At 37.2% G+C, this 144179-nt stretch overlaps 6 protein-coding genes, 1 non-coding gene and 1 pseudogene across 8 annotated transcripts in view; 6 read left to right on the top strand and 2 right to left on the bottom strand.

Annotated features, from left to right (window-relative positions):
- Positions 1 to 5460: 5460 nt before the first annotated feature.
- Positions 5461 to 5567, bottom strand: LOC131178202 (small nucleolar RNA R71). The gene has a single exon (XR_009147336.1). It is a non-coding gene; the product is annotated as a small nucleolar RNA R71 (small nucleolar RNA).
- A 22686-nt stretch (positions 5568 to 28253) lies between these two features.
- On the top strand, positions 28254 to 29355 carry LOC110632677 (uncharacterized). Its single transcript, XM_021780990.2, has one exon. The coding sequence runs from the start codon at positions 28472 to 28474 to the stop codon at positions 29285 to 29287; it is 816 nt and encodes a 271-aa protein (XP_021636682.2). The 5' UTR covers positions 28254 to 28471; the 3' UTR covers positions 29288 to 29355.
- Positions 29356 to 54530: 25175 nt separating this feature from the next.
- On the top strand, positions 54531 to 56499 carry LOC110632686 (uncharacterized). Of its 2 annotated transcripts, none has more exons than XM_058132311.1 (2): positions 54531 to 55778; positions 56323 to 56499. In XM_058132311.1, the coding sequence occupies exon 1, from the start codon at positions 54885 to 54887 to the stop codon at positions 55701 to 55703; it is 819 nt and encodes a 272-aa protein (XP_057988294.1). In that variant the 5' UTR covers positions 54531 to 54884; the 3' UTR covers positions 55704 to 55778; positions 56323 to 56499. The 2 variants fall into 2 exon arrangements, with proteins under 2 accessions (XP_057988294.1, XP_057988291.1); XM_058132308.1 differs by having other exon boundaries at positions 54532 to 55778; positions 56237 to 56499.
- A 6053-nt stretch (positions 56500 to 62552) lies between these two features.
- LOC110634046 (uncharacterized) lies at positions 62553 to 128084 on the top strand (annotated as a pseudogene).
- Positions 128085 to 128431: 347 nt separating this feature from the next.
- On the top strand, positions 128432 to 129402 carry LOC110634052 (dehydration-responsive element-binding protein 2D-like). The gene has a single exon (XM_021782941.2). The coding sequence runs from the start codon at positions 128559 to 128561 to the stop codon at positions 129276 to 129278; it is 720 nt and encodes a 239-aa protein (XP_021638633.2). The 5' UTR covers positions 128432 to 128558; the 3' UTR covers positions 129279 to 129402.
- A 720-nt stretch (positions 129403 to 130122) lies between these two features.
- LOC110632693 (purple acid phosphatase 2) lies at positions 130123 to 132448 on the bottom strand. Its single transcript, XM_058132276.1, has 7 exons — positions 131930 to 132448; positions 131738 to 131849; positions 131417 to 131646; positions 131207 to 131345; positions 130895 to 131115; positions 130666 to 130787; positions 130123 to 130547 (listed from the first exon to the last, which is right to left on the bottom strand). Exons 1-7 carry the CDS (start codon positions 132137 to 132139, stop codon positions 130349 to 130351), a joined length of 1233 nt encoding a protein of 410 aa, XP_057988259.1. The 5' UTR covers positions 132140 to 132448; the 3' UTR covers positions 130123 to 130348.
- A 1579-nt stretch (positions 132449 to 134027) lies between these two features.
- On the top strand, positions 134028 to 134825 carry LOC110634162 (uncharacterized). Its single transcript, XM_058130573.1, has one exon. The coding sequence runs from the start codon at positions 134028 to 134030 to the stop codon at positions 134823 to 134825; it is 798 nt and encodes a 265-aa protein (XP_057986556.1).
- An 8213-nt stretch (positions 134826 to 143038) lies between these two features.
- The window catches only part of LOC110634177 (protein NRT1/ PTR FAMILY 8.2-like), a 2361-nt gene continuing 1220 nt past the window's right edge, over positions 143039 to 144179 (top strand). The window contains exons 1-4 of the mRNA XM_021783116.2: positions 143039 to 143077; positions 143126 to 143264; positions 143383 to 143600; positions 143716 to 144179. The exon at positions 143716 to 144179 is cut by the window's right edge and continues 96 nt beyond it. Coding sequence (XP_021638808.2) covers positions 143039 to 143077; positions 143126 to 143264; positions 143383 to 143600; positions 143716 to 144179 — 860 coding nt within the window. The remainder of the gene's footprint in view (positions 143078 to 143125; positions 143265 to 143382; positions 143601 to 143715) is intronic.

The following is a 144179-nucleotide window of genomic DNA, read 5'->3' as shown; positions in this document are numbered from 1 at the left end:
AATTAATTAAACAGTAGCAAACAGACCCTCCCAAATCTCTCTCTTTTCTCTTGGATCTTTCCCTCTCCCTCTCCGTTCACTGCATTTCTGGCCAGACCAGCCGCGTGCGATTGCCGGCATAACTCCGACAAACCTCCAGGCAAGCTTCGGCGACTGCTAGAACCACCAGAAGCGGCGACAAACGAGAGAGGAGAGAGAAAAACACGCGTGCAGGGGCAGCAAATTCTAGGCACGATTCTAGCTTCATCCGACGTCTAATTGAGGCGTTCTTAGTGGCGTTGGAAAGCTTATTCCAAAAGTTTTCTTTTGATACCAATTTTGTAACAAAAGGTAGTCAAAGGAAAAAATTACAGAGGAGAGAAATTTTGAATTTTTCAAGCTTTTCGATCAGATTTAGGATGAGCCAACCGTTGGATCGACGATCCGAGACTATCAATGAACTTAGAGTGACAAACCTTCGAGATGAGACTAACTCTGCTCTGATCGGACATTGTTTAAGAAAGGCGATCATCGAACAGTCCAGATCGCTTGGTAAGATTTTGAAATTTTTAATAGCTGAAAATTATATATAATTTTATGATAATTATTAACAATTTTTGAGCTTCTTTTAGGTGTTATTGGATTGATGATAGCTCACCAGCACTCGGGACTGAGTTTTTAGCCTGATTCAGCTACCCGGTGGCCCGTCTTGGAACATAGTCAATATTATAGTCAATCACAGCATTTTCAGATGTCCCGAACGCATTTCAGGTATGTAAACTCGAACTCTAAATTGCCTTATTTGCCTAATGTCAAGTTTAAAATAAAATTCATAAAATATTCGTGGGTAGCCAGAAAATTTTGATTCCTTTTGCATTAGTTTAATAACATCATTAAGGATTGCGGGGTATGTTTATAGAATTTTTGAAGTTGGTTTGGATGATTTTTAAAAAATGTTAATTTTAACCCTTATAGCTGAATTGCCCAATTACTTGAGTTTAGTCTGGTTTGGCTGGCCCAGGAGGGGCTGTGCAATGTTGTTGAGATGTGAGCTTGAGGCCTTTGGTTATAAAAGTATTGTTTAAGCTACTTTGCAGGTTACATAGGTATTGGCTACAGAGAAAACTCTGTTAGATTTTCGACATAAATTAGGGTGTCTTTTAACTCTTTAAATCCTTATTTTGTATTAATGCAGAAAAATTCATAATATAATTTTTTAGGTGATCAGAGCCAGTGTTCTTCTTCTGCTCAGTCGCCATAGTAATCCCCGGTTGATCTGTGAGTAAATATTGATTTTGTTTATAATTTCAATATTATTATATATATTCAAGACATGTCTATGCATTCACTTATAAATATATGTATATAGTTAAATACCAGGTATACCTTGTATTGTATTTTTATTTATTGAAATTATTGTGAGTGTTGCCTTAGGATAATTTGGAGCTGTGCTCTTGTGTTAGCATACTTGTGGTGTGATTACGGATATAGATAGAACGGGTAGTTGCGACTGAAGCTTGACTCATTGGGACCTAATCCTTTTCGTGGATAAGTCGGGGTCAGTATAGCTTTGAGTTGATCTCACTGACCCCCGCATTTGAATTATTAAGAGAAAGTCTGGCTCGAGTTGATCTCACTGACAGAGATTGAAATTAAGAGAGTTGCATAGGGGATCAGCTCTCACATATATATAATATGATTGATGTGACACACTATGTATGAGTGCTCTAAATTGTTTTTTGTGCTAATATTGTTTGAATTGTTTGGAAATATGTGTGTATGCTATATTTTATACATATGAATGTATTAAGTTTAAATAGTTATAGAAATTATATTTAAAATTAATATCTTACTATATGAGTCGAACGTTAACTTCTGTTCAACTAATTTTCCCAGATGACAGGTTGATTCTTTTTGTGAATAACCTGCTTACTTTCTCGCAGGTTTACTAACAGTGCTTTATTTGTATGTCAATTTCTTGATTTAAAATATAGAACTCCACACGTGCTAGTAGTATTCTAAACTTGTTGTGACTGTATTGATTTGTTTCTTTGAGTTTGTAAACATGTTTATGGATATATTGGAATGTATGAGATGAGTAATCGCTATGGATGAGGAAGCTGATCTCCCATTTGATTATTTAATTGCTTGAGGATTGTGAGGGTAAACTGAGCTCCCCAAATTGAGATATTTTTGAGTTTATAAGTTAGGTGAGCTAAAACTTTTCTTTTGGATAGTCTAATTTATGGTCAGATTCTGTTCATTTGTTTTTCTTGAAATTGGACTATAGTCATAGGCCTCATGGTTGAGTTAGGAATAGTTATGCTTAATACGGACTTTGAGGGCCTTATACTGACCAATATCCTATTATTGGTATGGTCCAGAAATCGGGCCGTGACAACTATTAAAAAGAATAGTTTGAAAAAAATTATTTTATTATTTTAGTATTTTTATAACTAAAATTTATTAAATTTAATTTTAAATTATTTTTTAACACCCTCTAATTAATATATTTAAAAAGTAATTTTTTTAATAATAATTTTAACATTAATACCAAAAAGGCCATTGAGAAGACGTTCTATATACATTAATAATCAACGATAGAGTTACCACAAAACCATTATAATTTCTCTGTTTAAATCTTATTCTTTATTAGTTGAATTAATAAAAAATTTTATTAAAAATACTTAATTTTATAAAAAAAATTTATCAATAAAAAATATTTTCGAAAACAGGTTTTTTCAATAAAATATTTTAAAATATTATTTATTTCCATAAAAATATAAATAATAAAATTTTTTTAATCGTTTAAAATATTCATGTTCAATAATAAAACTTTTTCACTAAAAAAACTGTCCTTAGAATGAAAAAAAATTATATAATATTTTTCTTTTAAAGTTTCTAAAAAAATGTAAAAAATTTTAATAAGAATACTTCATTTTATTAAAAATGAAAATAAATTTTTGAAAATAGTTTTTTTTTCAATAAAAAATTAAAATATTGTTTATTTCCAAAAAAATTTCAAATAATAAAATTTTTAATCGTTTTAAAAATTTTCAATAATAAAACTTTTTATACTAAAAAACTTTGTCCTTAGAATGAAAAAAGATTTTCAAATATTTTTCTTTTAGAATTTCTTAAAAAATATATTTTTGAAAAATTTCCTTGGAAATTGCATTTTAAAAAAAGGAAATCCAAACTCATCACAAAAGTTAAATATTATTTTATATTATTTAATAAAAATATAATAATATTTGATGCATGTATTTTATATCATCATTTAGGTGTAATTTTTGCACACAATTTACCCTTGTTCATAGCTATTATTATAGATATTAGTATATATTTAGTCAATTTTACAATTTTCACATTTCTTAGTTTAATTTTTGAAATTTATTTGTTTTGTAGGGTAAATTTGGAGAAATTTAATGTATTTTGATCAGAGTAGCCATTTGGAGGAGATTAAAGTCGAATTGCAAAAATTTTGAAGTTGAGTAAAAAAATGGCCGAGAGCGACACAACCTGCAGCACAACCGAATTAGCTTATGTCACAGGTTGTGTCGATCGTCAGATATTCAGGCCGAGAGCTACACAACCCGCGACACAACCCACGACACAACCGACTCAGCTTATGTCGTTTTTACTGAAAATGGCTGACGTGGCATTCTTGTTACTCTGACTTTTTACCTCACTTTCTCTGGAACCTTCCCCCTTTTTACCCATTCTAGGGCAGACCCTTAGCCCATATAAAGCCTCCTTTATCATTTTCTTTGCATAGGGAGGAAGGGAGGCAATTTTTGGCAAGATTAGAAAGAGAGAAGGAGGGAGCACGGGATTCATTTTTCCAGCAGCAGCAGGAGCTCGTTCTGCACTTTTCTGCAGCAGATTCTTCTGCATTTTTCTAGGTTTTTCTATTCCTTAACTTAGATTTCCATTATTTATTCATTTATACATTTGGGTTTGTCTTGAAACTATGATTAGTGAGTAGTTATTTGAGATTCTAGAGATGGGTTTGTAAATATTGCTTTGTATTGTGGTTTTGAACTGATTTAGCCATTTAAATGAGGTTTGTTAGATTTTGATTTATTGCTTGTGAGCTTGTTGCCTTGCTTGATGAATGGGCCCTCATTAAGTTAAGCTTTAATCCTTAATAGATGGACTGAAAAGTGAATATTAGGGATAGATAATCTTGCAATAAACTTTATTTTCTTGGTGTTAGAGATAAGCTAAGAGGATTAAGGGGAACTTTCCAAAAATCAATTAGAGCTTTAATTGGGTTTTTGTTAGGTTTGAAATACCGTGAAAACAGGGTTTGATTTAATGAAAACCAACTTTGAAATGCTTGAAAAAGGTTTCAAAAATTTAAGAATTGATTTCCCTCAAAATTGTAATTCTCATGTGTTTGGCTAAATTAGGGATAAAACCACATGCAAACAATATTGAAAAACCCAATCTCTAGAATCACTTTAATTTTTATTGAATTTAGATTTAATTCCTCTTAATTTCATAAATAGCAATTTCAATTTAAATTTTGTTAATCTAGTTTAATTAATTTAGTTAATTGTTTGATTTAGTTTAAATTCCTCAAATACCAATTTTAATTTCAAATTTCATTTTACATCTTTAAATTTTGTCATTCTAATTAGCTTATACTTTTATTTCCAATTTAAGCACAATTTCCTGTGGGATCGATATTATTTTTTAAAAATATACTACTATGACCCGTGCACTTGCGGACTACACATCAAGTTTTTGGCGCCGTTGCCGGGGAATTGTCTGTTTTTAAGTTGGATTTTAATTGTTTTAAGCTAATTAGAATTTTTATTTTCTTTTATTTTCACTACTGTTCCTTGTGTTTTTCAGGTACTTTTCTTGTTTATGAGACGATCGAAAAGCACAAGTGATACTGAATTGTTGTTCAATCCTGAAATTGAAAAATTCTGCCGAGCCAACAAAAAGGATTACAAGAGAAGAAAGGAAGCGGAAAAAGAAGAACAACAAAGATTTGAGCAAGAGGAGATAATAGAAAATATGGAGAATCAAAATAGAGCTATTGGTGGAGACAATGGAGGAAATGAGCAAAATAGGCAAAATGAAGTTGTTAATCAAAATGATCCTCAAAGAAGATCCATGTTAGATTATGCTTTTCCTAGATGTGCTGATATGAGAGATAACAGACCTATCATTGGAGCTAATCAATTTGAGTTAAAGACTGGTCTCATTCAAATGGTTCAGAATTCACAATTTGGAGGGAGTCCACTTGAAAATCCTCATTCTCATTTGAAGAAATTTTTGATGATATGTGGTACACAAAGACAACCTGGAGTTTCAGATGAAGTAATTCGGCTCACCTTATTTCCATTCTCTCTTCGGGATTCAGCATTGGAGTGGTATGACTCACTTCCACAAGCTACTATAGTTACTTGGGAGCAGCTATCTCAAGCTTTTCTATCTCAATTTTTCCCACCTGGGAAGACCACTCATTTGAGGAATTCGATGGTAGCTTTTAAGCCAAGGGATGATGAAACTTTGTATGAATCTTGGATGAGATTTAAGGAGCTTGAAAGGCAATGTCCTCATCATGAAATACCGAAATGGATGATTGTTCAGAATTTCTACACCAGAGTTACTCCAGCCATAAGAAACACAATTGATTCACAAGCAGGAGGAGATTTCATGAAAATGACAAGTGAAGAATGCTATGATTTATTTGAGAAGATTGCTCATAATACCCATTTATGGGGAAATCCTAGAGCACTTGAGCCAAAGAAGGCTGGGATTTATGAACTTGACTCAGTTAGCTACATGAATGCAAGATTTGATCAGTTGACTCAGCTTCTTAGTGATTTTTGCACAAAGGCAACAACCTCAACTCCTACAACTATGCAACAAGTTGCCTACACAGATGGAACTCAAAGTTGTGGAGTTGATTATTCTTCTTATGGTGATGATTTTTTGCAAGAACAAGCTGCTTATGCAGGAGGTTATCAACAGAAACCTATGGGAAATGCTTACTCTAATGTGAACAACTCAACATGGAGACCACAAGCAACTTTTGCTCAACAAGGTCAAAGCTCAAATTATGCTCATAACCAGCAGTATATGCAGCAGAATAAGCCTCAATTTCAGCCTCAATTTCAGCCCACAAAGCAACCACAACCTGGATATCAAGCAAGAGCACAACAATCCCTTCCACCTCATGAACCGAAGCCAACCTTGGAAAGCATGATGGAGAAATTTTTTGCTGAACAAAGCAAGATGAATAGCAAATTGGAGGAAGAAATGCAACACATGAGACAAACCATGGATCAATTACAAGTCCACAACCACATGTTGGAAACTCAATTGGCTCAACAAGCAAGCTCATCGGCAAGCAAATCCTATGGGAAACTACCTAGCCAACCACAAAACCCTCATGAACAATGTAAGGTTGTGACCTTGAGGAGTGGTAAGAAAGTTGGTCAAGAGAGTGAAAACAAGAGAGAAGGAGGGAGCACGGGATTCATTTTTTCAGCAGCAGCAGGAGCACGTTTCTACAGCAGATTCTTCTGCATTTTTCTGGGTTTTTCTATTCCTTAACTTAGATTTTCATTATTTCTTCATTTATACATTTGGGTTTGTCTTGAAACTATGAATAGTGAGTAGTTGTTTGAGATTCTAGAGATGGGTTTGTAAATATTATTTTGTATTGTGGTTTTGAACTGATTTAGCCATTTAAATGAAGATTGTTACATTTTGATTTATTGCTTGTGTGCTTATTGCCTTGCTTGATGAATGGGCCCTCATTAAGTTAAGCTTTAATCCTTAATAGATGGACTGAAAAGTGAATATTAGGGATAGATAATCTTGCAATAAACTTTATTTTCTTGGTGTTAGAGATAAGCTAAGAGGATTAAGGGGAGCTTTCCAAAATCAATTAGAGCATTAATTGGGTTTTTGTTAGGTTTGAAATACCGTGAAAACAGGGTTTGATTTAATGAAAACCAACTTTGAGATGCTTGAAAAAGGTTTCAAAAATTTAAGAATTGATTTCCCTCAAAATTGCAATTCTCATGTGTTTGGCTAAATTAGGGATAAACCACATGCAAACAATGTTGAAAAATCCAATCTCTAGAATCACTTTAATTTTTATTGAATTTAGATTTAATTCCTCTTAATTTCATAAATAGCAATTTCAATTTAAATTTTGGTAATCTAGTTTAATTAATTTAGTTAATTGTTTGATTTAGTTTAAATTCCTCAAATACCAATTTTAATTTCAAATTTCATTTTACATCTTTAAATTTTGTCATTCTAATTAGCTTATACTTTTATTTCCAATTTAAGCACAATTCCCTGTGGGATCAATATCATTTTTTTTAAAACTATACTACTGTGACCCGTGCACTTGCGGACTACACAACATCAAGTTTTTTGGCGCCGTTGCCGGGGAAGAAAAATGAAAAAGAAGAAGAAAGCAAAAGTGAGCAAGATGAGGAAGAGAAACCATACATCCCACCTGAACCTTACAAGCCCACCCTTCCCTACCCTCAAAGATTCATCAAGCATAAGCTAGACAAACAATTTGGCAAATTCCTTGAAGTGCTAAAGAAGTTGTACATCAATGTGCCATTCACTGAGGCACTATCCCAAATGCCAAGTTATGCCAAATTTTTGAAGGAGATTCTTTCCAACAAGAGAAGGCTAGAAGATTATAACACCATCAACTTGGGAGAGCAATGCAGTGCTATAATTCAGAAGAAGTTACCTCCCAAACTCAAAGATCCGGGTGTGTTTTCTATTCCTTGTCATATTGGTGATAATTGTGTGGCAAATGCCTTATGTGACCTTGGAGCTAGTGTCAGCCTAATGCCTCTTTCAATATATGAGAAGTTGAATATGGGAGAGTTGAAGCCCACAAACATGTATCTTTCATTGGCTGACCGTTCAATTAAGTATCTGGAAGGCATTCTTGAAAATGTGCCTATCAAGATTGGGAAATTCTACATTCCGATGGACTTTGTCATTTTAGATATGGAAGAAGACACAAAAGTTCCTATCTTATTGGGAAGACCCTTTTTGGCAACAGCTGGTGCATTAATTGATGTAAAGGGTGAGAAATTGACACTTAGAGTGGGAGATGATCAAATGATATTCAACATCAATCCTGCCATGAAAAGGAAACATGAAGAAGTTGAGTCTTGTTTGCGGGTAGACATTATTGATGAGATTGTTCAAGAGCATTTCAAAAAAAGCTATCCACAAGACTCTCTTGAAAATTGCTTAGTCCATGGTGGGAGCATTGATGATGACAATCACAACATAGCTACTTTTGCACAACACTTGGAGAGCTTTCCATCACATCCTGAAGCCACAATTTTTCAGCTTGAAGAAGTGCAAAATTTGGAGATCAAACCACCATCATTAAAGGTAGAGGATGCCCCAAAGGTAGATCTTAAACCTCTTCCTTCCAACCTCAGGTATGCTTTTCTTGGACCCAATGAAACATATCCTGTTATAATTAATGCATCTTTGACTGATATTGAGAATGAAAAATTGTTGAGAGTTTTGAGAGAATATAGAAGAGTTTTGGGTTATGCAATTGATGATATAAAGGGAATTAGTCCAACAGTTTGTATGCATAGGATTTTCCTTGAGCCAAATAGTAAACCTTACATTGAACACCAAAGAAGATTAAATCCTACAATGAAAGATGTTGTGAAAAAGGAAATCCTAAAATTACTAGCTGCTGGAATTATTTACCCCATTTCTGACAGTGAGTGGGTTAGTTCTGTGCATGTTGTACCAAAACAAGGTGGGGTGACAGTTGTTAAAAATGAGAATAATGAATTGATACCCACTAGAACTGTTACAGGTTGGAGAATGTGCATAGACTATAGGAAGTTGAACAATGCCACAAGAAAAGACCATTTTCCCCTTCCTTTTATGGATCAAATGTTAGAGAGATTAGCCAAGCATTCTTTCTTTTGTTACTTAGATGGATATTCTGGTTTCTTTTAAATTCCAATACATCCTGATGACCAAGAAAAAACTACCTTTACATGTCCCTATGGCACCTTTGCCTATCGAAGGATGTCATTTGGATTGTGTAATGCGCCTGGTACATTTCAAAGGTGCATGATGGCCATTTTTTCTGATTTTATTGAAGAAATTATGGAGGTCTTCATGGATGACTTTTCAGTTTATGGTACTAATTTTGATTCATGCTTGACTAATTTGTCTAAAATCTTGCAGAGATGTGCTGATAATGATTTGGTGTTGAATTGGGAGAAATGCCACTTTATGGTCCAAGAGGGGATCGTTTTAGGCATTTGATCTCAAATAGGGGAATTGAAGTGGATAGAACTAAAATATAAAATATTGAAAAAATGCCCCCTCCAACCACTGTCAAAGGAGTGCGGAGTTTTCTTGGACATGCTGGGTTTTACCGGCGATTTATTCAAGATTTTTCTAAACTTGCTAAACCCTTAACAAATCTTTTGAATCATGATGTTAAATTTGATTTTAATCAAGATTGTATGGTTGCTTTTTGCAGGTTGAAGACGGCCTTAACAACAACTCCTATCATGCAACCCCCGGATTGGACCTTGTCATTCGAAATCATGTGTGATGCAAGCGAGTTTGCTGTTGGAGCTGTCCTTGGCCAGCGAAAAGATAGGAAACCTTATGCCATTTACTATGCAAGCTGAACCCTTGATGAAGCTCAAGTTAATTATGCCACAACTGAAAAGGAGTTCCTTGCGGTAGTATTTGCACTCAATAAATTTCGTTCTTATTTGGTTAACTCAAAGGTAATAGTTTTCACTGATCATGCAGCAATAAGGTATCTAATGAGCAAGAAAGAAGCTAAATCTAGGTTGATTAGATGGATTTTGTTACTTCAAGAATTTGATTTGGAAATAAGAGATAAAAAAGGTGTTGAGAATGTGGTGGCTGATCACCTTTCTAGGATAAAAACTGAAAATAAAGATGATGAAATTGTGCCAATTGATGAGTTTTTCATTAATGAGCAGTTGTATGTGTTGAATTCTGCACTTCCATGGTTTGTTGACATTGTGAATTTCTTGTCTTGTGGTGTTTTGCCACCTGATTTGTCTTGGCAGCAAAAGAAAAGATTCTTGCATGATATTAAATTTTATTCTTGGGAAGAACCTCTTTTGTTTAGGAGATGTAATGATGGAATAATTAGGAGATGTATACCAGAGAAAGAAATAAATGATGTTATTTACCATTGTCATTCCTCTGAATATGGTGGTCATTTTAGTGTCTCAAAAACTGTTGAAAAAGTCTTGACATCAGGTTTCTATTGGCCTAAAATGTTCAAACATGTGAGAGACTTTGTAAGCAAGTGTGATAGGTGCCAAAGAGTAGGCAACATTTCCAAGAGAGATGAGATGCCCCAACAATCCATATTAGAAGTTGAATTGTTTGATGTGTGGGGAATTGATTTCATGGGGCCATTTCCATCTTCTTATGGGAATAAATATATCTTAGTAGGGGTGGACTATGTATCTAAATGGGTAGAAGCTATTGCTACACCTACCAATGATGCAAAAGTTGAGGTGAAATTTCTGAAAAAATTTGTTTTGACCAGATTTGGTGCCCCACGTGCCATAATCAGTGATGGTGGTAGCCATTTTTGCAACCACCAATTTGAAAAATTGATGAGAAAATATGGGGTAAAGCATAGGATTGCCACACGGTATCAACCCCAAACAAATGGCCAAGTAGAAATCACAAATAGAGAAATTAAGCAAATCTTGGAGAAAACTGTCAACAAGTCCAGAAAAGATTGGTCCCTTAAATTAGATGACACTCTTTGGGCATATAGAACAGCATTTAAAACCCCCATAGGAACTACACCTTATAGGTTAGTTTTTGGGAAATCATGCCATTTGCCCGTAGAGTTAGAACATAAAGCTTATTGGGCCATTAGAGCAATCAATTTTGATTTACAAGCTGCTGGACATAAAGGACTTTTGCAACTTTATGAGTTAGAAGAATTGAGACTTGATGCTTATGAAAATGCTAGGATCTATAAAGAAATAACAAAAAAATGGCATGATAGGCATATCAAGAAAAAGGACTTTAAGGAAGGAGATTTAGTTCTCTTATTCAATTCAAGGTTGAAATTTTTTCCAGGAAAATTAAAATCAAGGTGGTCCGGTCCATTTAAAATTGTAAAAGTCTTTCCTCATGGTGTTGTGGAAATTTTTGGTGAAAAATAAATGGGCAAAGGTTGAGGCACTATTCAATTGGTGAGCCAATTGAGAAGATAGCAACTTGCTATCTCTCTCATTCTCCATGAAATTTTGAGTGAGTATGGTCAAGCTAAAAGCCTAAACTTAGCATTTTTGGTGCATAACTCCCAAATTTTTCATTGATTCTTTATTTCTTTCATATATATATTTGTTTTAAGTTTTTTCAATACTCCTTATTCAGAGTTTAATATTGTTCTACTTTCCTTGTGCAGATGGGATGCAATGCATTACAAGCAAATGAGCATATAAAAAATTTTTTGTTTTAGTCTAGCTTTAAATTTTTGGCTTTAAATTTTAGTTTCAAATTTTTTCACTTATAATTTTCATCTTTCTATTATTGAATATTTGCTGGTGATTCTTGCTGGATTCATTGCCCTTTTTGTTAATTTTAAGAGAAAATTTTTCCAAACCTTGACATCTTGGTTTAAAAGGAAAATTATTTGAATGTGAATGTGTAAATTGGTGCTTTGAAAAATTATTTTTTATGAGTATTTGATGAACATGACAAATTGAACAATTAGAATTCATGTTATGAAGGTTTAATCATTTGAAATCTAATTTGTTTCAATTTTTTAGGTGCTATGAAATTTGGTCAATTTTGGGCAGATTGTTGCACAACCTGCGACATAACCGAGTTTGCTTGTGTCACCGCTTATGTTCGCTGGGCACATTTTTGGGCAGATTGTTGCACAACCTGCGATATAACCGAGTTTGCTTGTGTCACCGCTTATGTTCGCTGGGCACATTTTTGGGCAGATTGTTACACAACCTGCGACATAACCCCCCTATCCTTATGTTCTAACTTGTGTTGCCTGTTTGTTTTGCAGGATAAGAACTCCCTTCACCAGAATGGGCCAGCAGTAAGCCCAAGCCCAAGCCCAAAAGCCCACTAACCCATCTTGATGAAAAAAAAAAAAACAAAAAAAAAAAACATTTCATGTCTTTATTTTTAGTTGCTTAATTAATTAGTATTTTGAACTTATTTAGTTAATATTTTTCTTATGTTGTTTTTCTTTTACTTGAACCATTTACTTATTCAGTTTTTTTTTTAGTTCCTCATAAAATACATTTTTCTTTTATATCTTTAGTACATTGCTCACTTGCTTTGATTTGCTACTTCGGATTTACACTTGATGGCTATATTTTTGAGCTTAACCTCTTTATTCCAACTTTTTGAGTTTAATTGATTTAATGGATTCCATTGCACTGTTTCTTTTGCAATGAGTGCAGCAACTGTCCAAATTTTATCTAATTAAATTGGCTGCACTTCAATGAGGTAACAATTCTCGTCTCCGCTTGTGTCACTTTCAACACAAGTTGTGCTATCGCTTATGCAACATGGTAATAATTCTTTATCCACATATGAGCTACCCATTTTCTGCACATATAACTCAATTATCCCATTCCTTGCACTCTTTTAACATTGAGGACAATGTTCATTCTGAGTATGGGGGAGAGGGTAAATTTTTTGCAAAAATTATTTTTCTTTTTCATTTGCATATAGCGATACATTCATTACCTCATACTTGTACATATTCACTCATATACACTGCATATAGCTTCATATATACTTAGTTATGCATACTTAGTTGCATATAGATTCATTATACATTTATACATTCATGCATTTCATTAGCTCATTAGCTCATTTAAAATTTTTGAATTTTTAAACCAGTCTTTGAACTCCATAAGCCACTTATTCAAGCAATCCAACTTACCTTTAGATGGTTAGTGGAATGAAAGTTCCAGCTGGGTACAAAGTCTTAAGCATTATTCTTTCTCTTACTTAATAGTTGAAAATTAATACATTCATCTAGGTATGCAGATTCTGATTAGTTATTTTGAGTTTTGAGTGTCTGGATAAGTCTTTAAGGAAGAAAATGGTCATTGTCGTCTCACCATTCCTAGAACAAGCATCTTAGATCTTTCAAAGCGAAATTTTTAACTTGCATTTGATAAGAATATGATTTAGGCATTCCTTCATATTTTAAACCTCACATTTAGCCTTAACCTACCTTAATTTCATTTCAACCCTTGCAAACCCCCTTAAACCTCAATTCCCTAATTTCTTTGGAACCCAAATCATTTACCTAGCCATTAAACCTAAACACTACCACCCATTTATGAGAATAATATTTTAGCAATTAGGTGCATAAAAAAAATAATAATAATGATATATATATATATATATAAAATGGAGGATTGAAACATCTTGAAAAGTGCTAGAGTAAGTGTGAAAAGTTGATAAAAAAAAAAGTAGAAAAAGTAGTCCCTTTATATAATCATTGTGATAGCACTTGAGATTCATTGTGAATTTCTTTCCTCTTGATAAAAAAAAAAAAGGAGATGCACTTTGAGTTTCATGATTAATATTATTCTCATATTTTGTTTACCTTATTCCCTTTCTTTGTTAACCATAATTTTACCCTATTGGACCCCATTACAACCCTTAAAAAGACCTAATGATTCTTTGAAAAATGCTTGTTACATTAGTAGAGTTAGATCTTTTATGCTTGATATGGGTTTGGCAATATAATCTTCCATACATTACTCACCATCTATTTGAGATACTGTAACACCCTCCCGGTAACCACTCCGTACATCCTACTGTTCCGGTGACCGGTGTCGGTCCGGACAGCTAGAACGTCCGAAAAAATATTTAAACTAAAGTCAGGAACCAAAATTAACTCAAATATTAATAAGAAAAATTTAGTAAAAATTTTAGAAATAAAATACAACCAAGTCAAACGAGCCGGTGCCCAAGCGAGGGGTAACCGGAGGGAAGTTGCGGTTCTCGCAACGAGGAGCCCTAGACCTGGGGGGAAAATTATAAAATAATTTTTGGGACTCCAGAGAAGGGTTATTAAGGTTTCCATGGCATTAGAATGCCAAGAAAATACCTAGAAAAATTTTTCAATCGGTACAGACAATTTTGACCCGTTAAGCCAAACGGAGGGCATTTTGGTCATTTCGCCTTGTCCAGTTAAGTAAATAATTATTATGACCCAAAATATGAATAAATATTACTAAAAATTAAATTGAAATGTGGTAGAAAAGAAAAGGAAAGAAAAATGAAATAAAAAGCCAATTTTGACATAATGTGATGTCATTAACATACCCCCAACCAATCAAAATTTGACAAGCCTTCTTAAACCACTTAAAAGAGTCAAAATGAAGACCAAAATCACTAAAATTTCCAGCAGCCCTCACCTTCACAAATGCTCACCCGTAGCTCTCAAATCCCATAGCCAAACTTCCATTGATTTTCAACCAAAGCTCACTTTCTCTCTTCTTTTCACCATAAACCCTAAACCCCTTTCATTAAAAGTTGTCCACTCATCTTAGGGAAGTGTTTGGCAGCCTAGAAAGTGAAGGAAAGTGAAGTTTTGAGTGGGGAAAAATCTGCCCTAATCAAGGTTAGTGCATATATGAAGTTTAAAACTCATTAGTTCCATGATCTATGCTTGTAATGAATGAAAAATTGTGAAATAATGAAACAAATCCATGTGTAGCTCTACCAAAGAATTTAGGCAGCCCTATGGGAGATTGAGGTTGATTGTTTGATAAGCTTAGAATGGTTGGAAATCATGGTTATGATATTAATATGCATGGAGACTTAAGTAAGTATGTTAATCAAAGTGTATGAGTAATGAGTTTGGACATTAGGGTTTGTGTAGGTGAAATTGTGACTTAGCTTAGGAAATGGTTAGGGAACTTTTAATGGTCAATTAATGACCATTTTAGGTAGGTTGACCCTAATTAGAACTGAAAAATTGGATGGCAAACTCAAGGTGAAAACTGCCCTATGGACAGCAGCATAGGGACTGAAATTTCAGTCCCTTTGCACTGCCATAACTTGGGCAGTGGTAGTCCAATTGGTGTTTGGCCATTTGGACATGAAACTAGGCTTATAATGGCACATTTTTGCTGAAGAAAGCATGCCCAAAAGACCAAAGCAAAAGGGTCAAAACCCAGCCACAATCCGGAACCCTGAAACTGAATTCTGCAGAATTTGCCAAATGAACAGTAACTGTTCATTTGGCCATAAGTCACTGTAGATTTGGTCAATTGGTCTGAAATTTTTACAGCAACAAGTTAAGACATAGACAAACAACTTTCATGAAGGAACCTACCCCAAATTATGGCCAGAACCCATTCAACCAAGTGACTCAAGTCACTGTTCATGCACTGTAGATATGGTAAAATTCTGTAGACTGCATATCCGGGCAGCTTGGGTTTTTGAGCCATATCTGGAGCTACAAAACTCCAAATGGAGTGATTCAAAAAAAGAAATTCAACTAGACAAAATAAGGAACAACTTTCATGTTTTACATTTCTTCAAATTTCAACAGTAACAGTGTCCAATGGAACAGTGAAGTTAGGGCACCAAAACTGAAATTTTCTGCTAGTGTGGGTTACACTTTGAAATTGCAAAAACACTTAATGCCAACAAGTTTTAAACACCAAATGTGGTATGTTGGGAGTGCCAAAGTTGATGTACACATTTTTATGCTAAAAGTCAACATTTTTGTTGACCAATGATGAATAGTAACACAAAAAAGTTGAAATTCACAAATTGACGAAGTTAAGAGTTTCAAATGCCCTAGTATACCTAACAAGATTGGTTTGGATAGTTTGGCTTGGCATTAGGGTTCAGTTAGCAGTACTGCACATGGCAAAAATGCCATTCTGTGATTTCATGGCTTTTAGCCATTCGACTTTGCATTGAGACTTGGCCTTGTGCACGATATCATTTACACTTGTTAGCCGCTCTGCACACCGGAGATGCATATGTGACCGATGGTGTGACGGCCCGAGGTACTAGGTACCCAGTGCGGTTACCGTTATCCATCCAGTCGTCTAGTGTAGGTTACTTGGGGCAACCAAATGAATAAAAGTGAACAAAGTTAATGAATTAATGAATATACCAAGATCAAATAAAGAAAGCATACACATTGTATACACATTTATTTTCTTTCTATTTTCTTCTATTATATTATTGCACCACTAAGCATTATTGCTTAGCGCGTTGTTTTGCCACGTAGGTACTGGAGACCCCGATCGTGAGCCCAGTGAGACCACAGATCGGGTGAGGCCATCCGACAGCTTCGCTCGGTGTCCGTGTCACCTCACTACTGCGATTGCATCGGTAGGGCACTAGATGCCATTTTGTCATCTTGTAATTAACTTTTATTTTCTCATATGTATTTAGGATTTATGTAATGTATTTTGAGGTTCATGTAAATAATAAAGATTTATGTTGATGTATGGTATTAATTTGAGTATTTAATGGTTGTTTATTTATGAGAACCACGAGAAAGGGATGTTTTGAAAATCAAAAGGTTGTTGAGACACAAATTGACAAATTACCGAGATATTGATATTGAGTTTTATTGATGATATTGGAGTTTGAGATGATGAAATAAAAATATTGGAAGTGTTTTTAACAGTTCAAGAACAGTTTTCTCCATTTTTAGCCAGATTCACTGGATTTTCTTAAAAATTTTCGAACCTCAAATCAAATAATACTTTTGATAAATGCTTAAAATAAATCATATTTCATAAATTAATTACAAAAGCATGACACAAATTAAGTAAGGTATATTAGAGTGTGCCAAGACAATCGTGTGGCATTACTTATTCGGTATACTGTACGCAGTAAGGGGTGTCACATTTAGTGGTATCGAGCACGGTTTAGGCGTTCGGGCCTAGATTGAGTCCATACCATGCATTGCATTTGTAAGAGTCGAGGTGACACTAACGCAGATCTGTTTATCTTTCTTATTTTGAATAGGATATGGATCCTTCCTCTCAGAGAGCCGTTGAGGAGGAAGTGGAGGGTCATGCTCCACCTGCAGCAGCTGAGACTGGGGGCATGAGAGAATCTGCTCCACCACCAGCAGAGCACGCTCGGCCTCCACAGCCATGTTCCAACAAATGGCCGACTTCTTAGGCAGATGGTCGGGGTAATGCCAAAGACCACCACCACCACCACCACCAGCTCCACAGCAGAAATCACACCTGGAAAGGTTAAGGAAGTTTGGAGCTGTGGACTTCTATGGCAAGAGAGAAGATGACTCTGTTGCAGCCGAGAATTGGTTGAACAGAACGAGCAGAGTACTAAAACAACTTCACTGCACTCCAGAGCAAAACCTAGAAGCTGCCATCTCTTTACTGCAAGACGATGCTTATGAGTGTAGCCAGAAGCTGTAACTTGGGATTTCTTTCTCTCGGAATTCAAGAAGAAGTATGTGGGTACTGTATACCTAGAAGAGAGAAGAAGGGAATTTATTAACCTGAGGCAGAGACAGTTGTCAGTGGCTGAATATGAGAAGGAATTCGTCCGATTAAGCCGCTACGGAAGGGAGATAGTCCCAAATGAAGCTGAAAGATGCAAGAGATTTGAAGAGGGACTAAATGACAATATTAAGATCCAGCTCACTGCCTTGGGAATCACAGAATTTACCAAGTTAGTGGAAGCTGCAATAAAGGTGGAAAAAGTAAGAATTAGTGAGTGGACTAGAAGGGAGAGACAGCAGAAGAGGGGACCGGGTCAGTCTAGTTCAGCTCCTGCATCAGGGAAGAAGTTCAAGGGTCCTCCTGCACAGAGTTCGAGTCACCCACAGGCCGTGGTCACCTCGGGCCTGAGCCACGCTCACCCCTAGGAGAGGTCACCCACACCATCAAGCGCTCTCCGAGGATGGGGTTCAGGGGACCCGGCCAGATCTTCTCGCATGTCCACACCGCCGAAATGGCATAAGGGGGAGTGTTGGAGAATGACCGGTGCTTGCTTGAGGTGTGGGTCAACAGAGCATCGGTTGAGAAACCGCCCACGCAGAACCATTACATTTGCTCCAACACAAGCGCATGCACTCGCTCCGCACCACCAAGGGGTAGAAGGTCCGTAAACTGAAGTTGTGGGACCATCTCGAGGCTCGCATCCGAGCCGCAGAGAGGCCAGCAATGGACCACCTGCCGTAAATTATGCCTTGAGAGCTCAGGAGGAGCAAGATGCCCCGGTCGTCATCAGGGGTACGTTCTTCCTCTACACTACACCTGTGCATGCATTGGTGGATCCAGGATCCACTCATTCTTACATCTGCATCAATCTACCCGTAGAAAGGGGGATACTAGTAGGGGAAGTGACCAAGACATTCGGTCACTAATCCAGTGGGTCACAGTGTGGTAGTGAACAAGGTATACAAGGGGTGCCCGTTAAGGATTCAGGGGTATGAATTCTTGGCAGACCTGATTGAGTTACCCTTCCATGAGTTTGACGTGATTTTGGGAATGGACTGGTTGTCACGTCATCAGCAATAGTTGATTGCAAATTGAAGAGGATTTCTAAAAACTTGAGAGGGTAATGAGATCACGGTTGTGGGGAAAGGATGATTTCTTGTCCAATGTCATCTCACCATTGCAAGAAGAATGATGAGAAAAGGTCGTGAAGCCTACCTAGCACATGTGGTGGATACTAGGCGAGCTAAGCCAAACCCGAGTGACATACCCACAGTGAGAGACTTCCTGCAGGTATTTCTGAAGAGTTACAGTTTGCCACCGTAAAGGGAAGTCGAATTTGCTATTGAGACAACTGCCACAAAGACCCATTTCCATTGCTCCTTATAGGATGGCACCCATCGAATTGAGGAGTTGAAAACTTCGGTTGCAAGAGTTGCTTGATAAGGGGTTCATACGCGATGTGTCACCATGGGGAGCTCGGTCTGTTTGTAAAGAAGAAGGATAGGACTTTGAGGCTATGTATTGATTAATGCGGTTGAATAAAGTGACTGTGAAGAACAAGTATCCGTTGCCTAGAATTGATGATCTGTTTGATCAGTTGAAGGGAGCAGGAGTATTTTCTAAGATTGATCTCAGATCAGGGTATCATCAGTTGAGGGTGAAGGATGTAGATGTGCCCAAGATCGCATTCAGACCCGACACGGGCATTATGAGTTTATAGTGATGCCCTTTGGCCTAACAAATGCACCAAAGACAGATTCATGGACCTTATGAACCGTATCTTTCATCCACACTTAGATCGGTTCGTAGTGGTCTTTATTGATGATATTTTGGTGTATTCCAAGACTAGGGAAGAACATGATGAGCATTTGAGGATTGTTCTGCAAACCCTGAAAGAAAAGGAGTCGTATGCTAAGTTGTCCAAGTGTGACTTTTGGCCGAGTGAAATTGCATTCCTTGGACACATAGTGTCACCGATGGGATTAGGTGGATCCCAAGAAAATAGAAGCGATGATGGAATGGAAGCCTCCTAAATACAACCGAGGTCGAAGCTTCTTGGGGCTAGCTGGTATTACGTAAGATTTGTGAAGGATTTTCCTAATAGCCGCTTCAATGACCAAGTTGTTACACAAGAATGTCGATTTGACTGGAATGACAAGTGTCAGACCAGTTTTGAGAAAGAGAAGGCTATGTTGACAGAGGCACCAGAGTAAACACAGACAGTGTCAGGGAAGCACTTTGTGTTCTAAAGAGATGCCTCACATAATGGGTTAGGGTGTGTATTAATGCAAGAGGGGAAGGTGGTCGCCTATGCCTCGAGCGATTGAGGCCACACGAATGTAACTACCCTACCCATGATCTAGAGCTTGCAGCAATTATCTTCGCACTGAAGATATGGAGGCATTACTTGTATGGTGAAAAGTGCTACATTTACACAGACCACAAGAGCCTGAAATATTTGCCAACCCAGAAGGAGCTCAACCTTAGACAGAGGCGATGGATTGAGTTCCTGAAGGACTATGACTGTGTAATTGATTACCATCCTGGGAAGGCAAATGTAGTTGCTGATGCTTTGAGCAGGAAATCCATGACAGCCTTGAGATCATTGAATGCCCGTCTATCTTTGGTTCGTGATGGAGCTATCTTGGTGAGTTGCAAGTGAGGCCAAACACTGCCAGATTTGAGATAGGCAAAAGGCAGATGAAAAATTAATGGCTATTATGAGCAAGATCCCAGGGGGAAAAGCAGTTGACTATGGGGTGAAAGCAGATGGGTGTCTGTATTACAAAGGAAGACTGTGTGTACCAGATGATGGGGAATTGAAGACCAGTATTCTAAAAGAGGCACACACCAGTGTATATGCTATGCACCCAGGAAGTACAAAGATGTATCATGATCTGAAACTCCAGTATTGGTGGCCTGGTATGAAGAGAGATATCGGTGACTATGTGACTAAATGCTTGACATGTCAGCAAGTCAAGGCAGAACATCAAGTTCCATTGGGTTTGCTACAGCCTATACGCATACCTGAATGGAAATGGGATCGGGTCACCATGGATTTTATAAGTGGTCTGCCTCTCACACAGAGGAAACATGATGCAGCATGGGTAATAGTGGATAGATTGACAAAGTCAGCACACTTTCTCGCGATTAGACCGACTACTCACTAGAGAGGTTAGCGGAATTGTATATCGGTGAGATAGTTAGATCGCATGGAATCCCACTTTCCATCATATTCGATCGAGACCAAGGTTTACATCGAGATTTTGGAAGAAATTGCATGAATCCTTGGGTACACAACTCCATTTCAAGCCTGACTTTCCATCCTCGACGGATGGGCAATCTGAAAAGAGTAATCCAGTAAACAATTGAAACCCATGAAATTGATACAAATATTGAACAAATGATAACAATAACGTGAAATACTTGTCGAGTCCTTGAGGATATCTTGAGGAGTTGTGTCATTGAGTTTGAGGAAGTTGGGATAGATACCTCCCATCGCGAGAATTTGCATACAACAATAGCTACCAAGCTAGTATTCAAATGGCCCCGTATGAAGCCTCGTATGGGAGAAAATGTAGAACTCAGGTGTCTTTGGACTGAATTGGGTGAAGACAAATGGTAGGGCTGGACACAGTGAAACAGTGAGGAGAAGGTGAAATCAATCAAAGCCAACTTAAAGATTGCCTCGCATGCATGAAATCTTATGCCGACCAAGAGAAAAGAAATAGAATATGTGGTTGGCGATAAAGTGTTCCTCAAGGTGTCACCGTGGAAAAAGGTATTGAGGTTTGGAAGAAAAGGTAAGTTGAGCCCTAGGTTCATTGGCCCATATGAAGTCATTGAGCGTGTGGGTCCAGTGGCCTATAGGCTAGCTTTACCACCGAGTGGACAAGATCCACAATGTGTTCCATGTATCCATGCTCGAAGATACCGCTCAGATCCTTCACATGTCATCTCCAGATAAGAAATTGAAATACAACCGGATTTAACATATGAAGAAGAACCCCTACGGATCTTAGCTCGGGAAGTGAAAGAGTTGAGGAACAAAAAGATTCCACTGGTGAAAGTGCTTTGGAGGCACCACAACACCGAGGAGGCAACTTGGGAAAGTGAAGAGACGATGAGGCAACAGTTCCCTCAACTGTTTGCATCAGGTAAATTTCGAGGACGAAATTTAAATTAGAGGGGAAGAGTTGTAACACCCTCCGGTAACCACTCAGTACATCCTCTTATTCGGTGGCCGGTGTCGGTCGGACGGCTAGAACGTCGAAAAAATATTTAAACTAAAGTCAGAACCAAAATTAACTCAAATATTAATAAGAAAAATTTAGTAAAAATTTTAGAAATAAAATACAACCAAGTCAAACGAGGTGCCCAAGCGAGGGTAGCAGGAGGAAGTTGCGGTTCGCAACGAGGAGCCCTAGACTGGGAAAATTATAAAATAATTTTTGGGACTCAGAGAAGGGTTATTAAGGTTTCCATGGCATTAGAATGCCAAGAAAATACCTAGAAAAATTTTTCAATCAGTGCAGACAATTTTGACCCGTTAAGCCAAGCGGAGGGCATTTTGGTCATTTCGCCTTGTCGATTAAGTAAATAATTATTATGACCCAAAATATGAATAAATATTACTAAAAATTAAATTGAAATGTGGTAGAAAAGAAAAGGAAAGAAAAATGAAATAAAAGCCAATTTTGACATAATGTGATGTCATTAACATACCCCAACCAATCAAAATTTGACAAGCCTTCTTAAACCACTTAAAAGAGTCAAAATGAAGACCAAAATCACTAAAATTTCCAGCAGCCCTCACCTTCACAAATGCTCACCCGTAGCTCTCAAATCCCATAGCCAAACTTCCATTGATTTTCAACCAAAGCTCACTTTCTCTCTTCTTTTCACCATAAACCCTAAACCCCTTTCATTAAAAGTTGTCCACTCATCTTAGGGAAGTGTTTGGTAGCCTAGAAAGTGAAGGAAAGTGAAGTTTTGAGTGGGGAAAAATCTGCCCTAATCAAGGTTAGTGCATATATGAAGTTTAAAACTCATTAGTTCCATGATCTATGCTTGTAATGAATGAAAAATTGTGAAATAATGAAACAAATCCATGTGTAGCTCTACCAAAGAATTTAGGCAGCCCTATGGGAGATTGAGGTTGATTGTTTGATAAGCTTAGAATGGTTGGAAATCATGGTTATGATATTAATATGCATGGAGACTTAAGTAAGTATGTTAATCAAAGTGTATGAGTAATGAGTTTGGACATTAGGGTTTGTGTAGGTGAAATTGTGACTTAGCTTAGGAAATGGTTAGGGAACTTTTTAATGGTCAATTAATGACCATTTTAGGTAGGTTGACCCTAATTAGAACTGAAAAATTGGATGGCAAACTCAAGGTGAAAACTGCCCTATGGACAGCAGCATAGGGACTGAAATTTCAGTCCCTTTGCACTGCCATAACTTGGGCAGTGGTAGTCCAATTGGTGTTTGGCCATTTGGACATGAAACTAGGCTTATAATGGCACATTTTTGCTGAAGAAAGCATGCCCAAAAGACCAAAGCAAAAGGGTCAAAACCCAGCCACAATCCGGAACCCTGAAACTGAATTCTGTAGAATTTGCCAAATGAACAGTGTTCATTTGGCCATAAGTCACTGTAGATTTGGTCAATTGGTCTGAAATTTTTACAGCAACAAGTTAAGACATAGACAAACAACTTTCATGAAGGAACCTACCCCAAATTATGGCCAAAACCCATTCAACCAAGTGACTCAAGTCACTGTTCATGCACTGTAGATATGGTAAAATTCTGTAGACTGCATATCCGGGCAGCTTGGGTTTTTGAGCCATATCTGGAGCTACAAAACTCCAAATGGAGTGATTCAAAAAAGGAAATTCAACTAGACAAAATAAGGAACAACTTTCATGTTTTACATTTCTTCAAATTCCAACAGTAACAGTGTCCAATGGAACAGTGAAGTTAGGGCACCAAAACTGAAATTTTCTGCTAGTGTGGGTTACATTTTGAAATTGCAAAAACACTTAATGCCAACAAGTTTTAAACACCAAATGTGGTATGTTGGGAGTGCCAAAGTTGATGTACACATTTTTATGCTAAAAGTCAACATTTTTGTTGACCAATGATGAATAGTAACACAAAAAAGTTGAAATTCACAAATTGGAAGTTAAGAGTTTCAAATGCCCTAGTATACCTAACAAGATTGGTTTGGATAGTTTGGCATGCCAATAGGGTTCGATTAGCAAGATCGCACATGGCAAAAATGCCATTCTGTGATTTCATGGCTTTTAGCCATTCGACTTTGCATTGAGACTTGGCCTTGTGCACGATATCATTCTGACTTGTTAGTTGCATTGCCTGGAGATGCATATGTGACCGATGGTGTGACGGCCCGAGGTACTAGGTACCCGGTGCGGTTACCCGTTATCCATCCGATCGTCTAGTGTAGGTTACTTGGGCAACCAAATGAATAAAAGTGAACAAAGTTAATGAATTAATGAATATACCAAGATCAAACAAAGAAAGCATACACATTGTATACACATTTATTTTCTTGCTATTTTCTTCTATTATATTATTGCACCACTAAGCATTATTGCTTAGCGCGTTGTTTTGCCACGCGTGAGTACTGGAGACCCCGATCGTGAGCCCAGTAGACCACGCATCGGGTGAGGCCATCCGATTACGCTCGATGTCCGTGTCACCTCACTACTGCGATTGCATCGGTAGGGCACTAGATGCCATTTTGTCATCTTGTAATTAACTTTTTATTTTCTCATATGTATTTAGGATTTATGTAATGTATTTTGAGGTTCATGTAAATAATAAAGATTTATGGTTATGTATGGTATTAATTTGAGTATTTAATGGTTGTTTATTTATGAGAACCCTGAGAAAGGGATGTTTTGAAAAGCTGAAAAGGTTGTTGAGACACAAATTGACAAATTACCGAGATATTGATATTGAGTTTTATTGATGATATTGGAGTTTGAGATGATGAAATAAAAATATTGGAAGTGTTTTTAACAGGTTCCGAAGAACGGTTTTCTCCATTTTTAGCCGGTACTCCGCCGGATTTTCTTAAAAATTTTCGGAACCTCAAATGAAATAATACTTTTGATAAATGGTTAAAATAAATCATATTTCATAAATTAATTTCAAAAGCATGACACAAATTAAGTAAGGTATATTAGAGTGTGCCAGTACACCGTGTGGCATTACTTATTCGGGTATACTGTACACGAGTAAGGGGTGTCACAGATACATTGGCTATCTATTTCATTTAGGTTTGTTTTAGCACAATTGACTCTTGTAGCTCGTTGGTATTTGTTGCTTGGGTTGATTGGTTAATTCTTAGCTATTTTGTAATTGTTGAGAGTGATTGCTTCATTCTTTGTGCTTCGCTGGTGGGAACTTGGAATGTTGGTGGTTAGGGGTAAGTTGGTGGTTTGGATTAGTGATTTTTGAGTTTTCAAAGACTGATTCTATTCCCTTCCAAATGAGTTGTAATGAAATTTTGCTTGAGGACAAGCAAGAGTTTGAGTATGGGGGAATTTGATGCATGCATTTTATATCATTATTTAGGTGTAATTTTTGCACACAATTTACCCTTGTTCATAGCTATTATTATAGATATTAGTATATATTTAGTCAATTTTACAATTTTCACATTTCTTAGTTTAATTTTTGGAATTTATTTGTTTTGTAGGGTAAATTTGGAGAAATTTGATGTATTTTGATCAGAGTAGCCATTTGGAGGAGATTAAAGTCGAATTGCAAAAATTTTGAAGTTGAGTAAAAAAATGGCCGAGAGCGACACAACCGAATTAGCTTATGTCGCAGGTTGTGTCGATCGTCAGATATTTAGGCCGAGAGCTACACAACCCACGACACAACCCACGACACAACCGACTCAGCTTATGTCGTTTTTACTGGAAATGGCTGACGTGGCATTCTCGTTACTCTGACTTTTTACCTCACTTTCTCTGGAACCTTCCCCCTTTTTACCCATTCTAGGGCAGACCCTTAGCCCATATAAAGCCTCCTTTATCATTTTCTTTGCATAGGGAGGAAGGGAGGCAATTTTTGGCAAGATTAGAAAGAGAGAAGGAGGGAGCACGGGATTCATTTTTCCAGCAGCAGCAGGAGCTCGTTCTGCACTTTTCTGCAGCAGATTCTTCTGCATTTTTCTGGGTTTTTCTATTCCTTAACTTAGATTTCCATTATTTATTCATTTATACATTTGGGTTTGTCTTGAAACTATGATTAGTGAGTAGTTATTTGAGATTCTAGAGATGGGTTTGTAAATATTGCTTTGTATCACATTTCTTAGTTTAATTTTTGGAATTTATTTGTTTTGTAGGGTAAATTTGGAGAAATTTGATGTATTTTGATCAGAGTAGCCATTTGGAGGAGATTAAAGTCGAATTGCAAAAATTTTGAAGTTGAGTAAAAAAATGGCCGAGAGCGACACAACCGAATTAGCTTATGTCGCAGGTTGTGTCGATCGTCAGATATTTAGGCCGAGAGCTACACAACCCGCGACACAACCCACGACACAACCGACTCAGCTTATGTCGTTTTTACTGGAAATGGCTGACGTGGCATTCTCGTTACTCTGACTTTTTACCTCACTTTCTCTAGAACCTTCCCCCTTTTTACCCATTCTAGGGCAGACCCTTAGCCCATATAAAGCCTCCTTTATCATTTTCTTTGCATAGGGAGGAAGGGAGGCAATTTTTGGCAAGATTAGAAAGAGAGAAGGAGGGAGCACGGGATTCATTTTTCCAGCAGCAGCAGGAGCTCGTTCTGCACTTTTCTGCAGCAGATTCTTCTGCATTTTTCTGGGTTTTTCTATTCCTTAACTTAGATTTCCATTATTTATTCATTTATACATTTGGGTTTGTCTTGAAACTATGATTAGTGAGTAGTTATTTGAGATTCTAGAGATGGGTTTGTAAATATTGCTTTGTATTGTGGTTTTGAACTGATTTAGCCATTTAAATGAGGTTTGTTATATTTTGATTTATTGCTTGTGAGCTTGTTGCCTTGCTTGATGAATGAGCCCTCATTAAATTAAGCTTTAATCCTTAATAGATGGACTGAAAAGTGAATATTAGGGATAGATAGTCTTGCAATAAACTTTATTTTCTTGGTGTTAGAGATAAGCTAAGAGGATTAAGGGGAACTTTCCAAAAATCAATTAGAGCTTTAATTGGGTTTTTGTTAGGTTTGAAATACCGTGAAAACAGGGTTTGATTTAATGAAAACCAACTTTGAAATGCTTGAAAAAGGTTTCAAAAATTTAAGAATTTATTTTCCTCAAAATTACAATTCTCATGTGTTTGGCTAAATTAGGGATAAAACCACATGCAAACAATATTGAAAAACCCAATCTCTAGAATCACTTTAATTTTTATTGAATTTAGATTTAATTCCTCTTAATTTCATAAATAGCAATTTCAATTTAAATTTTGGTAATCTAGTTTAATTAATTTAGTTAATTATTTGATTTAGTTTAAATTCCTCAAATACCAATTTTAATTTCAAATTTCATTTTACATCTTTAAATTTTGTCATTCTAATTAGCTTATACTTTTATTTTCAATTTAAACACAATTCCTTGTGGGATCGATATCATTTTTTAAAACTATACTACTGTGACCCGTGCACTTGCAGACTACACATCAATATTTTTAACAAAAATCATTAATTAATAATTAAATCGCCTAGTCTTTCAAAAAACAAAAAATATATATATATATATATATATATATATATATATATATATATATATATATATATATATATTTATATATATATATTTTGTGATAACTGATAAATTTGAAAATGTGAGGGCAAACATTGAAGTAGCGGATGGTAATTCTGGGGTAAATTACATCGCCTGATTCGGCTTTGTCATTCTTACACGTTGCCGATTGGAATTGTAAGGTAAATTGTATTAATTTTTCCTCTAATTTATATGATTATTTTATTTCACTTATTCAATTTTAATTTATTAAAATAAAATTATTTATTTTTATTTTATTTAAAAAACAAAATTTACTAACCTATAATTATAAATTTTTAAGTAAAAAGAAAAATAAAATCACTCTTTTATTATTTTTTTTATTTTTATAATTAAATTAATTAATTAATAATTATTATCAATAAAATTATTTTATTTCAATTAAATTTATTAATTATATATATTATTTATTAGAATTTAATGTGTGATAAGCTTAAAATAATAATATAATAATAAATTTTAAAATAATATTTATTAATATATGAAATTTTATTAATATTTTATTTTTATATAAAAATAATAACTAATAAATAATAATTCATAAATTTATTTTGATAAATATTAATTTAATATTAATTAAAAAAATTGAAAACTTATTATAATATTTTTTTTGAAATAAAAATTAAATTAAATAATTTTATTTTAATAAATTAAAATTAAATAAATAAGTAAAATAACTATTTAATTTGAGAAACAATTTATATAAGTGAAAGGTTATAAAATATTTCTAAAACAGTTTTCCCTCTCTTATAAAGAGATCAGTTATCTTTCTCAGTTATCCTGTAATTCCATTTGACGAATGACAGCAGACGTGCCACGTGAGCTCAAGAAAACCTAAACTCCCACGTGGAAAATTTCAAACCGCACCCTCTCTCTCTCTCTCTCTCTCTCTCTCTCTCTCTCTCTATATGCATCTCTCTCCATATTATCTGTATCATCCTTTCCTCTGTTTGAAACCACCAGTTTTCCAAACACGAAAAATTAAAAGAAAATTAAGATTTTTATATAAATTTCCAGTTTCCACATTTTAAAATTTCACTAAACCCGTCGCAGTCGCCGGTGAGAAATCATTACAACCATGAATGAAAATGGATTCATTTGCATTTTCTCTCTCCAGCTGAACCAAACCCTCTCTCTCAATTAAGGAATATATTCTTCTTACTATGGCTCTGCTTCAGCTCGTATCTGCTCACAAACCCTCGTTAAAACCCAATACTAACCTTCCTCCTTTAAACCCTTCCTCCAATTCTTCTACTCTCCATTACCACAGTCGCCGCCGTAGGCGACACACCAGCTCCCTCAGGTGCTCCGCCTCCGAAAAGCATCACACCAACCATCCTAAACCAGATGATGTTGTTGAATTGCCGCTCTTTCCTCTCCCGCTCGTCCTATTCCCTGGCGCTATCTTACCTCTCCAGATCTTCGAGTTCCGTTACCGCATTATGATGCACACTCTCCTCCACACTGACCTGCGATTCGGTGTCATCTACTCCGACGCTACCTCCGGCGCTGCTGAAGTCGGATGTGTCGGCGAGATTGTTAAACACGAGCGCCTCGTCGACGACCGCTTCTTCCTCATCTGCAAGGGCCAGGAGCGTTTCCGTATTACCAATCTCGTCCGCACAAAACCTTATCTTGTGGCCGAGGTCAGTTGGCTGGAGGACCGGCCGTCAGGGGATGAGGACGTCGAAACTTTAGCTACGGAAGTGGAGACCAATATGAAAGACGTGATTCGATTATCGAATCGGTTGAACGGGAAGCCCGAAAAGGAAGCTCAGGATTTGCGAAGGAATCTGTTCCCGACTCCGTTTTCGTTTTTCGTAGGGAGTACTTTCGAGGGCGCGCCAAGGGAGCAGCAGGCGTTGTTGGAATTGGAGGATACGGCGGCGAGGTTGAAGAGAGAGAAGGAGACTTTGAGAAACACTCTTAACTACTTGACGGCTGCCTCCGCCGTTAAAGATGTGTTTCCGTCTTCATGATAAGGAAAAAAAAAAAAGGATCACACGTGGTAATTGAAGCACAGGAAGAGCAAAGAGGATGTGGAAAATATATGTAAGTCTCAATGTGCACTCGTTTGCTTTAGTATTTTATACACAAGGATTTACGAAGTTGTAAATTTTGATGTGTAATTTGTCTGTGTTTCTAATTATTAAGTGATAAATTTTTGACCTTCATAAATTGAAGAGGATTTGCACATAATCAACACTTGTTAACTACTAACATGATATTATTTATCTGCCCCCTTTCCTCTGAATCTGGTAAAATCTGAACTAGCTTTTGAGAAGTCGACCCGGATGCTATTAGTTAGATTTTTTCTTTTTGGGAAATATTAGTTTGACTATATTGAAGATGGTTTTTTCTTAATTCTTGAGGGATCGGCAAATTACTCATATATATTGATATCAGTTTGCTTGTAATGATTTCTCAGCTTACCATGCTATTTGCCTTTGTTTATCAGTAATTCAAAATCAAGGATAACATTGTTCTCAAGATTGTTTTGCCATGGAAGTGTTTACTTTTTGGGGTTGACTCTCAATGTCTCAGCAATGAAACTTTGTTTGTCCATAGATAAATATCCATTCGAAAGATTGAATTTTCAAAATCTGTGTTGTCAAGCAGAATGTGAAACAGGGTGCCAGAGTGAACAAGATTGGTTATTACATAACTCATTGTGTACGTTGACAATTTTGCAGTCACCGTAGGCTTTCTGGTTATATCATTCATGTTACAAGTTAAACAATATACTATGATCTTTTTTAATCTGATAACTTCATCCTTACTTTTCAACCATCCTTACTTTTCAATGTTGATTTGATACCACTCTCTATGAAGATCTGAAAATGACAATTTATGTTATTACAAGCATGGTGCATGTTGCTTCTTCTTCTTCTTCTTCTTCAATCTAGTGCACTGGATTTATTGTCACGAAAGAAATGAAGATAGTCAGTAACATGCTGGCTTACGAAGCTTGCTGGAGACATCCAATGGTTTATTTGATGAACTTCATAGATGGCTTTTGATGACTGAATCATGTCATTTAGCATGACTTAAGCCTGTGGTTAGAACCTTTTATTCTGACAAAAATCATCAGATCAGAATAAACTCATCAATTGCAGCTCTATAAATTTGATAGTAGATAATCCCTGGAAATTTTAGGTGAACTGTTAGATTTATGAAAGATCATTTTCTTAATTTGATTGGGAGAAGTATTTTCCTAATTCCTCAATATGATGGAGAATTATTTTTCTATATAAAGTAAAATTTTTATTTTAATGTTATTTTGAAATTGAGTAGAGTAAAAATATTATTAGGTTTTCAACTCATGGTGTGAGATTGTGCCTAGAAAAGGAGATTTAGCTTTGCCCATTGATGGATGGCTCTTGCCCATTGTAGTACTATGTAGGAAAAGTTCAACTTAAGGTGAAGAGGGCTCTTGTCTATTGTAGTTTTATAGAAGAAAAGTGGTTTCAACTTAAGGTGGCGAGAGGATGTGGAATTCAAGACTTTGTGGTTAAGTAGTTAAAATAGTAAATGCATTAGGTTATGTATAGAGGGACTAACTAATGTATTTAGTCTGAGCAATATAAGGATTTTCTTAGGTGTAATTGAGTTAAAGGGTAGATGTTTTTGAGTTTGTAATTTATGATTTATTTTATTAATAACAGAAGATGTCATACCGTGGATGTAGCTTACATAGAGAGGGTGAACTATATAAATATTAGTGTTTCATTGTCACACCTTATCCCTCTGTAAGGCATAATATGATCCTATAGTATACTTAATAAATTATCGAACTTTACATACTGATAACCCATTAAATAGGATTTTAAAACAATTTTCTTACTTTTTTGGAAGTGGTGAGCATTTTTTGTAGGAACTAAATACATTTAATTGAATTTGAAAAACTATGTAAAATTTTTGACCAATTTTATTTTTCCACAAATTCTGGAAAAATTTTGGTGGAGTGTCGTCTATAATTGGGAAAAACTAGTTCTTCAAAATCTGTGAAAACACTCCCAATAATTTCATTTCTCAACTCCAACTGTCAATATATTCTCAAATCAATACAATTCAACCAAATTTCAATTCAAAATTCACAATTCAAAAATTTTTCAAAATAATTCGATAAACTCATAAACATTGCATTAAATTAAATTTATATACACAAATATTAATTTACAAAAGAAAAATAAAAAATAATATTATTACAACTTTAATGTACAACTGTTCATCTAATTATTTAGATACATATGAACAAAAGATTATTTACATCAAGTTAAATTTACAAGGGTATAAATAAATATCCGTACAAAAAGTCAGTGTAGTCTTATTAACAGTAGCGCACTCTGCTGCTTTCTCCTTGCTCTTATCTGCGATAACAAAAGAAGCTATCGCTGAATATAAAAATACTCAGCGGTGCACAATAAAGTATAAAATACATAATATAAAACATTTGTTATCAATTCACAGTTCAAATATTTCACAATTACATTTATCACAAATCACAATTTAAATGTTTCACAATTTTTAAAATTTAATATAACGCAAATTTGATCAAACAATTTAATAAACACAGTGTTATCAATCAATAACACAATTTAGGTCATGACACAAAATTTTTAAACATGCCGTGTTGTACACTACGACAAGACAAACTCACCAAATAATCGAAATCAATGAGGGAGGTGGCTAGCTAGTTAATGAGTACTCATCCAAACTCACCTCAGACTGGCAAGCCAGAGAGGGAGAAAAATGATCAAATATCAAATTCAACCCCACAAGTGGAGGAGGAACAAAGTAAGTGACTGCCATGCCAAGTGTGAATAAAAAACAATTTCAAAATCATATTATTCAACATTTCATGCAAAGCATTAATCAATTTTCATTTTAAATTTCCATTTACAAAGTAAGCAACACAACATTGTTTAGCATAAATTGCTTCAAAATGTATTCAAATAAATTTTCTAATAGTAATTCGAAAGTGAAAAGTTATTGTGCACAAACTTGATGTGAGTCGCCTCTAGGTCTTGACTTAGTTTGCCCTATCTTTTTCCAGGTCTTTATCAGCTGAAACACGCAATTTATAGTGTTTCAGTATCTTATCTCACAATAAATCTAATAATTAATTCATATATATTTAATTCTAGCCCCAATATGTTTAAACTAACGTTCTTGGAAATTTTCATTTCGGAGTTATTATTCACAACACTATTCAAGTCAATTTGTTGACTTTCATATGCTTAATAGGTATAGGGATTTCAATTTCACCCACATACTACATTTTGATTACCAATTTTGTTGGTTTTAGTTGCTCCTTAGATTTTTAGATTTCCTAGGCACAATTTCAAATTTTTCAGATTTGGTGTCCTGTTTTGTATTGTTCCATTGCTCATGTTGCTGTTAGGATTTGGCAAAGTTTTCTTCATAGAAGTTGTTCCTTATTGTCTTAACTTTAATTCCCTTTTTAAATCACTCCATTTGGAGTTTTGTAGCCCAAGATATGACTATTTGAATGGAGCTGGCCGGATTTGGTGTTACCCAGAATTCTGGACATTTTCTGGATACTGGCAGTTTTGGTGTGCTGACTACAAGTGACTTTTCGGATAAGTTATGATCAAAATTTGGGTTTATTTTCTTCATGAAAGTTGTAGGGCTATGTCTCAGCTTTTCATCGGTATAAGATTCAGGTCATTTGGACATTCCTAGACCAAGTTATGGTCATTTAAGTGACTATTGTTCATTTGTTCATTTTTGTACAGGGCAGTGTGCCCAAATCTGAATTTGGCCTAATTGTTTACTATTCTAATATCATTTTCTAGGCATGGTTCCTAAATGAAAAATGTGTCATTTTGTGTCTATTTTCACTCTCAATTGATCTCACACTAATTGGGTTGATAAATTTTCAGTTTTAGTCCCTGAAAGGGACCTAGGTCAAGCTGTCAGCATATTGACCCTAAACAATCCGAATTGAAACTTGGTTCTAGTAATTCACACACACCACAAATGGTCATAATTGATCATTTATTAATTCAAGTAAGGTCAATGGCATCAATTAACCAATTCTCTAATTTTTTCCCAATTATCAAAATACTCGAGAACCCTAATTACACAAAATTCAAATTTAATGCATTCAAAACATATATCCATACTCTACATACATAACTCAACCTAAACAACCCTTCAAATACATCAAAATCATTTAATCTAAACCCTACATAAAGCTGGCCGAAATTCCTATTTGGTCCTTGAAGGATAGTTTTTGTTTGGATTTAAGTTAAAATCTAAGTTAACTTAACTAAGAATATAGAAATTTAACAAAAGAATTCAAAGTTACATACTAACTTTGGTTTGATTTTCAATTATTAAGATTCTTCTCTTTTTCTTCTTTCTTTCCTCTTCAATCTCCTTTTCTAGTGTAGTTAACAAGCTTTTATCAATTGATTGGGGAAGAGATTAGGGTTTAGTGGGAGATTTGAAGCTTGAATCAAGCTTTCATGGTGGTTTGGCAATAGAGGTGGGGTGGGAGCATGGGCAGCCGAATTTGGTGAGGAAGAGGGTGAGTGAATTTTTTTGATTTTCTTTTATTTTTATGTCTTACTTAGTGCATTTGACTTGGTCAAAAAATGTGGGAAAATAAAAATTAATTTTGACATCATAATTGATGTCATCAAAGTGATGTAATAAATCAACTTTTTAATTCTTTTTCTTTTTCCTTTAATTTTTCATAGTTCTTTAATTTAATTTGCTATTCCAAAATTTTTATTTCTCCGATTTTATTGGACAGTTAGGTCAGGAGTCACCTCTAGGGGTGAATTGATCAAATTGCCCCTCGCCGGTTTGATCCGATTTTTAAAGTTATTCGATATTTCTTCCGGATTTCTGATCTAATTATTTGACTTGCTTAACAATTCTTTTTTGTGATTTTCTCTTTTTCACTACGTTCGCAATAGTCTTAAGGACCGCGACGTCATATTTTTTGGTTCAAAATTCAAGTTAAGACTGACCTCGCAGTCACTTCCCGGAATGGTCACCCATCGTTGTGACTTCTGGCTCATTTAACCTTTTATATTCTATTTTTCTTATTTATACTTAACTTCTAGCACTCACTATTTATTTTCATTCAGGGCTTTTTTAAGTGTCTTAAACATAGTTCTAATCCTCTTAATTGTCCGGATCGACACCGGTCACCGAAATAGTAACATATACCAAGCTATGCAAATAGGGATATTACAATTCTCCCCCCTTAAAAGAAATTTCGCCATCAAAATTATGTCCACTATCTGTCCTCAAATAGTCATACGTGTTGTTTTCTCATGTTTTTCTCACATTTCTACGTAGCTTTATAGTCTAAATAATAGTCCATAACACTTTAACCAATACTATTTACCTAATTATTAGTCCTCTGACCATTCTAGTCAATAATCTTGCTGATATTCGTAATATTTGTTTATTACATCTGAATTAACTATTCAACTTTTTACTTCTATAACTCTTTTATCTATCGATATTCAATAATTTATCATATTCTAGGTGATGTATTTCACTAACAAACTCTTCCAAAAATGATTCTAAAAATATTAGTTTCTAACATATCAAAATTGATTTTTATACATATACATATCTTAGTTAAGCATTGAGAAAATACCAGCAACAATGTCAGAAGTCTCATCCTCGTTCCTCTGCCGCATAGTGTATGCTCTAGCTAGAGCATCACCTTGTCCTGGCTGATTCACATTACTCTGACTTTTAGGTGTACTACCCCTAGTGGTGGCCACGGTCCGGTTTGGAACCGGAACCGAACCGAAACCGAACCGGTCAAACCCGGACCGAAATTGGTCAAAACCGAAACCGTTATAAAATCGAACCTAAATCATTCCTCCATGGTTTGCTTCAGGTTCAAGATATTATAAAACCATTGAACCGTCAGTTTGATTCGAATTAAAATCGTCATGACTCGAACCGTGGTTCGATTAGAACGATATCTGAAATTACACATCGCTTGTGGCAAGGCAAAGATCGCAGCCAATCGCCCACACCGCCACAATTTCACCCACTCTGTGCAGCCACTCCACAGCAGCCTACCCCTGCAAATGTCTATTCAAATGTCATTTCTTTCTTCTTTTTTTTTTTTAATCATTTATTAAATTTCAAAATCATTTATTAAATTTAAAAATCAATTATTTTTATTATTTTAATCTCAAACGGTAAAATTAGTTACCGTTACTATTTTTTTTATTTTAATTGTAAAATTACCTTTTAGTCCCTAATAACAGTAAAAAAATAATTACTCTTTGGGGATAATTTTAGAAATAAAAAATTTATAAAAACTCTATAAATATCTCAATTCATCAACTTAATTCATTCGCACTACTCTTAAATTCTCTTCAATCTCTCAAATCTCTCAAATTTTCTACACAATTATTCTCAAATCTCTCTTTAATTCTCAATATTCTCTAAATTTTTACACTTTATTTTTTTTTACACTCATAAAAATTTCTTATATCCTATTATTTTATTCAATAACTCTATTATTATTTTTTTATACTATCATTAAAATTTAATATTTTCTTTATTACTCTATTTTTTTATATACTCATAAAAATTTTCATTATCTCTAATTTTTAATTTAAAATTTTACACTATTTTTTTTGTTTGCAAATTTCTAATTTTTTTTTTTTATCTTCTACACTTCTTTTTTCAAATTTCTAGTACCTTCTATTTTTTGTTATCCCTATACTATTTTTTTTTCAAATTTTATCATAGTATCATTCCTTTTTTTTTTTTTTTTTTTGAGAAAATGGTAAGTAGTGGATTTGGAAGTTCATCAAGTAGCAAGGGGAAAAGTAAGGTTGGTGAATCAACATACATAAATCCAAATGAGCTTACTGCAGTTGATTTAGACAACATAATGGAACAAATTGGGGATGATGATAATGATGTTGAAGTTCAAGAGTTATTCCACCACACTCAAGAAAGCCAAAATCAACAAGCTGAGAAAGTTGAAGTAAAAAAAGCACTCACATCCAATATTTTCAAAGTCCACTTTACAAAAAAACGAAGATCTGAAAATACTTTTGATGTAATTTGCAATTACTGTGGTCAAGTCTACAAGTTCAAAATGGGAGGTGGATATGACACATTCAATAGGCATTTAGAGCAAAAGCATCCGACTAAAATTGGGTATGATAAGTCTCAAACTCAAATATCCGAGTACACAAATTCTAAATCTCAATCTTTATTTCAATATTCTGATAAAAAAAATAAAGAAGAATTAGCAAAAATGATTTGTGTTGAGCCTTTATCATTTAATTTTGGTGAAAAACTTGGTTCTATTAATTATTGTCAAAATGCTTTAAATCCTAATGCAAAACGTATTCCTAGAAATACTTTGAAACGAAGTATTTTTTCTTTATTTAAAAAAGGAAAAAAAGAATTACAAGAAATTTTTTTAAATATGAGTGTATAAGTTTCTATTTGTAGTGATATTTGGAGTGATCATTAGCAAATGCATTCATATATGGGCATAACATGTCATTGAATTAGTGATGATTGGATCACGCAAAAAAGAATAATTGCATTTCGTGTTTTTGATGAGAGACATACTGCTGATAATATTTATAGGATGATTAAAAATATTTTAGAAGAATATAGATTAGTTTATAAAATTTTTTCAATTAGTTTTGATAATGCTGCTGCAAATTCTGCATTAATTAATGACCTTAAAAAAATTTGCCAACCCAATTTTGGAGGAAAATTTTTTCATATTAGGTGTGCATGTCATGTATTAAATTTGTGTGTGCAAGATGGTTTAAAAACCCTAGATGAATTTATTTCTCCCATCAAAAAAGCAATTTCATTTTTATAGGGACATCCTCAAATTATGAAAGAATGGGCTAAATTTTGTAAAATAAATAATAAAAGACCAAAAAGATTTCCAAGAGATGTTCCCACTCGTTGGAATTCAACATATGAATTACTAAACGAGTCATTTGGATATAGAGATTTATTGTGCACATTTATTAGCAATAATGTGCCACAAGTTCAACTATATCCACAAAATTGGGACATTTGTTCAAAACTTTTGGATATTTTAAAAGTTTTTAATGATGCTACATATACATTGAGTGGTGTTTATTATCCTGCATCTCATTTATTTATGATTGAATGTCTTAATATTATTGGTGCATTACAAGACCATGAAAATGATGTTAATTTAAAAGATTGCATTTCTAATATGAAAAAAAAATGGTTAAATTATTTCAAAAATATTCCTCCATTTTATCGTGTTGCTTGTGTTTTTGATCCTAGATGTAAATTAGATGGTTTAAATGATTATTTGTCTCTTTATTATTCATGTTTAAATCTTGATGATGAGATTGATTTTGATATTCATGCAATAATTGTTGAGATTAGAAAATTAATTTTTGATTTATATAGTGAATTTTGTTCTTCTAGTCAACAATTAGTTTCTCAATCTCAGCTTTCTAGTCAAGTTCAGAATGAGCCAACCTCTAGAATAAGCATCGGTGATCGTGCCTTGTTACAAAGGCAAAAAAGGCCTAGAGGATCCCTTAGTAATAATTCTGAATTTGATATTTAATCACTATTTTCGAGTTTGGGGATAATAGTGCAGGTAAAGAATTTCCAGTACTTGATTGGTGGCGTCGACATGCAAATACTTTTCCCACCCTTGCACTAATTGCTAAACAAATTTTAGCAGCACCAGTCTTCACAGTTGCAGTTGAACAAGCTTTTAGTGCAGGTGGTAGTATATTAGATGAGACACGATCTAATATGGTTCCTGAATCATTAGAAGCTCAAACATGTTTAGATAATTGGATTAAGGCAGCCTTAAGGCAATAAGAGATCACACGTGAAGGAAATGAAGATTTATATGACATAGGAACCAATGGAACAACAACGGAATCGAGCGGTTGTGGAAGTGATTAGGGTAAGGGGGTTATCTAACTCTAAATAGAAGGTAAGAGAACTACGTGGGCTTTGATTCCTCTAAACCCCAAGAGGATACGTAGGCAACTTAATTTCTACAAAATTAAGTTCAAGCCCTTTTTCCTTTTTTTTTTTAACTAAAATTAATTTAATCTCTTTTCATTTCTATAATTTTTTTTAAATTAACTCTATACATTTCTTATTAATTTTTATTACAAATACAAATAATATCATTTTCTTCTTTTTTTCTTTGAAATATTTATTTTACCAAATTTTTTTCTCTCATTTTTTTATCAAACCGTCATAAACCATCCCCTGAACCGCCCTAAACCGCCTCCTGAACCGCTCCAAACAGCCCAACTCTAAACCCCCTATTAAACCGTTTTAAACCGGGGCTCGAACCGAAATCGGCGGTTCACGAACTGCCCTTCAAACCGTCTCTTAGCGGTTCGGTTCAGGTTCAATATTTCTCTGAACCTAAACCGGCGGTTCCTGAACCGTGGCCACCCCTAACTACCCCTACCTCTGCCTCTGCCTCTATCGACTGCTGGTGAACTCTTTGGGGTAGAGACTTGGGTTGATCCTTCTAACGTGGTAAATGATCCATAACGGCGTGGACTTACGCAATCCTTAGCAAAATGACCAGTCCCTCCACAATTAAAACATGCTTCTATAGCTCTATAACATACTCCACTATGTGGTTTGCCACAAGTATCACAAAATAGATTCGACAACATATTTCTGTGTGTCTGTTGAGTTTGCTGATCGGATTGGGGTGGTTTTTGTCTAGAAGATCTACCTCTACCCGATTCGCGCGAGCTAGATCCTCCAAAATGTTTTCTTTTCCCAGAATCACTCTTAGTAGCTTAGCCAGTAACCTTTTCAATTTTCTCTTTCTCTTATGTACTCTCTTCATTGCCCCTTCTGATTATATCCTTTCCAGTTCCAGGGCCTGTGAAATCAATTCAGAAAAATTCTGGTGTCGGAACCCTACCACTTGCATTCTCAAAGTAGGCTTTAACCCGGCATCAAACCTCTTACACCGGTCTCTGGGGGTGCTGACTAAGCTTCTGGCATAGTGGCTTAGTCGAGAGAAATCCCGCTCATACTCTGCTACAGTTCTGTCTCCTTGTTTCAGACTTAAAAACTCTTGTAGCTTCATGTCTACATAAATATCGGGGACTCATTTCTGTCTGAATTCTCTCAAAAAGTCTGTCCAAGTGAGAACTGGTGGCTCTACCAGGCTATGGGGGAAGGTTTTCTACCATTCATATGCATCCCTTTGGAGAAGTGATACTGAATATTCGAACTTTAACTCTTCAGCACACTGTAGTTTTCTAAAAACCAGTTCCATCCTCTCTAATCACTATTTTGCTTCCAGTGGATCCACTGTTTCTTTAAATTTTGTAGCCCCAAATTTCATTAACTTCTCATATTGTCTTGCTGGGGCCTATGGTTGTGCTGTAGGGGCTTGTGTCTGAGCTTGTGGTGGCACATTTCCCGCTATTTATTGAAAGAACATAACCATCTACTGTGCAAATTGAGCAGGAAACTGCGGTGCTTGAGGAGGAGCTGGAGTGGCTGACCCACTTATGTTCTGGAGTGCTAGGGCTTCTTCTTGGGCCTCAGCCTTGACAGATTGTTCTACGGAATGATCTCCCTTTTTCATTTCGTTTTCACAAATTTTCTACTCTCTGATAACAAACAGGTTGACCTCCGTTAGTGCATATTTATGATGTAAATATGTCATATGTATCAAACATTCGAGCAATTGTATTTACCGACAAAATATTTCAAATTCATAGTTCAAAATTTATTTTAAAACCTTTACTTTGATACCACTAAAACATGTTACACCTTATCCCTCTGTAAGGCATAACATGATTCCATAATATACTTAATGAATTACCGAACTTCATCTACCGATAACCCATTAAATACACTACAAGAGATTTTAAAACAATTTTCTTACTTTTTTTGAAAGTGGTGAGCATTTTTAGTATGAACTAAAAATATTTAATTGAAGTTGAAAAATTATGTAAAATTTTTTACTAATTTTATTTTTTCACAAATTTTGGAAAAATTTCGGCAGAGTGCCGTCTATAATCTGGAAAAATCAGTTCTTCAAAACCGGTGAAAATACTCTCAATAATTTCATTTCTCAACCCCAATCGCCAATATATTCTCAAATCAATACAATTCAACCAAATTTCAATTCAAAATTCACAACTCAAAAATTTTTCAAAATACGATAAACTCATAAACATTGCATTAAATTAAATTGACATACACAAATATTAATTTACAAAAGAAAAAGAAAAAATAATATTATTACAACTTTAATGTACAACTGCTCATCTAACTACTTAAATACATATGAATAAAAGATTATTTACATCAAGTTAAATTTACAAGGGTATAAATAAATACCTGTAAAAAAAATCAGTGTAGTCTTATCAACAACAATGCACTCTGCTGCTTTCTCTTTGCTCCTATATGCTACAGTAAAAGAAGCTATCGCTGAGTATAAAAATACTCAGTGGTGCACAATAAAATATAAAATACATAATATAAAACATTTGTTATCAATTCACAGTTCAAATATTTCACAATCACATTTCAATTTTCAAATCATATTTATCACAAATCAAAATTTAAATATTTCACAATTTTCAAAGCTTAATATAACATAAATTTGATCAAACAATTTAATAAACACAGTATTGTTAATCAATAACACAACTTAGGCCATGACACAAAATTTCTAAACATGCCGTGTTATACACCACGACAAGACAAACTCACCCAACTAATCGAAATCAATGAGAGAGGTGGCTAGCTAGCTAATGAGTACTCATCCAAACTCACCTCAGACTGGCCAGCCAGAAAGGGAGAAAAATGATCAAATATCAAACTCAACCCCACAAGTGGAGGAGGAACATATTAAGGGACTGCCATGCCAAGTGTGAATCAGAAACAATTTCAAAATCATATTATTCAACATTTCATGCAAAACATTAATCAATTTTCATTTCAAATTTCCATTTACAAAGTAGGCAACACAATATTTTTCAAAGCATTGTTTAGCATAAATTACTCCAAAATATATTCAAATAAATTTTCTAATAGCAAATCGAAAGTGAAAAGTTATTGTGCACAAACTTGATATGAGTCGCCTCTAGGCCTTGACTCAGTTTGTCCTATCCTTTTTCAGGTTTTTATCAGCTGAAACACGCAATTTATAGTGTTTCAGTATCTTATCTCACAATAAATTCAATAATTAATTCATATATACTTAATTCTAACCCCAATATGTTTAAACTAACGTTCTTGAAAATTTTCATTTCGGGGTTACTATTAACAGCACTATTCAAGTCAACTTGTTGACTTTCTTATGCTTAATAGGTATAGGGATTTCATTTTCACCCACATACCACTTTTTAGTTATCAATTTTGTTGATTTTAGTTGCTCCTTAGATTTTTAGGTTTCCTAGGCACAATTTTAAATTTCCAGATTTGGTATCTTGTTTTGTACTGTTTCATTGGTCATGTTGCTGTTAGAATTTGATAAAATTTTCTTCATAGAAGTTGTTCCTTATTGTCTTAACTTTAATTCCCTTTTTGAATCACTCCATTTGGAGTTTTGTAGCCCAAGATATGACTATTTGAATGGGGCTGGCCGGATTTGGTGTTACCCAGAATTCTTGATATTTTCTGGATACTGGCAGTTTTGGTGTGCTGACTGCAAGTGACTTTTTGGATAAGTTATGATCAAAATTTGGGTTTGTTTTCTTAATTAAAGTTGTAGGGCTATGTCTCAGCTTTCCATCGGTATAAGATTCAGGTCATTTGGACATTCCTAGACCAAGTTATGGTCATTTAAGTGACTACTGTTTATTTGTTCATTTTTGTACAGGGCAGTGTGCTCAAATCCAGATTTGGCCTAATTGTTCACTATCCTAATGTCATTTTCTAGGCATGGTTCCTAAATAAAAAATGTGTCATTTTGTGTCTATTTTCATTCCCAATCGACCTCATACCAATTGAGTTGGTAAATTTTTAGTGTTAGTCCCTGAAAGGGACCTAGGTCAAGCTGTCAGCATATTAACCATCACCAATCCGAATTGAAACTTGGTTCTAGCAATTCACACACACCACAAATGGTCACAACTGACCTGACCATTTCTCAACTCAAGTAAGGTCAATGGCATTAATTAACCAATTCTCCAATTTTTTTCCAATTATCAAAATATTCGAGAACCCTAATTACACAAAGTTCAAATCTAATGCATTCAAAACATATATTCATACTCTACATACATAACTCAACCTAAACAACCCTTCAAATACATCAAAATTACTTAATCTAAACCCTACATAAAGCTGGCCGAAATTCTTATTTGGTCCCCCAAGGATAGTTTTTGTTTGGATTTAAGTTAAAATCTAAGTTAACTTAACTAAGAACATAGAAATTTAACAAAAGAATTCAAAGTTACATACTAACCTTGGTTTGATTTTCAATTACTAAGTTTCTTCTCTTTTTCTTCTTTCTTTCCTCTTCAATCTCCTTCTCTAGTGTAGTTAACAAGCTTTTATCTATTGATTGGGGAAGAGATTAGGGTTTAGTGGGAGATTTGAAGCTTGAATCAAGCTTTCATGGTGGTTTGGCAATGGAGGTGGGGTGGGAGCATGGGCAGCCAAATTTGGTGAGGAAGAATGTTGACCACGTGTAGCTCAAAATGAGCATTGATTTTGATGATAACAAAACTCAAAGAGAATCTATCTAACCTAACCTTAAAGTGATGTGTAGATTCTTTGTCTTATGCATAAAGAACCTTTGAAGTTGTATCTAAAGAGAAATGATACTCAAAGGTATTTCACGACAAATCCAAAATGAGAAAAAGGCTATGGAAATCAAGACTCAAAGCAAAGGTATGAAAAGCATAGTGTTAGAGTCTTAGGTCTTTTTGTGAAAAAGAATGGATGAGAATTTAGTCATATGGAACTCAAAAATGAAAATTTATTTTCTGATTACTTTTTCTCATCATGACCTTGAACACAACTATTGAAACATTTTTTAAAGGTCTAAATCATTTTGCATTGCAAGTTGAGACATGCAGCTGTTGACTTAGTTTGCTAACTGGTTTGCCAAATTTTTTAGTTTGCTAATGAGTTTGCTAAAAACGTTAGTTTACTAACCAGTTTACTGACTGCTCCTAAAATTTTATTAGTTTGCTAATTGATCAGAGCTGCTCAACTTCGCACAAAAGGACAAAATAACGGCTATTTTGTCTTGGGCAGTGTGTATAACGTTCCAAAAGGGTTTCAAATGGTCTAAAATGATTTGGGACTATAAATACACATTCTTCACTTCATTTACACTTAATGAAAGCTTACATTTGAACTCCAACATTGATTTTTCATTTATTGCTTTCATTCAAGAGCTTTAAAGATTTTGAGCTTCCATTGGCAAATCAACTCATCTCTTCTTTATAGTTTGATTTGTATTGAGTAAGAGTGAGTGTTGAAATATTGAATTGCATTCAAGAGAGGTTGTACAATCACCTATTGAAGTTTGAGAGAGAAAGTGCTTGTGATAGCACTTGTGAAGGTTTCAAGCTACCTTGGTGTAAAAGCTTGGTGTTGAGAAATTGTAAAGGGCTTTTGGTCTCTTGCCTTCAAAAGAGCAAATAGTGGAAAGAAGACTCAAAGAGGGTTCTTTGAGAGAGTGGATGTAGGCTAGTTAAGCCGAACCACTATAAAAATCCTTGTGTTTGATTTCTCTAACCCTTACTTCCTTACTTTTGTGCAATTTTAAATTTTCCTCATATACATGATATTGAATGTTGGTTAAATAGATTGAGTTGATAAATTTGTTGACATTTTGAGTGACTTGAGAAATTGGTTGTATATTGTATGATAAATGCTTTGTTAGATATTGCCATATTAAATGATTGAGGCTTGAATTGAAACTTAGGAATACATTGTTGAAGCACATATTACTTTTATTTTACATAGAGAAACACCTAGTTGAACAAAGCCACAATTTTTCATTAGGCTACAAGCAAGGGCCGAAAAATTGTTAAAGTCCAATTCACCCCCCTCTTGGACTATTTTGGGACAACAAATTGGTATCAGAGCCTGACTCTCTTGCTTAGGGTATTACAACCTTAGAGTGATCCATAATGGCTAGTTCATCTAGTAATACTGCCGGTATACCTGCACCTTTAGTTGAAGGCTACTCAATCACTAGACCGCCACTTTTCAATGGCACTAATTATTCATTTTGGAAAGTAAGAATGAGAAATTTCATACAATCTGTGGATATTGATGCATGGAGAATTATTAAAAATGGTCCACATGTTCCTCAAAAGAATGGTACTGGAACTACAAAAGTTCCAAAACATGAAGATGAATATGATGACAATGATTGGAAGAAAATCTCTATAAATGCTAAAGCTATTAATATTTTGCATTGTTCACTTGACCTTAATGAATACAATCGTGTTTCAGGATGTCAATCTGCTAAGGAAATTTGGGATAAGCTTGAAGTGACTTATGAAGGAACTGATATTGTTAAAGAGTCCAAAGCAAACCTTCTTATTCGAGATTATGAGTCGTTTGAAATGAGGCCAGAGAATCAATTGCGGATATGAGTACAAGGTTTCGATCTTGTGAATCTTCTCAAAGCGCTTGGTAAAAGATTTGAGGAAGCTGAACTTGTGAAGAAAATTCTTAGATCACTTCCAAAATCTTGGGAAGCAAAGACTACAGTTATCCAAGATACCAAGGATTTTAAGACTTTCACCTATGATGAACTCATTGGCTCTCTTATTGCACATGAGATGGTATACAAAAAGGGTGAAGTTGAAAATGAGCAAAAGAAGAAGAAAAGCATTGCTCTCAAGTCAAACAAGGATGAAGATAAGAAGAAAGGTGTTGCATTTAAAGTTGACTCAAGTGACAACTCAAGTATTTCAAGTGATGATGAAGATGAAATGGCTGTGCTTGCAAGAAAATTTAAAAGAGCTTTCAAGAAGGGTGGAAGCAAATACAAGAAATTCTTGAAGAAGTATACTCCCAAGGATAAACATTTCAAAGATTCAAAAGAAGAAATTGTATGTTATGAGTGTCACAAACCTGGACATATCAAGCCCAAATGTCCACTACTCAAGAAGAAGAAAGAAAAAGAAGATAGGAGCAAGAAAGCAATGAAAGTAGTATGGAGCAACAATGAAGAATCTTCAAATGATGAATCAAGTGACAAAGAGGCTGCTCTCCTTTGTATGATGGCACTTGAAGAGAAAGTCGAAAGTTCACAAAAGGAAGAAGAAAGTGACAATGAGGTTTGTTGCAAAGGGATGAAGAAAAGTGATAAATGGTATATAGATAGTGGTTGTTCAAAGCACATGACTGGTGAAAAGGACAAGTTCTCAAAAATCACAATGAAAGATGGAGGATATGTAAAATTTGGAGATAAAGGGAAAGGAAAAATAATTGGAAATGGCACAATTGGAACCAAACCTTGTATTGAAGATGTATCACTGGTTGAAGGTTTGAAATACAACTTGCTAAGTGTAAGCCAACTCTGTGATAAAGGTTTTGAGGTAAAGTTTACTTCTTCTCTGTGTACAATCAATAGCTTAGATAATGATACATTGTTCATTGCCAATAGATCCAATAATGTTTACTTGCTTGACATGAATAATTTTGAAACTAATCATGGTACATGTCTAGTATCTCTTGATAACTCTAGTTATTTGTGGCATATAAGACTAGGTCATGCAAGCATGCATACACTCTCAAAATTGTCTAAGAAAGAACTTGTTAATGGTCTTCCTAAGATTAAGTATGAAAATGAATTTCAATGTAGAGCTTGTGCACTAGGAAAGCATACTAGAGCATCTTTTAAATCTAAAAATATTGTGTCTACCACTAGGCCATTAGAATTGCTTCATCTTGATTTATTTGGACCCGTAACTCCTGCTAGTCTTGGTGGAAAGTCATATGCTTTAGTTATTGTTGATGACTATTCAAGATATACATGGACATTTTTCCTTGCTCATAAAGATGAAACTTTTGAAAAATTCACCTCTTTTAGTAAAATGGTTCAAAATGAAAAAGGCTTTTGCATCTCATCTATAAGAAGTGATCATGGAATTGAATTTGAAAATCATTTGTTTGAGAAATATTGTGATAAACATGGAATTAATCATAATTTTTCAGCTCCTAGAACACCACAACAAAATGGGATAGTGGAAAGGAAAAATAGGACTTTGCAAGAAATGACTAGAACTATGTTGAGTGAAAATAATTTGCCAAAATACTTTTGGGCTGAAGCTGTTAATACATCTTGCTATGTGTTGAATAGAGTTTTGATCAGACCAATTTTGAAAAAGACCCCTTATGAGCTATGGAAAGGAAGGAAACCAAATATCTCATATTTCAAAGCATTTGGTTGTAAATGCTATATTTTAAATAACAAGAAGGATAACTTAAAGAAATTTGATGCTAAATCCGATGAAGGAATCTTTCTTGGGTATTCAACAAAGAGTAAAGCCTATAGAGTGTTCAATAGAAGAACTTTGGTTATTGAGGAAACTATTCATGTTTTGTTTGATGAGACTAACCCTTCTATTAGAAGGAAAAATGCTTGTGATGATAATAATGAGCAGATTTTTGGAAAAGAAAATTCAACATCAAGTCAAGAAATGGAACAAGTTGATGACAAAGATGAGGAAACTCAAAGAGAAACTACAATAGATGTCCATGATGCCAATGAAGATCAAATTAATGAAGAAATACCAAATTTGGAAGAATTACAAGTAAATGAGCCCCAACATGAAGATTTACCTAAAGAATGGAGATTCCATAGAAATCATCCTCAAGAAGACATTATTGATGATCCATCTCAGAGGATGATGACTAGAGCTCAATTGAGAAGATATTTTGGTAATGTTGCTTTTGTTTCACAAATTGAACCTAAATGTTTTGAAGATGCTCAAAATGATGAAAGTTGGATTCTTGCTATGCAAGAAGAACTAAATCAATTTGAGAGAAATAAAGTTTGGAATTTAGTGCCTAAACCAAAAGATCATTCAATTATTGGTACTAAATGGGTTTTTAGAAACAAAATGGATGAAAAGGCAATGTTGTTAGGAACAAAGCTAGACTAGTGGCTCAAGGCTACAACCAAGAGGAAGGGATTGATTTTGATGAAACCTTTGCTCCGGTTGCTAGAATTGAAGCTATTAGAATGTTGTGTGCCTTTGCATGTTACAAGGATTTTATGCTTTATCAAATGGATGTTAAGAGTGCATTTTTAAATGGTTATATTGATGAGGAAGTGTATGTTGCACAACCTCCAGGCTTTGAAAATCATGAGCATCCAAATCTTGTTTATAAACTTACTAAAGCCTTATATGGTTTAAAGCAAGCTCCTAGAGCATGGTATGAAAGGCTTAGTAAATTCTTTTTACAAAATGATTTTCAAAGAGGCAAAGTGGATACAACACTGTTTGTTAAGAAGCATCATAATGATATGCTCATTGTGCAAATTTATGTTGATGATATAATTTTTGGTGCTACTAATGAATCTCTTTGCAAGAAATTTTCTAAGATTATGCAGAATGAATTTGAAATGAGTATGATGGGTGAGCTCACATTCTTCCTTGGACTTCAAATTAAACAAATGAAAGATGGCATCTTCATAAATCAATCAAAGTACATCAAGGATATGTTAAAGAAATTTAAGATGGAAAATTTGAAGAGCATGGGCACTCCTATGAGTTCAACAATTAAAATGGACAGTGATGAAAAAGGTAAAGAAGTAGATACCAAGCTTTATAGAGGTATGATTGGCTCTCTTTTGTATCTTACTGCATCTAGGCCAGATATACACTTTAGTGTTTGCTTGTGCGCAAGATTTCAATCATGTCCAAAAGAATCCCATCTAAGTGCAGTCAAAAGGATTTTTAGATATCTCATAGGTTCACAATCAATTGGTTTATGGTATCCAAAATGTGAATCATTTAATCTTGTTGGCTATAGTGACTCTGATTTTGCTGGAAGTAGACTGGATAGAAAGAGTACTTCAGGTACTTGTCAATTCCTTGGTCTTGCACTAGTTTCTTGGCACAGTAAGAAACAAACTTCAGTAGCTTTATCTACAGCTGAGGCAGAATATATAGCTGCTGGTAGTTGTGTTGCACAAATCTTATGGATGAAACAACAATTGGAAGATTTTGATTTAAAATATAATCTTGTTCCAATTAGGTGTGACAACACAAGTGCCATAAACTTGGTCAAAAATCCAGTCCAACATTCAAGAACTAAACACATTGAGATCAGACATCATTTTATTAAAGATCATGTTCAAAATGGAAATATCAAAATTGAGTTTGTTACCTCTGAAAATCAACTTGCTGACATTTTTACAAAACCTCTTAATGAAGAAACATTTTGTAGAATTAGAAGGGAAATTGGTATGTGTGAACTAGTTGTTTGAAATTCAATTCATAATAATTTCATGTTGTTAAATATGTGAGTGATCTGCTGCGATATAGGTTTGCTAAGAAACCTTTAGAGAATATTAGCTAACTTGTTTGTGTACTCATGAAATTAGTTTACTAAGTTGTATACTAATATTGCGTGACTAAAATTAGTTTGCTATATCATGAACTGTTCAAATTTCAAACCAAAAGGTGATTGTTCTTGAAGTTTTCTACGTGTTCACCAATGCATTTATCTTTCCACATTTGATATCATACTCTCAGTAATGTGTCAGACATGTAAAAATGGTTATTTGTGCATATAGGTATAGGTAGACTTGTTTGAAATGCAAAATAAAATAATAAAAAAAAGGGGGGAAAGAAAAGGGAAAACAGTTCATTGATGATGACAGTGAAAATGGAAAGCGCGGGACTCAAGAGGACTTAAACCCTCTGCCACACGAAACCTCCCACGCTTTCTCTCTCTCTCTGTTTCGATTTCCGACATCCCCAAACACCATACCCGATACTTCTTTCAGGCGAAGCATACCCTAACTCACCAAAAATCTCATTTTTTTTCTTCTTCTCTTCACTCACCGAAATACCATTACCCGATTTCATTTTGTCTCAATGGCTCGCACAAAACGAAAATTCCCTGTTGTTGCCGCTGCTTCATCTTCCTCGTCCACCTCCGACGATGTTCCTGTCGCGGCATTACGGAAGAAAATGAAAGGAAAGCACGACGTGCCAAAATCAAACTCAGTTAGTGAGTCCTCTCACTCGTCCAAGGGTGTCGAATCCCCAAAATCGACAATTAAAAGAAAAAGACTGATGTGAAGCAAGGGACGAATGCTAAAAAGAAAATGGGTATCGCAAAGCTTTCGGGTTCAGTGGATAAAGCACTGTTGGATTGCAAATTCATCAAATGGGAGAACTTTAATCAGTTAAACTTTCACTTTAAAGAGCTTTTTGAGTTTCAAGGCTGGTTGGGTGTCTGTGAATGCGCAAATGAATACTACCCTAGGCTTGTACAAGAATTTTATAGAACCATGCGAACTCTTGATGATGAGGATCGATTTGAAGTCATTTTGAATACAAATACATATAGTGTCTCTGTTGAACTGATAGCCACGGCTTTAAATTTGCCCAATGATGGAAATAGAATTTCCACACATAAGGATGTTGCTAGAGTAGCAGGGTTTAATCTGGTTGAATTTGAAAATGAGGTGTTCCCTTCTAACATTGCCAAAAATGAGAAATCCACCAGTACCAAAGCCCTCCAGCATATCAAAATTATTCACAGTATGGTGAATTATGTGTTCTGTCCGAAATCTGGCAGTTATGGCTATCTGAGTCACTTGGACATGTGTATTATGTGGCACATTGTGAATAAAGTTAGGTTGAATTTAGCTTACTTAATCTTCAAAAACATGTGCAAAGCCTATGGGATTGGGAAACTGCCTTATGCACATTTGTTAACTGCTGTGTTTAAAGAGCTAAAGGTGAATGTCACTAAGGAAATCTCTAGGGCTGACTTGATAGTGCTTAGAGAAATACATTCCGAAACTGATGGGAGAAAAACAAGATTTGAAAAGGGTGGTTCCTCCTCTGCTAAAGTTGATTCTGGTTCTGCTAGTGAAGTTTTGAATGAAATTCAAGGGATAAAGGCTATTGTTAATGAACATTTTACTGCAACAAGTCCCCTTGACATTCTCGTAAAATTTGTGGATGTGGTTGACTATAAAGTGAGTCACCTGCTCACTCAAAATGAGGAGTTAAAGAAGCTGATTCTGGCTCTTCAGCAGGCCAAGGAACTTGGAGTTCCAACTAAAGTTGAAGTTGGTACTCGGGTTTCTGCTGATAAGGGAGAAAGCAACAAAGTTGAAGAGTCTCCTGCTGATATGGCATGTGAAAGTGGTAAACATCTCAAGGCAATTTGAACTGTAGTGGATGCCCCTGATGAGCAAGCTAGTGACCAGGTTCTTGAACCTGAGATTGGTCCTACAGCTGATGTACCTACTGACCTTGATGGTAAAAAGTTGTAGCAACTGAAAGTGAGTTACCAAAGGAAAGTGAAACGGTTCTAGAATCTGAAAAAGTTGTTGAACCTCCACCGCACCACAGTTGAGCCAGTGCTTCCTACACAAAGACTGTGAACCTTCTCTCAAAGAACACCAAGCTAGTGCTCAAACTCACTATCTGCACTGCCGCCTCGCAAAGAAAGAAAGGTAAGAAAAGGTACAAGTCAACCGTGTCAAATCCATACTGCACTTCGCCACGCTTCTTCAACCCCTTCAAGATGATGAGGCCGAGAAAAATGATCAAGTGGCTGACCAAGCACCTCCGGCCCCTGTTATTAAACTGCCTAGGAAGAAAATGGTGCCTTCAAAATCCACTCGCAGAGTAATGACTTAAATAGCATCTCATCTGGATTTTTAGTTTACTGATTGCATTTTTAGTTTACTAGTCTGTGTGCTACTTTTGGTTTTTAGTTTGCTACTGTCTACCTTACTGCATTTCCATTTTGGCTAACATGATTCTTTTTGGGTATTTTCTCCTGTTTCCTTTTTGATTGATGACAAAAAGGGGGAGAATGGTTATGGATATGTGAATATGTGTTGATAAACATGAGACTATGGAAATGTGTTGATATAGTTGTGAAGTGTGATGATATGTGAATGTGTGTTGATGATTGTGAGATATATATATGTGATGATACTTGTGTTGCTGGATATATGCTTATACTTGTGATTGATACTTGTGAAGTGTGAATATGTTTGATAGCATAATTTCAGGGGGAGCTTATGTACAGAAAATGGATTTCTTGGATATTGTGTGCATATATTTAGGGGGAGCTTTTTCGGTATACTATACTTGGATTTACATACTCACATAAATTCTCACACACTTTTATTTTTTACTGTTGATTCAGTTGAGTTTTGTCATCATCAAAAAGGGGGAGATTGTTGACCCCGTGTAGCTCAAAATGAGCATTGATTTTGATGATAACAAAACTCAAAGAGAATCTATCTAACCTAACCTTAAAGTGATGTGTAGATTCTTTGTCTTATGCATAAAGAACCTTTGAAGTTGTATCTAAAGAGAAAGGATACTCAAAGGTATTTCACGACAAATCCAAAATGAGAAAAAGGCTATGGAAATCAAGACTCAAAGCAAAGGTATGAAAAGCATAGTGTTAGAGTCTTAGGTCTTTTTGTGAAAAAGAATGGATGAGAATTTAGTCATATGGAGCTCAAAAATAAAAATTTATTTTCTGATTACTTTTTCTCATCATGACCTTGAACACAACTATTGAAACATTTTTTAAAGGTCTAAATCATTTTGCATTGCAAGTTGAGACATGCAGCTGTTGACTTAGTTTGCTAACTGGTTTGCCAAATTTTTTAGTTTGCTAATGAGTTTGATAAAAACGTTAGTTTACTAACCGCCATCGATCGCTTCTAAAATTTTATTAGTTTGCTAATTGATCAGAGCTGCTCAACTTCGCACAAAAGGACAAAATAACGGCTATTTTGTCTTGGGCAGTGTGTATAACGTTCCAAAAGGGTTTCAAACGGTCTAAAATGATTTGGGACTATAAATACACATTCTTCACTTCATTTACACTTAATGAAAGCTTACATTTGAACTCCAACATTGATTTTTCATTTATTGCTTTCATTCAAGAGCTTTAAAGATTTTGAGCTTCCATTGGCAATCAACTCATCTCTTCTTTATAGTTTGATTTGTATTGAGTAAGAGTGAGTGTTGAAATATTGAATTGCATTCAAGAGAGGTTGTACAAGCACCTATTGAAGCTTGAGAGAGAAAGTGCTTGTGATAGCACTTGTGAAGGTTTCAAGCTACCTTGGTGTAAAAGCTTGGTGTTGAGAAATTGTAAAGGGCTTTTGGTCTCTTGCCTTCAAAAGAGCAAATAGTGGAAAGAAGACTCAAAGAGGGTTCTTTGAGAGAGTGGATGTAGGCTAGTTAAGCCGAACCACTATAAAAATCCTTGTGTTTGATTTCTCTAACCCTTACTTCCTTACTTTTGTGCAATTTTAAATTTTCCTCATATACATGATATTGAATGTTGGTTAAATAGATTGAGTTGATAAATTTGTTGACATTTTGAGTGACTTGAGAAATTGATTGTATATTGTATGATAAATACTTTGTTAGATATTGCCATATTAATTGATTGAGGATTGAATTGAAACTTAAGAACACATTGTTGAAGCACATATTACTTTTATTTTACATAGAGAAACACCTAGTTGAATAAAGCCATAATTTTTCATTAGGCTACAAGCAAGGGCCGAAAAATTGTTAAAGTCCAATTCACCCCCCTCTTGGACTATTTTGGGACAACAAAGAAGGTGAGTGAATTTTTTTGATTTTCTTTTATTTTTATGTCTTACTTAGTGCATTTGACTTGGTCAAAAAATGTGGGAAAATAAAAATTAATTTTGACATCATAATTGATGTCATCAAAGTGATGTAATAAATCAACTTTTTAATTCTTTTTCTTTTTCTTTTAATTTTCTATAGTTCTTTAATTTAATTTGCTATTCCAAAATTTTTATTTCTCCGATTTTATTGGACAGTTAGGTCAGGAGTCACCTCTAGGGGTGAATTGACCAAATTGCTCCTCGTCGGTTCGATCCGGTTTGCAAGTTATTCGATATTTCTTTCGGATCCCTGACCTAATTATTTGACCTGTTTAACAATTTTTTTCTATGATTTTCTCTTTTTCACTATGTTCGCAATAGTCCTAAAGACAGCGATGTCACATTTTTTTGTTCAAAATTCGAGTTAAGGCTGACCTCGCAGTCACTTTCCGAGAACGTCACCCATCGCTGTGACTCTCGGCTCATTTAACCTTTTATGTTTTGTTTTTCTTATTTATACTTAACCTTCTAGTACTCACCTATTTATTTTTATTCATGGCTTTTCTAGGTGTCTTAAACATAGTTCTAATTCTCTTAATTGTCCGGACCGACACCGGTCACTGAAATAATAACATATATCAAGCTATACAAATAAGGGTGCTATATTCATGTATTTGCTTTATTAGTTCATGATTATACGATTTTGTGTTGTATGATAGATTCTTTCTTGTTGAAATAATTATTTGATTTAATTGGCAAGAAACTGGTATTCACAGCTTTTTGGCTAGGATTTGCTAAGGTGGGGATGAAGACGGTGATATAAGAAAGCAAGGTTGAATTGAATTGATTGATGATTCATATGGTGCACTGTTATTGCTAAATCATTTTGTTTCGGGTACTCTAGGGCTTTTTGTCCATGTCCTTGTAAAGTTTGCAATGAAATTAGTCTCCAGAAGACAGCCATTAGTTATCCAGTCTGATGATTTTCTCACTTCTTTTCTGGCGATTTTGTATCTATTTTGATTTGGGGCTTACAACAGTTGTGTATCATGGATCATAGTACTCCATTTCTCCATCAAAATATTACATCGTTTTGTGCTAGCTGTACCAGTTGATTGTTAATGGATATAGAAAAATCTTCTCGAGGGCTTTCCTGGTCACGTGCCATAAGTGCTTGATGCATAGATTCAATTGCCAGGAAGAAGCAGGAGCGTATGAACTATATGAGTTTTAGTCAAATATCCTACAGAATGCAGAAATTTAAGGCATAATTCAATTCACAACATTTCCGTGAAAAGTATATTCTGAAAATGTGGCAATACAACAGCAAGTTTCTCCTTTCTCCAAAGGGAGAAAATAGATTCATCTAGTGCGTCCTGTTGAAATTCCATTTGCCGAATGAGGGGTCACGTGCCACGTCTGCTCAAGATAACCCAAACTCCCACGTGGGAAATTTCGAACCACACCCTCTCTCTCTCTCTCTCCGTCTCTATCTCTCTCCGTATTATCCGTATCATCCTTTCCTCTGTTTGAAACCACCAGATCCTCCAATTTTCCAAACACCAAAATTAAAAGAAAATTCAGATTTTTATATAAATTTCCAGTTTCCATGTTTCAAAATTTCACTGAACCCGTCGCAGTCGCAGGGGAAAAATCATTACAATATTGAACGAAAATGGATTCATTTGCATTTTCTCTCCAACTGAACCAAACCCTCTCTCTCAATTAAGTAATCTATTTTTCTTACCATGATGGCTCTGCTTCAGCTCATTTCAACTCACAAACCCTCGTTAAAACCCAACACTAACCTTCCTCCTTTAAACCCTTCCTCCAATTCTTCTACTCTCCATTACCACAGTCGCCGCCGTAGGCGACAAACCAACTCTATCAGATGCTCCGCCTACGAAAAGCATGACACCAACCATCCTAAACCAGACGATGTCGTTGAATTGCCGCTCTTTCCTCTCCCGCTCGTCCTATTCCCTGGCGCTATCTTGCCCCTCCAGATCTTCGAGTTCCGTTACCGCATTATGATGCACACTCTCCTCCACACTGACCTGCGATTCGGTGTCATCTACTCCGACGCTGCCTCCGGCACTGCTGAAGTCGGATGTGTAGGCGAGATTGTTAAACACGAGCGCCTCGTCGACGACCGCTTCTTCCTCATCTGCAAGGGCCAGGAGCGTTTCCGTATTACCAATCTTGTCCGCACAAAACCATATCTTGTGGCCGAGGTTAGTTGGCTGGAGGACCGGCCATCTGGGGATGAGGACGTCGAAACTTTGGCGACGGAAGTGGAGAACTATATGAAAGACGTGATTCGATTATCGAATCGGTTGAACGGGAAGCCCGAAAAGGAAGCTCAGGATTTGCGAAGGAATCTGTTTCCGACTCCGTTTTCGTTTTTCGTAGGGAGTACTTTTGAGGGCGCGCCAAGGGAGCAGCAGGCGTTGCTGGAATTGGTGGATTCGGCGGCGAGATTGAAGAGAGAGAAGGAGACTTTGAGAAACACTCTTAACTACTTGACCGCAGCCTCCGCCGTTAAAGATGTGTTTCCGTCTTCATGATAAGAAAAAAAAAAAAAGAAGATCACACGTGGCAATTGAAGTTCAGGAAGAGCAAAGAGGATGCGGAAAATATATGTAAGTCTCAATGTGAAATCGTTTGCTTTTAGTAGGATTTACGAAGTTGTAAATTTTGATGTGTAATTTGTCTGTTTTTCTAATCATTAGATGATAAATTGTTGACATTCATAAATTGAAGAGGATTTGCACATAATCAACGCTTGTTAATTATTAATATGATATTATTTTTCTTCCTCCACGATAAACCAACCTCTCCCCTCTCCCCCCCCTCCCCCATAACCCAACCTACTTCTCCCTCTTTCCTCTGAATCTGGTAAAATCTAAACTAGCTTTTGAGAAGTCGACCCGGATGATATTAGTTTGATTTTTTTTTTTGAGAAGTATTAGTTTGACTATATGGAAAATGGGCTTTTCTTAATTCTTGAGGGATCGGGAAAATTACTCATATAGATATTGATATCAGTTTGCTTGTAATGATTTCTCAGCTTACCATGCTATTTGCCTTTGTTGTTCAGTAATTCAAAGTCAAGGATAACATTGTTCTCAAGATTGATTTGCCATGAAATTGTTTACTTGTTTGTCACAACTCTGTGTTGTCAAGCAAAATGTGAAACAGGGTTCCAGAATGAACAAGATTGGTTATTACAGAACTCATTGTGTACGTTGACAATTTTGCAGTTATGGTAGGCTTTCTGGTTATATCACTCATCGTACAAGTTAAACAATATGCTGTGATCTTTTTTAATCTGATAAAATCATCCTTACTTTTCAATGTTAATTTGATGCCACTCTCTAAAAAGATCTGAAAATGACAATTTATGTTATTACAAGCATGGTGCATGTTGCTTCTTATTCATCTTCAATCTAGTTCACTGGATTCATTTGTCACGAAAGAAATAAGGACGGTCAGTAATGGGTTTTATGAAGATGTAACATACTGGCTTGCATAGCTTGCCGGATACATCCAATGGTTTATTTGATGAACTTCATAGATGGCTTTTGATGACTGAATCATGTCATTTGGCATGACTTAAGCCTGTGGTTAGAACCTTTCATTCTAAAAGAAATCATCAGATTTAAAAGTTTGGGTGGACGATAGATTTTTTGTTGTTGGAAAAGTTATTTGATTTAATTGGCAAGAAACTGGTATTCACAGGTGGGTATGAAGATGATGATATAGGAAACAAAGCTTGAATTGAAATGATTGATGATCCATATGATGCACTGTTATTGTTAAGTCTCTTTGTTTCGGGTGCTCTGGGGCTTTTTGTCCGTGTCCCTGTATGGTTTGCAGTGAAATTACTCCAAAAAGACCGCCGATAGTTATACAGGCAGATGATTTTCTCACTTCTTTTCTGGCAATTTTGCATCTATTTTGATGTGGGGCTTCCAACATTTGGTGTATCATGTCGTAGTACCCCATTTCTCCATCAAAATATTACATCGTTTCGTGGTAGCTATACCAGTTGATTGTTAATGGATATAGAAACATCTTCTCAACGTCTTTCCTGGTCACATGCCATGAGTGCTTGATTCGTAGATTCAATTAATGGGAAACAAGGGTAGATTTTTAGGCCAGGAATGAGCAGGTGCATATGAACTTCATGAGTATTAGTTAAGTATCCTACGGAATGCAGAAATTTAATGCACAATTCAATTCACAACATTTCTCTGAAAAGTATATTCTGAAAATGTGGCAATACAACAGCAAGTTTCTCCTTTCTCCACAGCGAGAAAATAGATGCATCTAGTTCGTCCTGTTGGAGATAGAAGAGGATAGAGGGATTTGCAATGCATCTACCATGTTGATACCACCCAGCACTCGAGAATTGCCGTTCTTGCGCAGCTCCAGTTCTTCACAAACCAATAAACTAATTCATTTTTCTGACCCACATTCAATATGGAAGTTCAGCTAGAAACTGTGACGATCCCATATCACACTAAAACATTCACATTCACTTACTCGCATTCGTCAAGAAGAAAAATGACATGTCGTTTACCACAATCCCGGGGCCATTTTGTGGGAGAGGGGTTTGAGGTGAACGATATTCTTATCACAAGAAACTTCATCTATGATATTTAGATAATGATTCAGTTGGACATGTATAACTCTATTAATTTATAGAAGAGAGATTGTGCAAAGAATTAGCCAGAGGCTCTTTTATATCTTATATTTCAAGAATTTGCCATATAAAGAAGCAAAATTCCTGTTATTTTGCTTGTGGGAAGCGTATTACACATACAAATGAAAGAGATGCTCACAGTCACAGCAATCTTATATCTAGCCTAGTGAATGTTCCAAATCAAATTTCTGATTTCAATATTTCATGGATTTCAGAATCAGGACAGTGCAAGTTTCCCACTCCCTGATTCCCCAGTTAAATTCATCCTTCGAGAAGCTGGCAATGGAATGAAATCTTTACACACCATCCCTCCATTGAGTTTCTATAGTTGAACCGATAGTCTTTCCTTTCAATGGTGAAATATATGACTTCTACAGGAGCTCGACATGGAAAAAAAAAATACTCAGCAGTACAAATGAAGCTGGCTTTACGGAATCCAACCTTCCAGAAGGGAACTCCAACTGCCATACTTCCCAGATGAGCTTTTGCTTTGGCATTATTTCCATTCTCGCAGCATCGCAGTGATTATGCAAGCACAGGGCAGTTTTAGTCTACAATAGGGAAACATTGACAACAAACTAAAATAGTTCTCCAAATTTCAAGCTGTAAATTGCAATTGCTGAAATGATAAACTACCTCTATCAAATGAAATATAAACCATCCATTTGTGATACTTGTAAATAGCTTCAAGGGGTCATAATCCCTGGAGCAAATCATAGAATTCCTTTTGTTAGAGTCATGTTCTAGGATAAATTACTATTAAATCTCTAAATTAATTGCTTAATTTCTTTTTTTTTTTAATTCAATTAAAAGGTGATTGTATTTTATAAAATCAAACTCTTTAATTTTATTTTCAAAGAAAATGATAATCAACTTGATTTAACTTTAATAAGAGCAACTAAGTAGTATGAAATTATAAATAATTAAAATTATAAGAACTAAACGATATAAATATTTAAGGTCAAAATAAATTAATTAATATTTTCTTTGATAAAAATTTAATAGAAATATTAAAAGGTTTAATTTTATAAAATATAAATAAATTTTAAAAAAATATTAAATAATTAATTTTTACAAATTATAGGCATTTGATAATAATTTACTCTATATTTTTACCTATTTGGTCTTTGGCTCCAATTAAAAAATTAAAAAGAAAAAAATAATTTATGATAAAAGGATAAAGGAAATAAAAAAGATACTGTTAAGTAATAACTTTTTAAGATAATATTTAATATTTTTATCTTAATTAAATAGGCTATTGTTATTTTTTATTGAGAAATTATTTTAATTAACTCAACACAACTCAACTAAGCTTTTATCCTAAAAATTTGGGGTCGGCTATATGGATTCGCTTTTTCCACTCTGAACGATTTTGAGTTAAATCCTCAGAAATGTGTAATACTTTTAAGTCATGTTGTACTACTCTTCTCCAAGTCAATTTAGGTCTACCTCTTTTTTTCTTTCTATCCTCTAACCTAATGTGCTATACTTGTCTAATTGGAGCCTCCGTATGTCTACGCTCCACATGACCAAACCACCTTAATCTCCCTTCTCTCAACTTATCTTCAATTGGCACCACTCCTACCTTTTCTCTAATACTTTCATTACGGATTTTATCTAGTCTAGTATGGCCACTCATCCACCTTAACATTCTCATCTCTACAACTCTTAACTTAGATGCATACGACTCTTTCAGTGCCCAACACTCACTACCATATAATATAGCGATTACGTATGGTCAGACGGTAAAATTTTTCTTTTAATTTATTGGGAATCTTACGATCACATAAAACTCCCGTGGCACGTCTCCACTTCAACCATCCGGCTTTAATCCTATGACTAACATCCTCCTTACATCCCCCATCTACTTGAAGGACTGAGCCTAGATATTTAAAGTGATTACTTTGGAACAGTACCACTCCATTCAAACTAACTCCTTCCCTATCACCAGTTTGGCCTTCACTGAACTTGCAATGCATGTATTCTGTCTTTGTTCTACTTAACTTAAAACCCTTTGACTCTAGAGTACTTCTCCAAAGTTCTAGCTTCCTATTGACTCATTCTCGTGTCTCATCTATCAGAACAATATCATCCGCAAATATCATGCACCAAGGAATACTCTCTTGTATATGTTTCGTCAGTTCATCTAAAACTAATGTAAAAAGGTAAGGGCTTATAGCTGATCCTTGGTGTAATCCAATTGAGATCGGAAAATCTCTTGTGTCCCCTCCCACTGTGCGCACAATAGTAGTTACTCCTTCATACATATCTTTCAATGCTTGTATGTACCTAATAGATACCCTCTTTTGTTCTAACACATTCCATAAGACCTCTCTTGGAACACTATTATAAGCCTTCTCCAAATCAATAAAAACCATGTGTAGATCTTTCTTCACATCTCTATATTTCTCCATCAAGCTTCTGATGAGAAAGATCGCTTCCATAGTTGAACGACCGGGCGTGAAACCAAATTGATTGAGAGAGATAGAAGTATCATGACGCAGTCGATGCTCCACAACTCTCTCCCACAACTTCATAGTATGGCTCATGAGTTTAATTCCCCTATAGTTTGAGCAACTCTGTATGTCTCCCTTATTTTTAAAAATAGGTACTAAAATACTCTTCCTCCATTCATCAGGCATTTTCTTTGAGTTTAGAATCTTATTAAATAATTTAGTTAACCATGCCACTCCCATATCTCCCAAATACTTCCACACTTCAATTGGTATTTCATCGGGTCCACAGGCTTTACCCACTTTCATTCTCTTAAGTGCTTCCTTTACTTCTAAAGATCTAATCCTTCTAGTATAATTTACATTCTTTTCTATTGTTCTAAAATCTATATTCACGCTATTTCCATTTTGACTATTATTAAAGAGATCATTAAAATAATTTCTCCATCTTTCTTTAATGTCCTCATCTTTCACCAACACTTTTCTTTCTTTATCCTTAATGCACCTAACTTGATTGAGATCTTGACATTTCCTTTCTCTACTCCTTGCTAATCTATAAATATCTTTCTCCCCTTCTTTAGTTCCAAGTTTCTCATATAACTTTTCAAAGGCCTGTGCTCTTTCTTGACTAACTGCCTTTTTTGCCTCTTTCTTTGCTATCTTGTACTGTTCATATGCCTCATTATTATCACATTTAGGTAATTTCTTATACCATTCCCTTTTTCTCTTCACTGCCTTTTGTACTTTCTCATTCCACCACCATCTCTCTTTTGAGGGTGGTCCATGTCCTTTAGACTCTCCAAGTACTTTTCTAGCTACTTCTCTAATCTTTGATGCCATCTGTATCCACATATCATTGGCCTCCATATCTAGCTTCCATACTTTGGACTCGAGAAGCTCATTTTTGAACTTCACTTGCTTTACTCCTTTGAACTCCCACCACTTTGTTCGAGCTACACTATTTCTTCTGACCTTACTTGAATTGTTCCTAAACTTGACATCAAAGACCACAAACCTATGTTGACTTGTTAAAGCCTCTCCTGGAATGACCTTGCATTCCTTACATAGACCTGTATTTATCTTTCTGGTTTAGAGGAAGTCGATTTGGCTTCTATGTTGCCCACTTTTGAAAGTCACTAAATGTGACTCTCTTTTTATAAAGTAGGTATTTGCTAGTATTAGGTCGTATGCCATAGCAAAATCCAGGATGCTTTTTCCCTCCTCATTTCGACTGCCAAAACCAAAACCTCCATGAACATTCTCATAACCTTGCCTATCACTTCCTACATGTCCATTCAAATCTCTACCAATGAAAACATTCTCTTCATTCGGTATGCTTTGCATTAAATCATCCATATCTTCCCAAAACTTTTGTTTACTCTCACTGTCTAGTCCTATTTGTGGGGCATAAGCACTAACTATATTTATTGTTTCTCCTTCTAGTACTAGCTTTACTAGTATAATTCTATCTCCTACTCTTTTCACAGCTACTACTACGTCTTTCAATGTTCTGTCTATGATTATACCCACTCCGTTCTTGTTTCTCTCCTTTCCGGTAAACTACAGTTTGTACCCTGAATTATCCACTTTCTTACTTTTCTCTTCTACCCATTTAGTCTCCTGAATGCAAGCAATATTCACCATTCTCCTTTCCAAGGTATCCACAAGCTCCATTAATTTTCCTGTAAGTGATCCAACATTCCAAGTACCAACCCTAATGCTCCTTCCTAATTGGTCTCCTTCTATGATATCTTCTATTGTTTTCTATGTCTATCTTGTGTTCTGTTCCACTATTTATTCTACTATCTGTCCTATGGACTAACTTCTTTACCCACACCCGTCCATGATGTGGGAACCCTTGCTCACGTAACACCACACCCGGGCGCTGGCATGGCGCGTCGCTTTCGATAAACGCCCTACACCCTTGCATATTAAATTATTTTAATTAAAATAAATAAAAATATATCTGATAAGAGCCAAATTATTAACAGAAGAGAAGTAGGCAAGAGCCCAAATATTTGATGGAAAAAGGTTTAAATAATTTTTTTTATTTTTAGTAGAGTGTCAAATAAATTTAAAATTAAATTTTAAATTAAATAAATAAATATTTTTAAATAAAATTAAATAAATTTATATCTAATGATAGTAAAAAAAATATTATTTTTAATATTTTATTATTTAAAAATTTAGAAAAATAATATTTTATTATTAAAAGGCAAAATTTTATCAGATGAAAGACTTATTTGAACTGAAGATGCAGGAATCCAAGATTTCTCTTCTTCTGAATACAATGCCACCGCACTCCAACCACTCACTCCGATCACCTCCTTCTTCTTCTTCTTCTTCTTCTTCAGCCTTCAAATTCTAACCGCCAATCTATAAATATCCCCACCTTCTTCTTAATTATAATTAGGTTCTGTAATCCCAGTTAATCATGGACGTCGATCCTCGTCATTATTAACAAGATGTAAGTCCTCATCCCATATCGGTTCCTAGAAATTATTAATCTTATAAACTTCATATTCGTTCCTCCTTGCTCGCATTGTGATCATAGGTTAAGTTGTTGACCTCTCTAGATTGAATGTCGAAACCGTGAGTTTATTTTTACTTTGAAGAATTGTGTGTTGTTTGCTCGATTCAATTACCAACTAGGGTATTTGATGAAAGCTGATTAATCAATACTTTTTTTTTTTGGCGTATAAAATTTCCATCAAAACGTGAATTGTTGGTGAGAGAGGTAGAGAAGACAACAGTATTTTGTAATTTCAGATGCTTCAAGAGCATGGAATCCGTTTTGAAGATATGGAGTTGCCACATTATATGCATTTCAATATGGTTAGTTTATGTGAAATTAAGACGACATTTAACGTTCAGGCATTATTGGTTAGGTCTTTTTCTGTATCTGGGGTGTGAAAATATTTCCTGGTACAACTGGATAGTGATTTTGTGTAAAATGTGAGTTAGTGCTTGATGGCAAATTCAACTCAGAAAGTGCAGTTCTGAATCTTAGTGCTTGATCTTCTTAATATTCGTAAATGAATTTATTTTATTCATTTGCATGCTGATGGCCTTTAGGGAATCATGGGTTTTTATCCTGGGATTGATTTGGTTGTATTAGACGTGCTCTCTTCTCTCCCCAGACATTCCCAACTCATTTAGAAGGCTCCATAACCAAAAGAAAATATGCATATTTTAAGTTATTGTTGCTATGTCTTTTAAGCTTGCTTTATCTCTTTAATGCTTTGTCTTCTTAATGTTTGTTTCCAGGCCATCAAAGACAACGAAATTCACAATATTGTTCTCTCATATCTGGTGCATAATTGTTATAAAGAGACTCTGGAATCCTTCATAGCCTGTACGGGGATGAAGCAACCTTTAGATTGGCTCGAGGACATTGAAAAAAGAAAAAATATGTGAAGATATTCAATTTTGAGAGTGAAAAGTAGGATTATGATTCGCAGTTGATGACCAATAGCATCTTTGTAATGGTTGCTTTGCAAAAGTCCGGGTTTATATTTCAAGATATGCTTGTTCCTTTATACTTTTGCAACTCCATATTTATGTCATTTGCAGACTTTGTGGGCAGAATACTTGCATCTTTGGATGCCTCTCCGAACCTGATAATATATTCAAAATTTGTTTAACAGGTAGAAACTGAAAATTGACAGAATTTAGGTGGCTTTTGACATTGTAGCAGTTTGAGCTTAACCCAAAACACTTAAAAAATAAAAACCATTCTTCAAGTTGTTAACTTGTCACAATTTATCAGTGCCTGGTTCATGCTTGTCATATATTGTAGCAAGACATACTTGGGCTAGAACAATAGAGCTGCTTGTTTATTGGGATAATGGATTAGCTCCCGGCTCTCTTTGTTTTCATTGCTTTTATGCAAGATTACTTTCTTTTACGTAATATAAAGGCTCTTAACAGTCTCTGTCAGTTTAATTGCTACAAAGGGCTATGTCCTTGATTATGGCGGTTCTAATTGTACGTTATATGATCAGGAATTTTTCACTATGCACTGGGGGGGAATGCACTCAAAGCCATTGAACTAACAGAAGAGTTGGCACATGACTTACTAGAAAATAATAAAGATATGCATTTTGATCTTTTGAGCCTGCACTTTTTCCTGCACTAGGAAGTGGTGTACTATATGAGACGGATGTATTCAAACTTACGAGTTCCATGCCTCCTTACTGTAAAGTCTTTCATTTATTTGACAGCACAGAAGCATTGGAATTTGCTCAAACTAAGTTGACCCTATTTGGGAAAGTCCAGAAGTATGTTGAAAAACTTGAAGTATGTTTCTTTCATATTCAAACCATTTTAAGCTTATCTGCTACAGTTAGTCTTCTTCTTTGTCAGAGAATGAAAAACAGTTTTGTATGACTGCAGGATTTTATGGCTCTGCTTGCTTATGAAGAACCAGAAAAATCTCCAATGTTTCATCTGGTTAGCTTGGAGCATTGGCAGCAAGTTGTAGATAATTAGAACCCAGCTATTCTTGGTTTGTTTCTTTTGCTGTGTGCAATATTATTTTGAGAATGTTAAATATAGTTGATGTCACTTCTAATTCATTGATTTTCAATAATATAAGCACATGCGAACAGCCCAAACTATACACCCATGGAGAGGCTGATACAAGAGATTACAGCAGTGAGACAATGCTTGAATCAAGATCACAGCAAGGTAAGGCATGGATAGTGGTTTTTCTTGTTGAAATTTTAGTGGCTTTGTTTCTTTACTGAAATGGCTTACATCTGAAGTATCATGAAGTATCTTCTGGTCTAATTCTTTCTTGGTATAGTTTTAGATATTATTAAGTTATGATGTAGCTGATTTTATTAATCTTTTGTATTGTCTTGCCCTCACGGATCGAACTTAAGTGTTTTTGTTTTTTATTTCTTTGGTTAGTTATGATTGTTTATACAAATAATGCTTCATTCTTTAACATGTAGATATTTTACTTTTCAATTTCAATGTGCATTTTGTAGGATGGGCTTCCACCATTTTCTTTGAAGGATTTTCTCAAAGGCCAGGTATGATGTGTTTCAAATATTTGGTAGGGGTAACCAAGGTTACTTCACATCCCGTTGCCACCATATGGTTTTGGTGTAAGGTTTTCTCATGGGTTGATAATGGTCATCAATGCCTCTACATCTGTATAAGTTGCCAAGTAGGCTGTATCATGTGTCTGGTTGTTGCATTTGAAGTATGCTCTTTTCATGGTTGGCTATGATGATATTGCATTTTGGTTCAACCCTGCACAGTTTGGATTCTTTTTGGCTAGTGGTTTTGATGATCCAGTGGCTTATAAAATTTTGCTTACTGGTATTAAGACCTTAGGAATTAAGATTATTCTGTAGCCTAACATCAGGTTTTAATTTGGTGTAAGTAGGAGTGTTGTTTAGTGAAGCAAGGTCGAGATTCAAAGGCCATGCATTTCATATCATTTCTTATATGGGAAAACAATTAGGGAAGTTGTTTATGATCTCTCTCATGAGGCAAATGCTGCAAGCAGTTGTGTCTTGTGTGGTTGTAATGTATTCATATTCGAGTAACGTGTTATTTTCTGAAAACCACTTCTAAATTTTTTGAATGACTATATATACATTAGGTTCATATCATGCATGTTTCCCCATGCCGTTTGTAGCAGCTACAACATCGCTTCGCTTCTTTTGGGATGTTGAGTTGTTGGGTGGGTATGATAACGACAAAAAAAAATTCGTGGCTTGAAAAGAAAAAGCCTGGTGGAAGTGGGTTATTAGAGGGTGGCTTTGGTGTAACCATAAAAGTTACTCCATTTGTAATCCTGAAATCACAGATTCGAGTCATCTGCTTTGCAGATGTAAGGCCGCTTATATCAACTTTCTTTAGAGTTCATAAATGTGCGATATTTCGTGCATTGGGTCTTTTTCTTGGAAGTGAGTTATTGGTCATCTAGCCAGAGGTAGTATGCAGTTTTGTTTGGAAATACTGTGTAACTCAACACTCGAGTTGATATTTTATGAACCTTTTTCAGTGTACGTTTGCTGTAAATTTGGTATTTAATGCGATGAAAGTAGACCACAAGTTTATTGGTAATGGTAGGTTAAGCTTCCCAAGATGATTGATTACCGAGGAAACATGGTTACCAAATTTAGTAAATGTTGTTTAAAATTTGAGTCCTTGATGAAAGCCTGACAGGACTTGAGGTTGTCCATCGGTCGTTTAATGCACTCGCCATCCCTGTCGCAAAGGATTGCCAAGGGCTTATTAGTTGTAGAAAACATTCTGTTTTTATTTTTCAATTTTCTTCTCTATTTTTAAGTTTCCACTTCCTTCCATTTTTCAAATGAAAAATTAAAAAATTGAAAAATATGTTCATTTATCCAATTTCCCATTTTCTTATTTTCCTTTTTAAAGATCTTTTACATATATATATATATATATATATATATATATATATATATTATCATAGATAGAGCATGGAAAATAAATAACGAATATTTGAACACCATATTATCTAAAAAAATTATCTAAATATAATTACATAATAAAAATTAAAAAAATTAAGTGTTTATTATATTATATTATTATTTTTTGCATGTTTATTTTATTTTTAATTTATTTTATTTGTATTTTATTTTTTTGGCCACTTGATTAGACTTTATCAATTTATTTAAAGATAATAACTGACAGTAAATTCTACTATTTAAAAAGTAAAATTATAATAGAAATTTCTTATATCATGTGAAATTAAATTTAACCCATAAGCACAATAAAATTGTAAAATTAAACGACATTACCACACACACACACACATAGATGGATATATCCCCAAATTACATGAAGCACATAGACCATAAGCATCTTATTATGCATATTGAATTTCATTTAACACAAACTGTAATTCATAAATATAGCGGCCAAAGTAGCTATTTACATCATTTATTAACATAATTCCAAGAAATCCTGTATTAAGATTAAAATTTAAAAGACATTCAATGCTGCTAAAGATCAACTATACACTCTATTACAGACCATTAATCCCAAAATTAAGTTGTACATACGGATTACCTTGTTACAGACCATTAGTCCTAAAATTAAGTTGTATTACACAAAATTAATCAATCCAAAAAGGCCATTGTAAAATTTTTCCTTATTTACAAATAGTTGATGTGCCCATTGTAGGAGGGGCGCGTGAAGCGAAATATCATCCATTAAAATTATATAAAATGCACCAGGTAATGCCCAGGAAAGATGGTGGAGTCATAATGGTCTCACTTAAGTACCACCTCCTCATACAATATTTCCTAGACGTGCATTTCATATAATCCTAATAGAATCAAACCACTGGTAAGTACTGTCTTCCTATAACACTACCACGGTACTAAGAATTTATGCTATGAAGGCATAGATAGACAGGAGTTGCCATCCGAGTAATAATCGGGACATATTTAGTGTTTATTTCGAGGGTCTTGGATGACAATTTACTCCTTACAGAGTTTCCACAACCGTCATTACCATAGCCCAATGTCTGGTTCGGGATAGTAGGTACGTAAGGGGAAGGTATTAGGCACCCCTTATGTGGCTAGTCCTCTACTAATATTTCTAGAAGTCTTGTTTATTATTCATTTATTAAACTTTATCTTAAAAAATGTAATTCTAATCTTACACACGCAAGTAATTTACAAAAGGATTATTATTTATACACAATTTTCATGCACAAGTAATTCTTATCTATGAGGTTACTAATTATTTAAATGATATTTACCAAATGACTAAAATTAATTTATTATTGAGAATTTAATTTACAAATAAATTCAATTTTAAATAACCCTACTTTTCTATTTAACCTTATTAATTAATTTTCACCAAGTTACCCTAAGGATAATTAAACTAAGTTAATTATGTATATGTGTAATTTATTCTAATATCACATAAGGCCCAAATAATCACAACCTAATAAAGATTTTTAACATGAAAATTTATTTTATAATTACCAAGTGTTAAATTAAATTTATTTTACATGCCAATGTTAGTTTAATTTACAAACAAGATTAATTTTAACTTTAAAAGTATTTATTTAAATTAATTACATGTAAAAGTCAGTTACATTAAAACAAAGTTAATTTTAATTTGCTAAATAAAAATTATATTATTACTACAATTTCATGTCAATGGTTATTCGAGAAGTTTAGAGCTACTTACCTGTTGGTAAATGCAGTTGCCATTGGGGCAAGCTACCCTTAAAAAATGGTCTTCTCTTCTAGTATGACAATGATATCTCTGGCTTACTCCCGTTTAGCTCCACATAAGCTCCACGCAAATACCCTCTTTGGTACTTACTTTAGGGCTATTTACCAATTTTGTTTGTAATAAAAAATAAAGAAACTAAAGAAAATAAAAGAAATAAATAAAATATTAATAACAATTTACATTGGATTCTAACTCTAGTCTCTTTAAGGGTTAAGATTCCTAATTAGTTATAACTACCTAATGGTCTAAGTCTTCTAACATGATCCAAACACTTCATAACACTTCTTGAATTAAAAGAACACAGAAAAATAGATCAAATATCAATTAAAATCCAAGAAAATACAAGAACATGCATAAATATATAATTTTCAAATTCTGGCAGATTAACGGTAGCAAGAAATTTGATTTTTTAAAAATAGTTAGACATGCCTAAAAATCATAAAAAAAATTACATAAGACAGCCTACATATATACAAGATCATAAAATTTATAAATCAAACAAAACCATAGACGAATGATCTACATAAATCGTAACTTTTCTAAGTAACAGAATCGTACTACTTTTTTTGTAAAATTCATAACTCATTAACCACAACAGATATGAATACAAAACTAATTGGAAAAGATTCATAAGATTCTGAAATTAATTTTAGATACTAGATTTACACAAAAATATTATGAAACAAGGGAGATATGGGCTCCACAAATCGGGTATCTTGCAAATCGAATTTTACAGGAACCCTAACTTCAAACAGCCATAACTTATAAAATACAAAAGCTTTTTCAGTGATTCTTAAGCCTAAAATTAATAGAATTTCGTGAAGAATAGGAATATAATTTTCCTAAAATTTTTACAGATTAAGAAAATAACAAAAAATAATAAAAATATGAGAGACCGAAAACTGAATATGTGTAGAGTTGTTTATCCTCTCAAATTAAACATGATTACATGATCTATATGAACATACAAGATAAATTGAAGACAAAGAATATAGAATTAAAATATTGCATAGCATAGATCTTGAAAAGAAAACAATAAAAACTGACATTTCAGAAATCTTGTATGAAAATATTCTTGAAGAAAAGAAAAAATAAGGAAGAACTCAAAGAGTCGTGAATATCTCTAAATTTCCTATAACTCTAAAATATCTCTAAATGGCTCTGAATTTTCTCTCCCTCTTTCCCCCCACCTCCTTCTTCCCTTCTCTAGTGGGGTATTTATAGGGTTTTGGGAGAGAGGTGTGACGGGGTTTGGAGTCCTAGGGTAATAAGGTTTAGATAACTTAAACAACTACGATTGCAGAATTCAAATGAGACTGGAATATGGGTGAGATGTTTCAACCAATAGGAAGATAAGAAAAAATGGAAAGCACCAATAGAGAGTGAGGAAGAGGTGTGGTAGGGTTTGGAGTCCTAGTGTGATAAGGTTCAGATAACTTAAACAACTAGGATTGAGGAATTTGGGTGAGACTAGAATATGGGTGAGGTGTTCCAACTAATAGAAAGAGAGGAAAAGGGGTGACACCAATAGGGAGTGAGGAAGAGAGTGGGGCGAAGGAGGAGAGAGATATTTTGTTATTTTAATTTTTAGAAAATAAATTAAATGAATCCTATTTAAAATTCCTAACTAGGCTTTCTTAGGCTAATGGAGCCCAATTAAACTTAATTAGATCCATTTAAGAACTACCCATATTAAATTTAAACAAAACAAAATTTTATTTAAATTTAATTAAATTAATTTCCCCAAAAACTTTATTATTATTATTATTATTATTTTTTAAGATCATGCCACGGAATTAATAATTCAGCTCCATGCCTCCAATTACATCTTACAGTCATATAATTTTTCATCATTGGGTTTTCAACAGCCTCAATGCATATACTTATCACAAAATAAGGGTCTACAATTTACCCCCCACTTTGGCGAAAGTTGAAACTAATGCGAAAGCATTGCTCAAGTTTCATCAAAGTGAAACTCAATCTTCTAATAACTATAAAACATTGGCTATAAGGATCGAGTACATCTTGCTCGGTCGACATACTCTATGTTATGAGACTAGCTACGGTCTCATAATCGTGATAATTATGTCGTGTGAAAATCAAGTGCATCTTGCTTTGTCGATACTCTGCATCATGAGACTAGCTACGGTCTCATGACAATGGCAACTATATGATTTGAAATATCGTGGATTCGTATTTAGGATCGTGGTCCTAAACTACCTACGTATCCCCTTCGCTATCCTGAGGAAGAATCAGACCCACTCGTAGTTCGACACTTAAAACTATGGTGATGTATGTTCTTCTACGCCTTACACACCTACAGGTGACATGTTGATGCGTGTTCTTCTACACCTTACACAACTATGCCATATGCCCTAAACAACGTCTAAGGACTTACCAAAAACATCTGTAATGAAATGTTATGGGTTCGTATTTAGGACCATGGTCCTAAACTACTTATGTATCCCCCTCACTATCTTGAGGAAGAATCAGACCCACTCGTAGTTCGACATTTGAAACTGTGGTGATGCATGTTCTTCTATGCCTTACACACTTACAGGTGACATGTTAATGCGTGTTTTTCTACGCCTTACACAATTATGCCATATGCCCTAAACAACGTCTAAGGACTTACTAAAAAATATCTGTCATGAAATATTGTGGGTTCGTATTTAGGACCGCAGTCCTAAACTACCTACGTATCCCCCTCGCTATCCTGTGGAAGAATCAGACCCTCTCGTAGTTCGACACTGAAAATTGTGGTGATGCGTGTTCTTCTATACCTTACACACCTACAGGTAACATGTTGATACATGTTCTTCTACGCCTCACACAAATAATGCCATATGCCCTAAACAACGTCTAAGGACTTACCAAAAAATATCTGTCATGAAATGTTGTGGGTTCATATTTAGGACCGCGGTGCTAAACTACCTATGTATCCCCCTCGCTATCCTGAGGAAGAATCAAACCTCCCTCATAGTTCGACACTTGAAACTGTGGTAATGCATATTCTTCTACGCTTTACACACCTACAGGTGACATCTTGATGCGTGTTCTTCTACGCCTTACACAATTATGTCATGCGCCCTAAACAATGTCTAAGGACTTACCAAAAAATATATATTTCATGATTTGAAAAAAAAGTTGGGATGACTAGGTCTCAAAATTCTTTTTGTGATTTTTGTGCTTCTTGTATGCTATTTTCTATCATGGGCATGCTGATTTTGCTAGAGATTCTAAAAAAACTTAGTCCTCTGGAGGACCTCTTTTTGTAAAAACTTTCTTATAACCTCAAAATTTTTTAAAAACATTGTTTACCAGAAAAAACTTCCTTAGGGTTACAATACAATTTACCTTTGATTTTTCTTTTTTCTTCTCTCCCCCTATGGTTTTGCCTTGACTCATTTCTCTTCCATGAACTCTGTTCTCTGTGCCCTAACTTTTGCCTGAAATGTCCTTTTAGATTTTTATCTCAACGGGCTTGCTCTAACTTTTGCCTAAGCGACCCTTTCGGGTTTTCCACCTAGCGAGCACCTTTTTTTTTTTCTTGAAATTAGACAATTACCAGGGCATTCATATCAAGCACCTATCTTGTCATGCTTAGAAGACATAGATTAAATCAAAACAATGCAGTTCAATTACTTAATCATTTGATGTATTCCTCAAGATACAAACATTTGCGATCATAATTAAATAAAACCCATTCCTAGTTAATGCAATAAAAACTTCTTTATTTATTTAGTACACCATTACTCCCTCTTACATTTAGTTTTGCCAAATTTCTAGCCTTCCAAAGTTAGAAATAAGCTTTATAATCTGCTGAATGGCCTTTTTAAGTTTTCTATCCAGATCTTCTCTCATCTCTTCTTTTGCCTAGACCGCCTTTCACAGGTTTTCAATCTAGCATTTTTTTTTTTTTACCCTTACTTTTGCCTAGACTACCTTTTGTAAGTTTTCAGCCTAGTGGGCCTATCTCACATAAAGTATCGTTTGAGCCTGTCTAAGTTGACTGGTTCTTAAAATTCATTCCCATCCAGGTTTGATATTCTTACAGCATCTCTTGGAAATATCTTTTTGACTATGTATGGACCATCCCAGTTTGGCTTAAACTTTCCTCTTGGATCAAAAGGGATGGGCCGAGCTTGTCTCAAAACCATGTCTTCCTCTTTGATCTTTCTTGGCTTCACCTTCTTATTAAAGGCCCTTACTATCTTCCTCTGATAAGCCTACATATGATACAAGGCTCGCATCCTCTTCTCATCAATCAAAGCTAGTTCTTCATATCTTTTCTGGGCCCCCTCATTTTCCAGGATCTTAGTTCTAGTATCACTCTCAAGGATTTGACCTCTAGCTCAATGGTTAGCACTGCTTCAGTCCCATACACTAAAGAGAATGGGGTTGCACCTGTGGATGTTCTTGAAGTAGTGTGATAACCCCAAAGAGCATAAGGGAGTTTCTCAGGCCAATCCTTATAGGTTTCAACCATTTTTCTCAGAATAGTTTTCACATTCTTATTTGCTGCTTCTACTGCTCCATTAGTCTGTGGCCAGTATGGTGAGAACTTGTGATGCTTAATCTTGAATTCGGTAATTAATTTTAAGAAATCACCTTTGAACTGGCTTCCGTTATCTGATACTATCTCATGGCGTACCCCAAACCTGCAGATCAAGTTCTTTTGCACAAACTTACTTATCTGCTTTTTCAACCCACTTGGTGAAATAGTCAATTGCCACAATGATAAATCTATGGCTATTAGAAGCCGTGGGAGAAATCTTCCCAATAACTGGCTGGGTCAGCTTTTGATCACCCTTCTCCCATAAGGATGCCAGCGTGGCTAGAGTATCAGCCATCTGGTTCTGAGTTCTAGGCATGTGCTTCATAGTCACTTCCTCAAAACTACATAATAGTTTCTTAGCATACTCCAGGTATGACCTCAACTTTTCTTCTTTCAATTCCCATTCACCTTTAACATGGGAAACCACTAGCATTGAATCTCCGAACACCTCCACTTTTTTAGCCCCAACAGCTATTAATGCCTCTAGGCCACAAATGCAAGCCTCATATTATGCAATATCATTAGTGGCTGGGAAACATAGCCTTTTTAACATTAACAAGTGTTCTCCAATTAGTGCTTCCAAAACTGCCCCTATATCGGTTCCGCTCTTATTCATAGTCCTATCAAAGTACATTTTCCATGGCTGGACTTCTACTAGCTTGAGACTCTCATCCGGGAAGGCTGTTTTGACTTCTTCCTCCTCATTAACTGGATTTTTAGAAAAAAATTCGGCCATTACACACCCTTTGATGATTTTTCGAGTCTCATACACAATATCAAATTTCGACAGTAGGACCAACCATTTGGCCAATTTTCCAACTAGTGCCGGTATTTCAAATAGGTACTTTAAAGGATTCATTCGGGATACTACAATAACTCGATGGGTCTGAAAGTAGTGCCTTAACTTCTTAGTTGCCCATACTATAACCCGATAGGTTTTTTCTATTAGTGAATAATTCTCCTCATCAGCAAGGAGTTTCTTACTGATGTAATAGATGGCTCTCTCCAAATTCTCTACTTTTTGTGCCAATATTGCCCCCAGGGCCATGTTTTCCGCTAATAGGTAGAGGATTAGAGGGATGCTAGGGATGGGTGGTGATGAAATTGGTGGATTGCTCAGGTACTGCTTTATCTTTTCAAACGCCTCTTAACATTGCTCATTCCACACCACTAGTTAATTCTTTCATAGTAGATTAAAAATTGGTTCACAGGTAGTTATGAGCCTAGTTATGAACCTACTGATATACTGTAATTTTCCTAAGAAGCCTCTAATCTCTTTTTCTATTCTCGGGGCTGGCATCTCCTGGATTGCCTTCATCTTATCTGGGTCAACCTCAATCCCTTTCTTACTGATCATATGCCCTAACAGTTTTCCTGAAGTGACCCCAAACACACACTTGCTAGGGTTCAGTCTCAATTTATACTTGATGACTCTCTGAAAGAACTTCTCTAATGCCTCAAAATGTCTCTCCCTAGTTGGGGATTTTACTACCATGTCATCCACATATACTTCAACTTCTTTGTGCATCATGTCATGAAACAACATAGTAGCCATTCTTTGATAAGTCGCACCAGCATTTTTAAGCCCAAAAGGCATGATCTTATAATAATAAGTCCCCCATTCAGTAATAAAAGTTGTCTTTGCTTTATCTATCAAATCCATGAAGATCTTATTATATCCCAAAAAACCATCCATGAAAGAGTACATGGCCATGCAAGCAGCACTGTCAACAAGCACATCGATGTGAGGCAATGGGAAATCATCCTTAGGAGTAGCCTTATTCAGGTCCCTATAATCTACACACATTTGAACTTGCCCATTCTTCTTGGGGACTAGCACAATGTTGGCTAACCACTCAGGATACTTAATTACTTCAATGAAATTAGCCTCAATGAGCTTTTTCACCTCTTGAGCTATCTTTTCTTCCCATTCTGGCCTAAGCCGATGCTTCTTTTATTTTACTGGCCTCGTGTTAGGGTCTGTGGGGATCTTGTGTTGTACTATGTCTCAATCAATTCTCGGCATATCTTTATAAGACCAGGCAAATGCTTCTTGGTACTTTATTAATAAGGCTATAAATTTATCTCTTTCTTTTTGGGTTAAATTTTCAGCTAACTTAATGTCTTTAGGATCATCTGGTGTACCCAAATTAATAGAGATTGATTTTAATGCATTAACAGAAATAGATTCTAAAGGATTATGAATGTTATGCATGTAGCCATTAGGATGAACATCAAACAAGTAAGCAAAAGGACTAGTCATATTATTAATTTTTGCCTCAAAATCATCATCAAGTACATCAGAAATAAAAATATCAGTATCACTACTATGAGCATTACAAAAGACAGACTCAAACTTAAGGGTGTAGGTCCAAGTGCTTGGCTTCCATGCAAACCTTAACTTGATGGCACTGACCTCCTATTCTAATTTCTCAAAATGCGGCAGCTCCTAGTCATCAGTCCATGCAATTGCACCCTCCCTGATAAACTTGGTGGGCTTGAGTCCCTCTTCATCTTCAGTTGGCTAATAGCCCAACCCATATCTAGTGATCTGCCCCTTTATTTCTAGAAAAGTCATTAAGCCATTAGCTCGTTTTCCCAGTCCCATGCCAGGAAAAAACTTTATCTCTTTCATCATAGTGGCCACCCTAGGGTTCATCCAGTCTTCATAGATCCCAGCAACTTGGAAACCAGACAATAGTGGTACCGAATCATCCACTTGCAGCATAGCTACTTCCCCGTCTCTTTCAGCATTGACGGTGATTATACCATCTTGGTGTGGGATCTTGATCTTTTGGTGGAGTGTAGAGGGGACTCCACCTAAGGGATGGAACCAGATTCTACCCAACAGTAAGGAGAATGTCATGGGGATATCTAGCACAGTGAACTCAACTTTAGTTTCTACAGGCCCCACCTTAACCATAGTCTTGAATACCCCTATCACATTTCTCTTAGAATCATCATAAACCCTGATAACCAGATCAGAACCAGTTAGTTCAGACATATAAATTCCTAATTTTGGCAGAATCTTCAGAGGGCATAGAAATTCCTAATTTTTGCAGAATCTTCAGAGGGCATACGTTGATGGCTGACCCATCATCTGTCATCACACAAGGCACTTTCCACCCTCCAACCTCGGTGGTCACAAATAAAGTCCTATTATGGTTTCTCCCCTCAGCTGGGAGATCATGATCAGAGAAAGTAATATAACCCCCATCTTCTATAAGCACAACTTTGGTAATCTCTTCTGGAGTTATCTCCGTGGAGACCTTGAGTTCACTCAGGGCCTTGGTCAGCGCGATTCTATGTTTTTCTGATGCCAATAGCAATTCCCAGACCATTATGCTAGCTTGAGTCCTTTTCAATTGCCTAAGGAACTGATCATCCTCTTCATCTGTGTCCTCTTCAGCCAACACCTTGGCTTTCCCTCTCACATCGTCCTTCTCCATGGGTGGATCAGGATAATATCTACCACTCTTAGTCATGTGGCTCACCCTACTCTTTTCCTCTCCATCGGAGTCAACCCAAATATCTAGCAAACCTTCCTCATCACTGGAACTATCCCAGATATCAATTGTCATCACAGATCGAGGTTCATTAAGCTTTTGGATAGGTTGGATAAGGTTGAGAATTTGGTCAGGGTCAATTGAGGTGGTAGAAATCATGTAAAGTCCTGGTGGAGGTGGAACATTATGGTTGGACATTGGGTTGGTGCATGTGTTGGGTCAGTTTTCTGGGTCAACTATTTTCTTAGCATTGATCAGGTCCTAAACTTCGTGTTTTAGCCGAAAATATCTATCAGTGTCATGGCCATGAGTTTGATGGAATTGGCAGTATAGGTTAGCATTGTAATTGGGAGGCAGTGGGTTTGGTGGCAGTCTAGGTGCCAAGGGTTGGAGGAGACCCCAAGCTTTGAGTCGCTCGAAGACTTTAGATAGGGTTGGTTGAACTGAGAGAACTTTCTAGGGGTGTGGAACATGGTTGAACCTCATTGACTTTATTTTCCCTTGTAATTGCCAGCTGACTGGTATCCTCCCCTCTTGGGCTGATAACTCTTCTTTTCATTGTTTAATACATCCTCCACTAATACCCTAGCATCATATAGCTGTTCAAAGGTAGCCAAGGGATAATAACAAAGTTTCTCATAATAACTAGGCTGCAGACTTTTCACAACCAATCGCACTTGATAATTTTCAGCAGGCCTATTGGTCATCTTCATAGCCTTTTTCCTCCATCTCAATAGATACTCTGAAAAGGTTTCATTTGGTTTTTGCCTAGTGGTCTCTAAGTCTCTTAGGGTAACATCTAAAGCTATATTATAGGAATATTATTGCACAAATCTCCTAACTAGCTCCTCCCAATCTTTTCTTACAGTGGCTTCTAGCCCATGATACCATGAAGATGCAACCCCTTCTAGTGACATAGAAAAGAACCGAGTGACTTAGTTCTTAGTCAAACCAGTTGTTTTCATGACTATCAGATAAGACCTGAGGTGGGTTTTTGGGTCACCAGTACCATCAAATTTAGGCAAATCAGACATCTTGAATTTTTCAGGTAGATTTCCATCCATCTGGATGTCAAAGTCATCTGCATCTAACAACCCCATTTCAGTAAATTCAGCTTGCTTTTTCACACTGGCCTTAAGTTTTTCCATCATCTCAATACAACTCTAATCTCCTCACTTGTCCCTTTTTCTTTCTTTTTGGCCTTGTCTTAGAGATAATCCTCTTCATCCCAAAGGTCATCAAAGGCCTTCTTTTTACCAGTCTCTTCTTCGGGCCTTTTCACCTGAATGTCACTAGGCCCACCCATCTCTAGCTTCTTTTCAAAGTTGGCCATGATTTTTCCTTCAAGCTCAGCCATCTTGGCATTCAAAGCTTCCTCAAGCATCTGTCTAAACATGACCTTAGTGTCTTCCATTTTAGCTTGTGCAGGTGTGACTCTTACTAATCTCTTTTCCTCCCTAACCCAAGTGACTTGGTTAGAAGTCTTTCTGATGTGTTCTAAGTCTTTTAATATGATCCAAACATTTCATAACACTTCTTGAATTAAAAAAACACAGAAAAATAGATCAAATATTAATTAAAACCCAAGAAAATACAAGAACATGCATAAATATATAATTTTCAAATTCTGGCATATTAATGGTAGCAAGAAATCTGATTTTTTGAAAATAGTTAGACATGCCTAAAAATCATAAAATAAATTACAGAAGACAACCTACATATCATACAAGATCATAAAATTTATAAATCAAACAAAACCCTAGCTGAATGGTTTACATAAATCGTAACTTTTCTAAGTGATAGAATCGTACTTCTTTTTTGTAAAATTCATAACTCATTAACCACAACAGATATGAATGCAAAACCAATTGGAAAAGATTCATAAGATTCTGAAATTAATTTTAGATACTAGATTTACACAAAAATATTAAGAAACAAGGAAGGTATGGGCTCCATAAGTTGGGTATCCTGCAAATCGGATTTTACAGGAATTCTAACTTCAAATAGCCATAACTTACAAAATAAAAAAGTTTTTTTCAGTGATTCTTGAGTCTAAAATTAATAGAATTTCATGAAGAATAGGAATATAATTTTCCTAAAATTTTTACAGATTAAGAAAATAACAAAAAATAATAAAAATATGAGAGACCAAAAGCTGAATATGTGTAGAGTTGTTTATCCCCTCAAATTAAACATGATTACATGATCTATATGAACATACAAGATAAATTAAAGACAAAGAACATAGAATTAAAATATTGCATGGCATAGATCTTGAAAGGAAAATAATAAAAACTGACCTTCCAGAAATCTTATATGAAAATCTTCTTGAAGAAAAGAAAAAATAAAGAAGAACTTAAAGAGTCATGAATATCTCTAAATTTCCTATAGCTCTAAAATATCTCTAAATGGCTCTGAAATTTCTCTCCCTCTTTCCCCCAACCTTCTTCCCTTCTCTAGTGGGGTATTTATAGGGTTTTGGGAGAGAGGTGTGACGTGGTTTGGAGTCCTAGGGTAATAATGTTTAGATAACTTAAACAACTACGATTGCAGAATTCGAATGAGACTGGTATATGAGTGTGGTGTTTGAACCAATAGGAAGACAGAAAAAAATGGAAGGCACCAATAGAGAGTGAGAAAGAGGTGTGGTAGGATTTGGAGTCCTAGTGTGACAAGGTTCATATAACTTAAACAATTAGGATTGAGGAATTTGGGTGAGACTGGAATATGGGTGACGTGTTCCAACCAACAGAAAGAGAGGTAAAGGAGGTGACACCAATAGGAAGTGAGGAAGAGAGTGGGGCCAAGGAGGAGAGAGATATTTTGTTATTTTAATTTTTAGAAAATAAATTAAATAGGTCCCATTTAAAATTCCTAACTAGGCTTTCTTAGGCCCATGAAGCCCAATTAAACTTAATTAGATCTATTTAAGAACTACCCATATTAAATTTAAACAAAATAAAATTTTATTTAAATTTAATTAAATTAATTTCCTCAAAAACTTTATTATTATTAGTTTTTTTTTTCAAGATCATGCCACATAATTAATAATTCAGCTCTATACCTCCAATTACATCTTACAGTTATATAATTTTTCATCATTGGGTTTCCAACAGCCTCAATGCACATACTTATCACAAAATAAGGGTCTACAGTTTGCCTCCCACTTTGGCGAAAGTTGCAATCAATGCAAAAGCATTACTCAAGTTTCGTCAAAGTGAAACTCAATCTTTTAATAACTATGAAACATTGGCTATAAGGATCGAGTACATCTTGCTCGGTGAATATACTCTATGTTATGAGACTAGCTACGGTCTCATAACTGTGATAACTATGTCGTGTGAAAATCAAGTGCATCTTGCTTTGTCGATACTCTGCGTCATGAGACTAGCTATGGTTTCATGACAATGGCAACTATGTGATTTGAAATATTATGGATTCGTATTTAGGACCGTGGTCCTAAACTACCTACGTATCCCCCTCGTTATCCTGAGGAAGAATCAGACCCACTCGTAGTTCGACATTTGAAACTGTGGTGATGTATGTTCTTCTATGCCTTACACACCTACAGGTGACATGTTGGTGTGTGTTCTTCTACGCCTTACATAACTATGCCATATGCCCTAAACAACGTCTAAGGACTTACCAGAAACATCTGTCATAAAATGTTGTGGGTTTGTATTTAGGACCACGGTCTTAAATTACCTACGTACCCTCGCTATCTTGAGAAAGAATCAGACCCACTCGTATTTTGACATTTGAAACTGTAGTAATGCATGTTCTTCTACACCTTACACACCTACAGGTGACATGTTGATGCGTGTTTTTCTACGCCTTATACAACTATGCTATATGCCCTAAACAACGTCTAAGGACTTATAAAAAAACATCTGTCATGAAATATTGTGGGTTCATATTTAGGACCACAGTTCTAAACTACTTACGTATCCCCCTCGCTATCCTGAGGAAGAATCAGACCCACTCGTAGTTCGACACTTAAAACTATGGTGATGCATGTTCTTCTACACCTTACACACTTACAGGTGACATGTTGATGTATGTTCTTCTACGCCTTACACAACTATGCCATATGCCCTAAACAACGTTTAAGGACTTACCAAAAAACATCTTTCATGAAATGTTGTGGGTTTGTATTTAGGACCGCGGTCCTAAACTACCTACGTATCCCCCTCGCTATCCTGAGGAAGAATCAGACCCCCTCATAGTTCGACACTTGAAACTGTGGTGATACATGTTCTTCTATGCCTTACACACATACAGGTGACATGTTGATGCGTATTCTTCTACGCCTTACACAACTATGTCGTGCGCCCTAAACAATATCTAAGGACTTACCAAAAAATATATATTTCATGATTTGAAAAAAAAATTGGGATGACTGGGTCTCAAAATTCTTTTTGTGATTTTTGTGCTTCTTGTATGCTACTTCCTATCATGGGCATGCTGATTTTGCTAGAGATTTTAAAAAAACTTAGTTCTCTGGGGGACCTCTTTTCGCAAAAACTTTCTTATAACCTCAAAATTTTTTAGAAAAATTGTTTACTAAAAACAACTTCCTTAGGGTCACAATACAATTTCCCTCTGATTTTTCTTTTTTCTTCTCTCCCCCCATGGTTTTTCCTTGACTCACTTCTCTTTCATGAACTCTATTCTCTGTGCCCTAACTTTTGCCTAAAATGTCATTTTGGATTTTCATCTCAACGGGCTTGCTCTAACTTTTGCCTAAGCGGCCCTTTCGGGTTTTCCACCTAGCGAGCTCCTTTTTTTTTTTTTTTTTTGAAATTAGACAATTACCAGGGCATTCATATAAAGCACCTATCTTGTCATGCTCAGAAGACATAGATTAAATCAAAACAATGCAGTTTAATTACTTAATCATTTGATGTATTCCTCAAGACACAAACATTTGCGATCATAATTAAATAAAACTCATTCCTAGTTAATGCAATAAAAACTTCTTTATTTATTCAGTACATCATTACTCCCTCTTACATTTAGTTTTGCCAAATTTCTAACCTTCCAAAGTTAGAAATAAGCTTTATAACCTGCTGAATGGCCTTTTCAGGTTTTCTATCCAGATCTTCTTTCATCTCTTCTTTTGCCTAGACCGCCTTTCACAGGTTTTCAATTTAGCATTTTTTTTTACCCTTACTTTTGCCTAGACCACCTTTTGTGAGTTTTCAGCCTAGCGGGCCTATCTCAGACAAAGTAACTTTTGAGCCTGTCTAAGTTGACTGGTTCTTGAAATTCATTCCCATCCAGGTCTGATATTCCTACAGCACCTTCTGGCAAGATCTTTTTGACTATGTATGGACCATCCCAGTTTGGCTTAAACTTTCCTCTTGGATAAAAAAGAATGGGCTAAGCTTATCTTAAAACCATGTCTCCCTCTTTGATCTTTCTTGGCTTCACCTTCTTATTAAAGGCCCTTGCTATCTTCTTCTGATAAGCCTATATATGATACAAGGCTAGCATCCTCTTCTCATCAACCAAAGCTATTACTCTCAAGGATTTGACTTCTAGCTCAATGGGTAGCATTACTCCAGTCCCATACACTAAAGAGAATGGGTTCCCCCTGTGGATGTTCTTGTAGTAGTGCGATAACCCCAAAGAGCATAAGGGAGTTTCTCAGGCCAATCCTTATAGGTTTCAACCATTTTTCTCAGAATGATTTTCATATTCTTATTTGCTGCTTCTACTGCTCCATTAGTCTGTGGCCTGTATGGTGAGGACTTGTGATGCTTAATCTTGAATTCGGTAATTAATTATAAGAAATCACCTTTGAACTGACTGCTGTTATCTGATACTATCTCATAGGGTACCCCAAACCTGCAGATCAAGTTCTTTTGCACAAACTTACTTATCTGCTTGGCCCCTACTACTTTATAAGATTCAGCTTCAACCCACTTGGTGAAATAGTCAATTTCCACAATGATAAATCTATAGCCATTAGAAGCCGTGGGAGAAATCTTCCCAATAATGTCTATGCTCCATATTGAGAATGGCCACAGTGAAGTCATACTGTAGAGTTCACTTAACGGTAGGTGATTCAAATTCCCATGGATTTGGCACTCATGGCATCTTTTCACAAATTTAGTGCAGTCATTATCCATAATAGACCAGTAATAGCCCAATCTTAAAATTTTGCCCGCTAATGCCCTTCCATTCATGTGAGGACCACACACTCCTGCATGTACTTCCTCCATTATCTACTCAGACTGCTTTTTTGTCACACACAAGAGCAATAGTCCTTCAAAGAACTTTTTGTAGAGTTGCCCCCTAGTCAAAGTGAACTGAATGGCTAATCTACGAATTATAGCTCTATCCTTACTATTGACTGACTGTGGGTATTCTCCTACCTCTAAATATCTTCTTATGTCCTCACACCATTTCATCTCATCTTCTAGATTTAAATGTGCTATTATTAACCTTTCATAGCATGGGATTCTACTCCTCATCAGGATAACTGGTTGGGTCAGTTTCTGATCACCCTTCTCCCATAAGGATGCCAGCGTGGCTAGAGCATCAGCCATCTAGTTCTGTTGCACTCATTTCATATAGGCATTTTAGGGTAGTTTTGCATCCATTTTGTCCTTATATTTTAGTATATTTTATGTTTTTAGCTTTATTTTAGCTTATTTGTTAACTTTAGATACTTTATATTTGATTTTTATAATTTTGTTATTTTTGATAGGATTTTGTGGCAAATCGAAGATCAATGAGTGCATTAGGAAGTGATTTGAAGAAATTTAGAATTCTTTAAGTATGGAGGAAAGTTGAAGAAATCAACCTTTGAAAGAGCAAGTTAGTCGAAATTTGCTTAAGACTTTACTTATGATGTTGCTTAGGGTATGCCATATAAGCTTAACCTTAAGCCTATTCAAGCTGAAAGCCAAGCACGGCTTAAATCCTACACATTCAAGCTTTTACTCCACAACCTACCGAGAATTGCTTAAGATATTGCTTAGGGTAAAGCGGCAGTGCTTAAGGTGCAGCACAAGTCAAATTGGAAGTCAAGCATGAGCAGAAAAGTCCATTTTACTCCAAACCTGCAGAGATTTGCTGAGGGTCTGCTTAACCTTAAGCAGACAATGCAACTAGAGGCTGAAATTTACTAAAGAAGCTGCTTAGGGTTAAGCCGTACCCTAAGCAGACTGCCAGAACGTGAATAATGCTGCTGACTTAGATAATTTTATACCTCATTTCCTATCCACTCCTTGGCTCCTATTTACTTTTAGGGCAACTTTTTGGGACCATATAAATTCATCATTTCCTAGTTTTTGCCATAAGGGGAAACGAGAAGAAGCAAAAACGGAAAGAAATATAAATAGAGAGAGAAGGAGAACGCCATTTTTCTGGCGAGGAGCTGCTGCAACCATCTTTTGGAGCTCCAGAAACCAGAGTTTTGGGTTCTTCTACCTGGGTTTTTCTATTTTAGTCCTCTTATCATGTTTTTCTTTACTTTTCCATCAATCTTTCTTGTAAATACTATTATGAGTGAGTAAACTCCTTAGATTTTAGAGTTGGGAAATATGTTTTAGATTAATTTGAGAATTTGGACAGGGTATTTTCTTATTTTACATAAATACGAGTTTTGATTCCTTCCTTGTGTGCTTGATTTACTTACCTAAAATTAGAACCCATTGGGTATTGTGTTAATCTTTAATTGAAGGACCGAAAGGTGAAAGTCATTGATAGATAATCAAGGATTGAAACTTAAAATCACCTAGATTTAGAAATAAACTAGGATTTTAAGAGGAATTAATGATTGGTTACAAAACTTAATGGGTTTTAAAGTAATCAAATAACATACGAAAGTAAGTTTGGTTATTTTAGAACACACTTTGGTTTGCTTGAAAAAGATATCAAAGGAATTTAGAATCAATTTCCTTCAAACTCTATTTTTCCCTTAAAATTGGAATACCTAAGACAAATCCCAATTAATTAATGCATAAACCCCCAACTCTGAAATCACTTTTAACGTAATTAGACTTTGATTTAAATTACCCATTATTAATTTAGTTTAATTGCAAACTAGATTTAGAATTTATTTGTTTGCTCTTTACCCATTCCAATTAGATTAATCAATTTACCTTTCTCATTTACATTTATCATTTATTCATCAATGATTAGCCCAAATAATCGCTTCATTCATAGTTTGGTACTCAAACGGCAAATCTTAGTGGGAACGATACTTGATTCATCACTCTATTACTTGAGACGACCAGTATACTTGCGAACACGCCCAATAGGTTCTGAGTTCTAGGCATGTGCTTCATAGTCACTTTCTCAAAGCTAAATAATAGTTTCTTAGCATACTCTAGGTATGGCCTCAACTTTTCTTCTTTCAATTCCCATTCACCTTTAACATGGGAAACCACTAGCATTGAATCTCTAAACACCTCCACTTTTTTAGCCCCAACAGCAATTAATGCCTCTAGGTCACAAATGCAAGCCTCATATTCTGCAATATTATTAGTGGCTAGGAAACATAGCCTTTTTGACATTAAAAATTGTTCTCCATTTAGTGTTTCCAAGACTACCCCTATACCAGCTCCGCTCTTATTCATGGCTCCATCAAAGTACATTTTCCATGGCTGGACCTCTACTAGCTTGAGACTCTCATCTAGGAAGGCTGTTTCGACTTCTTCCTCCTCATTAACTGGATTTTCAGAAAGAAATTCAGCCACTACACGCCTTTTGATGATTTTTCGAGTCTCATACACAATATCAAATTCAGACAGGACCAACCATTTGGCCAATTTTCTAATTAGCGCCAGTACTTCAAATAGGTACTTTAAAGGATCCATCCGGGATACTACAATAACTCAATGGGTCTGAAAGTAGTGCCTTAACTTCTTAGTTGCCCATACTATAGCCAGACAGGTTCTTTCTATTAGTGAATAATTCTCCTCATAAGCAAGGAGTTTCTTACTGATGTAATGGATGGCTCTCTCCAGATTCTCTACTTCTTGTGCCAACATTGCCCCCAGGGCCATGTTTTTCGCTGATAGGTAGAGGATTAGAGGGATGCTAGGGATGGGTGGTGACAAAATTAGTGGATTGCTTAGGTACTGCTTTATCTTTTCAAATGCCTCTTAACATTGCTCATTCCACACCACTGGCTGATTCTTTTCTTAGTAGCTTAAAAATTGGTTCGCAGGTAGTTGTGAGCCTAGCTATGAACCTACTAATGTACTATAATTTTCCTAAGAAACCTCTAATCTCTTTTTCTATTCTCGAGGCTGGCATCTCCTGTATTGCCTTCACCTTATCTGGGTCGAGCTCAATCCCTTTCCTATTGATCATATGCCCTAACAGTTTGCCTGAAGTGACCCCAAACACACACTTCCTAGGGTTCAGTATTAATTTATATTTGATGACCCTCTGAAAGAACTTCTCTAATGCCTCAAAAGGTCTCTCCCTAGTTGGGGATTTTACTACCATGTCATCCACATATACTTCAACTTCTTTGTGCATCATGTCATGAAACAACATAGTAGCCATTCTCTGATAAGTCGCACCAGCATTTTTTAGCCCAAAAGGCATGACTTTATAACAATAAGTCCCCCATTCAGTGATAAAAGCTGTCTTTGCTTTATCTATCAAATCCATGAAGATCTGATTATATCCTGAAAAACCATCCATGAAAGAGTATATGGCCATGTAAGCAGCAATGTCAACAAGCACATCGATGTGAGGCAATGGGAAATCATCCTTAGGAGTAGCGTTATTCAGGTCCCTATAATCTACACACATCTGAACTCGCCCATTCTTCTTGGGGACTGGCACAATGTTGGCTAACCACTCGGGATACTTAATTACTTCAATGAAATCAGCCTCAATGAGCTTTTTCACCTCTTGAGCAATCTTTTCTTCCCATTCTGGCCTAAGTCGTTGCTTCTTTTATTTTACTGGCCTCATGTTAGGGTCTGTGGGGATCTTGTGTTGTACTATGTCTCGATCAATTCCTAACATATCTTTACAAGACTAGGCAAATGCTTCTTGGTACTTTATTAATAAGGCTACAAATTTATCTCTTTCTTTTTGGGTTAAATCTTTAGCTAACTTAATGTCTTTAGGATCATCTGGTGTACCCAAATTAATAGAGATTGATTTTAATGCATTAACAGAAACAAATTCTAAATGATTATGAACGCTATACGTGTAGCTATTAGGATGAACATCAAACAAGTAAGCTAAAGGACTAGTCATATTATTAATTTTTGCCTCAAAATCGTCATCAAGTATATCAAAAATAAAAATATCAGACTCAAACTTAGGGGTGTAGGTCCAAGTGCTTGGCTTCCATGCAGACCTTAACTTGATGGCACTGACCTCCTGTTCTAATTCCTCAACATGCGGCAGCTCCTGGTCATCAGTCCATGCAATTACGCCCTCCCTAATAAACTTAGTGGGCTTGAGTCCCTCTTCATCTTTAGTTGGCTGATAGCCCAGCCCATATCTAGTGATCTGCCCCTTTATTTCTGAAAAAGTCATTAAGCCATTAGCTCGTTTTCCCATACCCATGCCAAGAAAAAACTTCATTTCTTTCATCATAGTGGCCACCCTAGGGTCCATCTAGTCTTCATAGATTCTGGCAACTTGGAAACTAAACAATAGTGGTACCGAACCATCCACTTGCAGCATATCTACTTCCCCATCTCTTTCAGCATTGACGGTGATTATACCATCTTAGTGCAGAATCTTGATCTTTTGGTGGAGTGTAGAGGAGACTCCACCTAAGGGGTGGTATCAGATTCTACCCAACAGTAAGGAGAATGTCATGGGCATATCTAGCACAGTGAACTCAACTTTAGTTTCTACAGGCCCTACCTTAACCATAGTCTTGAATACCTCTATCACGTTTCTCTTTGAATCATCATAAGCCCCGATAACCAGATCAGAACCAGTTAGTTCAGACATAGAAATTCCTAATTTTGGCAGAATCTTCTGAGGGCATACGTTGATGGCTGACCTATCATCTATCATCACACAAGGCACTTTCCACCCTCCAACTTGGCGGTCACAAACAGAGCCCTGCTATGGTTTCTCCCCTCAGCTGCGAGATCATGATCAGAGAAAGTAATATGACCCCCATCTTCTATAAGCACAACTTTGGCAATCTCTTCTGGAGTCCTTGAGTACACTCAGGGCCTTGGTCAGCGCGATTCTGTGTTTTTCTGATGCCAATAGCAATTCCCAGACCGTTACGCTAGCCTGAGTCCTTTTCAATTGCCTAAGGAACTGATCATCCTCTTCATCTGTGTCCTCTTTAGCCAACACCTTGGCTTTCCCTCTCACATCGTCCTTCTCCATGGGTGGATCAGGATAATATTTACCACTCTTAGTCATGTGGCTCACCCTACTCTTTTCCTCTCCATCGGAGTCAACCTAAACATCTAACAAACCTTTCTCATCACTGGAACTATCCCAGATATCAATTATCATCACAGATCGAGGTTCATCAAGCTTTTGGATAGGTTGGGTAAGGTTAAGAATTTAGTCAGAGTCAATTGAGGTGGTAGAAATCATGTAAAGTCCTGGTGGAGGTGGAACATTATGGTTGGGCATTGGGTTGGTGCGTGTGTTGGGTTGGTTTTCTGGGTCAGCTATTTTCTTAGCATCGATTAGGTCCTGAACTTCGTGTTTTAGCTGAAAACATCTATCAGTGTCATGGCCATGAGTTTGATGGAATTGGCAGTATAGGTTAGCATTGTAAATGGGTGGCAGTGGGTTTGGTGGTGGTCTAGGTGCTAAGGGTTAGAGGAGACCCCAAGCTTTGAGTCGCTCGAAGACTTTAGATAGGGTTGGTTGAACTGAGAGAACTTTCTAGGGGTGCGGGACACGGTTTGAACCTTAATGACTTTGTTTTCCCAGTAATGTTGCCAGCTGACTGGTATCCTCCCCTCTTGGGCTGATAACTCTTATTTTCATTGTTCGATACATCCTCCACTAATACCCCAGCATCATATAGCTGTTCAAAGGTAGCCAAGGTATATTAACAAAGTTTCTCATAATAACTAGGCTGCAGAATTTTCACTACCAATCGCACCTAATCCTTTTCAGCAGGCCTATTGGTCATCTTCATAGCCTGTTTCCTCCATCTCAATAGATACTCTGAAAAGGTTTCATTTGGTTTTTGCCTAGTGGTCTCTAAGTCTCTCAGGGTAACATCTAAAGCTGTATTATAGAAATATTATTGCACAAATCTCCTAACTAGCTCCTCCCAATCTTTTCTCACAGTGGCTTCTAGCCCATGATACCATGAAGATGCAACCCCTTCTAGTGACATAGAAAAGAACTGAGTGACTTGGTTCATAGTCAAACCAATTGTTTTCATGACTATCAAATAAGACCTGAGATGGGTTTTTGGGTCACCAGTACCATTGAATTTAGGCAAATCAGGCATCTTGAATTTTTTGGGTAGATTTCCATCCATCTGGATGTCAAAGTTATCTACATCTAACAACCCCATTCCAGTAAATTCAGCTTGCTTTTTCACACTGGCCTGAAGTTTTTCCATCATCTCAGTAACAATTTTAATCTCCTCACTTGTCCCTTTTTCTTTCTTTTTGGCCTTGTCTTGGAGATAATCCTCTTCATCCCAAAGGTCATCAAAGGCCTTCTTTTTACCAATATCTTATTCTGGCCTTTTCACCTGAATGTCACTAGGCCCACCCATCTCTAGCTTCTTCTCAAAGTTGGCCATGATTTTTCCTTCAAGCTCAACCATCTTGGCATTCAAAGCTTCCTCAAGCATCTGTCTAAACATGACCTTAGTGTCTTCCATTTTAGCTTGTGCAGCTATGACTCTTACTAATCTCTTTCCCTCCCTAACCTAACTGACCTGGTTAGAAATCTTTCCGATATGTTCTAAAGCTATGTTTATTATAAGATAAAAAAAAATACAAGGTTTTAACATCTTATGCTATGTACAAATGCAATGCATGAATGCATGAATATGCACTTTCATTTTTACCTTTGCCTTTACAAAACCAAAACCGAACCGTACTAATAGGACCAAAACTGAACCAAAACCAAACTGTATAACCGAACTAAGATTGGACCAAAGACTGAATAAAAAACCAAAAAGAATGTCTCCAGAACTGAATCTTCACCCCCTTATACCTTCAACTCTCACATGTAGGGTAGGAAAAAAAATCTATCCTAGGCTACGGTAAACTAGACACACCAACAGGGGGTGGTCCAGGATGACCTTTCCTTTATAAACAAATGATTTGTATCCTTAAAGTTTAACCATAAGTAAGCATCCTCTTAATTAACATGGGTTTTAAAATGGACTTGGGCCTATACACACATTGGGTTTATGCATAGGCCTAGGCTCATCTCAACTACCACTAGAACTTATGGTTTGAACAGTAAGGATACGAATCCAGCACAATAAAAATCTATGGGGTACCTAGGGTTGAAATCTATGGCTCATGGGCTTCATTGGGTAGGAAAAGGGTCACTCATGTGAGAGCTTTTCCATTAAGTATAACGGCCGAAGCTGTGGCTCTTTTATATGCTCGAAGGTAGAGCATGGGGTGCTAGCATTCACCAATTCGTCATAGCTCGAGTAGAACCATGGTCTCCTTGGCTAGTACTAACAGGGCTAAAAGGGTAAGGGTGATCGGTGTGATAGTGTAGTACAATGCAAAAAGTTTAACAGAGGAATAATATTATACTAATAGAAACATGTTGGAGTAACTGTCCATTTAGTCCCCAGTGGAGTCGCCAAACTGTAGGAGGGGGGCGTGAGGTGAAATATCATCCATTAGAATTATATAAAATGCACTAGGTAATGCCCAGGAAAGATGGTGGAGTCACAATGGTCTCACTTAAGTACCACCTCCTCAGACAGTATTTCCTAGACATACACTTCATACAATCCTAATAGAATCAAACCATTGGTAAGTACCGTCTTCCCATAACACTACCACAGTACTAAGGATTTATGCCACGAAGGCATAGATAGACCGGAGTCGCCACCTAAGTAATAATCGGGACATATTCAGTGTTTATTCCGAGGGTCATGGATGGCAACTTACTCCTTGCAGAGTTTCCACAACCGTTATTACCATAGCCCAATGTCTAGGTTCGAGATAGTGAGTACGTAAGGGGAAGGTGTTAGGCACCCCTTACGCCTGGTCTAACCTCGTTAATTCGAGTGCTAGTTCTCTACTAATGTTTCTAGAAGTCATGTTTATTATTCCTTTATTAAACTTTATCTTAAAAAATAAAATTCTAATCCTACACACGCAAGTAATTCATAAAAGGGTTGTTGTTTACACACAATTTTCATGCACAAGTAATTCCTATCTATGGGGTTGCTAATTATTTAAATGATATTTACTAGATGACTAAAATTAATTTATTATTAAGAATTTAATTTACAAACAAATTCAATTTCAAATAACCATACGTTTCTATTTCACCTAATTAATTAATTTTCACCAAGTTACCCTAAGGATAATTGAACTAAGTTAATTATGTAGATGTCTAATTTATTCTAATATCACATATGGCCCAAACGATCACATCCTAATAAAGATTTCTAATATGCAAATTTATTTTACAATTATCAAGTGTTAAATTAAATTTATTTTACATGCCAATGTTAGTTTAATTCACAAACAATATTATTTTACAAAGTATTTATTTAAATTAATTATATGCAAAAGTCAGTTAAATTAAAAATAAAGTTAATTTTAATTTACCAAATAAAAATTTCATTATTAGTATAATTTCATGCCAATGGTTATTTGAAGAGTTTAGAGCTACTTACCAATTGATAAATGCAGTTGCCATTGGAGCAAACTACCCTTAAAAAATGGTCTTCTCTTCTAGTATAGCAATGATATCCTTGACTTACTCCCGTTTAGCTCCACATAAGCTCCACGCAAATGCTCTCTTTGGTATTTACCTTACGGTTACTTACCAATTTTGTTTATAATAAAAAATAAAGAAATTAAAGAAAATAAAAGAAATAAAGAAAATATTAATAACAATTTACATTGGATTCTAACTCTAATTTCCTAAAGCGTTAAGATTCCTAATAGTTACAACTACCTAATGGTCTAAGTCTTCTAACATGATCCAAACACTTCATAAAACTTCTTGAATTAAAAGAACACAAAAAAATATATCAAATATCAATTAAAACCCAAGAAAATACAGGAATATGCATTAATATATAATTTCCAAATTATAGCAGATTAACGGTAGAAAGAAATCTGATTTTTTAAAAATAATTAGACATGCCTAAAAATCATAAAAAAAAATTACAGAAGACAGCCTACATATCATACAAGATCATAAAATTCATAAATCAAACAAAACCCTAGCCGAATGGTCTACATAAATCGTAACTTTTCTAAGTGACAGAATCGTACTACTTTTTTTATAAAATTCATAACTCATTAACCACAACAGATGTGAATGCAAAACCAATTAGAAAAGATTCATAAGATTCTGAAATTAATTTTAGAAACTAGATTTACAAAAAAATATTAAGAAACAAGGGAGATATGAGCTCCACAAGTCGGGTATCCTGCAAATCGGATTTTACAGGAACCCTAAATTCAAATAGCCATAACTTACAAAATATAAAAACTTTTTCAGTGATTCTTGAGCCTAAAATTAATAGAATTTCGTGAAGAATAGGAATATAATTTTCCTAAAATTTTTACAAATTAAGAAGATAACAAAAAATAATAAAAAATTGAGAGACTAAAAACTGAATATGTGCAGAGTTGTTTATCCCCTCAAATTAAACATGATTACATGATCTATATGAACATACAAGATAAATTGAAGACAAAAAACAAAGAATTAAAATATTGCATGGCATAGATCTTGAAAATAAAACAATAAAAACTGACATTCCAGAAATCTTGTATGAAAATCTTCTTGAAGAAAAGAAAAAATAAGGAAGAACTCAAAGAGTCGTGAATATCTTTAAATTTCCTATAGCTCTAAAATATCTCTAAATGTCTCTGAATTTTCTCTCTTTCTTTCCCCCCACCTCCTTCTTCCTTTCTCTAGTGGGGTATTTATAGGTTTTGGGTGAGAGTTATGACGGGGTTTGGAGTCCTAGGGTGATAAGGTTTAGATAACTTAAATAATTACGATTGCAGAATTCGAATGAGACTGGGATATGAGTGATGTGTTTCAACCAATAGGAAGACAGGAAAAATGGAAGGCACCAATAGGGAGTGAGGAAGAGATGTGGTAGGGTTTGGAATCCTATTGTGATAAGGTTCAGATAACTTAAACAACTAGGATTAAGGAATTTGGGTGAGACTGGAATATGGATAAGGTATTCCAACCAATAGAAAGAGAGGGAAAAGGGTTACACCAATAGGGAGTGAGGAAGAAAGAGGGGCCAAGGAGGAGAGAGATATTTTGTTATTTTAATTTTCTGAAAATAAATTAAATGAGTCCCATTTAAAATTCCTAACTAGGCTTTCTTAGGCTCATGGAACCCAATTAAACTTAATTAGATCCATTTAAGAACTATCCATATTAAATTTAAATAAAACAAAATTTAATTTAAATTTAATTAAATTAATTTCCCCAAAAACTTTATTATTATTTTTTTTTTTTTCAAGATCATGCCATAGAATTAATAATTCAGCTCCATTCTTCCAATTACATCTTACAGTCATATAATTTTTCATCGGGTTTCCAACAGCCTCAATGCACATACTTATCACAAAATAAGGGTCTACACCCATTTAGGTCTAATACTCAGCAGAATTAATTGCATCAGTAGGTGTAGTTGCAATAGAAGGTGGATTTGAAGCAGCAAGGGTAGTTGCTGCAAGAGGTGGATGTGAACCCGCGTTGGTAGTTGTAGCAGTAGGTTGTTTTGATGCAGCAGACTTTAGAGTTGTAGAATTGGTTTTTGCAGCACCTAATGTTAGTGAATTGGGTTTTGCTGCACCTAATGCTAGTCTTATGTCACGACCCAACCTATGGGCCGGACCGACACTAGGACCGGGGCCAGCCTAAAGCCTCCGAGGCCCGTAGTAAGCCTAACTATTCATTAATCCAACTCTAAGGCCCATTTGGGCCCAATATCAAGAAATCAACCGGATGGAGTCCGGCCATAAAGTGGACCTTTCAACGGGGAGTTTTTGGCTCACCCGACCTGTAAACAAAATATATCATTAATTGGGGAGCTCAGCTCACCCTCCACATACTCATCAGCATAAAAATAAATGGGAGCTCAACTCCCTCATCCAATCCATCAAACAGGCATATCATTATATGTTTACAGGTCCAATATGATAATAATATTACAGACCTAAATCAAATAAATACTTCTAACACATGCGGAAATTCTAGGATTTAATAAAATTATACAAACATTGATAAACAACCTGCAAGGAAAAGAAGCAGGTTAACCTCAAAAATATCCTCATGTGGCCTGAAAAAATATTGAACAGGAGTGAGCGTTCGACTCAGAGAGTAAAATATCAATTTTAACCATAATCTCTATAACTATCTAAAACTAATGCACCCTGTAGAGTGAAATGCAACATCAACAACATTTTCACATCATAACATCAAAAAGGTAATTTGGAGTACTCACACACCCTGTAATATCAATCATAATATATGGGAGTTGATCCCCTATACAGCTCTCTTAAATCCAACCTGGTGCCAGCGAAGAACTCAAGCCGGACTTTCGCTTAATAAACCAAATCGGGGGTCCCAGCGAAGAACTCAAGCCGTGACTACCCCCCGAAGGATCGGGTCCCAGCGAAGATCTCAAGCGGTGACTACCCGTCCTATCCATAGTCTGCATCACACGCACGCCAACGCACGCACACTGCTCCAAATTACCACAGCAACATACATAGCACTTTCACAGTTATGAATGCAACATAAATCGTGCCTAAAGTTTATCTACATAGATATATGCATATAAGTGATGCATGGGCATGCTTGAATATATAATAATAGTGAAATTACAATTAAAATTAATATTTTACTCACAAACTTGACAACGGTCACTGTGGCGGCTGGGCGGAGGAAGAAGGCTGTCCCGGCTCACCTGACAATTACATTATATTTATTTAATACAAATGACTCAATAAAAATTAAGAAAAGACCAAATACGTCCTAAGTCGTGCCGAAAATCCGGCAGAGTCTCCCCTATACCTAGGACCTACCCAACCTGCAAAATGGCTCAAAACACACTTCTATATTCACAATCCATATATCCACAGCTCAATCATATCACACAGTCCCTCCTGGGCCCATCAAATCAGTCATCCATCACATATGTAAAATTTCAATTTAGTCCTTATAATTGATCATTTTTGCAAAAACTACCCAAACAAGCTCTAAAAATTCTAAAACTTTGGTCCGCGGTCCTTAGCAATATTACTAGGCTATTGCAAAAAGAATCATAATTTTCTGAGCTACCACAAATATTTTATGGATTTTTAATCCTATTTAAGCACTAGAAAATTACAAAAAAGGAAGGTTCAGGTTTACCTTTGCCAATTCTGACTTCGGGGACGCGCTCGGGATGTCTGACAATGGGGGGGTAGCCAAAACCTCGGTCCAATTCGGAGACTTTTCCGGTAACGGGTTTGTCTGGCCTGAAATTTATAGACCTGGTCAACTGTCGAATTTCCTAGAATTGAGGATACCTACACGAAGCCCACAACACGGGGGTTAGTACATAAATTTTTCAGAATTTTCTAAGCTCATTTAATGCTCAGAAAAATACTGCGAAGTTCCGTGGGGCCCACCGAAAAACGGTGTCGGAAAAATTCGAAATTTATGTCGCCGCGAAGCTCTCGACGAGTGGAGCGCTCTGGTATTCTCGGTTTTCTCGTGGGATTCACGGTTTGCGAGAAATCTAGCCCGAAAGTCAAAATGGGCTAAAATTTCCCGGGCAAAAATTGGACAAACCGCTCGATGGATTTTGGCGTTCTTGGTGTCTATGGAAAGCTCTCGACGAGTAGATGATTTAAGACACAAGACCCGGTCCGATTGGTGGCCGGATCGGCCAGATTTTGGCCGAGAAGACGAACGGTCGCGCGCGCGAGGGAGGGACGTTCGCGCGAGTTTTCCGGCCGTTTGGGGCGGCGGCCGGTGGGCTGGGACGGCTGGGGGTCGACGCCGGCGAGCTGGGGAGGCAGGGGAGGTGGCGACGCGGCAAAGGGAGGAGGGAGGAGAGAGAAAAGAGAGAGAGAAGGGGAGGAGGTCGGACGCGCGCGGGAGGAAGAAGGAAGAAAAAGAAAAGGCCGGTCTGATTCGACCAGTCCGATCCGATCCGGTTCGATTCAGCCGGTTCGATTCAGGATACAAAATTTTGAATTTTTACTCTGCCTCGGGACCGAAAATGAGGTCCAAAAATTCTGAAAAAATTCCAGAAAACTCAAAAAAATTCATAGATTCCAAATATATTTTTAGTTTTGCCATGTGGTCTTTAAATTAATTTTTAAAAATCATCAAAATTTATATTTTCGGAAAATCGAACCTGATTTTTAAAATCTGAAAAATCTCAAATAATTTCTTAAAATTTAAATAAAAATTAAAATACGAATATTACTCAAAAAATAATAAATTTAAAATTTTTGGGGTGTTACATTCTTCCCCCCTTACAGAAAATTCGTCCTCGAATTTTTTACACAAGGCAGAATAAAGCACATGATTATACATTGAACAGATAAGGGTACTTGCTACGCATGTCCCGTTCTGACTCCCAAGTACACTCTTCCACTGACTGGCTCCTCCACAAAACCTTAACCATAGGGATCTGTTTTGATCTTAGCTGTCTCACTTGATAGTCCACTATGGCTACATGTTGCTCCTCAAATGTCAAATTCTCTTTTAGCTCTACTACATCTGGCTGTAGTACATGAGAAGGATCTGGAATGTATTTCCTGAGCATGGAGATGTGAAATACGGGATGAACGTGAGAAAGGTTGGGTGGTAGCTCCAACTGGTAGGCAACTGCTCCAACTCTATCCGTAACCTCAAAAGGTCCGATATACCGAGATGCCAACTTGCCCTTCTTTCCAAATCTCATGACTCCCTTCATCGGAGAAACCTTCAGGAATACATAGTCGCTTACTGCAAACTCCACATCCCTCCGTCTGGGGTCTGCATAACTCCTCTGCCTACTGAAAGCTGTTTTCAATTGTTCCCTGATTAAAGGAACTACCTCTGAAGTGTACTGCACTAGGTCTACATCATGCACCTTCGCTTCTCCCATTTCTGTCCAACACAGAGGAGACCTACACTTTCTTCCATATAGTGCCTCATAGGGTGCCATCCCTATGCTGGAATGGTAACTGTTGTTGTAGGCAAACTCCATTAAAGCTAGCTGATCATCCCACTAACCTCCAAAATCCAAAACACTCATCCGAAGCATGTCTTCCAGTGTTTGGATTGTCCTTTTGGACTGTCCGTCTGTCTGAGGGTGGAAGGCCGTACTGAAGTTCAATTGTGTGCCAAGTGCCTCCTGCAACTTTCTCCAAAACCGAGAAGTGAATCAGCCCTCGCCGATATTATGGAAGCCGGAACTCCATGCAATCGACCATTTCTCGAATGTAGAGTCGGGCGCTTGTCGCGCTACGTAATATGTAGTCTTCACGGGCAAGAAGTGAGCTGATTTGGTTAGACGGTCCACAATTACCCATATCGAATCATATCCTCGCGTGGTACGAGGCAACCCAGTCACAAAATCCATAGTGATCATTTCCCACTTCCATTCTGGGATAGGGAGCTCTTGCAGCTTCCCTGACGGTCTCTGGTGTTCAAACTTCACCTTCTGACAAGTCAAGCACTTGGACACAAAGTCTGCTATGTCTCTCTTCATGCCATTCCACCAGTAGCTATCTTTCACATCATGGTACATCTTGGTGGAACCTGGGTGGACACTGTATAGTGTATAGTGTGCCTCTTGCATGATTTCATTTCTGAGATTGTCCACATCGGGCACACATATCCTTGAACCTTGCACTAGGGCGCCATCATTGGCAAATCCAAAGTCACCACCTTCACCTTGTACTCTTTCTATGATCTTCATCAATTGTTGGTCTCGTGGCCGGGAAACTCTAACTCGTCCCGCAAGTCCGCCTCACCAAAAATGAGCCAACAATACCCCTCATCTGAAAGATCTAGGATTAAAACTTGATCCATCAACTCATGTATTTCTGAATCAACGATCTCTTCTTTCTTTGAAATGTGCGCTGCATCGCTGTAAGATTTTCTCGCTCAAAGCATCCGCTACTACATTGGCTTTCCTGTGGTGGTACCGATGGTGCAATCATAGTCTTCGTAAGCTCCATCCATCTCCTCTGTCTCAAGTTTAAGTCCCTCTGTTGGAAGATGTACTTCAAACTCTTATGGTCGGTGTATATCTCGCACACTTCACTATACAGGTAGTGTCACCAGATTTTTAGTGCAAAGATTACAGCCGCCATTTCCAAATCATAGGTGGGGTAGTTCTGCTCATGCCTCTTCAGCTGTCTTGAAGCATAAGCTACTATTTTTCCATTCTACATCAAAACACACCCTAGGCCAACTCTGGAGGCGTCACAGTACACGGTGTATCCTTCACCACTCATAGGTAGTGTCAACACAGGGGCGGTGGTTAGACACTCCTTAAGCTTCTGGAATCTCTTCTCACAGTCATCTGTCCAAATGAATGGAATATTCTTCCGAGTTAACTTAGTTAGGGGAGCCGCTATCTTGGAAAAATCTTGCACAAAACGCCTATAGTAGCCAGCTAAACCCAGAAAACTTCGCACCTCAGTGACTGTTGTAGGCCTAAGCCAATCGCCATGACTTCAATTTTCTTGGGATCCACTTGAATACCTTCTCTTGAAACCACGTGTCCCAAGAATGAGATGCTTTCTAGCCAAAATTCACATTTCAAAAATTTGGCATATAGCTGGTGCTCCCTCAATGTCTGTGTCGACACCATATTTTGGCCGATCCCCAAAATCAATAAACTTCGAAACCGATCCCTAGCACTAAGTCTCTTCTTGCCATCTAATCACAGTTCCGATCTCTCTTCACAGAGAGTTGAGTCAATGCTAAGCTCTCGTATCCGTTAAAGCCTTACCGGTCTCTCAAATCATTCACCGATCTCTCAAGCCAATTGTCGAATATCCTGACCAGTTAACTATATTCCCGATCTCTCTTGTCGATTTAAATTGAACTAACACTAGAACCTTGCTGCCAATATTTATGATCGACCTCTCTTTTAAAAGTTTAGGAATAATCAAGTTAAGGTTCCAATCCGGTTTAATGAAGATCCCGATCTTAGATATTCAAATTTTCAATGAAGTTCCGTTTAGCGTTGGTTCTTTAGGACCTTAGCCGTAGGTCTGATTCCCTTAGATCGGCATAGACCTCGGAAAGCTACTAAGATCCGCCACGAGTTAGGGTGAATTTGAGCAATGCACACCCGGTGAAGTTTTAGGACCTCCTTGAAGAAGTCGTCCAGAGGGAACCGAAGACCGACCTTTAACTGTTCCTCGTATACCATAACCAGGTCATTTTCTTCAAAGAAGTGATCGGCTCGGTGATCGTCGTGGCACCGGATAAGTTCGTACGAATCAGGGCGAATATTGTACTCCTGGCTAAACGATTGTAGATCAGACTCTTGTAAGATCGATGGCAGATCGTCCATAGGGAGATTCTCCCTCCCTGAAGAAGGTACGTGCCTTGATGGTCCGACCCGCCCCCGAGCTGGAACAGAGGCCCTAGGAGGTTCTGTTTGCGCGCTTGGCCCGACCACTTCTTCTTCGTCAGACGACCACGAGAATTGAATGGAGGGAGGACTCGCCGCTCTTTGACCTTCGACACCGCTCATTTTCAAAAGAAATAAAGAACTTAAACTAAAAAGAAGATCAAAGCCCTTACCGGAGTCTGATCGGCGTCGGAAGAACTTGAGAAAACGAGAGAACTTCGAAGTTGTGAGCAGGGGACTGAAAATGGAATAAGAGAACAACTGGCTAACCCCCCCACCCCTATTTATACTAGTCCGAGCATTTAATGCTCACGAGATTCTAGGCAATATATCAATTGGTGGGACTCGCCAGCTGTTCTGACACTTCTCTCAAATATTCGAACATTCCAAAGAGATCGGTTAAATGGAGATCGGCATAATAAGTTGAATATCTCGAATGAAGGATTAGTTAAGATTCGTTTTGTTAGGAACCAGATCGGACAAATATATCAGAGATCGGAAAATAATCAATAAGATAATAATTGGAGAAACAAGATTTTTATTTCCAAAAGATCGGATTACATCATTTGGGCGATCTCTAGGGATCGGATTACAATAAAGGCCTAACTACATCATTTGGGCGATCTCTGCAGATCTGATTACATTGAAGGATTACATCATTTGGGCGATCTCTAGAGACCGGCGGGACATCCTATCTAAAGAGTCCCAGGTTTATAACTGATCCCAAGGGTGTCACTGATCGGAGCTTAATCCGCTGTCGGAACACCCAATGTGGGAGGAAACCGCTGTCGGAACACTCAATGTGGAGAGAAGCCGAATGAACTTGAGGAAGCAACCGCCAAGGGTCAGCGGAGCATCAGACAAGGTTAAGCGATCACCGGGGTCGTAAATTTTCAGTCGAGGAATAAGGGCGTCCATCGGAGAGGGATCAAAAAACCACAATCATGGCCGGAATGACCGCCGGAGCAGCTAGAACTGGAAAAGAAAGAAGGAAGAGAGAAAAATCAGATGAAGGAAATGTCTCTGTCATCAGCAGTATATATAGGGGGAAAACGGGCATTTATTGCTGAGCAGAAAACGAAGCGAACGCCTCGGGAATCGAGGGGAAATTAATGCTTTGACCAGACCGGACCAGAGAAAGGGAGAGATCGGAATAATAGATCGGAAGACGGGAGATTAGCATGAGAGATCGGAATAGGAGCGTGTTAAGAAGAGGGATCGGAAGACAAAAGGAATAAGACAAATCCCAAATAACCGTCGTCAGAATCAAAGCCGAGGTAGTTAAAGCGTTGCAGACGAGATCTCCACCGCACGCCTAAGAATTGCCCGCACGCCGACAGTGCGGTATGTCATGACATCTGTACATCCCAATCCCCACCGTTGATCTCACTTGTAAGGACAAACCGGAACCCTTGGATCAAGAGAGAAGACGACAATACCGTCTTTTCGCTCTTAGCCCTCGGATCGTTCGGACGAGAAGATTTGGGACCGTCGATTGAAAGAAGAAAAGGACAAAAATTCGTAAGAGTGATCTCACCATTCATTTTGATTCTCTTTAATTCTGAACATCCGATCAAGTCCTTCAAATCTGCACCCTTCATCTCCTCAAAATAAATCGACCCTTCATGGGGAGCACCCGATTCCTATAAATACCGCATGAAAACTGCTCAGTGGACGGCAAAAAAAGAGAGGTAGTTATTATAGCGGAAGAACTCAAACTTGATTCATTTGTTACTCTGCTAATTTGAAGTTTTGATTAGAAAGACTTTTGAAACTAGTTTTCTGAAGTGTTTTCTTGAAAAAGGATTCTGAATACTGGAACTCTACATTTTCAGTTTGTTCATTATCCGGTCACACTCTCACTCTCGGCCTTTTATCATATCTGTCTTCATTCCCATTATCCAAGCTCAACTTCATTTCACTCGGTTTTTATCTTAATCTTACTGCATTTTAGCTAAGCACCCTTCAGTTCACAAAGAACATCAGCCCTCAAGCTAATCGATCATTGTCTTATTACTATTTGTCACCCGTAGTCATTTCAATAGATTTGGCTCTCATGTGTAAGAGCTCATATTGCCATTTTGTTAAGTGTTTACGTTTACTTTCCGCATTTTCTTTGTCCTTTTTATGCATGTGATTTTCTCCAAGTTCATTTAGTGCCAAAGAACCCTAGAGAATGTTACTCTCGAGCTTATTTCTTTAGTGATCAGTCTATCGTTTTATTAACCCTCATCGTTTTTGAATGCAAATTTTCTAGTTCCTAGTAGCGTGTAAGTGGTTGGGTAAAATATAGATAACTGCAACTTACGCGTCTCTTTTAAGAGAGAGAGAGCCTGAATAACACGTCAGGAAAATAGCCACAATATTAGGCTGACGTAAACGGCAATTCGGCAAGATGCCATAAAGTAGGATAAAACCAAAGTAAATGAAACAGAATAGATCGGACATTAATAGGTACTGGTAAAGTGACCTTAGGGGAGGTCAGCAAAATTTATTCCAGCTTTTCTTATTTAGTCACAAAATATCAATTAGTTAAAAGAAGCCTTATCCCCCGCACCTTAGAACGCCAGAATCCTTAGCTTTAGGACCTTATGACATGTAGCTGGAATTAAAATTTGGGAGATCGAAAAGATCCCATTAAGGTTCCTGTTAATTTAAAAGGAGATCGGAGGAGAGTTCTTATCCAGTCTCAACTCAAAATTTTAAATAAATACTTAATGGAGATCGGAGGAGAGTTCTTATCCGGTCTCAAGTCAAAATTTAAATAAACATTAAATAAAGATCGGAGGAGAGTTCTTATCCGGTCTCAACTCAAAATTTTAAATAAATACTTAATGGAGATCGGAGGAGAGTTCTTATCCGGTCTCAAGTCAAAATTTAAATAAACATTAAATAAAGATCGGAGGAGAGTTCTTATCCGGTCTCAACTCAAAATTTTAAATAAATACTTAATGGAGATCGGAGGAGAGTTCTTATCCGGTCTCAAGTCAAAATTTAAATAAACATTAAATAAAGATCGGAGGAGAGTTCTTATCCGGTCTCAACTCAAAATTTTAATAAATATTAAATAGAGATCGGAGGAGAGTTCTTACCCGGTCTCAAATCAAAATTTTAATAAACATTAAATAAAGATCAGAGGAGAGTTCTTATCCGGTCTCAACTCAAAATTTTAATAAAACATTAAATAGAGATCGAAGGAAAATTCTTATCCGATCCCTAAGCTAAAATTTTTATGAATACTTAAAAGGGATCGGAGGAGAGTTCTTATCCGATTCTCAATCCTAAATTTTAAATACCCCAAGAGAGATCAGAGAAGAGTTCTTATCAAAAGGATCAACATGTCTATTCAAGCCTTTCTAACTAATGCAAAGTTAAATCTACTTACCCTTATTAAGGGACGAGGTGGGGTGCCTAACACCTTCCCCACCCGTTTACGGACCCCGAACCTAGAATCTCTGTTTTGAAGTGGTTTTATTTCAATTTATCTTCACAAATGGTTTTCTTTAGTTACCCTCAAAACTAAGGTGGCGACTCCTCACTCTTTCCCACTTCGGTAAGTGATCGTCCAGCGACGCAAAATCCCTCATGATACTTGGCGACTCCGCTGGGGACAATAGCAAAGACTGACTTAACCCCGGTCTAGTGGTCCAAAAGTAGATTTAATTTTGTCCAATCAAATTATAGTTAGATGGGCTCATTCGGCGATGTTTTATACGTTAATTATTGTTATTGCGGCTAACTATTTTGCTTGTTTTACAGTTTTGTTTCCTACAGTGCTCTTCGTTTCAAAAAAAAAGAGAAAAAATGGAAAAATAAAATCCCCCTGAATTGGGAAGAGGTAAAGGTGTCCCTTCACACACTGAACACTCACACGATGTCCTCACACACTTTGGCCCTATACCCGGGCTTTCTCACCCTTTTAGGAAAATAGGAGGGGGTCATGTAGCGGTACCCGTGGGTTTTACCCCGTTAGTATCCGTGAAGGCTTCTGCTCAGATTGAAACTCGTTCTATTCACTGTGATACCCGTGGAATTTTCCCGATAATATCATGGGGGTAGAATGGGGCTCTACTGTTTACAGTAGGGGCAATTTGGGAACCTGTGGCTTTTAGAAAATTAGACCCTGAGCTAAACTATCACGATAGCTGAAAGCCGTAGTAAGCTACCTTGTAAGGTAGAACTACCCAAATAGGTAGCGCTCGTCCGATATCAGGAGTCTCCCTATTATAGGACAAAAGGGGCATACTTACTCTCATCCTTTTCTGCTTTAATTTCCTTTTGTTCATTTTGTGAGGGTAATTTTGAATTTTACTGAAACACCTACGCATTTTCCTACTTTGATAAATGTGTACAGTATGATTCAAAATTACCCTAATTTATCTTGCTAACAAATTTTCCCGCAGGCATTACCAAACCAAGAGTCTGTAAAAGGATAGGCATCATATTTATCATGGCATCCTCGAGTCAGTCGGCAGAAGAAGTTCAGAATGCTAAACTTTGGTCCAAATCGATTCATACTCCAGTACCCCCACAAAATAATGTTTCCAAGGCACATGCTAGCTTACTACCTTCATTAGATCTGGATGGAATTGAAGTCAGAATGAACAGCCTCGAGAGTCTGTCTGATGGATGGAGGTCGCTTCCTGATCAGGTCAAGGCACGATTTGAAGAGAAGTACGGGAGGATTGCAACCTTAATGCGAGCCAAGGTCCAAATCCCGGCATTAAAGGCCATGTTGTCGGTTTGGAACCCTAAGTACGGGGTATTCTCTTTCAATGATATTGATACAGTTCCCACTATGGAAGAATATCAGGCATTATTAGGGATTCCTTATTCAACACAGACCTGGATCTACCTACACCTTGAGCATAGGCGCACTGAAACGATTAACACATTTGTTGGGCATCCCTTCGGAGGAGGCAAAGTCAAAAGAAACTGTCAAAGGAAACACACATGGTTGGTATTGGACATATCTCCAGAAGTGGTTAGAGCAGTACCTCCAAGAGAAACAGTGGAATCAAGCTTCAGTGGCACTCGCCTTGGGAATCTATGGTCTGATTTTGTTCCCGGGACCATTGGGAATCGTAACTTGCAGCGCGGTGGAAGTATTCTGGACGGTAGAAAGGCAGGAGATCAATCCGATACCGGCAATTCTTGCGGAAACCTTGTTAACCCTAACCTACTGCAGACAACAAGGGAAAGGGTCCATTAAGTGTTGTTCTCAGTTGCTATACCTCTGGATTATCAGTCACATGTGTCCTGTGGAGACAAAGGGATTAACTTGGTACCTTGACCAGCCTCCCATCGAGAAGATGACCCGGTTAGTAATCAGTCCGAAGAATGAACAGCAGTGGTGGGAACGGATTTTGAGTTTCAATAGCCATGATTACTGTTGGAAGAAGCTGTGGACGTCAGGCCAACCCGTTTTGACCGGTACGGGAGGTAATCAGTCGGTATCCCTAATCGGAGTAACCGGATATACAAGTTACACTCCAGCCTTGGTAATGAGGCAGTTTGGCTCAACACAGTCCAGAATTGACATTGAAGAATATCACCAAGGTCACTTCTACCATGAGCTCAAGGAAGAGGAAGGATTGAAACTGGCTCGCAAGTCTTGGGAGAACATCACTCTGGTGGAGAGATCGCCTAAAGGCCCAAGCGCCTTGGGCGATTATCTTAAATGGAGAGCTGACAGGGACCGAGAACACTCAATTACAGAATTTGAGGACAATAACCCTCGCCAAAACATCCTATTAGAAGAAGCTGATAATCGTCTGCTTGACTCACTACAAAAAGCAAACACCGAGAACTCACAACTGCAAGAACAAATAAAACAGTTGGAGGACCAACAGCAGAAACTTAAAAGAAAAGTGAGAAGGCTCAAGGAAGAGACAAGGGCCGAAAGGATGGGGTTCGAAGAGCAAGAGGAACAGTGGGAAAAGGAAAAAGACTCTCTCCAAGCTGAGGTAAAAGAAGTGAAAGTGCAGAATAGTAAGTTTCAGGAAAAGATGAAATACCAAGAGGTGCTCGTTGAAGAGTATAAACAGGAAAACAAAAAGAAGAAGCTCGAATTAAAAGAACAGGCACTACTCATTAACGATATCTTGAAAGAGTGTGCTAAGGAAAGGAAAGAGAAAGAAAAACAAGCTGCTCTCTATCAAGGACTGAAAGAGAATGTTGACCAGCTAGAAAGAACGATAGCATAGGGAAAACAAGAATTATTACCTGAATCCAAGTACGCTCTGAAAGCATTCGACCCTGCCAAACAAGAAGAAAGGTTATATGAGTATCTCAGAAAATGTCATCTCATTATAAAGAACCTTCCAGAGCCTAGGCCAATGTAGAGCATACGATGTACAAATTATTCAGTTAATGAAATGATTTCTGGACCATTGTTTAGTAAATTTGTGAATGAATAATATGACTCCCGTAGGTACTCCCTCGCTAGGGTTATGTGAAAAATTGAATGCGCTATATGGACAGGTATCATAAATGCGCATTCAATCCAGTCATTCACAGTCAGACTATCGAACGATGCCATGATAAAATTGGGGCGATTATCCTTTTACAGATTTCAACCTGGCTCTCAAATGCCACTGTATCCTTCGTCCAGACCAGGACTTTTAATTCCTTTGCAAAATTCAAAGTTCATTTAAAATTTTCTTTTTTTACTCCTTACAGGAAATCAATATTGCTTCAAACAAGGCAAGTCTGATCAAGCACACGGTTCAACCCAAGCGAGTGTACTTAACAAGATCTCGGACAAAGAAGATAATGGAAGATCAGGAACAAGTACAGAACCTACAGGGGCAAGTTTCCGAATTAAAAGATCAAGTCTCAGAACTCATGAGACTAATGAGGGAAATGTCCCAGAATAAACCCACAGCAGAGCCTAGCCTACCACTACCTCCTCCACCTCCTACAACAAATGATCCTCACTAAGCTTCAACTTCTTTTACCTTTCAGTCTCCCATCCGGACCGACACCATCACAATCCTAAGCATTATGAATAATGACCTACCTTACTCTCATTACCCAACCATTCAAAACACCGACCCATACCCTTCAAATGTGATCCCTCCCATTCACTTCACCCCTCATCTCCCAACTGGGGGAGTATTCCACGCAGTGGGGGGAGAAAATAAGTCAAAAGAAAGTGAGAAACTATCTGCTCTAGAGGAGAGATTGAGAGCAATTGAAGGGCTGAATATGTATGGATCAGTCGATGTGGCGTCACTAAGACTGGTGCCAGATGTGGTGGTGCCACCCAAATTCAAGGTTCCGGATTTCGACAAGTACACCGGGAACTCAGATCCCCGCATCCATCTGGCAACCTACATTGCCAAAATGTCTGCCCTAACAGAAGATGACAGACTTCTCATTCACTTCTTTCACGAGAGCCTCTCCGGAGCAATTTCTAAGATGGTGCATACAATTGGACAGGAGCAAGCTGCACTCCTGGAAGGATTTAGCTGATACCTTCTTGAAGCAATATAAGTTCAATTGTGATGCGGCACCCACAAGGAGGGACCTCCAGAACTTGGCACAGAAAGACCGGGAAGGTTTCAAGCAGTATGCCCAGAGATGGAGAGAAAAGGCGGCGGAAGTATACCCTCCGGTGACCGACAATGAACTATGTTCACTGTTTATCGAGACTTTGAAGGCTCCCTACTTCAACTTGATGATTGGAAACACTTCCAACAGCTTCTCTGACATCATCCAGGCGGGTGAGAGAATTGAGGCCAACTTAAGAATGGGACGACTGCAGGAGTCAGCTGAGAACCCTGCAAAGAAGACTGCCAGCTTTGGCAAGAAGAAGGAGGGTGATGTGCATTCCGTCACCCGTCAGAATAATTACTCCCCACTTCCCCAAAATAACTACCGGCCATATCCTTCCTCTCATGGCCAAACAGTAGCAAACATTCCACCTCCTTTCCCTAATTATCCACACCCGCGCCCACAATATCCCCCACCTACAAATTACCAACCAAGACCATCTCTTCCTCCCGCTCAATCAAGACCACCACTAAACAACCCAAGACCCCCAAGAAACCCTGATCCACCTCTTCCCCTCCCACTCAGTGAAATATACCGATACCTTGTCGGTATAAACCAAATTGTACCAGCCTCCCCTAGACTGATCCAGCCACCATACCCCAGATGGTATGATGCTACTGCCCGTTGTGAATACCATGGAGGGGCACAAGGGCACTCAACCGATAACTGCGGGGCACTCAGGGGAAGAGTGCACGCTTTAATCAGAAACGGGTGGTTGAAGATTGAGGGAAATGGTTCCCTCCCCAATGTTACCTCGAACCCATTGCCTAACCATAATGCGGGCAGTGGTGTAAATATGATAGAGCCTGATGAAGGAGGATCAACGCTGGAAGTAGACAAGCTGGTTCCTTACTTTAAGGAAATTTTTGCTCTAGCAATAAGGGAAGGTTACCTCTGCCCTCAGGTAGCGGGATTGGAAGAGAGTACGGGGTGTCCTTATCATGGAGGGGCAGCTGATCACGAGCTGCAGGGCTGTGAGGGATTCAGGCAAGAGGTTCGGAACTTATTGTCTCTCAAGGTTCTGAGATGCCAGACGAGGTCGAAGATGGAAGAGGGAGTGAATACCACTAGATACAATCAGAATGCTTCTACCTCCAAACCCAGAATCACCTTCTCTCCACCAGTAGCTTCACCACCAGTAACTGTTATCCGAACTCCTCCTCAGCTCCCTGTTACCAACACCCACGCCATACCTTAAAACTACAATTTCCAAGTCTTCACCCAAGGAGCATCAAGCAGTACATCAGCTCCTAATCTGGCCTCACCTCCAGCACCACCAAAACCATGCTTTACCCCACATGAACATTTTAAAATGACTTATGCCGGACCTGCCACCAGTGCTACTCCTCAGGTTGATCCCCAACCCGTCGCTGCCACAAAGCCCTCCTCCCTTGAGCAAGAGGTCGAGTTCATAACTCGAAGTGGGAGGTGTTACAGTAACGAAGAAAAAGAAAAGAGAAAAGGGAAAGTAAAGGTGGGAGAGTCATCGAAGAATGCAGAAGAGGATGTAGAGAGGACAGAGGAAGCAGAGCCTACAATGCATAAAGAAGAGGAGGAGTTGTTGCTTCAAATAATGAAACAACGTGAGTATGATGTGGTGGAACAGTTAAGGAAGACGCCTGCACGGATTTCACTGCTGTCACTGATCCTGAGCTCAGAAGTGCACCGTCAAGCCCTGCAGAGAGTTCTGGATCAGGCCTTTGTGAGCCCCGACATCACACCAGGGCAGTTTGAAAAGATAGTGGGACAAATCCAGGCATCCAGCTTTGTTACTTTCTCGGAGGACGAGATAGACCCTGCAGGTTTAAGGCACACTAAGGCTCTACATGTAACGGTGAAGTGTAAGGGATGTATAGTAGCCAAGGTACTTATTGATAACGGGTCAGCTCTCAATGTACTCCCTAGCGCTACCTTAGCTAGGTTGCCAGTTGACCAATCGGATATACGTCAAAGTGCTATGGTGGTAAGAGCCTTTGACGGTACCAGGAGAGAAGTGTTGGGAGATATTGACTTGCCACTTCAGATTGGTGCATGCACTTTCAACGTCACATTCCAGGTGATGAACATTGAGCCTGCCTATACTATGCTGCTGGGGAGGCCTTGGATCCATTCTGCGAATGCCGTTCCCTCAACTCTGCACCAGAAAATAAAATACATCAGGGACGGCAAAATCGTCACAGTAAAAGGAGAGGAGGCCTTGCTAGTCACCAAGCCGCAATCACTGCCCTATGTAGAGGCAGCTGAGGAGTCATTAGAAAGCTCCTTCCAAGCCCTCAAGTTACAAGAAACCATCTCAGAAAATGGAGGGGCTATGGCTATGGTAGCCAAAATAATGACAAGGAGCGGGTACGAAGAAGGCAAAGGCCTAGGCGCCACATTACAGGGAATCGTTGAACCCATACCAACTATCCAGAAGGTAGGCCGCTGCGGTTTGGGTTATGAGGAAGATGCCCTTACGGATGGGCATTTCTGGATGAGGAAAATGCTCTGGGATCAAAGGTTCGATCGGAAAATGGGAAAGATGAAAGTAGTCCCGAGAATTACGGAGATCTTCACTAAACCGGTCATTCATCATCCGGCAAACACAGAAGAATCACCCGATGATCCATCCATAGATGTCATCCAACTGGATTCCTTGTATGAGGCCCTAGTCTCGCCAATGATTGAGGGGCAAGAGCTGAACAACTGGACAACCGAGGACATCCATGTACTCAATTTCGAGTAAAGTACCTTTGGTTATCGACACTTGATCATTCTGTCCATGGTGACAAGTGTAATACTGTAAATGGACCTTTTCTTATGGCACAAACGTTAATGAATTAATAGCGCATTTTAAATCCAATTCTCTCTTTCTTTTAAATTCCATCCTTATAATATATTTTTTTATTCATTCAGGACCATTCAACAATTAACACCTAATAATCCAATAGACTCAGAAATTCCTCTGGTTAATTTTGAAATCCCCTTAACTGCCATTACTTCAAATGATTCTGAGGAAGACCCTACACAAGAAGACAGTGAAAAGGATGAGCCCTCCCTCGTGCCTTGTGGAGACGGAACGCGCACCATAAATTTAGGCACAGAAGAAGTAAAAAGGGAACTCAAGGTAGTGGAGAGTGAAGAATTGGGAGATATGATCAGTCTGCTTAAAGAATTCCTCGACGTATTTTCCTAGAGCTATGATGATATGGTGGGTTTGGACCCCCAGATAGTGACGCACAAAATTCCCCTAATTCCAGTGGACACCCAGAAAGCGTGGTTAAGGAGAATGAATCCCGACACACTGCTCAAAGTTTGGGATGAAGTCAAGAAATAGTATGACGCTGGGTTCCTGGAAGTGATCAAATATCCCCAATGGATAGCTAATGTGGTCCCGGTAATGAAGAAGGACGGGAGAGATCAAAAGGCCGACATGTGGATCTCAATAAAGCGAGCTTAAAGACGATTTCCTCTCCTCACATTGATGTGTTAGTTGACAATGCTGCGGGATTGGGCAGGTGTTCGTGTATTGATGGGGCATCAGGGTATAATCAGATCCCGATGGACGAGGAAGATAAGGATAAAACTGCTTTCATCACTCAATGGGGAGTATTTTGCTATCGGGTCATGCCTTTTGGGTTGAAGAATGCTGGTGCTACCTACCAGCATGCGATGGTCACATTATTCCACGATATGATGCATAAAGAGGTGGAAGTATATGTGGATGATATGATCATTAAATCCCGGAGAAGAAAGTCATGTGCAGGTACTGAGGAAAGTATTCGAGAGACTCAGATATACCGCTTGAAATCAACCCCGCCAAATGCATATTCGAGCTAGATCGGAAAGTTGTTGAGATTCATAGTAGTTTAGAGGGGAATAGAGGTTGATCCGCATAAGGTTCGAGCTATTCAAGAGATGCCAACCCCGAGAACAGAAAGGGAGGTGCGCAGTTTTCTGGGAAAGTTGAACTACATTTCGAGATTTATTTCCAATCTCACTGCCAAAGCTGAGCCAATTTTCAGGCTACTCCGGAAGAACCACTCCACCCAATGGGATTCAGTTTGCCAAGAGGCTTTTGAGAAGATCAAGCAATACTTGTCAAGACCACTATTGGTCCCACTGCGGCGGTGCCTCGATCTCAGATATGGCGATTCAGCAGAACTCGATGGGATGTGTTTTGGGACAACATGATGATACCGGCCGAAAAGAGAGGGCTATTTATTACCTGAGCAAGAAGTTCAATGATTGTGAGTCAAGGTACTCTTTCTTAGAAAAAACTTGTTGCGCGTTAGCCTGGACAGCAAATCGCCTCAAGCACTATATGTTGAATCACAAGACATGGCTCATCTCCAGGATGGATCCTATCAAATATGTATTCGAAAGTCCATTCGTGCTGGAAGGATAGCCAAGTGGCAGTTATACTCTCCCAATATGACATAGTCTATATGACCGGAAAGCGTGAAAGGTAGCGTGATTGTCGATTTCCTAGCGTAAAAACCCTATCCAGTGATTATGAAGCTCGATTTTGAGTTTCGATGAGCATATTAATGAAGTGGATCTGAAGAGGAGGGGCCACCGATGTATGGGAAATGTATTTCACGAGTCACCAATTTGTCCGGAATGGAATTAGAGTCGTATTGATATCCCCGAGGGGAAACACTTTCCGATAGCCATTAAATTGAGATTTAATCGCACCAACAACGCTATGGAATACGGCTTGTGTGATGGGTCTACAGCCGCCATCGAAATGAAAATCGTGAAGCGGAGGTATACGGAGACTCACTACGATTATTTATCAAGTCAAGGGAGAATGGCAAACCAAGGACCCCAAGCTAATCCTGCACTGTAAGTACCTATTGAGTGATCAAGAAATTCGAAGAAATCTCTTTCACTCACCTTAGTAGGGACAAGAATCAATTTGCTGATGCCTTAGCTACTCTAGCTGTTATGGCTCAAATCGAAGAGGGTCAGATGGCTCAGACATTGAAGATTAAAGCAAGAAGTGAGCCAGCATATTGCTTCATGATTGAAGAAGAGCCCGATAGAAAGCCTTGGTATCATGACATCCTAGTCTCATCAGAGAACTGCAGAATTCCCTTTGGGGGCAAGCAAGAATGAAAAGAAGATGATTCGAAGATTAGCATTGGGATACTTCCCCAGTGGAGAAACCCTATACAAGAGGAGCTCCAACGGCGAATTATTGAGATGTGTGGACGCAAAGGAGGCGAAGAAAATCCTTTTTGAGACTCATGAGGGAAATTGTGCAACCCATGCCAATGGGCACATGATGGCTAAGCAAATCATGCGACGTGGGTATTTTTGGACCACAATGGAAAAGGATTGCGTCGAGTATTTCTGAAAATGCCATAAGTGTCAAATCTATGCCGATCCAATCAATGTGCCACCTCACAAGTTGTTCAACCTCGTCTCACCATGGCATTTCGCAATGTGGGGCATCGATGTGATTGGTCCCATCAATCCCAAGGCATCCAATGGGCACAGATTCATCCTTGTGGCCATCGACTATTTCTCCAAGTGGGTCGAAGCAACATCCTATGCGCATATCACACAGAATACGTTTCTCAGATTCCTCAGAAGCAACATCATCTGTCGGCATGGCCTCCCCAATGAAATCATCACTGACAACGCCAAGAATCTGAATGGCCCGAAGATCCAGAAATTGTGTGATCAATACAAAATCCGGCACCTCAATTCCTCCCCATACCGTCCCCAGATGAATGGAGCGGTGGAAGCTGCAAACAAAAATCTCAAGAGGATAATCCGGAAGATGACGGTCACGTGTAGGGATTGGCATGATATGCTTCCTTACGCTCTCCACGCATACTGAACTTCCGTGAGAACCTCAACCGGGGCAACTCCGTACTTACTGGTTTATGGGATGGAAGCAGTATTACCTGTAGAAGTTGAAATTCCTTCCCTAAAGATTCTGAAGGAGTCAGGAATTGATGAGTCAGAATGGATCCGGTCAAGATTGGATCAGTTAAACTTGCTTGATGAGAAAAGGTTAGCAGCAGCATGTCATGGGCAGTTATACCAGATGAGGATGGCTAGAGCATTTAACAAAAACGTTCGCCCGCGCGAATTCCAACCCGGGGACTTAGTTCTGAAGAAAGTACTGCCGAATCAAAATGATCCCCGGGGCAAATGGTCACCAACCTACGAGGGGCCCTATGTAGTTAAGAAGGCATTTTCTGGAGGAGCCTTGATCTTGACCCACATGGATGGTGAAGAGTGTCCGAGACCTGTAAATGCTGACACCGTCAAGAAATACTATGCTTAAAAAAAAAGAGTAGGGGTGAAAACCCAAAAGGGCGCTCCTAGCAAAATGTGTGAAAGAAGGCGAAAACCCCGAAGGGGCGCTTTCTATAAAAAAAAAAAAAAAAAAAAAAAAAAAAAAAAAAAAATCTAGGGGTGAAAACCCGAAAGGGCATCCCGAGAACAAAAAGGGAGAAATAAGGAATAGGGGGGCATGAAACCAGGATGAAGAGGAAATTGTCACGGCATGAGGCTTCAGAGAACTAGAAATAATGGCATTTAAGGGATTTCAAAATCAGCCACAGGGAATATGTGAGATCTATCCTTGTACCCTTATTCTTTAAAACTTCTTCTTTGTTTATATTAAACCATAATAAAATCACACTTCATTCCCTATGCTTCTATCTTTCCCTTATATTCTTTCCCCTATATTTATCTTTCTGCAATCCCGTTATTTAATGCGCTATTTAAATCAGTTAAAATTTTTGCCATAAGATTAAGATTTGACAATTGATAACCTCACGTACTTTACTATGAGATTTGCAGGGAATGACCTAAAAAAAAAAAAAAAAAAAAAAAAAAAAAAAAAAAAACTAGAGGTGAAAACCTGAAAGGGTGCTTCTAGTCATATAGACGAAGGGGAAGTGAAAACCCGCGAGGGAGCTTTTCGGTAGAAAGTCTCAAAAATAGAAAAGGGGCATTTGAAGGAACAAGGCCATAGGTCAAGTCTTGCAACTCGTCCTCCATTCGTCATTGGTCTTCGAGATTCTGTTAAGTACACTTCATTGGGGAAGAACTTCTTGCGTCCGGATTAGACTTGCTTTGTGAGTGCAATTTAAATTTCCTGCCAATTTTAATTTCCTGCAATTTAAATTTCCTGTTATCAACCTCTGGTTCCTTGATCTAAGTTGATTTTAATTTCCTGCCATTTAAATTCCCTGCTATCAACCTCTGGTTCCTTGATCTAAGTTGATTTTAATTTCCCGCATTTAAATTTCTTGCTATCAACCTCTGGTTCCTTGATCTAAGTTGATTTTAATTTTCTGCAATTTAAATTTCCTGCTATCAACCTCTGGTTCCTTGATCTAAGTTGATTTTAATTTCCTGCAATTTAAATTTCCTGCTATCAACCTCTGGTTCCTTGATCTAAGTTGATTTTAATTTCCTGCAATTTAAATTTCCTGCTATCAACCTCTGGTTCCTTGATCTAAGTTGATTTTAATTTCCTGCAATTTAAATTTCCTGCTATCAACCTCTGGTTCCTTGATCTAAGTTGATTTTAATTTCCTGCAATTTAAATTTCCTGCTATCAACCTCTGGTTCCTTGATCTAAGTTGATTTTAATTTCCTGCAATTTCCTGCTATCAACCTCTGGTTCCTTGATCTAAGTTGATTTTAATTTCCTGCAATTTAAATTTCCAGCTATCAACCTCTGGTTCCTTGATCTAAGTTGATTTTAATTTCCTGCAATTTAAATTTCCTGCTATCAACCTCTGGTTCCTTGATCTAAGTTGATTTTAATTTCCAGCAATTTAAATTTCCTGTTATCAACCTCTGGTTCCTTGATCTAAGTTGATTTTGATTTCCTGTATTTAATTTTCTTGTTATCAACCTCTGGTTCCTTGATCTAAGTTGATTTTAATTTCCTGCAATTTAAATTTCCTGTTATCAACCTCTGGTTCCTTGATCTAAGTTGATTTTAATTTCCTGTATTTTATTTTCCTGTTGTCGACCTCTGGTTCCTTGATCCAAGTTGATTTTAATTTTCTAAGTCTTTTTAACTTCTGTTGCCTATCTCTAGGTCACTGGTTTAGGTATGCTTTAGTTCCCTAACTTCGAGCACTTAATCGTCCAAAATATGAGTCTGAATCTTTACATAATTCCTACACGGGAAATTTTCCCTTTAATAGAAATTATGTAAAGAGGGGCAGCTGTCGACACCATATTTTGGCCGATCCCCAGAATCAATAAACTTCGAAACCGATCCCTAGCACTAAGTCTCTTCTTGCCATCTAATCACAGTTCCGATCTCTCTTCACAGAGAGTTGAGTCAATGCTAAGCTCTCGTATCCGTTAAAGCCTTACCGGTCTCTCAAATCATTCACCGATCTCTCAAGCCAATTGTCGAATATCCTGACCAGCTAACTATATTCCCGATCTCTCTTGTCAGACGAAATTGAACTAACACTAGAACCTTGCTGCCAATATTTATGATCGACCTCTCTTTTAAAAGTTTAGGAATAATCAAGTTAAGGTTCCAATCCGGTTTAATGAAGATCCCGATCTTAGATGTTCAAATTTTCAATGAAGTTCTGTTTAGCGTTGGTTCTTTAGCAATCTCATGCATGTTGTATTTTCCGATCCCTCACACTTAGAATAATAATAGTTTTCAGACTCAAAATTTTAATCAACTCAAAATTTTAAATAAATACTTAATGGAGATCGGAGGAGAGTTCTTATCCGGTCTCAAGTCAAAATTTAAATAAACATTAAATAAAGATCGGAGGAGAGTTCTTATCCGGTCTCAACTCAAAATTTTAATAAATATTAAATAGAGATCGGAGGAGAGTTCTTACCCAGTCTCAAATCAAAATTTTAATAAACATTAAATAAAGATCAGAGGAGAGTTCTTATCCGGTCTCAAATCAAAATTTTAATAAAACATTAAATAGAGATCGAAGGAAAATTCTTATCCGATCCCTAAGCTAAAATTTTTATGAATACTTAAAAGGGATCGGAGGAGAGTTCTTATCCGATTCTCAATCCTAAATTTTAAATACCCCAAGAGAGATCGGAGAAGAGTTCTTATCAAAAGGATCAACATGTCTATTCAAGCCTTTCTAACTAATGCAAAGTTAAATCTACTTACCCTTATTAAGGGACGAGGTGGGGTGCCTAACACCTTCCCCACCCGTTTACGGACCCCGAACCTAGAATCTCTGTTTTGAAGTGGTTTTATTTCAATTTATCTTCACAAATGGTTTTCTTTAGTTACCCTCAAAACTAAGGTGGCAACTCCTCACTCTTTCCCACTTCGGTAAGTGATCGTCCAGGCGACCGCAAAATCCCTTGCGACAGTCTGCAACACCATTCTCAAGTGCCACACGTGTTCTTCCTCGGTCCAAGAGTATACCAAAATGTCATCTATGAATACGATGACAAAACGGTCTAAAAATGGCTTGAACACCCGGTTCATTAAGTCCATGAAGGCTGCTGGTGCATTAGTGAGTCCAAAAGACATCACCAAGAACTCATAATGACCATATCTTGTCCTGAATGCCGTTTTGGACACGTCCTCATTCCTGATTCTCAACTGATGGTAGCCTGATCGCAGGTCTATCTTGGAAAAGAATCTAGCTCCTTGGAGCTGATCAAACAAATCGTCGATCCGAGGAAGTGGATACTTGTTCTTCACAGTCACCTTGTTCAGCTGTCTATAGTCAATGCACAACCTCAATGACCCATCCTTCTTTCTCACAAATAGAACAGGAGCACCCCAGGGTGAAGTGCTCGGACGTATGAAACCTTTGTCCAACAGCTCCTGTAGTTGCTCCTGTCAACACCATATTTTGGCCGATCCCCAAAATCAATAAAACTTTGAAACTGACCCCCAGTACTAAGTCTCCTTTTGACAGCTAATCACATTTTCGATCCCTCTTTGATAGACAGTCACATTTCCGATCTCTCCTCACAAAGAATTGAATCAATGCTAAGTCCTCACATCAGTCAAAGCCTTACCAGTCTATTAGATCGCTCACCGATCTCTCAAACCCATTGTCGAATCTCCGACTATCAAGTATATTCCTGATCTCTGTTGGCAAACGAAATAAACTGACAATAGATCTCTTCTTACCAGTTTTATTGCTGATCTCTCTTTCAAAAGTTTAAGAATGATTAAAGGTTCCATACCGGTTTAATGATGACCCCGATCCTAAGTGTTTAAGCCGACTTTGACCAAGCCCCGTTTACCGATCTCATGCTCATTGTGTTTTTCGATCTCTCACACTTAGGTTAATAATCATTTTCAGTTATTTCAACATACTCAGACAATCAAGTGTTTAATAATTTAGAAATTTTCCGATCATAACCATTCATCAAACAAAAAGGGCATTCCACTTCATTTCATTTCAAAAATTTGTACAAGTCATTCGGCTGGGGGATCACTCCCAGCCTAATCTACATTTTGCTCATTTTCTCTCTCATCCTCGGCCTCCTCTTCGCTTTCCTCCTCGCTCGGAGCCAGTCGGCCATCCAAGAGAAGTCCTCCTCTGGTAACGCTCGAGCTCGGCCAAGAGATCCTTGTGAGCGTTCACATAAGCGCCGGCTATTCCTGTCACCATCTCTTCATCTTTTGCCTTAAGCTCCTCAGCAAGGTGAGCGACCTGAGCAGCTTCGTTGGCCCGGAGCGCCTGGACTTCTCTAAGAGCATGATCCCTGTCACGTAACATGAGTCCTGCTCGCCGGCCTTATCCTCATAGTACTTCATGCGCCTCAATTTGAGATATGTAATCTCGAGCGGATGAGAGTTGGGATCGGAGGGATGCCACTTCTTGACTCTTCTTCTTGACCTCCTTACCCAGCGGTGCGCCTTTTCCTGACTATGTGCCGTTCACGGACACTCTACATTCAAACTCATGGATCGGGTCAGGATGTCGTCAAGATTGTCCGGAGACAGTCTGTCCCGATCCTCCCGAAGGCAGATGGAAGACCCCAAGACTTTGGCAAAATCGGGGTTCTCCCGAACAGTCCGGTTGTTCTCCAGGGAAGCAATCAGCACTTGAGCGCCACGAGAAGGGAGCCTCGCAGGAGGTCGAGAACGACCCCCTTCTGTGCTTGGAATAACTGGAGGAGGTGGAGGCGGCTCTTCTCGTTGAGGAGGAGATCGGACAGCTTCTGTGATCGGCGGTCCCGAAGGTCGGGGCGGGCCTCCTTGCGTCTCCCCAGGTTCATGACCGGGTGTTTGAAGCAGTGCCGAACGCTTCATCTCTTTCACCTTACGGGAAATCTCTCTTTCTTTCTTCCGCTTCCTGGAACCTTCACCACCCGCCATACCTGCACAAAGAAGAGGTCAGTGAGATCGCTAAGGTCATGAGATCTGAGATGTAGAAAATACCAATGCCGAGGTCAGAGAGTGGAAGTTCACGATTTTGGCCGGTGATCAGCTGTATGGTCCAATGGTGCAGCTCGGCAGTCACCGCATCTAAACAGGAGAACTTCTGAGTGGCCGCCTGATTCTTCAGTTCCATCACTATTAGGCTTTCCTCCTTGTTTAGGGTAATACGCTTCGGAATCAAGGGCCCCTGGTGCCACCAGCTACGGGGGAAGTCCTCAAAGTAGGTCGGATTTTTGCTCCTCAGAATGAAGAAGCGGTTCTTCCAATTCTTAAGGGAAGAAGGCAGATCGGTAAAGAGCCCACAATGAGGCTTCGCCTGAAAAAACCAGTGCTCATCGTCCTTTCGGCGAGTTAGCCTGTGCAGTTCGGCAAACACCTTAGCCATAGGATTGATTCCCTTAGTTCGGCACAGGCCTCGGAAGGCTACTAAGATCCGCCATGAGTTAGGGTGAATTTGGGCAATGCACACTCGGTGAAATTTTAGGACCTCCTTGAAGAAGTCGTCCAGAGGGAACTGAAGACCGGCCTTTAACTGTTCCTCGTATACCATAACCATGTCATTCTCTTCAAAGAAGTGATCGGCTCGATGATCGCCGTGACACCGGATAAGTTCGTACGAATCAGGACGAATATTGTACTCCTGGCTGAACGATTGCATATCGGATTCTTGCAAGATCGATGGCAGCTTGTCTATAGGAAGATTCTCCCTCCCTGAAGAAGGTGCATGCCTTGATGGTGCGATCTGCCCCCGAGCTGGAACGGAGACCCTAGGAGGTTCTGGTTGTGCGCTCGGCCCGACCACCTCTTCTTCATCAGATGACCACGAGAACTGAATGGAAGGAGGGCTCGTCGCTCTCTGACCTTCGGCGCCGCTCATTTTCAAAGGAAATAAAGAATTTAAACTAAAAAGAAGATCAAAGCCCTTACCGGAGTCTGATCGGCGTCGGAAGAACTTGAGAAAACGAGAGAACTTTGAAGTTATGAGCAAGAGACTGAAAATGACATACAGGAGCAAATGGCTAACCCTTTACCCCTATTTATACTCGTCAGAGCATTTAATGCTCACGATGTCCCAGGCAATGCATCGGTTAACGGGATTCGTCACCGCTCGACACGCCTCTAACACTCCAAATTCCATAAAGAGAACGGCTAATTAGAGATCGGCATATTAAGATAAATGTTTCAAATTGCGGATCAGTTAAGGGTTGTTCAGTTAGGAACCAGATCGGATAAACACATCAGAGATCAGAAAATAATCAATGCAATAATAATAAGATGATAATTGACTTTTATTTCCAAAAGATCGGATTACATCATTTGGGCGATCTCTAGGGATCGGAATAATAGAGATCGGAAGATGGGAGATCAGCATGAGAGATCGGAATAGGAGCGTGGGAGGGATCGAAAGGCAAAAAGAATAAGACAAATCCCAAATAACCGTCGTCAGATTCAGAACCGAGGTAGTTAAAGCGTGGCAGACGAGATCTCCACCGCACGCCTTAGAATCGCCCGCAATGCTGACAGGTGCCAGGGTATGTCATGACAGTCCTGTACATCCCAATCTCCACCGTTGATCTCACTTGTAAGGACAAACTCGGAACCCTTCGATCAAGAGAGAAGACGACAAGACCAGCGTCTTTCGCTCTTAGCCCTCAGATCGTTCTGGACAAGAGGATTTGAGACCGTTAGATTGAAAGAAGAAAAGGACGAATATTCTGAAGAATAATCTCAGCCGTTCATTTTGGTTCTCTTTAATTCTCAAGCATCCGATCATGTCCTTCAAAATCCAGACCCTCCATCTCCCTTAAAATAAATCCTGACCCTTCATGGGGAGCACCCGATTCCTATAAATACCTGCCTGAAAACTGTTCAAAGGGACGAAAAAAAATATATAGACAAGAGGCAGTAACTATAGTGGAATAACTCTGAAACTTAATTCAGTTTGTTACTCTGCTATTTTTTGGAGTTTTCGGAGGAAAAAAAAACTTTTGAAACTAGTTTTCTGAAGTGTTTTCTTGCAAAAGGGATTCTTGAATACTGAAATTTTTCATTTTCAGTTCGTTCATTATCCTGTGGCACTCTCACTTTCTGTCTTTGTTATCCTCTATTTCCATTCATATTGTCTAAGCTCAACTCCACTCAAGCTTGGTTATTTTGACCCGTTTTAACAAAGAATACTTCATTTCGAGGCGAACCATAGTCCTCCGGCTGCCAACCTGCAATCTTGCTACTTTTTGCGATTCTATAGTTAGTTCAATAGACTCGACTCCCTACAGGTCAGTGTTAATATCGTCATTTTATTAAGTCTACTTCTCGTTTCACGTATTTCCTTTTGTCCTCTTTCTTATGCCTGTTGTTTTCTTTAAGTTCATGTCACGCTAAAAAATACAAAGGAAAGGTATGCTCTAGTTTACTCCCGTGCTGGCTAACCCACACTTTTGTTAATCTTTATTATTTCTGAACGTAAGTCATCTAGTCCCGAATTACGTAGAAGTAGCTAGGCAAAATGTAGGTAACTGTGTTTAAAGTGTCTCTTTTAAAAAAGAGGGTCTAAATAATACGTCAGGGAAATAGCAAAATTGAATCACTAGGCTGACATGGAAGGCGACCCGGCATAATGCCATAAGGCGGAATAAAAATCAAAACTCAGATAAGTAAAAGGGTACAGATAGGATACTGGTAAAGTGACCTTAGGGAAGGTCAGCAAAATTCAGTCCAGTGTCCCTTATTTAGTCTCAAAGTACCAACGAATTAAAAGAAGTCTTATTTCGACCTTTGACACCTTTAAATACTAGAACTCTTAAACTTAGACTCCTATGATATATGGCTGCGTCCAAATTTCGAAGAGGTCGGAAGAGAGTCTTTATCCGTTCCTCAAACAAAATTTTTAACAAATAATTTAAAAGAGGTCGGAAGAGAGTCTTTATCCGTTCCTCAAACAAAATTTTTAACAAATAAATATTAAGAGAGATCGGAGGAGAGTTCTTATCCGGTTCTCAATCTAAAATTTAAAATAAATACTTAATAGAGATCGGAGGAGAGTTCTTATCCGGTCTCAACTCAAAATTTTAATAAATAATTTAAAAGAGATCGGAGGAGAGTTCTTATCCGGTCTCAACTCAAAATTTTAATAAATAGAGATCGGAGGAGAGTTCTTATCCGGTCTCAACTCAAAATTTTAATAAATATTGAATAGAGATCGGAGGAGAGTTCTTATCCGGTTTCAACTCAAAATCTTAATAAATATTAAATAGAGATCGGAGGAGAGTTCTTATCCGGTCTCAACTCAGAATTTTAATAAATATTAAAGAGTTCGGAGAAGAGTTCTTATCCAATTCTTAAATTAAATTTTAATAAAATATTCCTTTCAAATAAAATTAACATACAACAGTAACTCACTAAGGTTGTCTCATTTACTTATGTATCTGGGTGATCCGAATTTAGTGAAAAATTAAAATTTCCTTTTGACAAAAGGATTAACATCTCCATCCGAGCCCTCCTAACTAATTTATGAAAAACGCGAAGTTAAATCTACTTGCCCTTATTGAGGGACGAGGTGGGGTGCCTAACACCTTCCCCACCCGTTTACGGACCCCGAACCTAGAATCTCTGTCTTGAAGTGGTTTCATTTCAATCTATTTTCACAAATGGTTTTCTTTAGTTTCCCTCAAAACTAAAGTGGCGACTCCTCACTCTTTCCCACTTCGGTGAGGGTTCGTTCAGGCGACCGCAAAACACCTTGCGACAGCTCCTTTAACTCTTTCAATTCTGCTGGGGCCATCCTGTAAGGTGGCATTGATATGGGGTTTGTACCCGGAACAACATCAATGCAGAACTCTATTCTCCTTTATGGTGGCAACCCTGGAAGCTCTTCAGGGAAGACATCCATGAATTCTCTGACAACAGGAACATTTTCCATGTTGACACCTTCTATAGATGTATCTCTCACCAATGCCAAATACCCTTGGCATCCATGCCTCAACATTTTTCTAGCACTAATTGCTGACACCAAGTTACATGGAGCCACGCTCCTGTCACCATCAAAGCTAAACTCTTCCACACCGGGTATGTGGAAATACACCTTTTTGTTCCTGCAGTCTAAGGTGGCATAATGAGTTGCCAACCAGTCCATTCCCAAAATTACATCAAAATCAATCACTGGTAGAGGAACCAAGTCTGCTGGGAGGATCTTTCCATCCACCACTACTGGGCTACCAGGAAAAACCATATCTACATCTATGTTGTCACTAAGTGGGGTAGCTACTGACAAAGGACATTCTAAGGTTGTAGGGTTTCTACCCAACCTCATGGCAAACACAGGGGAGACAAATGAGTGCGTAGCACTCGGATCTATCAAAACACGAGCCTCATAGCAACAGACCAGAAGAATACCCGCCACAACTGCATTTGAAGCTTGAGCATCCTGGTGGGTCAGGGTGAAAACCCGAGCTTGACCCCTACCCTGAGTGGCGTAACTCGACATCGACTTCTACCTCCTGATCTGCCTCCAAATCCACGTCCCCCTTGTCCTCGGCCCTGTTGGCCACTAAACTGACTGCCTGCCATGCTGGAAGCACCCGGATACAATTGGCGAGGAACATTTGCAACAGAACCCTGTGACCCCATCTGTGGCTCACTGAACATGGGGCATTCTCTAGCAAAGTGACCTGGTTGGCCACACCTAAAGCATACTCCTGAACCCATCAAACAAGGTCCTGAATGTCCTCTTCCACACTGTGCACAAGGTGCCAAAGAGGATCCTGAACCAGACCCAGAACTACTGTACCCTGAACTGTGACCACTGCTGGATCCGTATCCAGGTCTGAACCCTCGAGGTTTGTGTCTAAAACCGCTCTTCTTGTTCCTACTTTTTCCTGTGTAATTACTCTGGCCACCACTGTCTAGAGTACCCATTTGGGGAACACCGGTAGAACCCTCTGCTCTGTTTTTCTTTGCTCTTCCGCTGTCATCCACAGCATAGCTAGTCTCGATCTGTCTAGCTCGATCAACCATCACATCAAAAGACTAATTAGACATCATGGCCAGGTTTGCATACCTCCTGTCAAGCCCCTTTAGGAACTTCTTCACCTTCATAGTTTCTGTAGCAACTGCTGTAGGGGCATACCTGCTCAACTCAAGAAATTCTGTAGCATATTCATCTACAGACCTGCCATTCTGTCTTAAGGCCTCAAAGGCCCACTGTTTCTGATCTCTGAAGCTTTCTGGCACAAACCGATTGATGAACAGTTCCACAAACTGAGTCCACGACAAACCCTCCATCCGAGGTAACACATAGTCATTCATCCATTGTCTAGGCATAGGCCCCATGACATGCTGTATACACTCTATTAGTCTTCTATCACCAATCGCAATTGCTCGCCTGTTTGCAGGAATCCAAAAACCGATATGCATCGTCTGACACATCATAAGTACCAGGCACCAATTTCTTGAAATTTATGATCTGTTTGTAAGGTTCTCCTCTTGGTGCGGTGGATTGCTGCTGCTGTGGAGGGTGGACCATATACTGTGCCATCATATCGATGGTCCTTTGCAAACCAACTAGAGTAGCTGCCATGGGGTCCATGGGACCCTGTGCCATGAAAGACTGATCCTGAACTGTTGGCAGCTGCTCTTCTACTTGAGCAGCTCTAGGCCTCCTACCCCGCCTCCTCGGGGCAGGCGCCTCATCCTGTGCCGACACCTCGTCAGGCACATCTGGTTCTGGTGCAGTGGCAGCTCTCCTGCTTCTACGCATTTTCCTGAAATTCAGCAGCATTAGCCCACAAAATTCAAAACAGTATGTTACACAGCTCTATAGACTCATACTTATACATAATTATATGAAGCAGAAACTAGAAGCAAAGATGACAATGCAAGACGAATGTGGACCCTATTTTCCGCATGTGACTCCTAGTAGACTCTTCCCAACACTTAGACAATTTTTCCCTATGAATCTGGTGCCTAAGCTCTGATACCACATTTGTCACGACCCAACCTATGGGCCGGACTGGCACTAGGACCTGGGCCAGCCTAAAGCCCCCGAGGCCCGTAGTAAGCCTAACTATTCATTAATCCAACTCTAAGGCCCATTTGGGCCCAATATCAAGAAATCAACCGGACGGAGTCCGGCCATAAAGTGGACCTTTCAACGGGGAGTTTTTGGCTCACCCGACCTGTAAACAAAATATATCATCAATTGGGGAGCTCAGCTCACCCTCCACATACTCATCAGCATAAAAATAAATGGGAGCTCAACTCCCTCATCCAATCCATCAAACAGGCATATCATTATATGTTTACAGGTCCAATATGATAATAATATTACAGACCAAAATCAAATAAATACTTCTAACACATGCGGAAATTCTAGGAGTTAATAAAATTATACAAACATTGATAAACAACCTGCAAGGAAAAGAAGCAGGTTAACCTCAAAAATATCCTCATGTGGCCTGAAAAAATATTGAACAGGAGTGAGCGTTCGACTCAGAGAGTAAAATATCAATTTTAACCATAATCTCTATAACTATCTAAAACTAATGCACCCTGTAGAGTGAAATGCAACATCAACAACATTTTCACATCATAACATCAAAAAGGTAATTTGGAGCACTCACACATATCAATCATAATATATGGGAGCTGATCCCCTGTACAGCTCTCTTAAATCCAACCTGGTGCCAGCGAAGAACTCAAGCCGGACTTCCGCTTAATAAACCAAATCGGGGGTCCCAGCGAAGAACTCAAACCGTGACTACCCCTCGAAGGATCGGGTCCCAGCGAAGATCTCAAGCCGTGACTACCCGTCCTATCCATAGTCTGCATCACACGCACGCCAACGCACGCACACTGCTCCAAATTACCACAGCAACATACATGGCACTTTCACAATTATGAATGCAATATAAATCGTGCCTAAAGTTTATCTACATAAATATATGCATATAAGTGATGCATGGGCATGCTTGAACATATAATAATAGTGAAATTATAATTAAATTAATATTTTACTCACAAATTTGACAACGGTCACTGTGGCGGCTGAGCGGAGGAAGAAGGCTGTCCCGGCTTACCTGACAATTACATTATATTTATTTAACACAAATGACTCAATAAAATCAAGAAAAGACCAAATACGTCCTAAGTCGTGCCGAAAATCCGGCAGAGTCTCCCCTATACCTAGGACCTACCCAACCTGCAAAATGGCTCAAAACACACTTCTATATTCACAATCCATATATCCACAGCTCAATCATATCACACAGCCCCTCCTGGGCCCATCAAATCAGTCATCTATCACAATATGTAAAATTTCAATTTAGTCCTTATAATTGATCATTTTTGCAAAAACTACCCAAACAAGCTCTAAAAATTCTAAAACTTTGGCCCGCGGTCCTTAGCAATATTACTAGGCTATTGCAAAAAGAATCATAATTTTCTGAGCTACCACGAATATTTTATGGATTTTTAATCCTATTTAAGCACTAGAAAATTAAGAAAAAGGAAGGTTCGGGTTTACCTTTGCCGATTCTGACTTCGGGGACGCGCTCGGGATGTCTGACAATGGGGGGGTAGCCAAAACCTCGGTCCAATTCGGAGACTTTTCCGGTAACGGGTCTGTCTGGCCCGAAATTTGCAGACCTGGTCAACTGTCGAATTTCCGTGAATTGAGGATACCTACATGAAGCCCACAACACGGGGGTTAGTACATAAATTTTTCAGAATTTTCTAAGCTCATTTAATGCTCAGAAAAACACTGCGAAGTTCCGTGGGACCCATCGAAAAACGGTGTCAGAAAAATTCGAAATTTATGTCGCCGCGAAGCTCTCGACAAGTGGAGCGCTCTGGTACTCTCGGTTTTCTCGTGGGATTCACGGTTTGCGAGAAATCTAGCCCGAAAGTCAAAATGGGCTAACCGCTCAATGGATTTTGGCGTTCTTGGTGTCTATGGAAAGCTCTCAACGAGTAGATGATTTTAGACACAAGACCCTGTCCGATTGGGGGCCGGATCGGCCGGATTTTGGCCAGGAAGACGAACGGTCGCGCGCGCGAAGGAGGGACGTTCGCGCGCGTGAGGGAGGGACGTTCGCGCGCTGCCAGCGATTTGGGGCGGCGTGGCCGGGACACTGGGGTCGATGCGTATGAGCCGGGAGGCAGGGGAGGTGGCGGCGCGGCAAGGGGAGGAGGGAGTAGAGAGAAAAGAGAGAGAGAGAAGGGGAGGAGGTCGGACGCGCGCGGGAGGAAGAAGGAAGAAAAAGAAAAGGCCGGTCCGATTCGACCGGTTCGATCCGGTCCGATTCGATTCGGCCGGTCAGATTCAGGATACAAAATTTTGAACTTTTACTCTGCCTCGGGACCGAAAACGAGGTCCAAAAATTCCGAAAAAATTCCAGAAAACTCAGAAAAATTCGTAGATTCCAAATATATTTTTAGTTTTGCCACGTGGTCTTTAAATTAATTTTTAAAAATCATCAAAATTTATATTTTCGAAAAATCAAACCCGATTTTTAAAATCCTAAAAATCTCAAATAATTTCTTAAAATTTAAATAAAAATTAAAATATCAATATTACTCATAAAATAATAAATTTAAAATTTTTGGGGTGTTACATCTTAAGTCCTATTTAGCATTGAGTTTCAGAGTCTGAAACTGCTTTTGTGAATAAAAGCATCATTTTAGATGCCGTTAAGAAAAGCAATTTGAAAAAATTTATTTTGTTATTTGAGTATTCTTATGACTAAAACTGGTCAAATTTAATTTTTAATTATTTTTTAATACTCTTTAATTAATATATTTAAAAAATTAATTTTCTCAACAGCAATTTCATCAATAATACCAAAGGCCCTTAGTGTCACTTGTATCATGTAACTTTAGGGGTTTTTTTTTTTCTTTTTTTTTTTTTTATTTTTGGCTTAATTTTGTCCACGTCAATTTATTTTACTCCACATTAGCCTCATTTCGTCCGCATCAGTAACATTTAACATAGAAATGATGGATTAGCACGGTGATTAATGTGTTTCTTGATTTTAATTACAACTTCTTCCTCTCAATTATCAAGGAGGAGTTTGATCTGCACGTTCTGATTGCATATGTAAAAAATCATGGACTATACCCACATCTCATATTAGAGTAGATTTTTATATTAATGCTAATTAGTTTTAAATTATATATTTTGAGATTTAATTAAATTAATGAAGAAAAGAGTGAGTAAAAAACATGAGAGATTTAAAATGGTATGAAAAGTAGCAGCATCATATGGCTTATAATTTTTAAATATTAATATAAAATTAATTTAAACAGAACTGAATAATAAAACAAATGATTTATATAACCCCTCTCAATTAATTTGAAATTAAAATTACTGTTTAGTTATTATTATTTATTATTCACAATTAAAATTTCTATAGAAATGTTGAGCAAATTGCTGTGTGTTGAACGTTGTTAAAAGGTTTTTAAACATGATGAATTGAATATATATGCTTGAAGATTACATTTTCCGTTCATGATGAGATTTATTGCAGGATTATAGAGGTGGGAATGGGTTACTTGCTCATATTGAAGACTTCTATTAGAGATCCACTGCATCAATCCCTAATGGAGGCGAAAGAATTGATGATAGAGGAATTGAATTCGTGATATTCTATTCATTTTTAGCGTATGACTATAATGCATGAACAGAGAGGCATTGGGTTGCCAAATGGAGTGCGAGGTGGAGGACCTCCAGGGCTCTTCTCACTGATCTGGCAGGAGAAATTCAGTGTACGGTATACATAGTGGGTCTTAGCACTGGTGCATGAATTCCAAGCCCGAAACTTGACTCTGTATGCACTGTTTGACTCTCTGCCTCATGAGAGTCAGGAGCCCCCACGTATCAATCAATTTGAGATGCCCAGTACGTTCTTATCCCCAACCTCTTATGCACCGCCTCCAATAGTAAATGGCCATTATCCAACCAAAATTAACAACACAACCCCTAAATGCAACCGGCCTCCTTCTCCCTGCTTGCCACCTGAGCTTATGTACGGACAAACTCCTTCAGCCATGTGTGTCTATTGCACTAATATCTGTTGACACGAACATTCTGGTTCTTCTTGCCATGTATCAGCCCTCACCCATTTAAGGACACGTCTCGTTGTTACTCTATCGATGCAATTATCCCTCCTTGCTGCTGTCTAAATACCCGCCCTCCCCTTTCTATAATGCGCTCATCACCTTCGTTAACGTTACTTTCTACTTGGATTTCCTTATTATTTCTCTCTCTCTCTCTCTTTTAATATGTCAAAATCAATCATGACTCCTTTTAGAGAGAAAAAACACTTCAGGAAGCCTGCACAAGCTAGTTCAAGGAAAGGGTGCATGAGAGGCAAAGGAGGCCCAGAGAATGCACTCTGCACTTATAAGGGTGTCCGCCAGAGAACTTGGGGCAAATGGGTAGCTGAAATTCGAGAACCTAATCGCGGTGCCCGTCTCTGGCTTGGTACCTTCGACACCTCTCATGATGCTGCCATGGCTTACGATGCTGCTGCTCGTAAACTATATGGCCTTGAAGCCAAGCTCAACCTGCCGGAGTTGCATCTCAACAATAACCAATTTCCAGCCCGTTCAGGCAATACCCAGGTTGCCCAAATCCAAATGGGAAACCAATCCCATGTCCTGGATAATTCAAGTGCCACATGTTTATCAAGCACCCCAATCATAAGGTCTAGTGAAATCAATCCAGAGTACTATAGCCATGACTCGGTTATGCCTTTCGCTAGCGAGAACGTGGAGCCCGATGGCAAGGTAGCAGAAAATGAAGGAAATTTTGGGCAAAATCAAGAGGGAATCGACGAGTTAACAAATCTAAACGTGAACCTGCCTTTGTTTGATGCTTCAATTTGGACAGAGGCAGCAATGTCAATAGATTTCCCAGCGTTGGATGACCCCCTAATTTTCGGCGGAAACCTGATGGAAGGAACAGGGTGGGACCCGTTGCAGTCTGCGTGGTGCAAGTAAAAATGGCCAACTCTGTCCATCTCCTGACATGGCTGGCCACGCATAGCCACCTCAAGTTTTCTGGGCTTTATCGTGGCTCTTGTATATTACAGGCACCTATACATATATCAGTCACGTGCTTCTACTGCTGTGATTATATTCAATAGTTGCTATGTAATATATACAAAAAAATAATAATAATAATAATAATAATAATAATAATAATAATAATAATATATAAAGAAAAAAAAAATATATATATATATATAGTCTTAGTGTATGTACAACCTACTGTCTCAGCTAATTTCATTTCATATATATAAACAATTTCATTCTCACAGCAGCTATTGTTGGGGTGTCTAGCATTTCTGCCATGGCAGAGGGCATATGGGCCGAGTCACATATTCGAAACGTAGCGTTGTTTGTTATCCAATAAATAAATTAGATTGCACCTCTACTAACGATTTAAGCTTTTTGTCACGGTGATAAGTGCTCAGATACGTTTTCAAAGAACATTTAAATACTTGAAAAAAATGGCTAATGTTGTTTAAAATAAAAAATACCAGCAACTTTTCTCCTGTTAATGTGATACTGATCTGATAGGGCCTTTGACATCCGAAAAGTAGAATTGACTCTGCTACTATTAACAGATGATCACTTGTCTGTTGTCTCCACATCAGAACGCTTCACCAATTGTGGGAATTCTTCGTTATTGGAAGCATTCATGATTCACCCTATATGTTATGCTTCTTATATATGTACCATCACCCACATTTTGTAAGGTAAGTTAAAATAATGGTAATTGACTGGTTACCATATAGTTCATGCGTATTCCCAAATTCATTCCGTTTTATAAATAAAATCATGTCATAAACCACTCACAAATCTTTATTTATAATTAAATGCCTCACAAGATAGGCAAATATATATATATATGTATATTGTGTGAGGAGAAGATTAGCAAATATTACAAGCAAATTATTCAGCACATCAATGGTGAAACATTGATTACTGCAGTTTATTTGATGCTTAGATCGTTAATTATTTCTGCATGGCAGACCAAGAGCTAGCTAGCTACTGGCTTTCTTGTTTCATGATGCAGCTACAGATGATTCTTTTGATGATATGTGATATCGATTGAACAACCATGCAGAATCAGCAGTCACAGAATTGACTTCTTGATTTCGATACCAACTCCAATGGGCATGAGTCATGTTCTTTATTTTAAGAATCCCATGCCCAAAGCTTGCTTCCCGAAAGGCTGAGTAGTTTGGTTGAGGCTCTGTCATGCTGATTAAAAAGATTGTAGAAAAAACACAATCACCACAGGAAATTTCAGGATTAATTCAAGTGCAGGAGATTTCAGGATTAATTCAACTAATATTGTGATTATGATAAGAGCAAATACTTCTTTGCCAATCCTTCTATATTTCCTCCATCTCCAATGGTTATGTAAACAGGGGCAGTCTGATCAATTTTAGGAGTGCATTCCTTGTTTGTGATATTGTATGCGATATTTGACACAGGTTCCTGTGATATTATACCAACACAGTATTAACTAAACCACTGGATAGAAATTTGTATTTTTTTCACCTAACTCGAACTCGAGATCTCAAGTTGTAGAAATGTGTACTTACAGATCGTTCATAGGCATGAACATGGCCAGCAAAGACAATATCAACTTTGTGCTGGACAAACAATTTCTCGTGCAGAGCTCTCATGGTTTCACCTTCCATATAGTGAGATACGTAAGAGTTATACATTGGGCCATGCATAACAACTATAAGCCATGGTGTCTCATTCCTGTCCACTTTAGGCAGCTCTTCCTCTAGCCAGAAGTTTTGAGGAGTGTATTGACCTGAAAATTTACATTGCTGTAATCTATGATCTTAAGCTTCTTTAACAGGACCTGGCTTAGTACGATGAAAAAAAAAACTTAAAATTGTTACCTAAAGCTGAGTAAGTGGACAAGACAATAACGTAAGCAGAAGCTCTCTTGATGGAGTACCAAAGAGGGGATGTGCTATTTGATGCTTTATATGGGGTATGATATCTGTGCGTAAAAGGCTTAAAGGGTTTAGGTTCACCCTGCAAAAAACAGTACATTAGTTATAAAAAATTTCAGTAAGCCAAGAGGCAGAGGTAATTTCAGGCCTTACGAGTTGAGGAGCCCAGTCAACTTCATGATTCCCTGCAGACCAAATCCAAGGTTGGTAAGCAACACTTCTTTCTGTGAATCTTCCCCATGTGTCCCACCTTACGTTGTTATGATCTGGATAATGGTCAGCATAAGACAGGTCCCCAACATACAGAACTGTCTTTCCTTTTGCCGGATTCGATTCATAACTTGTTAGTGTCCGATTCGAATCATAAGTTTGACCAAGATCCCCTGCTCAATATGCTACTAGATATAGTAAAATGAAGGCAAAATACTTCATAAATAGATTAAAAAAAAAGAAACTATATTAGAGCTTGGCTACCTATAAGGCCAAAAGTATAAGGGACATCAGGGCCTGATTTAGGAGGAGTTTCGAACCAGAATTTACGTGTAGTATTCCCTATCCCGACCACATAGTTATATCTAGTATCAAACTGCATTTGTTATAAAATTGAGTCATAAACCCCAGAAACAAAGATATTTTGGTGAGTGAAAACTCCTCACAGGTTCATACCTCCAAATTCTTGATGGTGCAATGGTGGATGTAACCAGAAGTATAATTGTAGTACTTGTATCTAACATGGAAACCTTCTGCAAGTAATCTGACCCCACTAGTTTCAGACCAGTAAAGCACTGTATCTGAACCTGGTTCATCTGTGGTGACCCACGAGACTATAACACCATTTCCTTTATGATCTCCTTGTGTTATATGTACCTTTCTCATCACAGTGGAAAAAAAAAAAAAAAACACATTACTCAAGATTAGCACGTGACCTCAATTAACTCTGTATGAAGAAAAATGAGGAGGACAAGTAAAAGATAGAGATATGCTTGCCTGTTGAGGAGCATTAAAACCAGGAGGAACTTTAAACACGTCACTGTCTAGTGGCATATCAGTAGAGGATTCCTGTTTCCTTACATAACTGCTTGTTATTCCACCACTTGATGTCTCTGCAAAACTAAGTACCAATCCCACAACAGTAACAACAACAAAGTCCCACCTCATTTTCTTCTCTGCTCCACAATCCAAATTCCAGGCACTCTATAAGAGGAAAGTTTAACGTTTTATAGTTAGGTTAGCTTGTTTCCGTCGTAACCCAGTGAATAATTTTTCCAAACTTGCAAGTACAGATTTTCAAGTCCCTATTATTTTATATATTTACTAATCGTGACAACGGACTCTCCAACCTATCTTCTACCTTCCTTCTTGCTTGTAGGGTCACAAATGGTAAGATCCTACCTGTGGCTTTTCGAGCCGCATCAGTAATAAAAGAAAATTTCCCTCTTTAATATATATTAATTTTCTAGTTTTTTTTCGTCGCTTTGTCTTTTTCAAAAGGAGTAAAATGCAAGTACAAATACCTTCAGCAAACAAAGAAATCACTGTATGAGAGCGAAAGAAAGACAGTACAACCATAAATTTTTCATTTTTAGAACATATTCAAATCTTAAGATTTCTTGCGAGTCTTATAATTTTTTTTATATTTTTTTTAATGGTTAGATGAAGAAAATATAACTTCAAGCATCAGGTTAGTTTGATTTTCTATTTCTGAAGATAAAGACGTACAGAAATTATAACTTCATATTTATCCTTAATTTAAATCTTTACTTCAACATAGTCTGAACATAATTAACTTGAAAGTTATAAACTACATATCAGAATATGGATATTATCCATACATATATGAAAATATTACACATTATAAAAGATTCTGAATTATCTGCGAAAAATTTTTCTTATATTTTCAACACAATGATTGAGTGAGGAGAGAACTTGCTGCAGCCTACACATTTTATCTTTAGGATGAGGATTGCAAAATGGTCATCCTTTCATAATGTAGCTGTGGATGATTCTTCTAAGGAGCTCCAATAATATTGATGAACAATAATACGCAGAATCAGCTTCCACGGTATAGCTTTCTTGATTGTGATGCCAACTGAAATAGGCATGAGTCCTGTTCTTTCTATCAAGAAGACCATGGCCAAAGCTGGACAATACATTTAACTTAGGACATCTAATTAAGTAAAAAAATCTGGAAGAAAAAGCAAAAAAACTGGAAGACGAGCAAAACAGAGACCAACTCAAGAACCATGCTGTACAATTCAATCAAATCAAGCTATTGAATGTGTGCATCAGTAGCTACAGGGTTGCTGATATGGATGCTGACATGGCTAGAAGAGGTGGCTACATATGTGAAACTAAGGCTGCAGGCTCAGGTTTGAATGCCAAGTGTCTTTAAGATCAGGTTGTAAGTGCTGCAACTGATATTCAGTACAACATATGCTCTTTGACCAAGTTTTTAGGAGATTTATTTTGATTTTACGTTATTTACTAGCTGTTAAAGTTAGTAACTAAAGTTTAGGAAGTTTATTGCTTTTATTTCTGGTTTTTAGTTGCAAACTCATGTATTTAAGTAGATCATTATTCAATAAAAAGGATAACCTTCTCCCATTTTCTTTTGTTCCTAATATGCTCTCTTTCTTAGTTAAGTTTAGCTAAGTTAAAATTCCATCAAATTGGTATCAGAGTTGTCCTCTTAAAGGGACTTGTGAGTAAACCGAGTGAACCTCACCAAAAAGGCCTAAACATCTTGCTTCAATCCATTAAATAAATGGATTCTGAAATACTATTCATAGCACTAGCACCACCAGTGTTTAATGGTGACAATTATCATGTCTGGGCAGTCAGAATGGAGGCATACCTAGAGGCAAATGATCTTTGGGAAGTTGTTGAGGAAGACTATGAAGTTCTTCCATTACTAGACAATCCAACATTGGCACAGCTCAGAAATCATAAGGAAAGGAAAGCAAGAAAGTTAAAGGCAAGAGCTTCTTTGTTTGCTGTTGTCTCATCAACAATTTTCGCTAGAATTATGACAATGAAATCAGCATTTGAAATTTGGAATTTCCTCAAGAATGAATATGAAGGAGATGAGAGGATTAAGGGAATGCAAGTGCGGAACCTAGTTAGAGAATTTGAGATGCAGAAAATGAAAGAGTCAGAGACAATTAAAGAATATGCTGATAAGCTTCTTAGCATTGTCAACAAGGTAAGATTACTTGGTTCTGAATTTTCTGATTCAAGAATAGTTCACAAAATACTAGTAACTATCCCTGAAAGATTTGAAGCTACCATTTCTTCCTTGGAGAATGCTAAAGATCTGTCAAGAATTAGCTTGGCAGAACTTCTAAATGCTTTGCAGGCCCAAGAACAAAGAAGAATAATGAGGGCTGAAGGTTCTGTGGAGGGTGCATTGCAAGCTAAATTGCAAATCAAGAGAAACAAAAAGAAGAATTCTAGCACACCAGAAGCAACTGCTAACACCAGCAACAGTAGTGGAGAAAACAACAAAGAATTTCCTCCTTGCAGACACTGTGGCAAAAAGGGTCATCCACCTTTTAAGTGTTAGAGAAGACCTAATGTTAAGTGTGATAAGTGCAACAAGTTGGGGCATCATGAGAGAATCTGCAAAAGCAATTTTTAGCAGAGGAAAGAGGCTCAAGTTGCAGACCAGCAGGAGGAGGAAAAGCAGTTGTTTGTAGCAACCTATTTTGCAAGCAGCAGCTCAAGTGAATGTTGGCTAGTGGATAGTGGTTGTACCAATCACATGACCTATGATCAAGAGCTTTTCAAAGAGCTAGACAGATCAGAGGTATCAAAAGTCAGAATTGGCAATGGTAAGCACATTACTGTTAAAGGAAAGGGAACTGTAGCCATTGAAAGTTGCACAGGTACAAAATTAATTACTGATGTTTTATTTGTACCTGATATTGACCAAAACTTGCTAAGTGTGGGACAGTTACTTGAGAAGGGATTTAAAGTCATCTTTGAAGATAAGCAATGTCTAATCAAGGATGCCAATGATAAGGAAGTCTTCAGAATCAAAATGAGAGGCAAAAGCTTCTCACTAGATCCAATTAAGGAGGAGCAAGCAGCTTATCCTATTACTATGAGAAACACAGAGACCTGGCACAAAAGACTAGGTCATTTTCATCATGCAGCAATCTTGTCTATGCAAAGGAATCAGCTAGTTCAGGGATTGCCACACTTGGAAGCTGATGTGCCAAATTGCAAGGCTTGTCAATTTGGCAAGCAAGTAAGATTACCCTTCTCACAGTCAACTTGGAGAGCAACTGAGAAGCTGCAACTCATCCACACTGATCTGGCTGGACCTCAGAGAACTCCTTTACTTAAAGAGAGTAAATATTACATAGTTTTCATTGATGACTTCACCAGAATGTGTTGGATTTATTTTCTCAAGTTTAAGTTAGAAGTTGCAAGAGTTTTTTTGAAATTCAAGCAGTGGATTGAGAACCAAAGTGCTTGCAAGATTCAAGTTCTAAGGTCTGACAATGGCAAAGAATATACTTCAGAACAATTTAACTTGTTCTATGATGAAGCAGGCATTGAGCATCAGCTCACTGCTCCATAAACTCCACAACAAAATGGAGTGAGTCAAAGGAATAACAGAACAATTCTGGAAATGGTCCGGTGCATGCTCTATGAAAAAGGATTGCCTAAGGAGTATTGGGCAGAGGCTGCAAACACTGCAGTATTTCTATTAAACAGACTTCCCACCAAAGTAGTGAATGGGAAAACTCCTTTTGAGGCCTGGTATGGTTACAAGCCCTCTTTGCAAAATTTTAAAGTGTCTGGATGCTTTTGTTTTACTCGTGTGCCACAGATTAAAAGAGATAAGCTTGATAAGAAAGCTGAGCCTGGCATCTTTGTGGGATATAGCTCAATATCTAAGGCTTACAGAGTTTTCCAACCTCACATAAGGAAAATTCTCATAAGCAGGAATGTGCACTTCATGGAGAATGAGCAATGGAGCTGGAATACTACAGAAAAGAAACTGATTGCTGATCCTATACAAAACTAGGATGAATTAGTTAATGACCCTCCTGTAAGAGGCATTAGATTGCTCTCTGATGTTTATCAAAGATGCAGTGTTGCTATTCTTGAACCAGAAGGATATGAAGAGGCTGAAAATGATCCAAGATGGATGGTTGCAATGCAGGAGGAGTTGAGAATGATTGAGAAAAATCAGACATGGGAGCTGGTTGATAGACCTGAGCATAGAAAAGTCATTGGTGTTAAATGGGTGTTCAGAATCAAGCTGAATGCAGATGGCTCCATTAACAAGCACAAGGTAAGGCTAGTGGTGAAAGGCTATGCTCAAGTGTTCGATGTAGATTACTCAGAATAGGTGGAAGGTATTTCAACTTGACGTTAAATCAGCTTTTCTCAATAGATATCTACAAGAGGAGATTTTTGTTGAACAACCGGAGGGATTTATTGTAAAGGGTCAAGAGAACAAAGTTTATCTCCTTAAGAAAGCTCCATATGGATTAAAATAAGCTCCAAGAGCTTGGTACAGCAGAATTGATCAACACTTGCTGGACCTAGGCTTTATAAAGAGTTTGAGTGCGTCCACTCTGTATGTTAAGCATGCTGATAAAAATATTGTGATTGTCTCACTTTATGTAGATGATCTTTTAGTGACAGGAAGCAATGCAACACTTATTGAGCAATTCAAGAAAGAAATGACAAGGGTGTTTGAGATGACTGACTTGGGAGCTATGGCATTCTTTCTTGGCATGGAGATCAAACAAAATCAGCAAGGCATTTTCATATTCCAAAAGAAGTATGCTAAGGAGATCCTAAAGAAATTTCAGATGGAGGAGTACAAGCTAATGAGCACTCCTATAAATCAAAAGGAGAAGTTTTACAAGGAAGATGGAACTGAGAAAGTGGAGGAGACTAACTACAGAAGTCTTATTGGCTGCTTGATTTATCTCACAGCAACAAGACCTGACATACTACATGCTGTGAGTATTCTATCCAGATTCTTACATTGTGCTAGTGAATTGCATCTTAAAGCTGCTAAACGCGTGCTTAGATATGTCAAAGGAACATTTGATCATGGAATTTTATTTCAACAAAGCCAGGATTTTCAGTTTCTTAGTTTCTCGGATAGTGAATGGGCTAGTTTCTATGATGATATGAAAAGTACTTCAGGGTATTGCTTCACACTTGGCTCAGGAGTATTTTCATGGAGTTCAAAAAAGCAGGAGATAGTGGCTCAATCAACTGCTGAAGCAAAGTTCATTGCTGCTACAGCATCAGTGAATCAAGCTTGTGGCTCAGAAAATTATTGGCTGATTTGCATATGGAACAGAAGGAAAGCACAAAAGTCTTTATGGATAATCAGGCTGCTATAGCCATTTCCAACAATCTAGTTTTTCATGGAAAAACAAAGCATTTCAGTATAAAGTTGTTCTTTCTCAGAGATGTTCAAAAGGATGGTGCAGTGTGCTTGAAGTATTACAAGACTGAAAACCAGCTAGCAGATATCTTCAATAAAGCTCTTCCTAGAAGCAGGTTTGAGTTTCTAAGAGAGAAACTTGGAATCTCCACCCACTGATGCAAGGAGGAGTATTGAATGTGTGCATCATTAGCTGCAGGGTTACTGATATGGATGCTGACATGGCTAGCAGAGGTGGCTGCATATGTGAAACTAAGGCTACAGGCTCAGGTTTGAATGCCAAGTGTCTTTAAGATCAGGTTGTAAGTGCTGCAACTGATATTCAGTGTAACATATGCTCTTTGACCAAGTTTTTAGGAGATTTATTTTGATTTTCTGTTATTTACTAGCCGTTAAAGTTAGTAACTAAAGTTTAGGAAGTTTGTTGCTTTTATTTTTGGTTTTTAGTTGCAAACTCATGTATTTAAGCATATCATTATTCAATAAAAAGGACAACCTTCTCCCATTTTCTTTTGTTCCTAATATGCTCTCTTTCTTAGTTAAGTTTAGCTAAGCTAAAATTCCATCAAAAGCAAAGACAGCAGCAACCAAATCTCAAGCACCAAGCATAATGGCCCATAGACCAAAAAATCCCCGCAAAGTACAATCCAATGACACGAGTGTAGGTAATTATGACACGTGGTAATTATCACACGCGATCATTCAAGTGTTTTCATGAAAATTGCTAAAATTTAATTTCTTTTATAAAATTTATTGAATTTTAATTTGATTTCATAAAAGTCACTTAAATTTAATTTATCTTATAAAACTTACTGAATTTCAATTTAATTTTATAAAAATCACTTGAAACTAAAATTAAAAATTTTCAAATTAACCTGATAACCATGCCTCAATAACAAAGTAGCATTGTTGCAACTGCAGTAATATGTCGATTAGACATGTGTAGACAGAATCTTAGCAAAGGCAGCATTGGCTTTTGAAGCTACATTTTCACAAATTCTATTTCAGTGCAAAGAAGGGCAAGCATACAAATTATAAGATAAAGTGGATAAAAAAAAATTGACTAATGCCAAATTAAACTTATATATTCATCCAGTTGTTATGTTCTCTATGCTCTTTGAGAAAACCTTACAATTTATATAAGAAGCACTAGGAGTGAAACCTCAAATCATTACCAAATGCTGAGCAAGAGGACATGACAATGATGTATGCTGAAGCTCTCTTGATGGAATACCAAAGAGGAGATGTGCTGCTAGATGCAGAATATGGGACAAGATATCAGCGCAAATAAGGCTTAAAGGGTTTAGGCTGACCCTGCAATAGTATTAGCCTTGTTAAAAAATTAAAACCTGAAAATCATGTCTGAAAGATTTAAGTGAAAACTAAAACATACAAATTGAGCTGTGTGTTTGAAAAACAGCTTCCCACTTTTTTTTTTCTTTTTTTTTGTTTTAGAAAAAAGAGAAAACTACCTTCTCTAGGAAGGAAGAGAGGAGAGGCTAAGTACTTGGCTATTTCTTTTAACTGTGGAAACCTATACATGTCGAGGGCAGTGTTGGGGACGAAGATAGTTTGGTAACTAGGGCCAAGTTAGAGCGGACGATAAATTCTTAGATGTTTTACTCCAGATAATTATGGATTTTTGTAATTATAAATATAAATATAACATTAAAAGTTAAAATTTGATATGCTGCAAATAAGATGCATCACAATTAATAAGTATAATAAAATAATTGTACATACATTAATTTCATAGTATAATAAGTTGTCTACATACAAATGTTAATTAATTTCCTTAAATTTATAGGTAATCAAGGAAAATTATTTCCTAGTAAAGAAAACACAAAAATGATGTCCAAGAAATTAAAATTTTAAAAATATTTAAATTTAAATTTAATTTCCATACAGTAAAATTTCTATTTTTATCTAATAATATATTTTTTAAAATACATAAATCAACTAATTAGTTTTACTAAAATAAAAAAACTAAATAGTTGTATTTTTCAAAATATAAGGATCAACTGATTAGTTTTTTTTAAATAGAGAGGCTAAATAGTAGTTTGAATAACATGAATAATGGAAAATTTAACAAAGGAACCAAATATTTTAACGGAAGTAAACTACATGGACTAAATAGTATATTTTTAAAAATATAGAAACCAAGTAGTTAGTTTTGTTCAAATACAGATACTAAGTATTTAGTTTCAATAAAATATAAGGATTAAATAGTAATTTTCCATTTTATAACTATATACACATTAAAAAAATGTAAATGAAAATGTAGCAAACAGGGTGAAGTTTAGTTTAAAAAATAACCTATTTTATAACTATAAATGTTAAAAAAATGTAAATGGAAATATAGCAAATAGGGTGAAGTTAAGGAAAATAATGGGAAGAAAAAAAATGCCCTCATGGGGCAAAGTGGCATCATTTTTATGAGAAAAGTGTGCTTGATTCTTGAAGAACAAAAAGTATATATGCTTGAAGGGAATTTAAGCATAAAAAATACATATGCTTGAAGTAAAGTTACATGCTTGAAGGAAATTGAAGGAAAGTTGGAAGAATGCTTTGAGAAAAATTCACATGTATGTACTTCTATGCTTGAAGAGAATCATTAAAGATAAAAGTAAATGTTTTTGGAGGGAGTTGAAGCATAAAAAGTATATAAGGTTAAAGGAAGAAATTGCTTGAGTTTGGAAGCCTTCCAAACGGCAATTCATTGGGCAATACGGTGTCATTTTTATGGGATAGGTGTGCTTGAATCATTGAAGAATAAAAAGTACAAATGGTTGAAGGAAATTGAAGCATAAAACGTACATATACTTGAAGGAAAGTCTACATGCTGAAGGGAAGTTGGAAGTATGCTTTGAGAATAATTCACGCGTATACACTTTTATGCTTGAAGGGAGTCATAGAAGATAAAAAGTACACATGGTTGGAGGGAGTTGACGCATAAAATGTACATGAGATTGAAGGAACGAATTGTTTGAGTTTGAAAGCTTTCCAAACGACAATTCATTGGGTAACACAGTGTCGTTTTTATGGGATAGGTGTGCTTGAATTATTGAAGAATAAAAAGTACAAATGATTGAAAGAAATTAAGGCATGAAACGTACATATGCTTGAAGGAAAATCATATGCTTGAAGGAAAGTTGAAAGCATGCTTTTGAGAATAATTCACGTGTATGCAATTCTATGTTTGAAGAGAATCATTGAAGATAAAAAGTACATTTGCTTGGAGGGAGTTGAATCATAAAAAGTACATAAGGTTGAAGGAAGAAATTGTTTGAGTTTTGAAGTCTTCCAAACAGTAATTCATTTGGCAACACGGTTTCATTTTTATGGGATATGTGTACTTGAATCATTAAAAAATAAGTAGTACAAATGGTTGAAGGAAATTGAAGCATGAAAGCTAAATATGCTTGAAGGAAAATCCACATCACTTAGTCTCAAAATACCAAACATTTACAAAATTGTCATACCATTTTTATCTCAAAATACCAAACATTTACAAAATTGTCATCCATAAGGAATCAGTGAAAAAGAAGAGGTACATAAGCTTGGAAGAAAAAATTGTTTGAGTTGAAGCATAAAAAGTACATAAGTTTGAAGGAAAAAAGTTACTTGAGTTTGGAAGGCAAAATGACAAATTTTAGATTAAAACGATGTTGTTTTTATGGTATAGTGTAAGTGAAAGGAGTATAACGTGCAGAAAAGTGGAAATTTTTTTTACTTGCAACAACAACATTGGTATTTTTTAGAAGGGAAATTTTTTGACTCTATCACTTAACCTCAAAAAACAAATATTTGCAAAATTGTCATACTATCTTTACCTTAGAATACCAAGCATTTACAAAATTGCCATCCAAATTAGCACCGTTTATTTCAACAGTGCAATTTCTCTTGACTTTTAATGTATTTTGATGATGAACCAAGGAATCATTAAAGAATAAAAAGTACATAAATTTAAAGGAAAAATTTGTTTGAGTTGAAGCATAAAAGGCAAATAAATTTGAAGGGAAAAAATTGCTTGAGTTTGAAAGGCAAAATAACAAATTTTGAATTAAAATGACATCATTTTTATGGTATGGTATTAGTAAATGGATTATGATATGTAGAGAGGTATATATCATGGGGATTTTTTTTTGCACTGTTCAATTCAACATTATAATTTCTCATAATTTTTAATGTATTTTGACGTATGATGTATTTTTCCATAAGATGAGCCGTCAAAGGAAATCACAAGAGAGATACTATGGAACCAATTATTACCCACTGAATTTGTGAAATTAAATCTATTCTTTTTCTAATGCACTACCCTGTCTATTGTATTTTTAGTAGCTAATAAATATGAAATCTACACATAAAGGTATGCATAATCAAAGAGAAAATTACCATCCCATTATTGCATATATCCTGCATGCAAAATAAATATTTGTTACAGAGATAGTAATTTTATAATTAAGTGATTATCGTATTATGCAAAATGGAATTTTAAGATGGTGTGATCTAAAATTAAAATTAAGTTTGAACCCTAAATTAGAGGGAATAAAAATGGCAAAACCAACTCACAAAAATCTATAAGCAATAACAATGCAGTAACTGTTGTCCGTAATTAATTAATTAATATGTAAAACTATGCGTTCTCGTTCTGGTTCCTGATTTCTTTCTAGGGTTATGCATTATTTAGTTATAACTGAATAATCGAATTGAATTGATGAAATTTGATTATTTCAATAAGAATAAATTCGATTTATTTTGATTTTCAATTAGTAATAATAAAAATTTTTGATTTTCGACTATCGATTCGGTTACTTTTAATTTAGTAACCGAACTAATCGAAATAATTGAATTTCAATTAATTAATATATTAATTATAATTTTATTAATATTATATTATTTATAATTGTTGTTTTTATGATTTTATAATAATATTTGACTTATAAATATTATCTTATTAATATTAAATTATATTTATTATTTTTTTATAAATAAAAAAGAATATAAATATATTTTTATTAATATTTTGTTAAATAATTAATAATATAAAACATATATTTTATTTTTCTTGGTTAGTTCGGTTATAACCGATAACTGACCGAATATTTTTTATTTCTGTTAATTTCGGTTTTATCTCAATTTCGGTTCAATTCAGTTAATATTTTTAGAGTCGATTAATAATTTGGTTAGTTAAAAATTCTGTTCGGTTAACCGAATGCTCACCCATGCTGGTTTCTGCTAATTATAGAGAGAATAAACTCCAAGCTATATAGCTTCACACCTTAATCTACCCTTGAGCAACAAAACTCAAACCTGCTGTTGATCTATTTGAGAAATCCTATATGCAAGCACCAATGGAGAATTTTGCAGCAAAGGATCAACCAAGAGAGAAGGTAAGTAATATCCTTTAATTAAAATTTTTAATATATTTATTCATGCAGGTTAAATTATATTTGGTAAAGAATTTGCAGGAAGAAACACTATCAAAGACATTGGTAAGCAATGATTGTGTTGATTTTCGAGGCAGAATTGCAGACAAGCGAACTACAGGAGGATGGAAAGCCTCTCCATTTATCATAGGTTAAGAATTAGCCATAGCCATTGCTAAAATCATTTTACTAATAATTAAATGGAAACCTTTACAAGATTTAATTGTCATTTATATGGAGATTGAAGGGTTTTGTTTTTTTGGGTGCAGCAAATGAGGTGGCAGAAAGGTTGGCATTTTTTGCAATAGCGGTGAACATGGTGGAATACTTGGTGTTAGAAATGCGACAGTCGCTTCCTGTTGCTGCTACTCATGTGACGGATTGGATTGGAGCCGCCTATGTTCTTACTATTTTTGGTGCATTTTTAGCCGATGCTTATCTCGGCCGATTCAAGACCATCATTGTCTTCTGCAGCATCTACGCTTTGGTAAGCAGCAGCACACAGCTTTTTTTTTTTTTTTTTTTTTTATATGGGCCTGGATCAGTGGGCTGAATATTTCAGTATTGTAACTACTGGAATTGTTGGTTTCCTAATATTGCAGGGGATGGTATTATTGACAATCTCGGCCTCCATAGACAGCCTCCGTCCGCCACCATGCAAGGCGGTACCATGCGAAAAAGCAACCGATGGCCAAAACGTATTCCTATTCTTTGCGTTAGCCCTCATAGCCCTTGGTACCGGTGGTATCAAGCCGTGCGTCTCATCATTTGGGGCCGACCAATTCGACGAGGAGGACGAGAAAGAGATGACCAAGAAATTTGCTTTCTTCAATTGGTTCTTCTTTGCAATAAACACAGGAGCACTCTTGGCTGTAACAGTCGTGGTGTATATAAAAGAAGAGATGGGATGGACCTGGGGCTTTGGGGTGCCTACTGTGATCATGATTGTTTCAGTCATTATTTTAGCAGCTGCTATACGTTACTATCGTTTCCAAAAGCCTACGGGGAGCCCTTTCACCAGGTTTCTTCAAGTCATGGTGGCTTCTGCAAGGAATCATTTGAGAGG

The sequence above is a fragment of the Hevea brasiliensis genome, chromosome 2 (assembly GCF_030052815.1).
Source record: "Hevea brasiliensis isolate MT/VB/25A 57/8 chromosome 2, ASM3005281v1, whole genome shotgun sequence".
Classification (NCBI taxonomy): domain Eukaryota; kingdom Viridiplantae; phylum Streptophyta; class Magnoliopsida; order Malpighiales; family Euphorbiaceae; genus Hevea; species Hevea brasiliensis.
Note: the sequence above shows the minus strand (reverse complement) of the source record. Positions and strands in the feature narration are given on the sequence as shown.

Bases quoted from the DNA above. Each gene is read 5' to 3' on its own strand.
- LOC110632677 (XM_021780990.2), top strand. From the start codon at position 28,472: ATGGCTCTGCTTCAGCTCGTATCTGCTCACAAACCCTCGTTAAAACCC.
- LOC110632693 (XM_058132276.1), bottom strand. From the start codon at position 132,139: ATGAGAAAGGTACATATAACACAAGGAGATCATAAAGGAAATGGTGTT. The intron at 131,346-131,416 runs GTAAGGCCTGAA...TGTTTTTTGCAG, and splicing joins TTGACTGGGCTCCTCAACTC to GGTGAACCTAAACCCTTTAA. The intron at 130,788-130,894 runs GTAAGTACACAT...ATAATATCACAG, and splicing joins TTCATGCCTATGAACGATCT to GAACCTGTGTCAAATATCGC.
- LOC110632686 (XM_058132311.1), top strand. From the start codon at position 54,885: ATGATGGCTCTGCTTCAGCTCATTTCAACTCACAAACCCTCGTTAAAA.
- LOC110634162 (XM_058130573.1), top strand. From the start codon at position 134,028: ATGGATTCTGAAATACTATTCATAGCACTAGCACCACCAGTGTTTAAT.
- LOC110634052 (XM_021782941.2), top strand. From the start codon at position 128,559: ATGTCAAAATCAATCATGACTCCTTTTAGAGAGAAAAAACACTTCAGG.